General features: G+C 39.1%; 7 protein-coding genes across 10 annotated transcripts; 5 read left to right on the forward strand and 2 right to left on the reverse strand.

Moving 5' to 3' along the window:
* The first annotated feature begins 54,373 nt into the window (after positions 1-54,373).
* Positions 54,374-72,142, forward strand: LOC129726479 (solute carrier family 25 member 35-like). Of its 3 annotated transcripts, XM_055683243.1 has the most exons (4): positions 54,638-54,873; positions 54,936-55,052; positions 55,129-55,885; positions 71,759-72,142. In XM_055683243.1, exons 3-4 carry the CDS (start codon positions 55,174-55,176, stop codon positions 71,947-71,949), a joined length of 903 nt encoding a protein of 300 aa, XP_055539218.1. In that variant the 5' UTR covers positions 54,638-54,873; positions 54,936-55,052; positions 55,129-55,173; the 3' UTR covers positions 71,950-72,142. The 3 variants fall into 3 exon arrangements, with proteins under 3 accessions (XP_055539210.1, XP_055539218.1, XP_055539228.1); XM_055683235.1 differs by lacking the exons at positions 54,638-54,873; positions 54,936-55,052 and adding an exon at positions 54,374-54,567; XM_055683253.1 differs by lacking the exon at positions 54,638-54,873 and having other exon boundaries at positions 54,887-55,052.
* Positions 72,143-72,184: 42 nt separating this feature from the next.
* On the forward strand, positions 72,185-84,728 carry LOC129726476 (dynein axonemal assembly factor 4-like). Its single transcript, XM_055683223.1, has 2 exons — positions 72,185-73,177; positions 84,470-84,728. Exons 1-2 carry the CDS (start codon positions 72,287-72,289, stop codon positions 84,698-84,700), a joined length of 1,122 nt encoding a protein of 373 aa, XP_055539198.1. The 5' UTR covers positions 72,185-72,286; the 3' UTR covers positions 84,701-84,728.
* On the reverse strand, positions 84,691-87,249 carry LOC129726474 (uncharacterized). The gene is made up of 3 exons (XM_055683209.1): positions 86,996-87,249; positions 86,512-86,937; positions 84,691-86,450 (listed from the first exon to the last, which is right to left on the reverse strand). The coding sequence occupies exons 1-3, from the start codon at positions 87,079-87,081 to the stop codon at positions 84,740-84,742; spliced, it is 2,223 nt and encodes a 740-aa protein (XP_055539184.1). The 5' UTR covers positions 87,082-87,249; the 3' UTR covers positions 84,691-84,739.
* A 4,114-nt stretch (positions 87,250-91,363) lies between these two features.
* LOC129717517 (glyoxalase domain-containing protein 4) lies at positions 91,364-92,774 on the forward strand. The gene is made up of 3 exons (XM_055667481.1): positions 91,364-91,729; positions 91,898-91,947; positions 92,018-92,774. Exons 1-3 carry the CDS (start codon positions 91,640-91,642, stop codon positions 92,727-92,729), a joined length of 852 nt encoding a protein of 283 aa, XP_055523456.1. The 5' UTR covers positions 91,364-91,639; the 3' UTR covers positions 92,730-92,774.
* Positions 92,611-114,131, reverse strand: LOC129717516 (alpha-(1,3)-fucosyltransferase C). The gene is made up of 2 exons (XM_055667480.1): positions 112,827-114,131; positions 92,611-93,223 (listed from the first exon to the last, which is right to left on the reverse strand). Exons 1-2 carry the CDS (start codon positions 113,594-113,596, stop codon positions 92,785-92,787), a joined length of 1,209 nt encoding a protein of 402 aa, XP_055523455.1. The 5' UTR covers positions 113,597-114,131; the 3' UTR covers positions 92,611-92,784.
* A 20,583-nt stretch (positions 114,132-134,714) lies between these two features.
* On the forward strand, positions 134,715-138,082 carry LOC129720778 (protein stoned-A). 2 transcript variants are annotated; one of them, XM_055672514.1, is made up of 3 exons: positions 134,715-134,872; positions 135,628-136,712; positions 136,767-138,082. In XM_055672514.1, the coding sequence occupies exons 2-3, from the start codon at positions 135,656-135,658 to the stop codon at positions 138,080-138,082; spliced, it is 2,373 nt and encodes a 790-aa protein (XP_055528489.1). In that variant the 5' UTR covers positions 134,715-134,872; positions 135,628-135,655. The 2 variants fall into 2 exon arrangements, with proteins under 2 accessions (XP_055528489.1, XP_055528499.1); XM_055672524.1 differs by lacking the exon at positions 134,715-134,872 and adding an exon at positions 134,921-135,053.
* A 41-nt stretch (positions 138,083-138,123) lies between these two features.
* LOC129720773 (protein stoned-B) lies at positions 138,124-143,978 on the forward strand. The gene is made up of 6 exons (XM_055672501.1): positions 138,124-140,214; positions 140,270-140,495; positions 140,550-141,311; positions 141,371-141,791; positions 141,849-142,241; positions 142,296-143,978. The coding sequence occupies exons 1-6, from the start codon at positions 138,124-138,126 to the stop codon at positions 142,435-142,437; spliced, it is 4,035 nt and encodes a 1,344-aa protein (XP_055528476.1). The 3' UTR covers positions 142,438-143,978.
* Positions 143,979-144,179: the final 201 nt, after the last annotated feature.

The following is a 144,179-nucleotide window of genomic DNA, read 5'->3' on the forward strand; positions in this document are numbered from 1 at the left end:
AATCCAAATTCACTTCAAAGCCAATCCAGATCCAATCCAAATCCAATCCAAAACCAATCCGAAACCAATCCAAAACCAATCCAAATCCAATCCACATTCAATCCAAATCCAATGCAAACCTAATCTAAATCCAATCCAAATCCAATCCAAATCCAATCCAAATCCAATACAAATCCAATCCAAAACCAATCCAAATCAAATCCCAGTCCAATCTAAATCCAATCCAAATCCAATCCAAATTCAATCCAAATCCAATATAAATCCAATCGAAATCCAATCCAAATCCAATCCAAATCCAATCCAAATCCAATCCAAATCCAATCCAAATGCAGTCCAAATCCAGTCCAAATCCAATCCAAATCCAATCCAAATCCAATCCAAATCCAATTCAATTCCAATCCAAATCCAATTCAAATCCAATTCAAATCCAATTCAAATCCAATCCAAATCCAATCCAAATCCAATCCAAATCCAAATCCAATCCAAATCCAATCCAATTCGAATCCAAATCCAATCCAAATCCAATCCAAAACCAATCCAAATCCAATCCAAATCCAATCCAAATCCAATCCAAATCCAATCCAAATCCAATCCAAATCCAATCCAAATCCAATCCAAATCCAATCCAAATCCAATCCAAATCCAATCCAAATCCAATCCAAATCCAATACAAATCCAATCCAAATCCAATCCAAATCCAATCCAGATCCAATCCAAATCCAAACCAAATCCAATCCAAATCCAATCCAAATTCAATCCAAATCCAATCCAAATCCAATCCAAATCCAATCCAAATCCAATCCAAATCCAATCCAGATCCAATCCAAATCCAAACCAAATCCAATCCAAATCCAATCGAAATCCAATCCCAATCCAATCCAAATCCAATCCAAATCCAATCCAATTCCAATCCAAATCCAATCCAAATCCAATTCAAAACCAATCCAATCCAATCCAAATACAAATCCAATCCAAATCCAATCCAAATCCAATCCAAATCCAATCCAAATCCAATCCAAATCCAATCCAAATCCAATCCAAATCCAATCCAAATCCAATCCAAATCCAATCCGAATACAATCCTAATCCAATCCTAATCCAATCCAAATCCAATCCAATCTAAATCCAATCCAAACCCATTCCAAATCCAATCCAAATCCAATCCAGATCCAATCCAAATCCAAACCAAATCCAATCCAAATCCAATCCAAATCCAATCCAAATCCAATCCAAATCCAATCCAAATCCAATCCAAATCCAATCCAAATCCAATCCAAATCCAATTCAAATCCAATCCATATCCAATCCAAATCCAATCCAAATCCAATCCAAATGCAATCCAAATCCAATCGAAAACCAATCCAAATCCAATCCAAATCCAATCGAAATCCAATCCCAATCCAATCCAAATCCAATCCGAATCCAATCCAAATCCAATCCAAATCCAATCCAAATCCAATCCATATCCAATCCAAATCCAATCCAAATCCAATCCAAATCCAATCCAAATCCAATCCAAATCCAGTCCAAATCCAATCCAAATCCAATTCAAATCCAATCCAAATTCAGTCTAAATCCAATCCACATTCAATCCAAATTCATTCCAAATTCAATCGGAAACCAATACAAAACCAATTATAATCCAATCAAAATCAAATCCAAATCCATTTCACATTCAATCCAAAACTAAACCAAATCCAATCCAAATCCAATCCAAAACCAATTCAAATCCAATCCGAATTCAACCCAAATTCATTCCAAACACAAATCCAATCCAAATCCAATTCAAATCCAATCCAAATCCAATCCAATCCAAATCCAATCCAAATCCAAATCCAAATCCAATCCAAATCCAATCCAAATCAAATCCAAATCCAATCCAAATTTAATCCATATCCAATCCAAATCCAATCTAAATCCAATCCAAAGACAATCCAAATCCAATCCAATCCAAAACTTATCCAAATCCAATCCAAAACCAATTCAAATCCAATTTAAATTTAATCCAAATTCATTCCAAACACAAATCCAATCCAAATCCAATCCAATCCAAATCCAATCCAAATCCAAATCCAATCCAAATCCAATCCAAATCAAATCCAAATCCAAATCCAATCCAAATCCAATCCACATTCAATGCAAACCTAATCTAAATCCAATCCAAATCCAATCCAAATCCAATCCAAAACCAATCCAAATCCAATCCAAATCCAATCCAAATCCAATCCAAATCCAATCCAAATCCAATCCAAAACCAATCCAAATCAAATCCCAGTCCAATCTAAATCCAATCCAAATCCAATCCAAATTCAATCCAAATTCAATCCAAATCCAATCTAAATCCAATCCAAATCCAATCCAAATCCAATCCAAATCCAATCCAAATCCAATCCAAATCCAATCCAAATCCAATCCAAATCCAATCCAAATCCAATCCAAATCCAATCCAAATCCAATCCAAATCCATTCCAAATCCAATACAAATCCAATCCAAATCCAATCCAAATCCAATCCAAATGCAATCCAAATCCAATCCAAAACCAATCCAAAACCAATCCAAATCCAATCCAAATCCTATCCAAATCTAATCCAAATTCAATCCAAACCAATCCAAATCCGACCCAAATCCAATTCAAATCCAATCCAAATCCAATCCAAATCCAATCCAAATCCAATCCAAATCCAATCCAAATCCAATCCAAATCCAATCCAAATCCAATCCAAATACAATCCAAATACAATCCAAATCCAATCCAAATCCAATCCAAATCCAATCCAAATCCAATCCGAATCCAATCCAAATCCAATCCTAATCCAATCCAAATCCAATCCAAATCCAATCTAAATCCAATCCAAATCCATTCCATATCCAATCCAAATCCAATCCAAATCCAATCCAAATCCAATCCAAATCCAATCCAAATTCAATCCAAATCCAAACCAAATCCAATCCAAATCCAATCCCAATCCAATCCAAATCCAATCCAAATCCAATCCAAATCCAATCCAAATCCAATCCAAATCCAAATCCAATCCAAATCCAATCCAAATCCAATCCAAATCCAATCCAAATCCAATCCAAATCCAATCCAAATCCAATCCAAATCCAATCCAAATTCAATCCAAATCCAATCCAAATCCAAATCCAATCCAAATCCAATCCAAATCCAATCCAAATACAATCCAAATCCAATCCAAATCCAATCCAAATCCAATCCAAATCCAATCCAAATCCAATCCGAATCCAATCCAAATCCAATCCTAATCCAATCCAAATCCAATCTAAATCCAATCCAAATCCATTCCATATCCAATCCAAATCCAATCCAAATCCAATCCAAATCCAATCCAAATCCAATCCAAATTCAATCCAAATCCAAACCAAATCCAATCCAAATCCAATCCCAATCCAATCCAAATCCAATCCAAATCCATTCCAAATCCAATCCAAATCCAATCCAAATCCAATCCAAATCCAATCCAAATCCAATCCATATCCATTCCAAACCCAATCCAAATCCAATCCAAATCCAATCCAAATCCAATCCAAATCCAATTCAAATCCAATCCAAATCCAATCCAAATCCAATCCAAATGCAAACCAAATCCAATCCAAATCCAACCCAAATCCAATCCAAATCCAATCCAAATCCTATCTTAATCTAATTCGAATCCAATCCAAATCCAATCCAAATCCAATCCAAATATAATCCAAATCTAAACCAAATCCAATTCAAATCCACTCCAAATCCTCTCCAAATTCAATCTAAAACCATTTCGAATCCAATCCAAAGCCAAAATTATTTAAATATATATATTTTCATTCATTTTTATGAATATATTTTCATTCAATTTTTATTTAAATATCTTTCAAATTTAATCCTAATTTAGTCCAACCATGTGACCTTTATTTCTTTTCTGTAAAAAACATATACATATTATGAAATACATTTTTTAACCTGCAATTTTTTCTCCTGTGACCATCACTATTACAGCATTTTTCTAAAACACAGTGGAGTCTAAATGATCAGATTGTTGCATTTAATAGCACTGCGGGGGAACCAATAATGCATTCACCGCAAGATGCAGAGTACCACTTGGTTCAAAAGCGGTTGCCAAACAATGTACAGCTTGACATAGTGGAAAACTGGTGGTGAAACTTATAAAACAAATGCACATTAAACTTACCGTCCGATTTTTTTCGGACAAAACGTACTTCAGGGGCTGTTTCTCGAATGCTTCGTTATTTTTATATTGGCTTTTCTTCTAGAAGAACAGGAAGCTTGCGGGTGCTGCATGTTTTTGCACTCGAAAGATATTTTATCCGCTTTTTTTTTTCTTCCTCAACCGCGGAAGTTTTTTTTATTCCTCAACCGCGGAAGCGGTGCAACAGTGCAGCAGCTCCATGTTAGGTGGTTCAGTGCTCATTGGGGTGCAAAATACATTTTTTCCTCCTGTCAGTTTTTCAACCGGATCGCAAATGCCACAAACCGTGCTCTAGAGTTATTCGTAGATCCGTTTAGTCATTTTGTTCCCGGATGTTTTAGATTTATCTCCTATCGCTGCTAGATTGGAAAAGATAAAATTGATGGGAAACTTTTTTGGTGTGGTTTCTTATGCACTTACGTATCGTGTTCTAAGCAAGTTTTTTTTTCTGTGAATGGAAACTGCGCATTAGTACTTGCCTACGGTACGTGATTGTTGGCCAGAGGAATGACCTTTTTTTGAAATATTTTATATTTAACTCTCATCTATCAACAGGTTTCCTTCTATTTGTCACAATTAAAGTTAGTTTTTCGAATGATGGCTTCGCCGCCCACAGCGCCACAAAGTCGGAAGTTCAAGTGGATTTTCCCATGTGTACAAACGTGTCAATTTCTGCAGCGAAGTGAGTCATATCCCAACATGCAGCAGTTATTCCAAATGTACAATTATTAAGTACTCTGCCGTGTCGCGTTCTCTTTTGGTCCAGTGCCAAATTATAAAAAAGAGAAAAATATTTTGGTCTTCCACTGCCGAGTCGAGAGCGAGAGGTTCGCTAGCGTGGCTCGATAATCGTACGAGCCTTGTTTTTCTCGAAAATTAAAATACTATAAACTGCAGCTTTGCTTTAGAATAGTTTTCCTCATTCCTTTCCATCCGCACTCGGTGCCTGATGACGCTACTGGTAACGAGACAATCGTGATAGCGCGAACGAACTTGGCATCACATCCGGGCCCCTATCGTGGGATAATCAGTACCCTTTTCAGCTGCCACCCTCCAGGTTAGCAGCATCAACATATGCTTTTTGTCGGCACAAAATCGTCTACTTCACAATTTTCATGGTTGTCCTTTCGTATTAGGCTTGCTGTCAGTTTCTCTAGCTCGGTACAAGCACTTGCGAATGGGAAAAAGCGAGCTAAGAGAGATGCCTCGACAGAAGCACACAATCCGTCTTCAAGAGGGAGGCACAGCCAGACCTGGGAACATACACAGGTAATGGCCGTGACTAACCAATATATGGGAGAGGTATTTTCCTAGCTCTGGTTCACGAAGCACTATTTTTAGGTCGAAAACCAACATTGCCCTCGTAGGAGCTGAACCGATTACATTAAGAGATTTGACATCAGTCCAACCCGAGAGAAATGAAGTAAAAACTAATTGAAACCATGCGATCCATACTCAACCTAACTGATCGCGAAAACTTTTTCATTGAAAAATAACTGATAGAAACTTATCCGAGCTTTCGAAAAAAAGCTTTGCTTTAATAGATGAAAAACCTCTCCCGGCAGATTTTTTCTATGTTTTTATTTGTTTGCATCTCTAATAGTTTCATGCTGGTCATTTGCCGTGCACGGAAACCTTCGGGGGACTCGACCATCCTTTTGCGTCTCCCATGTTTACACGGACTATGAGTATGACGAGCCTTCCAGTGGATGTATATGAGACAGATAATTTTTCAGCCTAATGTCCTCTCTAGTTTAATTCTCGTCTCAAGGTTTGCAAAAAACCAAAACAAGATTCTATATGAGAGAGCCCAACAGGAGGCTATAAATAGTAAAAATAAACTGAGCTTCAAGGTCCGGTTTCCGTACCTGACGATGGATACCATGCTCCATAATCAGGCATTGTTTCCTCATGTTTTCATTTTTAATACATGTTTGTGTTTTCCATAATTCCAGTTTTGTGTTTTCAGCACCGGTTGTCCTCATATATTTTTTCCAATACATGTCGTCTGCTGTGGAGGTTAGCATGAGCAAGGAAACAATCTCTTCTGGCTTACACAGCAGTTATTAAATTTCATCGCTTTGCTCTAGGCCATGTTCCATAGCGAACAAAAGAGACAGATTTCATCGGTAGATTACAATACAATTTGTTGAAAATAACTTGGCGGATTTTTTGTTTGGGGGAATATTGTTGTGTTAGTAGAGGATGAAAATTTTCATTTATCGGTTTGATTACCAGTTTTCCCTTATCTTGTTTTTATTATTGTTTAGAATATCAATTGCATCGAACTTTCGACAGCGACAGATATGTCTGCGATCGTCTCGGCATAATAAATTGTTGCGTTCAAGTTATAGTACTGTTGGCATTGTTTGTCCGGTCCCGTTATCTCTAGCACATCAACTGATATCGGAATGCTGTAAGCATCCGATGGACAAACACTATGCATCAAACAACTGCTGCGAATTTACCAGGAAGTTTACGATTAATACGGTATTTCATCCACGGAAGCAATGGTTGACCCACAGACGTCCAGGACTTTTCTACAATTGCGCGTAAGTCACGTTTGTTTTCAAAGTAGTAACTTAAGGTTAGTTATTATTCTTAAAACTTCTTCGAAAGAACAGAAGAATGTGACTGAAATACTGGTATAATGCTAGAATTCCGCATGAAATTCCAACCAAAATGAAGGAATTTCATCAAAATCTCTTGTTATCCCTTTTCAATGTAATTCTAGGAACTGAAACTAACTGGGATGAAAGAGTCAGTAGCAGTGAAATTTTCGAAAATAATCACAATGTATTCGGTCCAACCGTAACCCACATACATCTAAAAAAAAACCTGGAAGTGGAGTCCTCCAAGTCATTAATACAAAATTTAATTCGGAAAAAAATTAAAACAACCAAGCACAGGGAACTCAAACATGTGTGCGCTAAAGCACTTTTTGCGGGAGGAACACAAGTTCTTTCTTCTTTGTGCTTTCCACCGGAATATGCTCACAAATCATTTTTTCAAATCGTCGAATCTAATATAAAATCAACGATGCTCCTCTTGGAAGAGTTGACGTAGTAAATGATTTGGGAGTGGAACTGGATTCCAAGCTTACATTCGAGAACCACTACTCTAGCATCATTTCGAAAGACATCTTCCTTGGTCTAACACAGTAAACCTACCACCATATGAAGACAGATGCAACCTATTGAATATCGACACTTTAAACAAACGGAGGAATGCTTCAAGAGCTGTTTTCGTCGCTAAACTGCTAATGGGTGAAATTGATGCTCCTGAGCTCCTGTCGATGTTGAATTTAAACGTCGGTTCCAGGCCTCTCAGATCTCGAGACTTCCTTCGACCTGCGTTTCATCGAACCGACTATGGAAATCATGAACCAGTTCAAGCGATGTGTTGTATTTTCAATAGTGTATATCATTTGTTTGACTTTTCTTGAACACTAGAGAATTTTAAGAACCGAATCCTCCGAAGTGTTATGTTAGATTAACCGTAGAAAATGTGTTATACTTTTTATAATTCTTGACTGATTTTTGTATGTGATCTGCAATTGTAAACTCTGTACACCTCATTTAAAAATGGGTTTTTATGCCGATTTGAGAATGGTTATGATGTTATCAGCTCAAGTCAGCTTTTCCCCTTGAAACTTCACACTTCATTGAAACTTTGTCAGTTGATGTTGAATAAATCAGTAAACTAATTAACTAATATATCAAGGATAAAACCAGAAGCAAAGCTACACATAAACGGCGACTTAAAACAAAGAAATGCTGACTTTATCCCAAACATTGATAACCAGTCTTTATTGAGCAGATATTATGTGCAGTAGGGAAAGCGAAAAATAAGCGAACTAGAAATATGATACAGATTTAGAAAAATATACCGCATCCCGATGGGTATAATTGGTCAAAAGACCATGCCAGAGACAGGGGATTGCGGTTTCAAGTCCCGTCGGGATGCGGTATATTTTTCCAAAACTGTATCATATTTCTAGTTCGCTTATTTTTCGCTTTCCCTACTGCACATACTGTCTGCTTAATGAAATTGTGTATCAACGGGTAGAAGCCGTTGCTAAAAATAGAAATTTAGTGGACTGTTTGTTTTTCTTTTTCGCTTTGAAGTGAAGATGATTTGGTTGAATTTTTCGTCAAACTTTATTCCGTAACCGTGAACGATGCGCGCGATCTATTTCATCTGAGTATAACAGCATGTTACTAGGACGAAAATCTAGTATATCTGAAAGAGTGCTGCGATCATTGGAAGTGAAAATTGAGAATGATTGGCTGTAATTTTCGAAGAATTTTGCTGGGGAAAATGACTTTTATCAGCACTGGTGCAAAATACTTCGATTTAGAATTTTATTTAAATTAAGCGGGATGTTTAGTAACTCTGACATCACATCAGCGATATATATTTTTTTGTTTGTCTTTGATCTGTATGAGCTTTCACGCTTTGCTTTTTTCACATAGAAACTTATTCGTATTATTTGCGAACATCAACCTTGGGGTGGCATTGTGCAGCTCGATTCGAACGATTTTCGCTATTTTCGAGCACGCCAAGTACTGTTAGATTTACTTTAAGCTCAAAAGGAGCTGTCATTGTCACTTGTCCTTTGGCTCATCTAGCCCGCAAAGTCGAGAAAAATACGAAAAACGAAACATAACGCCCACCAACGATCTTTTAGTTTTGTTCGAGTTACTCGAAACGAAATGCGCAATGTCACCCCAGGTCAAGAGTCCGAAGCGTTAGTTATGGTAAAAACAACTGAAGTTACAGTTTTGGAAATAATCCGAATAAATGAAGAGCGGATGTTTTTGGGAAAGAGTGGGACAGAATACCATTCTCATCGCCTTATCAGTGATCGTTTTTGGAAGCTGTTGATAATTTCAATATTGCAGAGAAAAATCATAGCCATTTTTTTTTTTTTTTCATGTGCTGTAGTAAGTTGTGCCTGATGCTGGTAGCAAAATTTGTTAAAAAATGTACAAACTTAAACAAAGTTATGCTCTATGAAAAATAGCTTGCAAATTACCTAAACGTTAGACTGTATCGTGAACTGGGGAAAGTATATTTAGTTCTTTTATTAAAAGTAAAATACGCGTATTTATTTGCTACAGTTTGTAATAATTTTGTCGAAAATTACCTACAGTTTCAATAGGAGACTTCGAAATAGGAGTAATTCAAAAAACATTTTCACAATTATCAATTTTTTTCTAACATGTCCAAAACTCGTGCTATGGTCAAAACCGGTGCATCTACCCTACTATATCTTTTCGACAAAATTTAATTTCCTGACCTACACTGAATCAACCATGCAAAGAAACAACAAAATTCATATCCACTGAGGTCGCTTTTTACGCGGTTGGTTGTACTGCATTTAAATGATTAGATTAGATATATTTATACTAAACTTATTTGATACCGCGTACAAACCATCTTCCGAATCGAGTAAAAATAATCCGCGTTATTGTAAAAATATTCCGTTCAAAAAAACGCATAAATACAACCCTCGTAAAAAGCGACCCCAGTGTCTTTACCTTTTATTTACAAACTGTACGAAAGACTTTTGGAAACAAACACAGCAATAAAATACTCAACTTTCGTCCATAAAAATGATTTTCCGTGCGACTGTCAAAACGAAGCAGTACCGGAATTCAATGGACCCAGTTATGAACAAGTTTGAAAAAGAGTTGCTACAATGCACTTGCAGTTAGCTCTAAACTATATTTTAGAATGGTGCAGACAAGAGGGGCTGATCATTAACCCCTCTAAAACAACCATTGTTCCCTTCACCCGGAAAAGCAGGTACAACTTGGAGAGCCTGAAGCTGGGCGAGACTACACTGCAGCTTTCCACTGAGACTAAACATCTTGGAGTAGTTTTAGATCAGAAACTCAGCTGGTATACACATATTGAATATGTCATCGGTAAAGCTACGAGTGCCCTCTGGGCATGTAGCAAAGCTATTGGCAGAACATGGGGTCTAAGGCCAAGTATGATCTATTGGTTGTACCAGGCAATAATAAGACCAAGAATAACGTATGCCTCGCTAGTGTGGTGGCCTAAAACAAAAGAAAGGTCAACGCAGAACAAGCTTGGCACGTTGCAAAGGCTAATTTGTAATGCAATTACAGGAGTAATGAAAAGTGCTCCGTCGAAAGCCTTAGATGCAATTCTGCATCTATTACCACTCCACCAGGTAGGGTAACGGGGGTATTTTGGCCCACATGCATATTTTGGCCCACCCGGTAACACTTTACGCATTTTATCTGATAAATTCAATGAATATTAGAAATCTATGCATGCAACATTGAATAACACACCTAAGAATCATACTACACTTCAATTTTCGGCGAAAGACTGGCTCTAGGTAGTGTTATTTTGGAATTAGTTCATACATATTCAAAGTCATGGCTGAGTCAACCCAAAGTCAAGAGGAAGTGGTAACATACAAGTCAACGTCCGGAAGCTATTGTAACAAATATGTATGTTTTTGAAACAATTCGTTGTTGTAGTAACATCAATGAAATGTCATAGAAACAGTTTCTATACTCTAACATGTTGGAAATAGTTGAAAAAGTGATTTAACGCATGGCCGAAATATGTTTGCCTCTTTCTGAAGCAAACATATTTTGGCCATGCCAAGTTTGACATCTCTTTGATTACCGTTCGGCCGTTGCACGTGAACAAAGAAGCAGCTTGTGACAATTTACAGGTAATTACTTCTTAATTTATCACATTTAACTGTATGAAATTAGATGAGAATGCCTGTCAAACTGCTAAAAGCCAAATCATTCCATTTTTAGATGCCTAAAATTTACAAAAATTCACAGCAGAAGGATGTTCGCCTCAAACCCACTATTTTTGCTCTAAAAATACCGATGATGATCTTAAATATAATTAGTCCGAACTGTTTCCATACACGTCTGTAGAAATAAAGGTGGGCCAAAGTAAAAATTTGGTGGACCAAAATATGTTTTTAGTACTTCGTAGAAATTTTGATATTTCTAGGATATTTTTCAATATATTGCATTGTTGAACGGTGTATATTAAAATAGACACTTAGCTTTTAACAATGGTAAAATAGAATAGGTATTTATGTTGAAAAATTGTGTTTGTTTTTAATGAACTGTGCGAACACTTCCCAAAGCTGGCCAAAATACCCCCGTTACCCTAGTACAACTAGAGGCGGAAAAAAGTGCATTGAGACTAACACGCCTTAAAAAAGTACCTGATGGAGATCAGACAGGCCAGCTGGCAATCCTCAAACATTTTCAGCTGAGCAAACATATACCAGGTATCGAAGATTGGATGAATACAGAAGCAAACTTCGAAATACCTTTCAAAATCATAGAGACCGAACGGGAAGTTTGGGAACAAGGTGTCCCGAACATCCGACAAGGCTCTGTCGTCTTTTACACAGAGGGCTCAAAAATGAATGATTCAACCGGAGCAGGTGTAAATGGTCCTGGGATAAGTATCTCGATACCAATGGGCCGTAGGCCTACAGTGTTCCAGGCCGAAATATTTGCAATTTATGAATCTGCACAAGTCTGTTTGGCTAGGAAATACAGGCATGCTAACATATGCATTTTTTCTGATAGCCAAGCAGCACTTAAAGCACTAAAAGCCTTCACATGTACCTCTAAGCTAGTATGGGAGTGCATCCTTTCACTGAAACAACTGGCAGAAAGGAACCAAGTATGTTTATACTGGGTTCCTGGTCACTGCGGAGTGGAAGGCAATGAAAAAGCCGATACGTTAGCTAGACAGGGGTCATGTACCGATTTCATTGGCCCAGAACCGTTCTGTGGGGTGTCATCAAGCGCCTTGAAAGCAGAATTTAAAACCTGGGAACATAGGACAATACAAGAGAACTGGATTTGCTCAGTAGCGCTACGCCAGTCTAAACGCTTTATAAAACCAAGCGTCAACAAAAGCCAGCAATTGCTTAGTTTAAGTAAAAAGGGACTAAGGACAATTACCGGACTGTTTACAGGACACTGTCCAAGTAAGCTTCACCTGAAACAAATTGGTCAGTCAGATGACGAAATTTGTCGTCTCTGCGGGTTCGAATGTGAAACCGCAGAACATTTGCTCTGCCACTGCAGTGCACTAATACAGCGCAGAATAAGAGCCTTTGGAAAAGGAACTTTGGAGCCTTTTGAGGTCTGGTCTACGAATCCTAATGAGGTAAAACATTTCATACGAAATACAGTGCCTAATTGGGAGAAAGGGTGCGATAGGACAACGACGATCACTTCCATCAATAGTGATATGTCTGCCACGAGTACCTAGACTAAAGAAGAGGTATACCACAAAAGATCAAAATAATGGTCGCAGTGGTCCAAATCTTACAAAAAAAAATGCACTTGCAGAATATAAATAATATACTAAAGGAAATGTCGACATTGAGGCAGCAAAATTTCATAAAATCATGCAGAATATGATTTCAGACACTGTACCGGTGGAAATAATAAGAAGAACACAGCAGAGTAAAATACCAGTGTTTACAAGTAGTAATTTTCCATCAAGAATGCTTTTTAATGGAAATATAGGCGAAAATTCATCCGAAATTTGTAATATTTTTGCGAGTTTTTTTCAGGAAGTTCATACTACATTCTCCGAAGAAGGTGAGCTCGTAGCCTCAAGGTTACAGAGTGCCATTTGACAAGCAAATGATCTTAGTAGAATCAGGCCGTTCGATCGGCGAAGAACTTTCACGTTTATTTTCAGACTCTCTCCCCCTACCAGAATCTTCCTTCAGGCTAAATTGCAGAAAAAAAGTGACACATACTTAAATGAATACCCCTACAAGCAGTTATAATTGCCGATACTTGGCAAGTCAAGGAAGGAGGCTCGGTAGAGAATAGTAAGTAGAGTCTATATATAAGCGTGTAGAGGGAAGGTTAAAAGCAACAACGATTGATACACTTACCTCTTTCCAGGGCTGTCATTCGCACACTCATTGCGCTCAGTGTGTAAATTTTACGTCAAGGCACAACGAGAACAGTACCTACACATTTTGACAACCAACAGACACAAAGAAAAAGAGCGAAAACGAAATGACTATGAAAGATATCACCAAGTGAGAAATATTTCAAGAGAGGGAGAACGAACAACACTTTGTGCTGCTTTTTGTGACACATTGCGTGATAACAAATAGCTTCAGTTTGAGCAGTTTGCGTTGCGTTGCGGGTAGAAAAAATAGCAGAGAAAAGGAACCAAGAAAGGACCATATACATTTTTGAAAATTCATTTACACACGTTTCTCAATGGCGTGGACGTATTTCTTAGGTCATATTACGCACGTCCAGACATGTTTCTGCCCCGGTATTCATATAAAATCGCTTCATGCATTCACTACTGTGACCGTTCATTAGAGTGGTAATGACTTGTATGGAAAAAAATTATCCATCGTCGCATTTAGAAGTTCGGTCAGTCGAAAAGTGAAACTTTAACCGATCGATTGTTTCATTTTTTGTTTTTGGATAACACCAGATCTCGATGTTTCATGCATTTTTAAGACATTTGCTATCAGAATTTTTTGATATTCAGAAATTTATGAATTACCTGTGCATTTTTTTCGTTGGTCACAAAATAATGCTTTCGTGCTCCCAAAGTCAGATTAAGCTGAAGTTTAGTATGGGAACTTTTTTCGAAGACAAAGCTAATGAGCCCTACTTCTAAACGAAATTCGAAAAGTCTATTTCCATTACCACCCTACTGTTAATGTACGAGAAATATTGCGGCTATCTCCGGGAAGAAACCATTTTTAGTTTTGAAACAAAACGCATTGAGCAGCACTGAAAATCAGCTCCTAAATTATTTCAGTAGGAGTCAAATGAAGTGTAAAAACCAAAAAAAAAATAATACTATAATTATTCGTTTGTCAAATCCGATAATCATTCCCTTAGGCAACACACAAAGTTAGACACAATGTGTGGTGTCGCACATTTTAGCAAATACACAAAGAGTACTCAGTCGCATTTTTTCGGTGCGAAAGAAATAAAAAAGAGCGAATGGGGAGAAGAGAACACAATCGAAATATCGGGAGTAGTACGCACGGTTTGATGGCAAATGTGTTGTGTACAAATTTGTGTGGTTCTGTCTGCACTGAGGTGAATTCCAGCCCTGCCTCTTTCATTCTCTAACCGACCGTAGAAACGTAGCCGGCACCGTTATCGATCTATACAAATCTGAAGCTACTGAATTTGTTTGTTGTACACGGATGATAGTAAATTAGTGTTAGCTACTTTCATTAGCGTGATCTATCACAGAGGAGCAACTATGAAATGTTCGTTCAAGCTCAAGTTTATAATACGTTCTCCGAAAAAAAAACGAGACCGTTTTCTCACAGTTATCTCTAAGGTTTTTAATTATGTATCAGTCAATCAACTTTCTGAACACGATGTCTTAAAAGCACTAAAAAGCTGAGACGCATCGAAAGAAACTGGATCTGACAGAATTGCTGCCATGTTCTTAAAGAACCTTTCTTAAGAAGTTACTTTATGAACCACTCGTAAATGGCAAAATTTATCAGCAGGTAAAAAACAGGATGGCTTCTTTAACCGTTATGAACTGCTTCTTACTTTTTCGATTCTCAACCGATTTTCGATCTAGACCCGCCAAAAGATTATAAAATTTGTCTGCTTTTACTATACGGGACCTAAAGAACCATTGCACAATGGTCCAATAAGGCAAAAAGTGGAACTTAATTCCTCAGCGCCTTTCACCTTCATCCTAGCTCAATAGTGTCTTCTTGTTTGTATGAATGACCCGCGTAATCGCAAATTGTCAAAAAATATGAATAGTTTACTATACTACAAACAAAAATAACTTTTTTGTGTTAAGAGATAGAAGAATAGTTTATTCGGCAAGGTTGTAGAAAATTCAAAAATATGAAACTTTGTTGAACTAATAAAAATACTATCTTTTTTCGGTACAAAGCTATAAAGTATATTACATGGAACCTATTTAAAAATTAGTTTTTTGTACTTAACTTTTGTTAATTGCATTTTACACGAAAGTGTAGTTCGGATGAATTGTTCTTAGGGCACATGAAACACACATTTTTGCCAAATATCATATATCTGCAGGACTTTTTCTTACAAAGTTATATCATATTTCAGTTTGTTTTTCCGATAACTTCAAGAACGTATAGGTTAAAAAGGAGCAAGTTGAATCATGATGTCAATACTTTTCCTTGAAGTTAAGCAGAAGTACTATAAACTCCTTTAGGTTCCATTTGTCCCAATCCACCCATATTAGAGTACGGCGAGCATATATTACAGTAGGTTTGCATATATTAGAAAATGTAACTTTTTTGTGTTAAGAGATAGAGGAATGCTTTGTTCGAAAAAGTTTTAGAATGTGCAAAACTTTAAATCTTTGCTGAACAAACATTCATTGGGAACAGAATTACAGAGTATTTTATGTAAAAGTTACTCAAAAGTTAGTTTTTTGTACTTAACTTTTGTTAGTTACATTTTACAAGAACATGTTGTTCTAGAGAAGCATTTGGACATACAAAACACACGTTTTTGTTGAAGACCAAACATCTTCAGGACTTTTCCTTACAAAGCTATAGCACATTTTAGCATATTTAATCATTAATAAAAATGAAAAATAACAGTGGCCCAAGATTACTGCCCTGCGGAACTCCTGAACAATTTGAAAATATGGCAGAATTACAGTTTCCAATACGTACAAACAATTCTCTATGCACAAGATATGATTCCATCAATTCATCATCCTGTTTTCTGAAAAACAGCGGAGAGTGACCAAATATTTCCGAAATCGTAATGATGCACTGGAACCACAAATCGACCTCAGGCAACATTTTGAATTGTAAGATGACAACTGCCGGTTTCTGGAAAACAGCCGAAAATGACTGAAAACAGTCTTACCTCGATATAAGCCAACTTTATTTTTATTTTCGTTACGTTATATCGAGTTACGTGATGTCGAAGCAAAAAATATGTTTTTTAAATTTATGCAAGAATGATTATGGTTACTCAAAGATGCGCGAAAACCTATTTCCCATCACCTATCAGTATTTTTAAACCATTCTAATGTCCATTTAGGATAATTTTCAACAAGCAAAAAAAAAAATTTTTTAATTGATACAAGGCTGTTGATGGTTGATGGTATTTTCAAACCTTTCTTATGCCCATTAAAAAATATTTCAACAAGCAAAACAAATTTTTTTTTTCAATTGATGCAAGACTGTGAATTGTTACTGAAGGATGCGTGAAAACCTATTTCCCATCATCTACTAATATTTTTAAACCTTTCTAATGCCCATTTAGGACAATTTTTCATTGGTTTCAAAACTTACATTTTTTTGAAGCAATTTACACCTCAAAAACAGTTGCTGTATCATTTATTTTCAATTTCAATACATCTTCGAAAGTTACTTTATATAGAGGTAAAATTTACGTTATATCGAGTTTCGTTATATCGAGGTTGCCTTATATCGAGGTATGACTGTAATACTCATTATGGATATTTCTGTAATCAATCAATAGAAACCAAACATTGACCCTGGACCAGGGTTGCAAGTTTTCACTGTCAGTGATAGATTCCAAGTTGAAACTGAAAACTACGATTATCAGTATCAACACGAACGAGCTGAAAGTGATAATTGCTTTCAGCTCCAATCAGTTGACACTGATAATGCTGACTGGCAGCATTACTGTGATTTCGCATACGCTATGTTGCTCTAGCGATGTTTATGCGGTGAAGGATGAAGACGCTTACCTACTTCATCGACTTCATGCAATGGATTGGCTAAGATCAAATTATTTCGATGTGTATTGGGATATATATATCATTTATTTCACAGACATGAATATTGACTGATAATTGACTCGGGTAACAATCAATATCAGCTTAAAGAGAGTAAGAGTTAGGGTGGTTTACCGGTAAAACAAAAACCGGTAAAACCGGTGAAACCGATAATTATTTCAATACCGGAATACCGGTATTGGAGAGGCGAAAAAACCGGTATTTTCGGTATTTTTTCCAAATTGAAAAAAATTGTCACAATATTCAAAAAAATCAATGTAAGGGTAATGAAAGCCAATAAATACACAATTACATTTAGATAGAAGCAAAATTTAATGTTAATTTACGCCCGTTTGTTCTGCTTGGATTCAGACGATGTGTTTGTGTGTATCGATAATATGGCAAAAATTTTCATATCAACGAACTAAAACATATATTTTCCAAGTAGAACAGCTAATCTTTACACACTCATACTTACAGAGGCAACTCGTGGGTTTGAACCTACTAGTTCAACTACAAATTCTGAAAATCATAGTTTGAGTCAGTAATAACAATCATGTCCGCGAAAAAACGCAAGTCATTATTCGTTTTGTGCTATTTAAAAGTAAAACAAAAAAAATATATTAAAATAAATTTATATTAGTAATTTATTTTTTGTTTGGCATCTCTATGTGCATTGCACAGGTTGCACCTAGTTATGGACAAGTTGCTCATGATACAAAGTGTTAACAGGATGAAATAATGAATCAATAAAGAATTTCATCCTAAAAATTACTGCTCCTTGAAAAAGTGAAATAGCTGTAGCATGGTCAAATTTACGTTTCCCATACCGCAGCGGATTTATTAGCAATAATTCCAGCTGAGAAAAATGCTTTCTAAGATTCAACTGAATTTGACAAACTTTTAAAGAGCATCGGATTCGTAAAATGTGAATTCGTGTCTGATCATCATTTCATTTTCTTTTTCATTCATTTACTCTTCTCAACAGTTTCAAATATTTTTTCTCTAAGAATTTTAAAGTTATTCACCAACTTAAAACTAAGTTTTGCGATGTGAAAGAAAATTGTAATAAAAATCTACTGTTTTTTTGTTAATGGGGGAACTGCTCCATTATTCATCTCATTAAGCCGATAATCATGAAGAATGCACGGATTCAACACGCAATTTTCACGAAATCATTGAACAAATAAACTAAATATGCTTACGTGCCCTTATGAAATCGTTTAACATTGTTTATTTAATAAAATTAGCTAGATTTATCCTGAATTTTGTAATACAAACCATTTTTCACAACGCTTCCATATCCATCTCAAAACTTGAATCACTGTTCAATCATTCATCTCACGACGCCCCCATATTCATCACACTGTTAATCATGAATGAATCACATTATCATGAATGAACGTAGCCGGAGCCCGTCGTAGTAGGTTACCTAGATATCCACTGTAGTTGTTTACGTGCAAAATTGGTAACCTAGGTAACCACTGCAGTGCTGTTGATTTATGTCAATTATGTCGGAATATCTTAACATTTTCAGTATAATATTTTCGCATTAACAGAAACTTTTGATTTTCTTCAACGCAGTGAAAACAGATGAAAATACATACAGATGAAATTTAAGGAATTGTAGGAATTCATCTCATATATTTCTGCTAATTCAAGCTTGTTTCAGGAAATTTGAGGTGAACATTTCAAAGATTAAAGTATTCTTAGTGTAGTGAGTGATTTTGTTTAGTGATTAAAATAAAAAGTGGTCCGCTAGTGATGAAAAAAACTTTGGTTGGCTGCTGAACGAGTCCCGTTGTAGCCGTATTGAACGTTGCGCGGATTTTGTTTTCTGAGGTAGGTGATTGAATTATATGAGTTTTCGAGTGAAGATGTCCGACTACAATTTTTTTTGACGATTATACTTTACGAGGAATCTAAAGTGAACTAAGAAGAATCCATTCCATGGATTAGCAGATTGGTGTAAGAAGAAAATATGCGTCCTGTTTTCAATTGTGTTTTCATGTTGTATGAGATGAACATATGGGCTGAGATGAATAATGGAGCAGCTCCCCTATGAGTTCCCAAATTGAATTATTCGTAATCATGGATTCATGGATTCATTCATTGAAGTTTTCCAAACACTGGTAAATTCATCCGGTGTTGTATTTGGATCGTATACCACAAAAGATCAAATCAATGGTCGTAGTGGTTCAAGTCTTCCAAAAAAAAATCTGGATCGTAATGTAGCATAAGTACTAATAAATGCAAAAACATAATTATGCAGCGAAACGTACTTCGATACAAACTGAGTCGCTTAGCAAAAAAAATTCAAATCCCAATTTATGTATACATTCAATTATTTTTAAGTTTTATTTTTAAATAGTACAGAGAGAATGACTTACGTTTTTTGCAGACATGATTGTCATTATTTCTCCAAACTATGATTTTCAGAATTTTGTAGTTGAACAAGTAGGTTCAAAGACCATGAGTCGCCCCTGGTTTGTATTAATCCGAAATAAAAAATACCGGTTTTTTACCGGTTTTACCGGTTTTTATTTTTATGAATACCGAAATACCGGTTTTCCAAAAAGTCGGTGATACCGACCACCCTAGTGAGAGTGGAACTGCTGTTGTATCATTTTCATTTTTCTGTGTCGAAATTTCGCAACACACTGCCCTGGACAACATTTTGAATTTAAAGATGACTACTTGCAGTTTCTGAAAAAACAACCAAAATAACTGAATACCACCCAATATGGGTATTCCGGGTATCCGATTGATGCCAGAAAAATTACTGAAAATGACCGAGTACTACTCAATATGAATATATTCAAAATAAAGGTGATGTACCGAAGCCAAAAGTCGAGAATGTTGTGATTCCGATAAAACCAATCATTTCAAACAATTTGTCTTTTGACATTGATCATATCCTCCGATTCATCGTGCATTTGCAGGCTTTGAACACATCGCAAGGAATCAATAAATTTGGAATGTTTAGTCTTAAATAGAAAGCAAGTGCATTAACATCTATTCTCATATCATCATTTTCTATTGTCACGACATTAACCCTCCCAGCTGGCGTAGGGGTACGATGTTGGTCTAACAAGCCAGCCGGCGTATGTTCGAGTCCCGGTTCGCGAAAAAGACTGTTTGTTTGGAAAATTTGTACCCCTGCTACCATTATTATTTTGATCTTCTGTGGTAGAGAGAGACTGTTAGTGTTAATAGGACCGCCATTGTCTTCAACACTATAATGATTGGCTGCAAAGTCATTTTGAAAAATGTCTAAATTCTATATTTTTTCCAAAAACTTGACTTTTCAATTTATTTTAACTGATATCTAATCTTGTAACGACTTCTTGACCGTCAACTTTCAAATTTATTAAAGTAGGCAGCGTATGTACCTAGCGAAACGAAAAATCAGCGAACTGAAAAACTTGGGAAAATATACCGCATCCAGACGGGTTTTGAACCAACAATCTTCTTATTTCCGGCATGGCCTGTATCATAATTTTCAGTTGGCTTATTTTTCGCTTCGCTAACAACATGCATTTGCTGATTTATTTGATCGGTGTGACATCTGCGGTAGAGTTGTAAATAATAATTTTATCTTTTTGAAACAAATATACGCCGAGAAAAAAAACCGTTTTTTTCTAACAAAAAAAAATTTAAAAAAAATAATTATCTTAAAATGCTCTTTTTTTTTCATTTTTTCCATAAAAACTACAAGAAAAAAATAAACTTTCAAAACGCTCATATTTTAGGAATCTGTTTTTTTTTATTTACGGAAACAACACACTGTAAGCTAAAATTAAAAAAATGCATTTATTAGATAAATTTACATTTAAAAATTTTTTAACAGTGTATATTTTTTTTTTTGAAAAACAAAATCACTATCAAGAACTTGGCTGAAAATACTATACCGATCAATGGAATTCATATATTCTTTCTGCTACCTGGAAATCTAATTTATGGGGTTTTATACCTTTTTGCTCGAGAAAAAAGAGCGAAGTTTGGAATTTTTTTAAAGCGTGTGGCACCTTTTCTATTGGATACAGGTAGTAATTTTCTGAAAGTTCAGTTATTTAACAACAATAAAATACGTTTGTTCATAAGAAATACCAATTATTTGGCGAATAATGGCCGGTACCCCCGAAACGCTTTATTTTTTGGCAGAGGTTTACGGTGTTTACGATAGCGACGCAGTAGATCAACTGAAATAAAAAAGCTCTTATTATTTCATTAGTTTAGGAGTGCTCCGACTATCTGAACGATATTTTTTATAAGTATTTTGTTTTCAATGCAAACTGGAACGTTTTTCTAGAAAAAAAAACATGTTTACAACGCTGAAAATTGCATTGAAATTGTTTTTCCAGCAAAGTTAGGCTTCGTGTATCAAAATTCGATCGTTCAAACGGCCGGGGAATTAAACCCTCTAGTGCCCATGATAATTTCTAGACGGGCTTCGGTAAAATCACTATGAACCATCATAAACACTTCTTCAGTATTTACTGAAGCTTTTTAGAGGTTTGACTGAAGCCCGTCAAAAGGCGGCATTGGGCACTAGAGGGTTAATAACGAACATTAAAAAAAAATAAGAAAATCGGTTCAGTAGTTTCACCGCAATCGTGAACACGGCAAAGTCATTTTTTGAGAAACACCATTCCGAGATGAACGCGTATAAAGTTTTAAGTTTAGCTTATGCGGTCGTGGCGAGGCGCGCTGCAAATCGCTCTAACTTTCTCTCTTTTGCTCAGATCTTTATGAAAATTTGTAAAAATGTTCTCAAGATGTTGTACTTTAGAATAATGCAAAAAAAATCAATTTTTTTTTATTCAAAACTAAAAGGGTATATAACCCCTTAAAGAGTTTTTCCTGAGCCGACTGCCTAACAAGATAATAATATTTTTAGAGCCAAAGTGGTTTGTTTGATCAGTATAGTGTTTTCGCATATCTGTAGATATTAATTTAATCCTTTCAAAAATAAGTTGTACTGTGAAAAAACTGTGGTTTTGACAAATGGGACATTTTTTATTTATATTATTTTTATTTCTATTATTATTGTTTGAAGACAAGTCATGAGAGCTATCCCAAGGAAAAATACTACAAGGTATACAGCCCTAGGGTTGTATGAAATGGTGATGTGGGACTAAACACTGTAATTAGAAGGATTTTTAGTTACAAAGGTTACAGAATCTGCAGACAGCAACAATTCGTTTGTTCTGTGGTTTAAGTATTTATTTATACGCAGCCTCCCCATAAAGATTCTATTTGGAAATATATCTATCCTCGAAAGAACTTCGATTACACTTAACGATATTGTGTAGTGTTTTTTTTTTTGTGCGAACAACATTTATTTAACAAGGCACAAGCGTGTCGTTGTTATTGTAGAAGCACCAAGAATTTCTCGCAAAGCGTCTGAATCAGAATTAACTCTATTTCCTCATAAACCAAATCCAACAATACCTACGTTAACATAATGCATGATTTTGTCTTATTTAACTCTGATCAAATTAAATTTATGACATAAATCTTATTATGGAAATAATTTCGAAGCCGTTACATAGTTTCACTCATAGGGAAACAGAAGATATGTTGAACAAAATAATCAACAAGTTCCAGCGAAAAATCATAACAATCAACAATTACAAGGAAGTTAAAGTTCGAAATGATTAATTCCTGTTTTTTGTTTGACTTTTTTTTTCATTTGCCAACAATTAAATTCACTGTATTACGAAGACAGCTAATATACGTAAGAATATTATTTGGTTGAAAACAAAAATATATCATCTAACAATGTTGAAATGTGAACAAATATTTTGAATAGATCCTAGTGAATCGACAAAATATTCAGAAGCATTCGCTGGCTCTTAAGCTTCTATAAATTTGTATTTTCAGAAATCTACTCTTTCGATCACGGTCATTTAGTGAATATCGAAGATGAAATGCAAAAAAATCTTATGACCGTTGCAAAAATGCTCAATTCTTGTTGAGTTTTTTTTTTCTAAGGTAACCATATTCATGAGATAAACTTTAAACCCCTATCAATGCAGCAGCATTGCTCTTTTTACTTGATTTCACGGAAATAGAAGTCGTGTACCACTGCAATGATAGACGACGAGAGACCAGCGGCGCTCTGCTCCACATAATATGTATATTATACTGTACGGTATTGTTGCTTTTACCAGCATGTTTTCTTTCAGGACATCAGTTTTTATTATGCTCTGACAGCAGGTTTAGAAATTGTTCGAGAAAAAGGCTTGTTTCAAAACTTTTCGAAAAATCTTTACCTTCGAGACTTCAAATTAGTCTAAGTTCATGGAAGCAAACTTGAACTGACCTGTTGGGACGGGGAAACTGTCCAATTTTTTCTGATATTGAAACTGAAAATATCACAGGTAATGGTTGTTGTCCATTCACATTATCTGTGCTAGGAATGCTCGCGTGTGATTGGTTCATTGTTCGCGTAAATTTTCTTGTAACTTTTTATCAAATTTTCATCGTTTAGCAGTGAAATAATAAAGATGACTAGCGTGTTATAAAACTGTTACACGTTTTATCTATCCAACAATATATTGGTTATTATTATCCATCATGTGGCTATGCTGTTATTACCGTTCGAAATCTGACGTTACTTTGCCAGTTTCGTTTCCTATTTTACAGAATGCATCTCAGTATAGAAAACAAAGACGTAGTCCCACGTCAAAATTGTGCCCGAAAATAAATATATTTTTTAATCTTCTGTGGTCTTATCTAACATATTGAAAGAAACTGATACTGGTGATTATTTAAAGGAATTTTCTTTTAAATAGTGGAGCAATCATGCACATGAAAAATTAGTTCGATCATGACACAGCTTCTTAGATATCATAGATAACATCATTTTTGCAAAACACGATTTTCGGTGACACATTTCACTTTTACGAACGATAATAATTTTGTCAGTGAAAACTAAGATGATCCCGATTTTCTCACGATTAAAAGTATAATTAGAAACATGTTCACAAAAGAAAACTCACTAGAAGCGCTGTCGAATCGCATTGCGATTTTGTTGGCTAAGTTTGCACCGAACAGCAAACTGAAATTTATCACCCCCAGAGAACCGCAGAGAGACAGTAAAAACCAACGCACCTGTGAAACATCATTTCCTTCCACGCTCCGCCTGCTTTCCGCAGATGTCGAATCCTGCCATAGGATGTCCGTCTGCAGTATTCACGCCTCTCAGCACGGCTCGGTCGTCAGTGAGCAGGCGAATTTTCATGCTTCATTTACCACGTTGTGGCCGGAAAGAAACACGTCGGTTGGAAGTGAAGACAACGCAAAATAACCACGACCTAGTGCTTCGTTGGTGCTCCAGGAAATCCAACGAGCACAGTAAGCATCAGCGCCATAGACGTTGTCGACGGACGGTTCAAAAATCACCGCATTCACCAGCAGACAGGACCAAATATGGCCGTTAACCACACCAGCTTACCCATCCCTTAGTGGCTTGATGCGGCCGTTGATGCTACTAGGTTTTGCTACCGTCGTCGCACTCATAAACCCGTTGACGAGGCCGAAAGTCTTTCGAATAAATCTTCACAACGTAACCACCGTAACCGCAGCTGACACTAGCACTGTGCCTAGAGGTTGCCCATTTACGAACTGCGAGCTTAGTTTCGAAACGAACGAACTTTTCTCCACCTCTTTGTCGGGTGGCAAAGCACTCACTTACTCACTCACTCACTTACAGCATGTTCATAATAAATCAAAACTTCAATACTATTTTTATTTATTTCTCATTATTTTCACCGACAGTCAGGGCAAGTGCCAAAATACGAACAATAAACAACCGGACGGACACGGAGACAGAGACGCGTCGGAGACGGAGTAGGCGGTGAGCATGAGATACGAAAAATTTTTGCTCGCTCACACTTTGGTCCAGCTCTCCTCATCAGTATCCAGCAGCGCCGCAGAATCACACTTCTATGCTGTTCTGTAAACCGACGAATAAAAATCAGCTACCCTTCTTTTTCTACTTCTTCTTCTTTTTCTGCTTGTTTTTCTTATCTCACCAGTACGTGTGTGTGGGGATGTTTCGGAAAAGCACGACAGTTTGAAAAACTTGGTAAAACAACTAGGATGGCTATTGGATTAAATCGACACTCACTGGCTGCCTATAGATCAACACACTGGAAGAAGTTCTACGTCGTCTTACCACACTGGATTGCATTTTTTCTGCTTTCCTTCACTATTTAGTACTCCTCCTTCAGACCTCGCATCCAGCAGCATCCGATAGCGACAACATCTCGAGGCACGCCATTGATCCAAAGTGTGTAGATCTCTTCTTCATTGCGGGAAATCTTTGACGCTCTCTCCGTGCTTGGTTGCTGCTCTCCATCTCGTGCTCACACACTTCATCCCCTGTAGCCGCGATTTTCCTGCATGTACACACTCAAGTTTGCCCTCCCCCAGCCACTAAAAACTCCCTCCGCACACGCCGGGAGCCTCTTGCAGCAAAACACTACCACTTGCTTTCTTCGATTGCTCGTCCTCACGCACGAACGCACGAATTCCCCCAGGAGTTTGACGTGACGACTACCTTCTGGCTCAGCTACTGCAGAAGAACCAAGCTACAGAACAGGAAGCAAATTTACACTTTCACTTTCCCACTTCGCTGTGCTCTGTGGGTTTGTATTTTGCGCTTCGAACTATAACGGGATTCAACAGTTTAGTTTTCCCCAACCCGCCTCAGTGCAGTGGTAATCGAGTTACGCTCAACTGGTGAGCGATTTCCGTTTCCTCGCTGGAAACTCCGTTCCCTGTTGTTTGCAGTGTCGAACTTCTGCAGACTCTCCGCGCGAAACTTCGCCCACTATCCGGGGATCGCTTATTGGCCGGTATTTGTTGGTTTTGTTGGTCACACTCAGAGTAAGCCTGGCTGCTGCTGCGGCTGGCTTCGAAGCGGCATGAACACACGAAACGACGCAAACGACGCGATTCCAGCTGACTGGACTGACCGTCACGACGAATGAGCTGCAACTGATTAGCGCCGCACCAAACGGGACAGGTGAATCGCGGCAATCCGGCACCCAGCTCGGCTGGAAAGACGACGCTGCTGAGTGCCGGACACTCAGGCTCAGCACGGTTGCCGCTTTCCGTGTTCCGTTTGATCTTGTTCGACTTTAAAGCGGTACGGCTGCGACGGATATTACTCATTTCAGGGACAGGAACGGATACCGGTGTGGATGCCAGTTGCGTGGCGGTGAGGTTGGTGTGGGTATAACTCCGAGAACAGAAAAAAAACCGTCCCGTTGTGGTAAGAATGTTACACTCGGAGGGGACATCGTACGATTGTTTAAGGTCATTCAAATTGAACAATGCCGCTTAGATAAATTCATGTTGTAGAATCTTCAGAATAGTATCATGAAGTAATTTGAACTGGAGCGTTTTCAGCTAAGATGACCTGAAAATATGCTAAATTTAAATCGAACTCTTTTGATCTAGAGTTCAATCCTTCTTTAGATTTTTGTGTAAAAACGTGAAAACAGAATACGATTTGTGGTAAAAAATGTGCATAATAATTTTTTTTAAAAAAGCAATGAATTTTGGTCCTTTTTCTAAATTCCAACTGTTTTCAAGAATAAACGTACTCCGATTATGTATCAGGGTGTCACCGATCATTTCAAATCATATAGCTTATAGCAATCAGCTCTCCATTGTTAAGATATTTCAAATTACGTTTTGGTAAATTTGGATTTTCTACGAAAATTTGCTTTTTTATCACAGGTTCAGAGTTACGTGATCAAAATCACAGGTTCAGAGTTACGTGATCAATTTCCAACAATCCCCTACGATTAGACGAATATTTAGGAAATAGGGCTGGAATGTGTGAAATGATTGACGGATGATTTTGAATGCCATTATCTGTATTGTACAGATTTATTCGATGATATTTACACCATCAACAGATCTTTTAGGTAAAAAAACGCAACTCTTGAGAGCATTTGAAGAGTTTTTTTTTCGAACTTGTGCTGTATTGACATTCATACCTAAAAAACAATTTCGACTTTCCCTTGCGCTTGGAGCATCGACATTGTAAATTGCCACATGGGGATTTTACTTTCTTGTGTTCTTATTGATTGTTTTATATTCTGCTTTAGCCTATTGTTTTTAAATGAGGTTTTCAGCGATATATTTAGAAGATGCTACTTCTATAGACGCAATTTTAAGAACTGTGAGATTTCTTGTTGCGCCACGAGTGTTGGAATAAATGTTTTCAGCGAGATTGTGCTCGTGCTATTATGATTATGCCTGCTAGGAAAATTTAAATACATTTAATGACCACGCAATGTAACAGTAAGGTGTTGAAAAGTGTCTCATGTTTCTACACACTAGACGAGGACCTTTTACGCCATCAACTGTGTTAGTTATTGCATTATTTAATAGCTGAACAAACCTCGATTGGAAAATATCGATACGAAACGGAATTTCGCTACTCACACAATGGGTTCAAACAAAGATTACTAGAACAAGATACTTCACTTCCATATTTTTCATACATTTTAAATACGACCGATTTTTTTGTCACTATGTCAAAAACGACGGTTAGTTGTCACTATGAGCAAAACCGATTTATTGTGCATAGTCCGTCATCGATCGTTGAGCTGTTCAAGATTGTATATGAAAAAGGTGTGGCAGTTTGGTCAGCTCGACGCTTAAGATAACATGCAGATTAATGATATTACCATTTTTCGCACTTAATGCTATTGCCATATTTTTTGCACATTCAAAGTACGAAAGAAAAGTGTGAACTTGACTGTCAGAGTGGGGGTTTATATTGAGGGGTTATGTTTATTTTCAGGTCCCATTCTACCAAAACTTAAAGTTTGATATGTCGCAAGCCAGGCTTCAGCACCATTGTGCATATGGACAGGTTCACCGGGGCACCCGATTTTTGCTTTATTAACATCGGCAAGAGAGGAAAACTTGGCTGTAGAACGCGCTCATTATGGTTATCAGGAATTTTTGATGGTACGCTCAATTTTAAATGATGCGCCGATTATTCTTGATTCTTCCGGAAAGTGTTATGTTTGAGAACTTGAGTAACATCTCCGCCAACCACGCTAGACGCCTGGGTTCCAATCCCACCGCCGACATAGGTGTCGATGGTTGTGAGGTGGCGTGATCCACTCACAACCAACCCAACTGGTCTAGATTCAATCCTAGCCGACACCGGGAGATTTTCTGAGGCGAAAAATCTCTGGGATCACGCCTTCCATCGCATTAGGAAGTAAAGCCGTTGGCGCCGGTCCGTTAATCAACGGGTCGTGAGTTAGGGTCCTGGGTGGAGTCGCCTTCCCGGGCGTCGGTGATTGGCACAACAACAGTGGCGGAACTAGACCGACGGTAAATAAGCGATAATAAAAAAAAATGTTTGAGAACTAAACATTCGTACACATTATTATCATTTTTCGGACGGCAGCACCGTACAGTCGTCCATGGATACTGAAAAAATTGTTTCACCTTTCAGCAGTCATGTCTTGGCCTTGTCGTCAGTTGATTTTGACGTTAAGTATACATCATATTAACAGTGTATAAATTAGTTCGACTTTTGCTCACGCGCAGCGACAATCATGTCCGATAAATTCTGCAAGAGTCAGGTATCTTGTTCTAGTCATCTTTGGTTCAAAATAACCGTAATTTCTGAACCGGCCCATTGTCCGGCCCGACATATCAAATGAAAGCAATGGAGTTGCTTTACGAAACGTATTGTTTGGAATATTTATCTAGTTTTATTGTCAAGACAGTAGTGTCCAGACATACCAGCTCGACAAGAGCTCATTTTTCCGCAGTCCTTCACTGTGTAAAGCTCTCAGTGAACTGACGACGAATCGTTGAAGAAGTAATCTTCCAGCCGATCTCTAGGTATGAGAGTGTAGGCGTGAATGTAAACCGAAGACTTGGTAGATACAGTCTACCCACAGTATTCCAAACATTGAGATAATGATAACAGTATAACCGCGGGATTCCGGATATTACATGCTTGTAATGTTGTACAAAATAACAATAGATTTATATTTTAATATGAATATTTATTTTCTGTAACCCGTATCCCCTACATCCTCTTTCTCTTCTACTCTTCATTGATAAACGCGATATAGGAACATTTTTGATCCACGATGCTGATCAGCGTACTTCTTGCTCATAAGCTTAGCTAGTAAATCTTTTTCACGCACTTCGTCTTTATCTACTTCCTGTGACCTGAGGTTTGACTCCCAGAGGCACGATGTGTCCCTATATTTCCAACCCATCATCAACTCGCATGGAGTGATTCCCAGTCTTGAGTGAGGCTCCTGCTTCGCACCGGCAAGAGCTTTGATTATGCCTTGGTTTTGGCGCTCGATGGCGCCGTTCGATTGGGGATGGAGTGGAATCGACTTCCTTAGCTTCACCCCTTTATCCTGCCAATAGTTGATAAATTCCTGTCCTTGGAAAGGCGGATCGTTGTCACTCTGCAAAATCAGAGGCAGACCCCAAGTACAGAAAACTTTGCGCCAGCTGAATGTCTCTCCACGAAATATCCATGAACCCGCCGTCGATGGCGTACAAAATATGTTTATCAAATTCCTCATCTTTTTGTGTTTCAGCTATCAAACGCGATAGAACATCTGCAATGTTGAGATGTCCTGGTAGATGACACCCCGTTAAGCATACAGACGCGAGGCATACGGACGCGAGGCATAGTACGCTAGGCATAATGGACGGCAGGCATACGGACACGAGGCATATGGACGCAATGCCGAATGGACGCGAGCCGAATGGACGAGAGGCCGAATGGACGCGAGGCCGAATGAACGCAAGGCCGAATGAACGCAAGGCCGAATGGACGCGAGGCCGAAAGGACACATGGACAAGGGGAAGTGATGCGGAATATGTTATTATCGTCATCATCATCACAGCCCTCTTTCAATGTCATGTATTTCGCTTCAAAGTGTCATTTGGAAAGTAATACGCTCGCGGCCTTCGGCCGACTCGCTGTTCGAGCGAATGCTGTCCTTACTCGCTACCGCTCGTTCGGACTTAACTAAGGGAAGAAAACTCTGTTTGAGTAGACCTAGCAAACCAGTAGATCAGTCGTTTGGGTGCGAGAGGCCGCCGCTTCCGACGGCGGGTCAGCGGCCGGCTTGGACTGCGGAAACCACGGCGGCTTAGTGCCGCCCCGTTTCCTTGCCCTCGATTATGCGTTTTCGCCGCATGGTTTTCAAGAAAAGTATTATACCCAACTTAAACTCTTTAGGAATATATTAACACCTGAACTACATAATTGGATCTCATGCGATCGTACAACATCGCATTCGGCCTCGCGTTCATTCGGCCTTGCGTCCATTCGGCCTCGCGTCCATTCGGCCTCGCGTCCATTCGGCCTCACGTCCATTCGGCCTCGCGTCCATTCGGCCTCGCGTTCATTCGGCCTCGCGTCCATTCGGCCTCGCGTCCATTCGGCCTCGCGTCCATTCGGCCTCGCGTCCATTCGGCCTCGCGTCCATTCGGCCTTGTGTCCATTCGGCCTCGCGTCTGTTATGCCTTTTGGCAGTATGCCTCGTATCCATTATGCCTCACATCCATTATGCCTCGCGTCTGTATGCCTAGCATACTATGCCTAACATCCATATGCCTAGCGTCCATATGCCTCGTGCCCCGTCCCCGTCCTGGTATACGCTTTACCGAAAAATCGTACGACTGCAGTCTTAGCGCCCAGGTATCAACACGAGTTGCGGCACGTTTTCCACACCTGTACCTACCGCCAAAGATGAACTCGTTCGCCTCAGAGTCCGTCCTTACAGTAAAAAGTTTCCCAGTTAAATAAAGAGAAAACCTTTCGATATCCCAAACCATCGCTAAGGCCTCCTTTTGGGTCTGAGGATATTTCTTCCCGGTTTCGGCAAGCGTCTTTGATGTGCACGATGTGGTTCTTGGGACAGAACAGCTACCAAACTGAACTAGGACGGCTCCGAGGCCAACGGGGGACGCATCGACGTATAACTCCGTTTCGTCTTCATGACTGAAGAAGCCAAGCTTGCTGATTGTTTGAAGAACGTCATTTTGTAGGAATTTAAACTCTTTTTCCTCCTCGTTTCGCTAATAAAAAACTTCAGATTTGGCCAGATCTCGTAGATTAACCGTTTTTTCAGCTCGATGAAGGATAAACCGTTCAGAAAAGGTCACCAAACCCAAAAAACTCTTAACCTCCAGTTGTGATCGCGGACGTCGAAACTCTCTTATCGCTTTCATCTTATTTTCCTGCACTCGCAAACCATCGTGAGATATGGAGTATCCCAGGAACTTGACGGTCTGTTGGCCAAACACACATTTTTCTTTATTGATCCGTACATTATGCTCCGCTAACTGATCCAATACGCATTTAAGATTTGCATCATGCTCCATTTTTGTTTTACCGTAGACCAAGAAATCGTCTAGGTAATTCCGGACTCCTTTACATCCGGACAAGATGGTAGTTTGAACAATCTCCTGGAAAATATCGGGAGCATTGCACAGCCCGAACGGTAAACGCTTGAACCGAAATATTGTATCCTCAGCGAAGAAATTTATTAAATGTCGCGAGTTTTCATGGATTTTAACGTGGAAAAAAGCACTACACAGATCGATCGTTGCAAACCACTGCGCACTTTCGAGATCTCCAAAAATCTCATCGATTGTCGGCATTCTAAACGGTGTTCTTACTATACATTTGTTTGGCCCGCGGAGGTCGCCTACCAACCGAATGTCCGCCTTGCCCTTAGGTACAACGAGTAACGACGAGCAGAATGACTTGTCCATCTCCTCTGAAACCTGTTCTATTATGCCAGATGTTATGAGGTCGTTCAATTTTCGCTTGGTCACAAGCTTGAGGAATGTGGGTGAAAATGATCATTGAAGGAGGTTTGGACTGATCACAAGAAAGCATGACAGGCGGCACAGCAAGCTTCGGGAACTCTGATGACAGCGTTAATACAAATATTTCACCGGGGATCAATTTTCCGATTTCAATAGAAAAATCATTAACACCAGGAAATTTCAGAACAATTTGCAGCACGCTATACCCAAACAAGTGCATCACAGCCAAATTAGTATTATCATATCATAAGAGGGATTCACAAACTGTACCTGATAGCCGTGCCTCTACTTACCTCTACTTAAAATTTGGCACCACGTACAACTTCTCCATGAAGCACGGGCGATCTTCCGTTATGTGCAACTCGGCAACAAACGTAGCACACACCTCAATATTCTTTGGAAAAGCATTCGCTCTAAGAGGTCTATCTGAACCATTCGAAATGTTAAAAATCGAATTTTTGAAATTCTCGGAACTCGTCAATTTGTCGAAAACTTCTTCGTTGACTGTGTTAACCTCGGATCCAGAATCGATGAGAAACACAACAGGAACCTTTGCAATATAGCCTACGATAATGCCGTTGCTATCATCAAAAACATCCAGTTTGTTAACGGACTCGATAGCCTAAAAGCAAATAGATGCTGCTACGATATACCTGAAGGTTGTAATTTTCTTTAAGCTTCACAAAGATTTCAAAGAAATATAAGACCGTTTTTGTGGCAAAAAAATGAAAGCAGATAAAGCTTTAGAACATTTAGTTAGAGTTCAAATATTCATGTAACTGAAGCAGAAAACAGTTAATGAAATTAAGATAAATATGTACTGGTGAGTATTGAAGATATAGCTGATTAAATTTATTCATGGTCACTTACTGCTTCCCTTACATCTTCCTCCTTCGTTGATACTACGGCAACCCGCTTCGGCTCGGGGGCAACGTTTCATCCGCACGACGTGATGATGGAAGTGAGCTCTGTCCAGGCATCTGGGTGCATGCCTTTTCAATATGACCCTGCACCTTACAGTTGCGACAAACCTTGAGCTTAGCATGGCAGTCGTCGTGTGTGTGATTGTAGTTGGTGCACCGCCAACATCGGCTACCGCTGTTCCGTTCCCACGGCGTTTAATAGTAACTCGACTTGGAGGTCCAATCAATCTAGGTCTCTGATCGTGTGAACTTCTACCTCAAAACGGATGAGCGCGGCCTACAGCGGCGATGCTAGCTTGCTTATCCTGGCGATGGTTCTTGGCAAAAATCTCTTTGTTTAGTTGTTCGGCCACACAAGCACGAATTTTGACCATCAAATCGGCGAGTGAACCGCCTTTACGGCTGATTTTTTGTCCTGCTTTGCGAACCTGAATGTTTAGAGCGTGATGTTGCAAAACATCCGCAACGTTTTCCAATAATTGTTCCTCACCGTATTCACACAGCTTGGCTACCGCAATTACGTGTTTCACGTAGCACACATAACTTTTATTGGGCTTTTAAAAGGTCGATCGAAGTTTTTAGCGTTGCGGCAGTACGTAATCACGAGATCCGAAGTATCCATCCAGACGGCGAATAGCATTTGAGTACGGCGACTGAGCTTTATCTGGCATCAATGGCGAAGAAATGTTACCCTCAAAAATCTCCAATAGTTTGCGACCAGCCTTAATCTTGAAGACGTTGAATTTCATGGTTTCTTCTGTTACTACGACTAAGTTCATTGAATACTCGAGGAGTCTTTTTCACTGCTCATATAAATTCTTGTCTATATCTTGCTCTCCATCGTCGGGTTTGCATTCAGGAATATTCATAGATGCGAATGACATTGAGGTCAATAACATCGACTCGTTTTGACTGGTAGTAAAATCCTCGCGAAGCGTGGAATGGCCACGGAAAAAAACACTGCCACCGTCTTCTAAGTTTGCTTCCAGCTGCTTCTTATCAGCACGAGCTTTTTTTAGCTTTGTCGATAGAGCTGTATTCCTTTTTTTTCAAGCCCCAAAGCTTCCAATAACTGCTTCTCTCTCTCTCTTCGCTGCTTGGCCTGTGGATTTCCTAGAAGGCATTCGAAAATTGCTGTTAATGAAATCCGATGGTAAGCACGAAAAACACAAGTGAGCTAAAGATAAGGACGCAAAACAAATTTACCCACACAAGGAATATGTATGCTACTACTCATACATATTACTCTGTATCGCGTAGCTCAAATCTTATTTTTATTCGAACAACTATTTTCACCGAGGTGAGAGTAGTTGTATGTGTGTGTCAAATTTTCTATGGACTGCTCAAAGTCTATTTTTATTCGAACAAATGTTCCCGCTCAAAGGAAGCATTGGAATTTTTACCCACTCGAAGGTAAATCTATCTTATTTGACCCGTTCATGGGTAAATCCGGAGTTGAACCGCCCAGAGTTCACCAATTATCCGCATGATGGAAACGGAATTTACCTATATTAAGGTAATTTGAACCACTCAGAGTTCAAAAAATACACATACTTACTTTTCAGGAGCGTTTCTGACTGCGCCATTGTAGTGTCCAGACATACCAGCTCGACAAGAGCTCATTTTTCCGTAGTCCTTCACTGTATAAATCTCTTAGTAAAGTGTAAACTGACGACGAATCGTTGAAGAAGTAATTTTCCAGCCGATATTTTTTATGAAGCATCTTTCAAAAATCAGCATTTTATATATAACTTGTATAGGGAAAAATCAACATGTTTATTTTCAAGAAAAATTTACGTTTAACAGTTTCGCACACAACAGTTTGAAATTAATTTAACCTAAGAAATTCATTTTATGCAGGATATTGGTTTTATTCAATAGATAAACAAACCCTAAAAAATCAGAAAAGTTATTGTTAAAATAAAAGTTGTGCTGAACTGCAAAGTTTCCCAAACCGTAAAAAAACCCAATTTTTTAAATCAAATGTCTATGCAAAGGTTCATTTAAATCGCAAACTGTTAGGAGAAATTCAAACAAACAATCTTTCTTCAATTGAACAATCCAAACTGTCATAGAAAGCATTAATTGCAGTTGGAAATTGCATTGGTTTTGCCAATTTATAGATATAAAAATGCAATTCTGTCCGTCTGTCCATCTAATTTATATAGACTTGGAGGTTAGTTACAAAGAGTCAAGGTGTGACGCACCAAGATGGCGAGGTGCCCAAACGACCAAGGGAGGTCAGGAAGACGCAGAGCAGGGGGAATGCCCTCCTACTTAAAACGGACAGGTAGAAGTACTCAAAAGTCTTGAACAAAATAAGGGGTGAAACCCAGCTCAAGGATCTAGAAGCGGATGTGCGGAGCATCCGTCGATCTCTCACTGGCGAAATGATACTTGAGCTCCAGAAGAACGCCAAGTGCAAAGGACCTACCTACAAGACGGTGGCTGAGCAGGTTCTAGGAAAAGAGGTGCAAGTTCGGGCACTCACCTCTCCAGCTTAAAGACTTGTACGAAATCACCGAGGGGTGCGACGTTGCACAATCCCTCGAGGAGATGTGGACCCAGGTGGTCACTTTTCGACTAGCATTGGCAGATGCGAACCTAGCCCTGAAGACAGTCAAACTATAGGTTGGCTGGTCAGTATGTCCCCTGGGCATACTCTAACAACCGGATGTTTGCTTCAGGTGCTTTGAGGGTAGACATGAGTGCTGGGCCTGTTAGAAGCGTGACAGTAGCTAATTGTGCAGTCGTTGCGGTGGTGCATGCCATACGGCGGAAGACTGCGGGGAGCTGACGGGCCTAACGTCCTTGATGGTGGCGAGTGACTTCACCGCTTGGGCTGTTGAGTGGGAAAGTCGCTGTACGAACCAGAGGGGTCAGGTCGATCATAGACATAACGCTCAAGCGGGCGTTTCAAACCCGCGTGTGATCTCCATGTTAGGAGCGGCTGATCAACGTCCGGATGTCAGCGTGGGACTCTAAACAGAGCTGACACGAAGGTCCCCTGGTAAGACAGGGGGTTGGGGGAGTTGTTGGGCCGCCCCACAAAACACCAAACGTCGGAACAATCGGCACAAACCTAGGCAACGAAATAAGGACTACGATTGGAAACTCGGTAAATGGAACTACAGATCGTTAGGCTTTCACGGCTGCGATAGGATAATATATGATGAACTCAATCCACGCAACTTCGAAATCATAGCACTGCAGGCACTTTACTGGTTGGGACAGAAGGTATGGAAAAGCGAACATCGAGAGGCTACCTTTTATCAGAGCTGTGGCACCAGCAACGAGCTTGGGACTGGCTTTATAGTGCTGGATAGGATGCGCCAACACGTGATCAGGTGGCGGACGATACGTGCGAGGATGTGTAAGTTGTGAATCAGGGGGCGGGTTTTCGACTACAGTACTGCCCACACGAAGGAAAACCCGACGATGAGAAAGAAGCGTTCTAAACGCAGCTAGAACAGGTGTATGATAGCTGTTCGCAACTGGACGTCAAGATCGTAATCGGTGATATGAACGCTCAGATAGGACGGGAGGCAATGTACAAACCGGTGATCGGGCCGAATATCCTGCACGCCGCATCAAATGATAACGGCTAACGTTGTGTGAACTTTGCAGCCTCTCGCGGCATGGTAGTCAGAAGAACCTTTTTCCCCCGCAAAGAAATCCACAAAGCCACCTAGAGATCACCTGACTTACAAGTGGAGAACTAAATCGACCACGTTCTAATCGATGGTAAATTCTTCTTAAACGTCATCAACGTTCGCATCTACCGTTACCTTGTTGCAGTATGCATGCGCTCAAAACATTCGACAGTGCGAAACACGCGTCAAAGTCGCCCACCACGACCAAACATTGGGCAACTACGGGACGCCGAAGTTGCACGGGAGTACGCGCAGCAGCTGGAAACAGCATTACCAACGGAACAGCAGCTTGGCGCAGCTACCCTTGAAGATGGCTGAAGGGACATTTGATCAGCCATAGGTAGAACTGCTGTAGCGGCAATTCGTACAATGGCTCCGAACAGGAGAAACGACTGGTTTTGCAACGAGTGAAAACAGTAAGTGAAACACAAGAATGCAGCACGAGCGAGAATGCTGCAACACCAAACGAGGGCGAACGAGGAGCACTACCGACGCGCATGGAATAGGCAAAACTCGGTCTTACGGAAAAAGAAGCGGAAGAAGGAAGATCGAGATCGCGAGGCGATGGAGGAACTGTCCCGTGCGAATGACACACGGAAGTTTTACGAGAAGCTGAACAGTTTCCGCAAAGGCCATATGCCGCAAGCCGATATGTGCAGGGACCAGAACGGAAACCTTCTCACGAACAAGTGTGAGGAGATTGAAGGGTGGAAGCAATACTACGATGAGCACCTTAATGGCGATGTAGCAGAGAACGACGACGGAGTGGTAGTAGGTCTCGGTGTACTTGCAGATGACGACAGAATACTAGCCCCTGATCTCCAGAAGGTTTGAGAGGACATCGGCCGGCTGAAAAACAACAAAGCCTCTGGATCTTATCGACTCCCCAGCGAGCTGTTGAAACACGGCGCTGAATCAATGGCTAAGGTGCTACACTGGGTTATTGCCAAGATTTGGGAGGATGAAGTAGTACCGGAGGAGTGGATGGAGGCTACAGTGCGCCCCATCTACCTACCTACACGGTTTTCTCTCAAATTTTGTGTCGTCGACTATCACTATGCACGATTACGGTTTTCCCGATAAACAGACACGGTTGGTCAAGTCGACGATGGATCGGGTGATGTTCGAGTTCAGGGACACTCTCGAGTCCCTTCGAAACTCGAAGAAGGTTACAGCAAGGTGATGGATTATCGTGCTTACTATTGAACATCGCTTTGAAAGGTGTGATACGTTGGGCTGGTATCGACACGAGTGGCACGATATTCCAAAGGTCTGCTCAGTTCTTTGGCTTCGCCGATGACATTGTAGCACTACCCCTGGAGAAGATGATGGAGCCGTACATAAGATTGAAGGCTGAAGCCGGACGAATTGTACTGGCCATAAACGCATCGAAAACTAAGTAAATGAGAGGAAAAGGCTCTAAGAAGACAGTATCAACCTCCCACTACGCATTCATTTTAGTAGTGATGAAATCGAGGTGGTAGACGAGTTCGTGTATCTGGGCTCACTTGTGACTGCTGGCAACGACACCAGCAGAGAAATTCATCGACGCCTCATGGCATGAAATCATTTCTACTTTGGACTCCGGAGGACGCTCGGCTCGCATAAAATTAACCATCTACAAAACACTGATCAGACCGGTAGTCCTCTACGGCCACGAAACCTGGAATGCTTGTGGAGAACCAACGCGCCCTTGGGGTTTTCAAACGGAAAGTGCTGCGTGTTATCTGTGGTGGAATGTAGATGGAAGATGGATCATGGCGGAGGCGGATGAACCACGAGTTGCATCAGCTGCTAGGAAAACCACTCATCGTTCAAACGGCAAAAATCAGGATACTACGGTGTGCTGGGCATGTCGTAAGGATGTCGGACGACAACTCGGGGAAAATGGTTCGTGATAACCGACTGGAACAAGGCGACGGGTCGCACAGCGAGCAAGATGGTTCAAGTAGGAAACGACCTGCGGGGCATCCGCAGACGACATGGCTGGCGAGCTACAGCCATCGATCGAATTGAATGGAGACGACTTCTTCGAAAATCAAGGGACACTTCAGCCTGGAGCTGACTGCTTAGGTAAGAAGGTTTTTGGGGACAAGAAATGTTCCTATGATGGTCGATTCTCCTTCCCATACAAATGAAACAGATATTTGAACTAATTCTTTCGGAAAAACTGGAATGATGCACTGAGATTTTGAAGCCCAAAATAGTGACAATAGCACAAAATAGCATCTTTTTCCCAGAAAAACTTCTATGCAAAGTTTCAGCCTAATCAATACGGGCAACTAAAAAAATTTGAACTGGGACATTGTCTGGTCGTCACAGTTGAGGCAAAATGAAGGAAAATATCAAAGTTCCGATTGTGTCGTGATGGGCTTCAACTCCCGGTAAGACAAATTTATCGTCTGCTGGATAATTAAAATTAATCTCGTTAGTGCTAGAGCATCTTTTGGCTGTAATGGAGTACTTCATTGCAGAAATCTGCTATTGAAAATAACGTGGAATTGAACAAGCTTTTATTCGGCGTCACTATTGTCCATGGAAGTTTTTTGCTGAATGTTTCTGCTCTGCTTCCAAAAAGAAAGGAAAAAAGGCATAATTCGATGAATTGTGAAACCTATCCTTCTGTTAAGAACGATCACATGCTTCACATTATCAATTTAATTAACCCCAATCGAGTTTATTTCCAAGCCTATAGCAAGAAACACGTTGACATAAGACAAGTAGTAGTAATTCTATGTTAACCTTAAGGTCGTGTCCCTTTCAACTATTTTGGAAGGACAAAACTACTATCTACAATTTCACCTGAGACACTATACCGATCAAACAAACCGTTTTGACTCTAGAAATATTTTTAGTATAAAAACAAAAAATATTAACAAAAAGATATTTTCAACAAAAATCAAACACATTATCTACCGGCTTTTCCCCGGCTAAACTGTCTTGGACATTATTTACATAGGACTATGTTTTACAATTTACAAACATGTATCTACTTTTAAGATTGCTTATTTCCTCGAATGCCAACGGAGTAGAATAAAAATGAGTAACATTTGTTTCAATGTCAGAAAAACTGTCTAGCTCGAAAACCGAACACGCACCGTATTTTCCTGTCATGTTTAAATTAATGCTGTAAATTGTCAACATCTATTTTCAGTGTGGTGTGCCTTCGGCTCAATAATAGCCTGTTGAATAGTTAGAACCGGAGTGATTCCTTTCGAAATCCGGTCCCAAACAAACCAAGTACTGACATTTATAAAAAAAAACGCTACTCTGGCGATTGACGTTGAATATATATATACAAAGTCCACTAGCAGTATCCTGGATGTGTACCTCCCTTTTGTGTGACAGATATTGAAACCTAAAAATTTAAAAATTAAGTTAAAGCACTATCCTATTCTTTAGAATGTTCACACTTCTTTAAAATATGTAGGTAAATATATTTCTTTTTAAAATAAAAATTTCATTTATTTTGATCATTTATTCACAAGCTTTACAAATATTAATGTGGAATTGAGAATCGAGAAAATTCATTAGGCATCAAATGACCATCTTGAATGCAAATATATATTATGCATTTGTTCACTTTATTCGTTTGAAGCCTGATTTGACAGTTAGCTTGTTTGCTCATGATTCTGCTGTTTGCTCGTTTGCATTTTGGATTACTTTTTGTTTGCTTGGTATGTACACAATCAGATACGAATATATATGGGACTATACATCAAGACCAGAAAATTTGTTTAAAATGGGACATGGGGATGAGCCAATCAATTCAAAACAATCTATTCTGAACACAACATTATTTCTTTATCTCTCCCATCAGACTCATAAAATGCGGCAAAGTTCCAAAATCAATTAATAAAATGCTTCAGGTGATAGCTGGGATCCTCATAAAGAAATACAAAATTTTTAATGAAAATTAAGACATAAACCATTTCCTTGTTTTCCACACCGCTAGTAACAAACAAAGCCTGAGAAAAACTCCCCCCACAACAAGCAGGAACAAGCAGGTATCTCCAGCTTCCACTGCTGCTGTGTACAGTTCCAGGGACACACGAGAAACAACCAGAAGGAACTCATTGCTCAGCTGACTCGAGTTCGGCACCGGCACTCTTTCTCTCGGGCTCATCGTTCTTGCCCGCGTCTGCTCAACAACTGCAGAACAGGAGAAAGACAGAGAGTGAGAACGTGCCGATTTAATTTCCCGGTCACCATGGAGACGCGCGCGACACTCGGAAAACACTTGACACTCACCCACCGACCGAGCGAAACCCCCCAAAGGACCGAACACCGATCGGCATGCCATTCAGCGGGGGTGGGAACGGTTTTTGCATATTTCTTTTTCGCCGTCGTCGCTCGTCACCGTAAATTTGACCTAATCGATGGCAACAAGTTTTGTATTTCACCCGCCAGTGTCGCATAACCCGTTTCCCGTTTTGTTTTGAACTATTCCTTTGCCTACAATGTTGCCTCAGGGCTTTATGTCATTACCAATCTTTTTTTTTTCTTGCTACCCTCAGGGATTCTACATTGTTCGCTACTTAAAAATATGGAAACGCGACGGCAGAAACGTTCCTTATGATTTTCTTTTTCCAGAGCGCCAACTTATTGGAACTCTCTGCCTCAAATTATGACAGATTACGACCACTGGCGTTTCGCCATAAATCCGAAAACCGTTGACAATTACCCATGAGTACGACCATCCTTTATTGTGTGGATTATAGCCATCTCGAATATCGCATCCAATAAAAACACGAGCGCTAATGTCAAAATCAAACACCGACCGAAGAGGCCGGGAGGTGATTTATAAATAAATATGTTCTATCTTTTCTCCTGTAATTTATGCGACGCGGAAGGCTTGCTTGCGCCGGACTGTCGTCACGGCACCACTGCACAGGGCAGGGCGTTAGTCCGAAATTCGCCGCCCGATGGTTTATAAATATAAATTTTACCAGTTAATATTTTTCCGACCTATTCTTCGCCAACCGATCCCCGATGGTTTGGGAATCGAAATCAAAGCAAATTACCGCATCGCACCATCGTTGTCGTAATGAAAATTGTCCCAAATTTTACCGTCTTATACAGTCCCCCCACGATTTTGGATCACTTAAGAAGATGTATGAATTAAAAATGTGGCTTTTGAGGGAGCAGTTAGATCGAGAGTCCAGGTCTGTCGCTCCCGAAGATAGCAATCAACCATTGTATACGGTACATCATAACAATTTCCCGCTTTACGTGGCTTTTCTGTCCCTCGTGCCTTGGAAATTATATTTTTCAAAGGCTCAGCACTGTTTAGCTTCCGTTTAGAGCTCAATAGAAGTTGAGAGGGAGTTGTGATTGGTAAAAATCACATTTGAATCGGAGTGATCCATATTTATAGAGAACTATCTTGTATCGGTCCTTATTATAGAACACTTAGAAAATAACTAGTTTTTACAGGAAAATCGTTATTAACAATCAACATTTTGATGAATCGTGAAGAACTTACCTTGATCTTTGTGTGTGAGTTATTTTTTGCACGAGAATAAGCGATAATATCACATATGAACCTTATGAATGATGAGCGTGCTACTTACGCTGATTGAGAAAAACAACAAATATTTTGATAGATTCTGGAAGACAATATTTCACGCTTATGAAAAACACATCAATCTAGGAATAAGAACGATGTTTTCTGTGTTCAAAGCTAGCAAATATGGCATATTGCAAATGTTACATGCCTTCGAACCGTTAGTTTAACTGAGTTAAACAACATGAGACACAAAAGTGATCCGTAATTGTAGAGGTTCCATAATTGTGGGGGGAGTATACTTATTACAACGATGGAAATTGTCGAGCAAACCACTCAAAGTAAGATTTTAAAATAGGCAGGTGCTTTGATCGTTGGAATGATTTCAGCTAAATGGTATGCAAATTGACATACAGAGAGAGAGAGAGAGAGACAGAAAGGCATAGCACAGACGCAACCGGCCGGTCATTAATCATCCAAACGAATAGTTCGATTGTCATTATTACTCGTATGTCCCTTGCAAAAATGTTGTCGTGGGACCAATAAGCATCGAAAGGACATGGTGAATTTGATTAATGATGCGAGGCAGAATTTGGTGCCATTATATTGATATACGATGCACTCAAATCATAATTAAACCACGTGGTATTAAGTCAGCAGTCTAACCAATTGACTTTAAATCGCTCATAATGAAGTCATTTTTCATTTTCCATTATAATGTTCACTTGCCATTTTTCAGTATGAATTTTTCTATTTTTTAGCCTCCTGTTATCAGTTTTTTATTCTCACTTTTCACTTTTTGCTTTCACACTTTTTACTTGTCACATTAGAATGTAATCTTTGACATTTTTTTGACTGCTGATATTTCATAATTGTTCTTTTCAATTTTTTTTTTGCACTTTCGACATTCCGCTGTTTACTACTGTTTGCAATTTTCAGTTTTATTTTTCCGTTTTTTCTTTTTACTTTTCAAATTATTTTAATCGTTTTTCATTGTATATTTCTGAATTTACTTATACAGGTCGGACTCAATTATCCGGAGAGTCGATTATCCGGGAGCTCGATTAACCGGGGCTCGATTATCCAGAGAAGAAGGCTCGATTATCCGGAGTATTTTTTTTTGTATTTCTATAACGTACTTTTGTCTTCCGGGTCATTGGGAAGTTCGGGGATGTTCATAATTGTAACGGTACAAGCCCCATTCTGTTTAGGCAGTTCGTTTTTGTTTCTTTAACCAATTCTTACTCAATAACCTCAAAAGGTTAGGTATTATGGTTTTTTGTTGCCTATGAGGATAACCGCTATTGGTTAACCGGTTTCGGATTTATGGCCGGAACATAATCCTGTAATATAATGGCCATGATCAATGCAGTACTTAGAACCACAAGCAGGCGTGTCCCGATTGTTTTCCGGATACTCTCAGATTATTGAACCAAAACTCATCAAGCGAAATCAACAACGACTTGAAATTCGCATAGTAGCCCATTAGTGGCCATATTGTTTTATTTTGTTTTTACATCTTCGATATAATTAATATAGCATAATTTAATATCACATATATATAGTAGCAAACGCCGAAAAATAATCTAAAGACAACTTTTAATTTTTTCGTCGGCACATAATATTGTTTACAATATATTATAATAGAAAACTCGCTGTTCTAGATGAGAGATATTTAATATTTGAATGAAAAAAATGGCTCGATTAACGTAATGTTTTCCAAAACTCCGGATAATCGAGTCCGACCAGTACATATAACATTTAATTCCTAATTTACAATTTATGATATCTAATTTCTAATTTATAATTTCTATTTTCTAATTTCTAATTTCTAATTTCTAATTTCTAATTTTTAATTTCTAATTTCTAATTTCTAATTTCTAATTTCTAATTTCTAATTTCTAGTTTCTAATTTCTAATTTCTAATTTCTAATTTCTAATTTCTAATTTCTCATTTCTTATTTCTAATTTCTAATTTCTAATTTCTAATTTCTAATTTCTAATTTCTAATTTCTAATTTCTAATTTCTAATTGCTAATTTCTAATTTCTAATTTCTAATTTCTAATTTCTTATTTCTAATTTCTAATTTCAATTTCTAATTTCTAATTTCTAATTTCTAATTTCTAATTTCTTATTTCTAATTTCAAATTTCTAACTTCTAATCTCTAATTTAAAATTTTTAGTATTGAAGACAGTACTTGATTTTTATTTTCAATTTTGAATTTTGAAATATGAATTTGGAATACATATATCAAAATTCCTAGTTGAAGTTTGAATTTTTAATTTTAAATTGCGAATTTTGAATTTAGAATTTGATATTATAAATTTTGAATTTTTAATTTTTAATTTTGAATTTTGATTTTTTAATTCTCAATTTTAAATTTTAAATTTAAATTTCAAATTTCCAATTTTCAATTTTCAATTTTTAATTTTCAATTTTCAATTTTCAATTTTCAATTTTCAATTTTCAACTTTCAATTTTCAATTTTCAATTTTCAATTTTCAATTTTCAATTTTCAATTTTCAATTTTCAATTTTCAATTTTCAATTTTCAATTTTCAATTTTCAATTTTCAATTTTCAATGTTCAATTTTCAATTTTCAATTTTCAATTTTCAATTTTCAATTTTCAATTTTCAATTTTCAATTTTCAATTTTCAATTTTCAATTTTCAATTTTCAATTTTCAATTTTCAATTTTCAATTTTCAATTTTCAATTTTCAATTCTCAATTTTCAATTTTCAATTTTCAATTTTCAATTTTCAATTTTCAATTTTCAATTTTCAATTTTCTATTTCCAATTTTCAATTTTCAATTTTCAATTTTCAATTTTCAATTTCCAATTTTCAATTTTCAATTTTCAATTTTCAATTTTCAATTTTTCAATTTTCAATTTTCAATTTTCAATTTTCAATTTTCAAATTTTCAATTTTCAATTTTCAATTTTCAATTCTCAATTTTCAATTTCCAATTTTCAGTTTTCAATTTCCAATTTTCAATTTTCAATTTTCAATTTTCAATTTTCAATTTTCAATTTTCAATTTTCAATTTTCAATTTTCAATTTTCAATTTTCAATTTTCAATTTTCAATTTTCAATTTTCAATTTTCAATTTTCAATTTTCAGTTTTCAATTTTCAATTTTCAATTTTCAATTTTCAATTTTCAATTTTCAATTTTCAATTTTCAATTTTCAATTTTCAATTTTCAATATTCAATTTTCAATTTTCAATTTTCAATTTTTCAATTTTCAATTTTCAATTTTCAATTTTCAATTTTCAAATTTTCAATTTTCAATTTTCAATTTTCAATTCTCAATTTTCAATTTCCAATTTTCAGTTTTCAATTTCCAATTTTCAATTTTCAATTTTCAATTTTCAATTTTCAATTTTCAATTTTCAATTTTCAATTTTCAATTTTCAATTTTCAATTTTCAATTTTCAATTTTCAATTTTCAATTTTCAATTTTCAATTTTCAATTTTCAATTTTCAATTTTCAATTTTCAATTTTCAATTTTCAGTTTTCAATTTTCAATTTTCAATTTTCAATTTTCAATTTTCAATTTTCAATTTTCAATTTTCAATTTTCAATTTTCAATTTTCAATTTTCAATTTTCAATTTTCAATTTTCAATTTTCAATTTTCAATTTTCAATTTTCAGTTTTCAATTTTCAATTTTCAATTTTCAATTTTCAATTTTCAATTTTCAATTTTCAATTTTCAATTTTCAATTTTCAATTTTCAATTTTCAATTTTCAATTTTCAATTTTCAATTTTCAATTTTCAATTTTCAATTTTCAATTTTCAATTTTCAATTTTCAATTTTCAATTTTCAATTTTCAATTTTCAATTTTCAATTTTCAATTTTCAGTTTTCAATTTTCAATTTTCAATTTTCAATTTTCAATTTTCAATTTTCAATTTTCAATTTTCAATTTTCAATTTTCAATTTTCAATTTTCAATATTCAATTTTCAATTTTCAATTTTCAATTTTCAATTTTCAATTTTCAATTTTCAATTTTCAATTTTCAATTTTCAATTTTCAATTTTCAATTTTCAATTTTCAATTTTCAATTTTCAATTTTCAATTTTCAATTTTCAATTTTCAATTTTCAATTTTCAATTTTCAATTTTCAATTTTCAATTTTCAATTTTCAATTTTCAATTTTCAATTTTCAATTTTTAATTTTCAATTTTGAATTTTCAATTTTCAATTTTCAATTTTCAATTTTCAATTTTCAATTTTCAATTTTCAATTTCCAATTTTCAATTTCAAATCTTAAATTTTCAATTATCAATTTTCAATTTTCAATTTTCAATTTTCAATTTTCAATTTTCAATTTTCAATTTTCAATTTTCAATTTTCAATTTTCAATTTTCAATTTTCAATTTTCAATATTCAATTTTCAATTTTCAATCTCAATTTTCAATTTTCAATTTTCAATTTTCAATTTTCAATTTTCAATTTTCAATTTTCAATTTTCAATTTTCAATTTTCAATTTTCAATTTTCAATTTTCAATTTTAAATTTGGAGAATTTTGAGTTTTGAATTTTGAATTTTGAATGTTGAATTCTGAATTTTGAATATTTAGTTTGGAATTTTGAATTTTGAATTTTGAATTATGTAGGTATTTCAAATTTTGATTTTGAAGTTTTGAATTTTAATTTTGAATTTTAAATTTTGAATTTTGAATTTTGAATGTTGAATTTTGAATTTTGAATTTTGAATTTTGAATTTTGAATTTTGAATTTTGAATTTTTAATTTTGAATTTTGAATTTCGAATTTCGAATTTTGAATTTTGAATTTTGAATTTTGAATTTTGAATTTTGAATTTTGTATTTTGAATTTTGAATTTTGAATTTTGAATTTTTTTTTTTTTTCTTCACATAACATTTATTTGACACGGCACAAATACAATTTAATGTTTAACGGCGCCAATTATATCTGATGACTTAAAAACTAAAGCAAATTTTTTTTATCCTCGCTGCCGACTACGAGCTGAAATTAAGTCTAACTTAAAACTAGCATGGGATTTCCAATCAGTGTTTTGTTGTTCAATGGTCGTCTGATAATCGTCGAATGGCATGTATGGATTCGTTCTGCTGAGCCACGATGTCGTGAGTTGGGACAGAGGCTCGTAGTCCTTGGGTCCTGGTTCTGTTGTGCGGGGTCTGGTTGCTGGTTTTGTGCTTAAGGTTCAAACGTGTTCTTGTCGTTTTGTTGGGTGTAGACGGAGGGGAACGGGACTAGACTGGGGCGTGGATGGATTTCAGGAAAACGTATATAAGGGACATGTAGGATAGGTCACGGCTCGCCAAGACATCACGAACAGGAACAGCCGGCTGTCTACCCTCGGCCTGCAGGGAAGCTATTAATTTAGACCTGGCGTCACGGTGTACAGGGCATGACCAAACCACATGCTCTATGTCGCGAAAACCTTCACCACAGGCACAGATACCACTTTCCCCGAGCCCAACACGACGGAGGAGCGCGTCAAATCTATAGTGATTGGACATAAGCCGGGACATCACGCAAATGAAATCCCGACCTACATCCAACCCCTTGAACCACGGGTTCGTCGATACTTTGGGGATTATGGAATGTAACCACCTTCCCAATTCCCCTCTGGTCCAAGCATTTTGCCAACTGATGATCGTATTCTGACGTACAAGTGCGAAAAATTCATTAAAGGCAATTGGTCTTTCATAAATATCACCGTTTGTTGCGCCCACCTTAGCCAAAGAGTCCGCTTTCTCATTACCCGGTATCGAGCAGTGAGAAGGGACCCACGCTAAGGTAATCTGAGTAGATTTTTCGGATAAAGCACTCAGATGTTCCCGTATTTTCCCCAGGAAATACGGAGAGTGCTTAACATCTTTCATCGATCGGAGAGCCTCAATGGAACTGAGACTGTCCGTAAAGATGAAATAATGGTCCGTGGGCATTTTTTCGATAATCCCTAGGGTGTACTGAATTGCAGCTAATTCTGCGACGTAAACAGAAGCAGGATTATCGAGCTTATGGGAGACGGTTAAATTGTTATTGAAGATACCGAAGCCAGTGGACCCATCAAGAAGTGATCCGTCAGTGTAGTACATATTGTCGCAGTTGATGTTTCGGTATTTATTGGAAAAAATTTTAGGGATCTGCTGCACGCGTAAATGATCCGGGATTCCACGAGTTTCTTCTATCATGGATGTATCGAAAAACACAGTAGAATCAGAAGTATTTGATAAGTCGACACGATTTGGAATATTCGAAGAAGGGTTAATATTTTGGGACATGTGATTGAAATACAATGTCATAAAACGGGTTTGAGAATTAAGTTCGATTAACCTTTCAAAATTTTCAATCACGGGACGGTTCAAGACCTCACATTTGATTAGAATACGAGAAGACAGGCTCCAGAAGCGGTTTTTCAATGGTAGTACTCCAGCTAAAACCTCCAAACTCATCGTATGGGTCGACTGCATGCAACCTAAGGCGATACGCAAACAACGATATTGTATTCGCTCCAGTTTGATCAAATGTGTGTTTGCTGCGGAGCGGAAGCAGAAACACCCGTATTCAATAACAGACAATATCGTTGTTTGGTAAAGCCTTATAAGGTCTCCTGGATGGGCTCCCCACCATTGTCCGGTTATTGTACGAAGAAAATTCACTCTTTGTTGACATTTTTTCATCAGATACCTCACGTGACAACCCCAGGTGCCTTTAGAGTCGAACCAGACACCAAGATATTTGTGTACCAAAACCTGAGAAATCGTTTTACCCATTAATTGTGTTTGAAGCTGAGCAGGTTCATGCTTCCTAGAAAAAACTACTATCTCAGTCTTCTCCGGAGAGAATTCGATACCTAGCTGTAAAGCCCAAGCAGACAAATTGTCCAAGGTATCTTGCAATGGTCCTTGCAAATCGGCAGCTTTGGCTCCTGTAACAGAGATTACACTGTCGTCTGCAAGTTGTCTTATCGTGCATGAATTTGCCAGACATTCGTCGATGTCATTTACATAAAAGTTGTAAAGAAGGGGGCTTAAACATGAGCCCTGGGGAAGACCCATGTAGCTAATGCGAAAAGTTGCCAAATCGCCATGCGTAAAATGCATGTGCTTTTCGGACAACAAGTTGTGCAAAAAATTGTTCAAAATTGGAGAAAATCCTTGTCGGTGAAGTTTACCCGAAAGAATGTCAATAGAAACGGAATCAAAAGCCCCCTTAATGTCCAAGAACGCAGACGCCATTTGTTCTTTACGAGCATACGCCAGCTGAATATCTGTTGAAAGCAACGCAAGACAATCATTCGTCCCTTTGGCACGGCGGAAGCCAAATTGAGTTTCTGATAGTAGACCATTTGATTCGACCCAGTGGTCTAAACGACGGAGTATCATTTTTTCCATCAATTTCCGGATACAGGATAGCATTGCAATCGGCCTATATGAGTTGTGATTAGAAGCTGGTTTCCCTGGTTTTTGGATGGCGATCACCTTCACTTGCCTCCAATCCTGCGGTACAATGTTTTGCTCCAGGAACTTATTGAACAAGTTCAACAAGCGCCTCTTGGCATTGCCGGGTAGATTCTTCAACAAGTTGAATTTGATTCTATCTAATCCAGGCGCGTTATTGTTACAGGACAGGAGGGCAACTGAAAGTTCTGCCATCGTAAAAGGTGATTCTATCGCGTCGTGGCCCGGAGACGCATCGCGAACAATATTTTGCTCAGGAACAGAGTCCGGACATACTTTCCTGGCAAAATCAAATATCCACCTACTTGAAGACTCCTCGCTTTCGTTGACCGTTACGCGATTCCGCATTCTTCGGGCTGTGTTCCAAAGAGTGCTCATCGATGTCTCCCTCGACGTCTCGTTCACGAACCGACGCCAATATCCACGTTTCTTTGCTTTAGCCAAGCTTTTAAGCTTGGTATCAAGCTCCGAATACCGTAAATAGTCGCCAGGTATACCTCCCGTCTGGTAGGCCTTAAACGCGTCGGATCTTTGCGTGTAGACATCGGAGCACTCTTGGTCCCACCACGGAGTGGGAGGCCGTTCTTTGATCGTTACGCCGGGATATTTCTTCGTTTGGGCTTGCAACGCGGCGTCGAGAATCAAGCCCGCGAGGAGGTTGTATTCTTCAAGTGGTGAATGATGTTGAATCGACTCGACCGCTTTTGAAATCATTTCCTCGTATAACTTCCAATCGACATTTCGTGTGAGGTCATACGGAATGTCAATTGGTCGCATGCGAGTTGACCCGTTAGTAATTGAAATAAGAATAGGCAGATGGTCGCTACCGTGAGGATCGAGGATTACCTTCCATGTGCAATCCAACCGTAGCGACGTCGAACATAAGGATAGATCCAAAGCGCTTGGGCGCGCTGGAGGTTTCGGGATACGTGTCATTTCACCGTTGTTTAAAATAGTCATGTCGAAGTCATCGCAAAGGTTATAGATTAAAGAGGAGCGGTTATCATTGTATGGGGAACCCCAAGCCACGCCATGAGAGTTGAAGTCTCCCAAAATCAAACGTGGCGAGGGAAGAAGTTCTATTAAATCAAAGAGCAGCCGTTGCCCAACCTGTGCTCTGGGGGGAATATATATTGAGGCAATACAAAGCTCTTTACCTTGTATTGTCATTTGACATGCGACAACTTCGATGCCTGGAATCGAGGGGAGGTTAATACGATAGAAAGAATAGCACTTTTTAATCCCTAAAAGTACTCCTCCATATGGGGTGTCTCGATCAAGGCGAATAATATTAAAATCATGGAAGTTGAGATCAATATTTGAAGTAAGCCAAGTTTCACAAAGGGAAAATGCATCGCATTTGTTTTTATTTATCAAAACTTTAAACGAATCAATTTTTGGTAAAATACTTCTACAATTCCACTGTAAGACAGAGATAGAATCCTTCATATACGCAGTTGAATTAGGCATCGAAGGATACAATCGCTGCAAGGAGAGGCCATTGGGCAGTCAACTGCTTCAAAAATGATCTAACTGTTGGGAGGAATGCTGTAAGAAAAATTTTAATTGGATCGGGTACATTGAAAGTTTCAAAAATCCAGTCCACAATGTCAGAAAATTTCACTAATCCAGAGTTTGTTTCATCAACTGGGAGTGTAAAAGGAGCAACTGGGGTTTTAGATGTTCCTGGCAGTGCTGGGAACTCCTTCTGGGACTTTAAATTTGCCAGCCCAGGAGGAGTTTGCTTCGGTTTTTCCGCAGCACTGTTTGGTTTGTTTGTAACCTTCATTTCACTTTGAGAAATCTTAGGACCTTTTCTGGGAAGTTTAGGAGAGGAAACACTTTTCCTCTTTCTAGACTCCCCAGGATTGGCGTAAGATGCTCCCGCTGGTGAATCGTCAGAATCGGTTTCCTCAGAGGGCAACAGATCGAAGGGGTTCGAAGTAACGGGAGAAGTGGTAACGGTCTTCTTCAGCATGTCAGCGTAGGAACGCTTTGAACGCTCTTTGAGAGACCGTTTTATTTTATCCCTGCGCTGCATGTACACCGCACATGTCGAGAGCTCATGCAGATTTTCTCCGCAGTGAATACACTTTTCAGCGTTAACACTGCAAGAATCTTCCGCATGAGACTCCCCACACTTGCCACAACGTGCCTTATTGCAGCAGTAGGCGGCTGTATGGCCTAACTGCTTGCAATTCAGGCAGTTCATGACGCGGGGCACGTAGAGCCTCACAGGGAGACGAACCCGGTGGATCGAGACGTGGCTTGGTAGTGCAGACCCGGCGAACGTAACTCGAAACGAGTCTGACGGAGTGTATACTGTTTTGCCACCGATGATCGATGCTGACCGCAATTGCTTGCAGTCGAGCACCTTTACTTCGGGACACGTTTTGTTCTTAAAGCACCCTTTGGCACTTTGCAGTATACACTCGACGGACAGACTCGAATCGGTTATGACACCGTCGATCTCCACGTCTCGTGCGGGTATGTAAACGCGATACTCGCGTGTGAAGAGCTCAGAGCAAGCTATATCGTTGGCCTCTTTCGGGTTACCGACCACGACACGGAGCTTGTTAGGCCGGACCTTGGAAATTTCGGTCACGCCCTTGTACTCCTTCGTCAGGTCTTTAGAAATCTGCAAGAGGTTCAACTTTTTCGATTTCGGTCCTGCCTTTGGCCGAAAATAAACAGTATAGCTGCCCTGGGCTCCGTCTGGGTAAAGCCTGGGGCGAGGGGGGACTGAAGAATGAACAGGGGAGGGGGTAACAGAAGGGTCAGGGTCAGAGGGGTTCGGGGATGGTGGCGCGGGAGGCGAGGGATCTACATCCATCTTAAGTCTAGCGCACTAGCGCTGACAAGAACACGTACCTTTTTATTTCTCCCTTCCAGTAAGGTTGGTTGTCCGATCGTTCGAAGTAGCAGCCGTTACAGCCAGCAGCACCAATACAGCAGCACCAAACAGCCACCAGCAGCGAGCCAGGTGTGAGATCACTCCACACAGCGATACGACTCGCTGACACTGATGGCTTCTTCTTTTTCCTCGTTTGTGTCTCGTCCACTGCTGTAGCACAATCCAGCCAGCAGCCAAATCGGCTTACGCACCAGCTGGCAGTCACGATGCGAAACAGTTGCACAAAGGAACGACCTTGAACCCGGATTTATTTCACTCGACCAGGCAAACAATGCCAACACTTGTTCACACGTCTTTTGTTTTATACTCTATCGGACCGATCACCAAACACGTCCAGTACTGATGCGTGTTCGGCACAGAATGATGAATTTTGAATTTTGAATTTTGAATTTTGAATTTTGAATTTTGAATTTTGAATTTTGAATTTTGAATTTTGAATTTTGAATTTTGAATTTTGAATTTTGAATTTTGAATTTTGAATTTTGAATTTTGAATTTTGAATTTTGAATTTTGAATTTTGAATTTTGAATTTTGAATTTTGAATTTTGAATTTTAAATTTTAAATTTTGAATTTTGAATTTTGAATTTTGAATTTTGAATTTTGAATTTTGAATTTTGAATTATGAATTTTGAATTTTGAATTTTGAATTTTGAATTTTGAATTTTGAATTTTGAATTTTGAATTTTGAATTTTGAATTTTGAATTTTAAATTTTGAATTTTGAATTTTGAATTTTGAATTTTGAATTTTGAATTTTGAATTTTGAATTTTGAATTTTGAATTTTGAATTTTGAATTTTGAATTTTGAATTTTGAATTTTGAATTTTGAATTTTGAATTTTGAATTTTGAATTTTGAATTTTGAATTTTGAATTTTGAATTTTGAATTTTGAATTTTGAATTTTGAATTTTGAATTTTGAGTTTTGAATTTTGAATTTTGAATTTTGAATTTTGAATTTTGAATTTTGAATTTTAAATTTTGAATTTTGAATTTTGAATTTTGTGTTTTAAATTTTGAATTTGTATTTTTCATTTTTTATTTTTTGTACTCCATTTTTCATTTTCCGTTTTCCATTTTTAATATTATATTTTATATTTGCCATTTTAAATTCCCCATTTTTTATTTTCGTTTTGAAGTTTTGTCATCTTTCAGCTTTAAAATTCCCTTTTACATTTTCTGTTTTCCAATATTTCATTTTCTATTTTCTGCTTTTACTTTTTACTTTTTACTTTTTACTTTTTACCTTTTTACTTTTTACTTTTTATTCTTCACTTTTTACTTTTTACTTTTTACTTTTTACTTTTTAATTTTTACTTTTTATTTTTTACATTTTACTTTTCACTTTTTACTTTTTACTTTTTACTTTTTACTTTTTACTTTTTACTTTTTACTTTTTACTTTTTACTTTTTACTTTTCACTTTTTACTTTTACTTTTACTTTTACTTTTTACTTTTTACTTTTTACTTTTTACGTTTTACTTTTTACTTTTTACTTTTTACTTTTTATTTTTTACTTTTTACTTTTTACTTTTTACTTTTTACTTTTTACTTTTTACTTTTTACTTTTTACTTTTTACTTTTTACTTTTTACTTTTTACTTTTTACTTTTTACTTTTTACTTTTTACTTTTTACTTTTTACTTTTTACTTTTTACTTTTTACTTTTTACTTTTTACTTTTTACTTTTTACTTTTTACTTTTTACTTTTTACTTTTTACTTTTTACTTTTTACTTTTTACTTTTTACTTTTTACTTTTTACTTTTTACTTTTTACTTTTTACTTTTTACTTTTTACTTTTTACTTTTTACTTTTTACTTTTTACTTTTTACTTTTTACTTTTTACTTTTTACATTTTACTTTTTACCTTTTACTTATTACTTTTCACGTTTTACGTTTTTTTTTACTTTTAACATTTTTGGTTTTTTCAGTATATTCAGCTTTTTTGAAGCATTCATAAAATTCCAGGCACCACATTATTTAGCATTGACGAAAAGTAGCGCCACCCTTTTGTTTATGTGGCAAGCCTTACTGCGCAGGCTCAATTTTCACAATTGAACAAAACAGTTTTCCTCTGTCAGCTGATATCTGTTTTGCACCTCTCAGTAACAAAGTAGCCAGTGAAATCATACAATTCTTCAAAACTTATCATAACAACAATATCTCTCATAACAGCCAACAGTTGAAACCCACCCAGAAAAGCAGGCCATGTTGGCGGAAAACTTCTGACAACGAGCAAAATGGTAAGCAGGCCGGGAAAAACATGCTTTATTCGCGCGAAAAATTTTGTTTTGCTACGGATTTTCACGAGAGCGGTTCTCCTTTGATATGATCAGAGCAACGGGAGCGCGATACGATCGCTCCGGCTTTTCGCGATCGCGTGTTGTGTAGAAACAGGAAGGAAAGGATAGAAAATCGCAACAAACATGGCTGAACTTTGCATTGCTTGTGATGCAGACTTGCTGTGCAGTTTCCTCTCCGACGCATAGGCACCCGAGGAGGGACGGATGGCCGTAAAAATAGATTTTGCATCTAACTTGGCTGATGCGGTTAGTTTAGTGTTGATTAATGGTAGCAGTAGAACTAACTAACTTTATCTGTTTGTCATAAGTGAACCCTGGCGAAAAAATTCTACTCTAAGCTTAGGCACTGACGTAGTTGACTGTGTGTTAATTACCGGCCATTCGAGTATACAAAAAATCCGCCTTCAGATAATAATTAACCAACCGTAATGCTACGTACGGTCAGTGAAAATGCAAAAATTACATAATTGTTTCGCTTGTTTTTCGTTTTGTGTATCGCAGGACGACAGCCAGAGTTACCGTCCTCGCCAGCAGTCGACGCTCGGAATGGATTTTTTGCTGGGAGGCTGCGCGGCAACCTGTGCCGGTGTTTTCAGCAATCCGTTCGATGTGATCAAAACCCGGCAACAACTGCAAGGTGAGCTGGTAGATGCGGCAGAGCTTCAGCGAAATCCGTACCGTTCGATCCCGAAGTCGATCGAATCGATCTTGAAAGCCGAAGGCTTAGCCGGGTTACAGAAAGGCCTTGTTTCGGCGTTGGCATTCCAGTTCACGATGAACAGTATTCGGCTAGGGATCTATCAGAGTGCGGAGGACTACGAGTGGACCCGTGGCAACAGTAAATTCGGCACTCTAATATACTCGATCTTCTGGGGTGGACTAAGCGGCGTGATTGGAGCCACTGTGGCTTGTCCACTATACATGGTAAAGACACAGATTCAGGCTACTTCGCACGGTAAGTACGCCGTAGGGTTCCAGCACAATCACACCGGGACCTTAGCCGCCCTGAGTGGGATCTACCGGGCGAACGGAGTACGGGGACTGTGGCGAGGCTACCCGGGCATCGTGACCCGGACAGCCATTGGTTCATCCGCACAGCTGGCGACTTTCTCAACGTTCAAAGAGTTTTTTGTGCAGTTCGAACTGTTTCAGCAGTCGGTAGCATTCACCGCTTTTGCCGCCAGTATGTTTAGTGGATTCTTCTGCTGTGTATTCATGTCACCGTTTGATGTGATTGCTACGAGATTATTTAACCAAGGTGAGCCAAATATGCTTTTATAACCCTCCGTTGAGCACTTATGTTTGACCAGACCCAGTTCGAATTTAATTCAGTTTAAATTTGTTAATATTATCGCAACAGCTAAAATAGTTCCGTATCTTACTAAAATTTAGTGTAGAAAATAAGCAGACAAAAAATCAATGTAAAATAGATACATTTTGGTTCTAATAAGTTTATTGCAATCGATTTACTTTTTAAGGATTATTGCTAGTAAATATTAATTACGGGATGAATAGTTACGGAAGGTCCAATTTTGCACCACTTTTTCCAGTATTTCGGCCTTAATTTCACGATATCTGTGGTCTTGTAAGGCGTTTTAGGCTCATCCTCATACACCTACGATTTAACGTAGACCAAAAAATATAATCCATTAACGTCAAAACGCATGACCTTGAAGACTAACTTACAGGGCGATCAATTGAGAGATTAGTTGCTCACCAAATTTATTGTTTAAAATATTTTACGCGCTGTGTAGCTTGTGGCGCTACCTCGTTTAAACATTATCCTCCAATCTGGGCAATAAAAAGTCACGGATAATGAGCTGTCATCGTTCACCTTTGACGGTAACGTTTAGTTCAAGGCCCACAATCCATAAACCACTCCAAACTGTTGATTTTTCTGGATGCATAGACCATCGCACGGTGACGTCACGCACCTGAGTTTGACAGCTACTGGTAACTTTGTTTACCTCCGGGTGATGCCGTTTAATTCTCAATTATAGCAAATATTTTCAATTGTGATCAAAATGCCTTTTAAATATTGTGCGTGAGGTGCCAGTACAGTAAGAACAAATATAAATTGAGCAGCATTTTCACTACGCGCATGATTGCTCTTCAAGAAAAAAGCACAAATTCCAAAACGTAAGCAAAGTTACCACTAAAGGCCTGAACACAATGGACACGTTGCGGCAATTTGACAGTTAGGCCATATATTTCCTGTCAAATTAACGTCAACGCAACGCAAACGTATCCATTGTGCCTGGGCCTTAACTGTCAGACAAGTGAGGTAAAAGAGATTCGATGAGATAGTCTATAGGCAATTACTAAGCACACGAGATTCGGCAACTTTGCATGGTCGGTTATGGCAACCATAAAATGGTCATAACAGCCAAATTACATTATTCATAGATAACGATTTTGATAACGAATTTCTACGAATTGTAATTGTAATTTTCTTGTAAACCTTTCCATGATGAAATGGCATAGAATACGCTTGGACGACATTACACACCAATACTGCCAAAAAAAGTTGTAGCAATTACCTTTTATAAGCAAACACTAGGTGAAATCCCAATTGAACTTGGTTCCTTTGAAATAAATCACATGCATGAAATAATAATTCGAATTAGAGTTATAATGTTTGTAGCTTCAGAGATAAAGATAAACTAAACAGAACTTGCATTAAGGGATTTTTTCTTTTCTATTCGAGAAGAATACGGAGGGTTTTAATTTGGCGACTGTCAACTCGACGATTCTAATTGACTCCCGTGAATCTTTGGGGTCGCCAGCTAATCCAAAAATCACCACCTCCGGAAGGATGTTTTAGCTTCAATACAACACCGTACGATACTCCTGCCGTGAATGGGACGCATTTCTGACCCTCCTGTGTGTTGTAAACAAGCACTAGATTCTGAAAGTAGTTTTCAACAATCTTGTACACTGGCACCGGCACTCCGTAGACTCCGAAGCTCACAACGACGACCTCTTTCGGGATTCCTGCTAAATATAGCCTTCGCTCGACGCTCATCCGGCATTCTCGCTACATGCCCAGCCCACTGATTCCTGCCGTGTTTTATCCGCTTGACTATATCCGCCGATTTGTATGCCTGGTACACTTCATGGTTCATGCGTCTGCGCCGAACACCATTCTCAAGTTTGCCGCCAAGGATTGAATGCAAAATCCTACGCTCAAAAATACCAAGAGCTCGCCGATCAGCCTCTTTCAGCGTCCATAATTCATGGCCGTAGAGAGCCACTGGAAGAATCAGTGTTTTATAGAGGCAAGTTTAGTACGGATTTGCCGACTGCGGGACCTTAGCTGGTTACGTAAAAGGCCCTGTTTACGGCTGCTATCCGCCTCTTTATCTCACGGCTAACCTTGTTGTCACATGGCACTAATGTTCCCAGGTAAATAAATTCGTCGACTACTGAGGCCGTTGGATGCGGGAGAGAATTTCGTACACGGTATTGAAAAGAGTTATGCCCCGATAATTGCTACAGTCCAGGCGATGACCATTTTTGTAGATCGGGCATATGAGACCCTCCAACCAGTCCGAGGGCAATTCTTCATCAGACCACACTCTCAGCATGATCCGATGGATGGCACGATACAGCTGTTCGCTCCCGACTTTAAAGAATTCGGCGGGAATACCGTCCTTCTCGGCTGCCTTGTAGTTTCTCAGCCCTTTCACTGCTTTCTTCACCTCGTCCATGAATGGTGGATCCACAGCTTGACCATCATTCTCAATAGTCATCCTGCTCCTCTCGATTCCACTGTTTCCCTCACCGTTCAACAGCACACTGAAGTTTTCCTTCCAACACCTGGCCACCTTTTTTATCAGTTATCAGGTTCCCCTCCCTATCGTTGCACATGACAGGGGCTGACACGTTTCGATTCCTGATTCCGTTGACCTTCTTGTAGAAGCTCCTCGCATCGTACCTGGAGAAGCAACCTTCCGCCTCCGCAAGAATACGCTCCCAATGCTGTCGTTTCTTCCGACGATGGAGTCTCTTTTCGGCGGCTCTAGCATCTCGATATCTACCCACGCTCTGACGAGTCACAGCCGTGGCCAACATGTGATCCCTGGCGCGGTTCTTCTCCTCCGTCACTCGCTGGCACTTAGCGTCAAACCACTCATTGGACGCAGCTACCGCAGTTGTACCCAACACTTCTCGCGCTGTAGTGCTGATCGAACTGTGGATGTGTTTCCACTGTTCATTCAGGTTCCCTTCAACTCTTTCCTCAATCCGTTCATCAACCTTCTGCGAGTACTCTGCAGCCACTCCTTCAGTTGATAGCCGCTGGATGTTCAACTGCATCCTCCTCGTTGCCTTGGATTTCAACACGTTGGACGGCCGGACGCGGATTTTGGCTACTACGAGATAGTGATCCGAGTCAACGTTCGGTCCTCTGAACGACCTCACGTCTGTCACGTCTGAAAAGTGCCGTCCATCAATCAAAACGTGGTCAATTTGAGAGCAAAGCTCTCCATTAGGGTGCATCCAGGTGTGCTTACGTATATTCCGGCGTGCAAAATAAGTGCTACAGATAGCCATCCCCCTAGCTGCAGCGAAATTAACAAGCCTCAGGCCATTGTCGTTCGTAGTAGAGTGGAAGCTTTCCCTACCAGTTACGGGGCGGAAGAAGTCTTCCTGCCCGACCTGTGCATTTGCATCTTCGATGACAATCTTTATATCGTGTCCTGGGCACTCATTGTATGTCTTTTCTAGGGGCTCATAGAACATTCACCTTCCGCAGCTCTCTGGCCAGGATACTTGCGCGCCGGTTCGAGTAGAGTCCTTACATTCCGAGTACCGAGTTTCCAATAATCGTTGTTCTTTTTCGTTCGCCTAGGTCCATTTCGATTATTCCGTTCCGTATTTATATCTGGATTGTTCGTAGTATTTAATATTCGGTATGCTGCCTTACTAGGGCTGCGATGTCTCGCGACGGGGCTGCTGTCTTTGATATAGCTGACGAGGCACCGCGTTTCATGATTCAGCCGCCCGCTTCGGATCAGACGTTGTTGTACGCCGCCCCTAACATGGGAAACAGCCGCGTACGTTCCCTTCTTCCCAGTCAGCATACGACCAAAGTTTCCACCGAGGATTGGTTACCCGATCTCCGCTAAGGTTACTCGTATCCCGGTCGGCACCACGGGATAGGAGTTACTGGACAGAGGTGAATGACCACAATAGGATCTCAAGTGACACGTGTTCAACCATTCGCCAACCTTTCTCGATGTGTTTAACACACAAGTTGGTCTATATGATAATGGGTCACCTGGCGGTTTTCTGAAGTTCAGTAATAAAACCAATCCCTAGTGCTTCCACATCCAAAAATAGTCATTCATCTATGCATTTCTACATGACCGCCCAATAGTCATTCATCTATGCATTTCTACATGACCGTACATGGTCGTCTGAATGGCCAGGTTTGGGATTCCATCTGGTCTCGGTGGCTTGCTCACATTTAGGCAGTTTGCGATCTCAATAAGTTCCTCATTCGTAATCTTTACCACCTACTCGGTCTCTGCGAAGCTGGTGGAAAACCATTTTAGATTGACAAGACCTCGGCATGGTGTCATCAAACGCGCACATCAGTATGTTAATTAGTTGATTGGCAGTTGTGCGAGACTTCCTCGCTTCTTTCGAAGTCTCATTCAATTGTTTCCGCGCATACATCGGCATCAAAAAGCGATGTCTCCTAACCATAAATGGTTGGAGTATTTTGGCTCCCGTTTCCGCCCTTCTGGTTCGTGCAACGACTTCCCCACTCAGCAGCCCAAGTGTTAAAGTCACTGAAGTCTGCACAATCTCCGGGAACCGAGGAGGAATTATTTTGCGTCACGAAAGAAAGACCATTTACTCTCTAGTAAAGTTAAGAGAAAGGTAATTGCCATGAAAATGCTCTATAAGCACCCGTAGGATGCTTATAGAGCATTTTCATATAGGATAGAATAATTATTTCCGTGTAATTTTCAAAGACCTTTGAGGTTCCGTGGAGTTTTAACTTACCAAGATATCAATAAAAATCAAAAACAATAAATAACATCATTGATTGCTGTTGTCGATTAGATAAATATTTTTTAATTAAACTGTAAGGGAACATACTTAAATGACGTAGCATTTTTTCCACGATTTTCAAACCCCCCCTCCCCCCTCGTAGCATTTGGTCACAAAACTTTAACCCCCCTCTGAAAAAACGTAGTATTCGATCAACCCCCCCCCCTCCACTTCAGGTTTTGAGAAAAATGTACAAAAACACAAGTGGTAACTAAATACAAAACAAATTACTTGAAAATAAATCATGTCTAATTCAATTTATTTATCACTCATACATTTGCGACAGCACTTAATATTATGTTAACTTTGCTCTGGATTAATTTTTTCTGCCTAGAAGGATTTGTGTTTTGACACGAGAAGGAAAGATGTTTATACAACTACGCGTGATCTATATATCTGTAGAAAACAAAACAAAAACTAATCCCTGCACTTATCAGCTATGAAAAGAAACGAGTATCTTGTAACTTTCACTACAGTGAAACCTCCAGGAGTCGATATAGGAGGGACCATCGACTCAAGGAAATATCGACTCATAGAATAAATTTTCGAAGACGTCAATTATTTATGCAATAGATTGCATAGAACTGTGTACACTATTTTTTATCATTTTAAACTCAAGATATTATTCAATTTTAGTAGCAACAGGTGTCTAGAGTCAATACTTTTTGCTTCGCGAATCGATCCAGACCGATTGTTTCCGATATAGCTGCAAATTTGTTTGATATTGATTGAGATTTTTTTCTATAATATTGATTGATCATTTAAAATCACAATTCTGAAAAAAAAATCTTTAAAAATGTCAATGTGTAAAATATAATATACTAAAAAATGACACGTTTCATTGAAATACTGCAATCGACAATGTTATAGATCTATCTATAAGAGATGTGAGCATCTGATAATGTTTCTTTATTAGAGAGGCTTTTAGGTGATTTGCTTCTGCTATTAAATGATTTCTTGCTGGATCATAAATTTAGTTGGATAATGTTGAAGCAAGATTTTTTGCTAACTGTAGAGCTTCCAGTATTATTGCCCTAGAGATTGTTGTTTCGTCTAATTTCGCTAACAAAAATCATTAAAATCCGATCTAGCCTATCACATTTTAACAACAGTCAGCACATTATTCCTTTATTTCTCAGTTTTCTTCATCTTCTGCGGGAATTGAGATTCCATTCACTCTTTCACGTCAGAAGAACCTAGAATTTGAAATCAACATTGGCTCATAGAAACCAAACAACTAGCATAGTTACCATACGGGATCATCGAGCGAAGGAGGCATCGAGTAATAGAAATATCGATTACTGGGAGTGAGTTTGTATGCGAAATCGAAGGGACTGAAAATATCATCGAGTATAGGAAAATATCAACTCCTAGAACGACTCATGAAAGTTTAACTGTATTAAAATCCACAAAGAAACAACGATTTTTGTTTTCAAAACAGATTGTGTGTTTGGAAATCCAAGCGATTGTTTATGCAGTACAGCTTTCAGAAGTTTTCAGAATGCCACAGATAAAAAGATTTCGACAGCTCTCGCTGCAATACTTGTTTAGTGCATTTTTAGTATATATTTTCCCTGTAAAAAATCGATCCTTCAAAATAAATGCTACGTCGATTTTAATCCAACCCCTCCCCCCCCCTTGTCACAGCTCGTCACAAAACGATGATATCCCCCCTCCCCCATAAATGCTACGTCATTTAAGTATGGTCCCTAAACTTCTTTTATCTCAGAGCGATCAAGTTTTTTATACCTTTTCTGGGTCAATAAATGAACCATCCACGTTTTTTTATTTAGTTTATCATGTAGTATCATCTAGTTTATATTAAACCCTTCATTTTGACACGACTGTAAAGCACAAGTTAGTGCAGATTGCATTATGTCTGTACTGTTATAATTAAATCATTATTAAAACCGATGACTTCAAAAACTTTAGCTGCTAATTGATTAGGAAGATCATCCACAATCAGGGGAGCTTCGTAGTCGCAAGGTTACAGAGTCCGCTTTGAAAAGCGGATGGTCGTTGGTTCGAACCTTAATAGAATCAGGCCATTTGGTTGTCAAAAGACCTAAACATGGGTTTATTCTCAGGCGCTCTAGTACATACCATTGCTTCAAACTAAATTGTATAGTATGCCTGTTGACTTACCTCCTAACAAAAATGAGTCCCTCTTATAATAAAAATGGTTTGAGTAACGATAATAGTTCTCTTCAGAGAATTGTAATTAAGGAACGATATTGGCTGGAGGAAAGAGGTTTCGATAAGACTCCTTCTGCCGGTACCCGCATAACTGTCCTATATTGATTTTTATCACTTTTAAGTTATCATCAATCTAAATGATCAGTTATCAAAATCTAACATTGAGTTATCAAAATCTGTGTTACTTTTGTATGGAAATCAATGTTACTTTTGTATGGAAAAACATGGAGAAATTACTAAGTTGTGTTTGTCCCATGTTGAAAGTACCTGCATTACAGCCCCACTGCATAGTGGTACAAACTGCGAACATATAATCTTGCTCCAGATTAGTGTATATCGGATAATTTTAGGCATATAGAAGAATGCTTTTCAATTAACTAGACTAATGTTGTTCTTCTGCAGTACAATCTACGTTGCCGGTGATACTGCCGGTTGCAGGTTGAATTTATATGTGATGGGACACAATATACGAGTACTTTTGAAATGTACCCTCAAGTTTTGTCCCATATTGTATTTTTTAATAAACCGTAAAACCAATTCCACCCATGGTTTTTTGTTCTCGACGTTAAACTTGTGGTGACATAAAACTGTTCTGGTCATTGCACACTGTTTCCAAAGCTGCAAAAACGTGATCGAAATTATTTTGACCCAAACAACTAGATTTTAGAGCCATAGTGCCTCCATTAATTATTCTCCATTTTATAGAAGTTGCAATTTTGTGATTAATTCACTTAACAGTGAGAAGCGAATTTTACTTTTTTTCATTTTTGGATATAAAAATCCACTTTGTTCGGCAAAGTTGTTGCACATTTTATAAGAAACTTGAGAGAACTTTCTCAAAGGTACCATACTTCTATCTGCCTTTTTCAATGGACTTTAGTGGAGGTTTCTACAGATGGCCACTGAAAAGAATTTTTTTAAATATAACATTAAGTAGTGATTTTCTACAATTTTCCAGTGTTCTACATCATTGTTTACTACCACACAAAACACACAATTTCATCCAAGAAAGTTTATTTTTATCTCTCATATTTCATCGGTTATTGACGATTCTTATTGAAACAATGCACTAATTCACTAACAGATATCTTCAAAATCTGCAAATATCTGCAGATTAAACCTTTTCTATATTTAAGTATAAGAAAAACGCCATTTAGTCCAGATATAGGTATTTGTCTCTCGCTGTCCACTGTGCAGATATTCGTAAATAAACAAGTGCATTATTTTAATAAACATCTTTAATAACTAAATGAATTTGAGAGACAAAAATAAACCTTCTTCGGTGAACTTGTGTGTTTTATTATAGTTAACAACATTGTAGAACATTGAAAATTTTTAGAAAATCACTATAAAAAGTTATATTAAAAAAGGATTTGAGGGGCATTCTAGAGAAAACTACACAATAGTTCATTTGAATGACCAGATACAAGTATAGTGTCTTCGACAAAGTTGTTTCTTACAAAATATGCTAGAACTTTACTCAGCAAAGTGGATTTTTATATGCAAAAATGAGAAAAATAAAACTCATTTCTCACTTTTAGGTAGATTAATCACAAAATTCTAACTTCTACAAAATGTAGAATAATTTATAGAACAACTTTACCGAAGACACTATTACTCCAAAATCATTATTTTTGAGTTAAAAGTAATTAGTGTAAATTAGCGCATTATTCTAGTAAAAATCGTCAACAACCAAAAATATATGTGAGATAAAAAAAAACTTCCTTCGGAGATGTTGTTTGTTTTGTTGTAGCAAATAATTTTGTAGAACATTCGAAAATTGTAGAAAATCACTATAAATAGTTAAATAGCGAAAAAAGATTTTTAATGGCAATGTATAGAAAACTCCTCAAAAGTCTATTTAAGGTGAATCGGGACGTGGTCGCGATCAACTCGAATTTTGCAATCTAATTTTTTCTTGATTTATGAAGACTACGTACATAAAACTTTGATCAATTGTTTTCACAACTGTTGCATGCCTGAAGTAGCAATTTGAGTGCTGTTTATTTAGTGGAAGCCGATTTTTTTACGATCAAAATACAGAAGTAAAAAGAACTCTAACCTCAAAATTGTATAGGAAAAGGCCACAATCCCGTTTCACCTTGAATAAATAGATAGAAGCATGATGTCTTCAACAAAGTTGTTTCTTTTAAAATTTGCTACAACTTTGCTACAACTTTGGATTTTCATATTCCAAAATGAGAAAAATAAAACTCGTTTCTCACTGTTGAATGGATTAATCATGGAAGTGTTACTTCTATAACATGGAGATTAATTAATGAAACAACTTTGCTGAAGACGTTACGGTTCTAAAATCAATGTTTTTGGGTCAAAATAATTTCGATCATGTTTTTGCAGCTTTGGAAACAGTGTGCATTGGTTTTGGATGTAATTGCTTGAAATAGCTGGACATCAGAAAATTTACGGATAATATTAAATCGCCGTTTTCTCAACATCTTGTCCTTCTTATAATAAACCTGGCCGGAAAGGATCGATAGGTAACGTCTCACTCCAATGAATGGTAATTTGGTGATAGTAGTAGAATTGAAAGGGCTACGTACAGTAGAGCAGTAAGCTTAAAACGGAAGGATAAAACATCACACACAAGCAAGGATATAATTGAGAAGCGTACTTTAAGAGCAATACTACCATTAATATGAAGGACGGAAAACACCTGGGCATTATAGATCAAATGTCTCTGGTCGCAGTGATGTGTCTACATAAAGAAGAAAAATCCATAATAAGTGATCACAGTAAAGGAGATAGCACTCCAACTTGAGGACATTCTCGTGTGGTTTTCACTTTAAATAAATCCCCAATTTCAGGTACATTTTCTTCAGTGGGACACGTTATCAAAAGCTTCTGCAATATCGAAAAACCCTATTAGCGTAAGCGTTTTACTGTCAAGTGTTTTTTCTATTTTCATCACATGCAACGCTGTGCATGTAGATTTGTTAGATTGAATATAGGGGAACAACGGGTAACACGGACAGGGCGGGTGAGATGGTCCGTTGCTCATTTTTATATAAACCATTGAAATTAACACAAATCATTTATGCCAGTTACATACCAACAGCATTCTGTGAGTTTCGAGATATTATGTAGATTGAAACAATAGTTAGTTATTTGAGAAATAATAAAAATAAGCTCACCCTTAACAGCAAAGCAATGTGATGTAGTTTTTGCCGTGCCGAATTTAAGCTACTGCTGCGGTAAAACTTCAGAAAAATATAATTTTCAATGACATTGGAATATTTGAGCATATTTGAAACATGTGGGTGAAGATAGTTTAGTGAAAATATGATTTTTTTAAAAATCACATCGATCCAAAAAATTGTTTGCCTCTTGGGCAAAACGGTCAGCAGTTGTGTTCGCAAAATGGGCAGTCTGAGAAAACGACGATAGCACCATTTAATAGTGTTTCTTTCAGCATTCTTAGCACGTGAGATGAGACTTAAAGTCATTACCTCTCATTTGAAATAAAAATCATCATTACAAACGTAGTTAAAACCTGTAAATATGCTACATGTAAATGATGTGAATGATTCCATCTGCGCAGCGGACGGTAAGCTTTAAACACGTGCTTTTTTTGCGCAGCGCGTCGTCCCGTATAGGAAAGAAATTTGCTATAGTCTTTCATAGGGCCGTCTTACCAGCACAGTCGGTCCGTTTCATATGCACGTTGTGAAATAGTGGTTTTTCGAGACTGTTTTTATTTTAGTGAAAACTAATATAAAATCACTCTAAAAAGGAAAGGTTTGCATTATTTTATGAAAAGCACCAGTCAATGTCGAATATTATGAATATCGTTGGTTGCAATGTTGTTTTTGAGAAGAATAATGAATGTTTTCCTTAGGGTGACCGTCTTGCCCGTTGTTCCCCTATCTATAATCTTTACTATAGTTGATGTACTGTTTGGGCTGAACTCTTTGGACCTTTGAACCGATCAGACGAGAGCTGTAGTGGCTCGTGCTGTATCAAAAATTTATTGCCATGTTGCTCGCTTCTAGGATGTGTTTCTCAGATTCTCCAGGCGTCTCATCATCACCAGCAAATCTCCTTCAATCTGGTCGAGCCATCGTGCACTCTGCGCTCCTCTGTTTCTGGTGCCGGCAGGGCTGCACAGAGCTATCGTCCATCATCCTTACGACGTGACCGGCCTACTACAACCTATTGACTTTCGCTAGGTGTGCAATAGGGTTCTATCCAAGCATCGCGTGCAGCTCATAGTGCATGCGCCGTCGCCATTGTCCGACGTCCGTCTGTTGAAAACTCCGGAAGCGTTAGAGTCTTCCGCGAGAAGCGTTGTTATCATGATTCCGTAGAGAAGACTACCGGTCTTAGTCTTCTTACAGCGTCACTTCGTGCTCCGGATTACACATCACTTGCGCAATTGTGGCCTTAATTAATCGAGACACTTTATCCGGAAATCTGTTGTCGTGCATGGTCTGCCATAGCTGTTCTCGATAGACTGTATCATAGACCACCGTGGAGCCGAGAAGGATGTGATGTGTAGGCACTAGGGTAGGACAAAAAATAAATGTTAGCTCCCATGCACTTTTCGTGTTACTTATGGGTCCCATAACAACTGTGTAACTTTTCAGATCTAAATTATGCACCTAAATTCACTTTTTCAAAACTTATTCTCTAGAAATTCCCAGTTGGCTCCTAAAAATATATCGATACATGATATTTGTAGGAAATTTTCCTGGGAAAAACTCTTCTCAAGACCGTAAGGCGCTACGATGCTTGTAGAAACAGCTATTCACCCCAAACTGATTGAATGTCTGACGGACGGCTCACAATTGAAATTTTCCAGCAACACTGCTACAGCATGCTGCTATTGCAGACTTGCTTAAGTATGAGAAATAATTTCGCGTGGAATTAATTTTCAAAGTGTGATTTTTGCTCATAGTATCTTCGGGGAAGCCTTCAAGATAAATTTAAGTGATAACATTTCTCATCACATGGTTGAATTTGCAACAGCAGCATGCTGCAGCAGTATTACTAGTAAAATTCAATGCTGAGCCGTCCGTCAGACATTCAATCAGTTTGGGGTGAATGGCTGTTTTTACAAGCATCGTAGCGCTCTACGGTCTTCAGAAGAGCCAGGAAAATTTCCTACAAATATCATGTATTGATATATTTTTAGGACCCAACTGGGAATTTCCAGAGAATAAGTTTTAAAAAAGTGAATTTTTCCATATAAAATCGTAAAATTCGAGCGCAAATTGGGCGTTTCACCGATCGATCTGAAAAGTTATACAGGTGTTATAAGATCCATAAGGAACACGAAAAGTGCATATGAGCGAAAAAATAACACCATCGCTTTTTTCCCATATAACCGTGTCCCAGTCTAGTAGGCACGTTGTACTCGCGACATTTCTGTAAGATCTGTGGGATTTAGAAGATCTGGTCAGTGGTAGCACGCGCTCCCATGAATTCCGCTTGGTAGTAGCCCACGGACCTCCTGGTTTAAGGTGATAGACGACGGAATAGGATCTGTGAGAGTATTTTGTAGGCGGCATTGATAAGCGAGATACCGCGGTAGTTGGGGCACTCCAGCTTGTCGCCCTCCTTGAAGACGGGGCAGGCGACTTTTTCTATCCACTCGTCTGACAGTTTTTCCTTCTCTCAAATCCTGGAAATGACCCATTGCAGCGCTCTAGCTTCAGCTCCTCGATCTCGCAGAGAACTTCATGAACATCGAGGGCAGGTACTCGGTTATCTGCTGCTGGTTATCCTAGGTCAGTTCCTGCTCCGCTTCTGTTTACTGTATCGCCATTCATGTGTCCATTGAAGTGTTCCTTTCATTTGTAGACCACCTCACCGGCATCAGTAAGAAGGTTCCCATCCGCGTCGTTGCACGTATCGGCTTGGGGTACTGGTTTACATTCTCATAGAACTTCCGCATATCACTGGTACGGTACAGCTGCTCCCGCTTCTCATGTTCACGATCCTCTTGCTGACGCTTTTTTCGTCTGAGAATCGTGGTTATGTCGTTTCGTGCCCGTTTGTAATTGGCCTTGTTCTCTCTCGTTGACCTGCTCAGGTAAACCGCCCTGGTCTGGTTCTTCTCACTCACCGCTGCCTCACACTCCCTGTCATACCAGTCATTTCTGCCACTTGGTGTTTCCACTCCTAGTGTCACCGTTGCGATATCTCCGATTGCTGCACCAGCCATCATCGAGAGACGAAGCGCTAAACCTCTCCGCTTCAAGATGTTGCGCGTATTCCTCTACAGCCTGGGAGTCCCGGAGCTGCTTAATATCGTGCCGCGAGGTACGACGATGTCACGCGTGGTATACGATCGACAGTTTCAAGCGCACGTACGTACGTTTGTTATGTCTGAGAAGAACCGGCCGTCGATGAGAACATGGTTTGAAGAATTTGGTTTGCTATACGTTGGTCAGGTGATCTCCAGGTGGTTTTGTAGATGTCCTTTCGGGGAAAGAAGGTACATCGGATTTCCAGTCCTCGGAAAGCTGCGAAGTTGACGCAACGCTAGCCGTTCTAGTTCGTAATGGTGTGACGGCTGTGTAGGCCGATCATCAGCTTTTATATGTCTTACATAACGATCTGAGCATTAATGTTCCCGATAACGATCTTGATGTCTCTACGCGAGCAACTATCGTAGAGTTTCTCCAGCTGTGCGTAGAATGCTTCTTTCTCTACTTCGGGTATTCCTTCGGAAGGACAGTGCACATTGAAGATAGTGTAAATGTAGAACCGGCCTATTATTCTCAACAAACACAACCGGTATGCTGATCGTCCACCACTTGATCACACGACTGTGTATTCTGCCCAACACTATAGAGCCGGTACCCTGCTCATTAGTTGTGCAGCCGCTCTGGTAGTTTTGTGCCCTGCGGCCACAAATCCTTTGTAGCTCCTGGAGCCTAACGATGTCGCAGTGACGGGTTTCTATCTGATCAAGCCGAATCCGGTCGCCACCCGGGGCGTTCAGCGAACTACAGTTCTATGTACCAAGCTTCCAATCGTCGATCTTATTTGGTATTCAATTGTTGATTGTTCGTAGTATTTTAATTTCTCGGCTTGCTGCCTAATTTGGGCTGCGGATGCCTTAGTCTCGCGACGAAGAGGCCGGCTTGGGTGTAGCTAGTGAGACACCCCATTTCACAATTCAGCCGTCCACTCCGGATTAGACGCTGCTTAAGCCGCGTTTCTAGGAGAACAGCTTCTCGGGTACTCGTATGCGTGTCGGTACCACGTGGAGGTAGAGAAAGGAGTTGCTGGACATAACGCTTTAGACCTAGGGTCTAGTACTGCTGGTACGCACTGCCCAGCCGTTTACCAACCATGTACCAAAAACAGGAAGGCCCCAAACGCACCGAAACTAACACCGATCGAAAAATACTTGGTTTTTATGCAGCAGGCACCACGAAAGTATCCCAAGTATGTCAAATCTGAGGAAGACGTGAAGAAAAAGTGGGTTTCCGTACAGAAGAATTTTATGGTCTGAAAGTTTTTAAAAGGTCGGTTAACTATAAAGGGGTTATTCCATACGAAGTGTTGCTTTGTTTTTTTTTTTTTTTTTTAATCACCTATCAGTATTTTTTGGACATCTTACGTCTATAAATTGTAGGAAATAGAAAGGAATGGTTTCGACAAACAAGCTTAATCATGTATTCAAATCGACCCCAAAATTAGGATTTTTTTAACTAACTCTGTGGTGGTCTTGTCCAAGTTTGTGCTTTTTCGTGCTCACTTCGTAGGGAATAATAGGTGATTTGCTACAGCGTTTTTTTTCCTTGATACAATTTAATGTGGGCCACCCTTTGAAACATAAATATATACATTCACGACTCCATATCTTAGGTATATGTCTAAGTGTAATAGCTGTGAAAATATTTGTCAAAGATTCGTCATTGATTCCCCTCCTGAAGAGGTACAAGCAAAACGGCATTTTTCCAGGTTATTTGAATACTTCGGATAAATTCATTGTACACTCAAGTTAAGATTTCGTGAAACTGGTATGAGCTATGCTTGAAACCGTTTCTGCAGTTATCGTTAACCTACATTCCTTAACTAATATATTCTAGCTATAGTCAAAAAATACTAAATTTGGCCCTGGATTGTGAGTCTGCATCTTTATTTCCAAGAGTTCCATTAGTATTTTTTTGTGAACTCTGTTTTTAGCAGATTATTTACATGATCCTTTCAGAATATTTTCTATAGTTTTTCCAAATGCTTTTCTTCTGGATTCTCATATTTCATCGTAGAAGCTATAAGAGGTTACCTATATTGTTTCCATTGCACAGATGGCTTTAATGAAGTATAGAATCCAACTTTCCACGAGCGATAATGGCGGACAGTGGACGCAACCCATTTTGACCTTCTGGAGGTCAGGTAATTTTCAATCGCAGTAACGGAGTGAAAAACTTAAAAATGTTGCAACGTAGCCTGGTAACTTAAATAAACAGTTTTTTTACAATGCTCCGCGCCTGCGCATGACAAAATTCAAATAATAAAACGCCCATTGATGTTACTGTGCTACATACACGCTCAATCAATTCGCAAAGTATTGAGTTACTATTTCATTATTTATCAAGTTAAAATAACTTAGCAAAAAATTGTCATTGTTTAGCATGACAAATAAAATAAAAGTCTACAACAATATTTGATCTATTAGCAACTAAATTTGTTCAGATCAGTCATAGAAATTTATATTTTCTTGAAATTTATTTTTCATGTAACTTTTCTTACCTATCTAAGTGAAGCTGGATAACTATATAAAATTATATGCAGATTTAGTCAAACCAATTCTAAAACCGAACTGTTTATGTGTAAACGGAGAGTTAACAATCTGCCACAGTTACAAAATGTAAACAATTTCCCACCTCATTTTCAGGAGTGGACGGACGCGGCAAGGGCATGCTCTATACGAGCGTATGGGACTGCTTCCAGAAAACACTGCGCGCCGAGGGTCTGCACGGTTTGTACAAGGGCTTCGTACCAAACTATTGGCGCATTGCACCGCACACCATCCTGAATTTGACCTTCTGGGATCAGTTCAAAAGCTGGAAGGACCTGTACTACTAAGCTTGTGTGTTGCACTGATTTTTTTAAAACTATGTATTAGCCTAAAGCGAGAAAAAATAACAGAACAGAAAGAATTTCAGCAAAGTGATATTATTCAAACAGTTGTTTAAAGCTAACGAATAAAATGTTAAAATGTTAAGTTAGTCGAACTCAAAACCGAACGAAATATATGACGTACATTTGCTTTTGTTAAGTATTGTGATTTAAAGTTTTTTCGAGACAAGAGGAACAACCCTCATAGCAATTGAATCCGTTTCCGTGGCAACTTTTGTCGTTGTTTATCCAATAAAGACACCACGTGCGGCACATTACAGTACAATAGAAGAGAAGATACAGGATGCCTGTAATTTTGAAGGATTACACCTGGGAACAAAACCAGGACCAAGTAATTGTTCGGGTTCCCTTTCCGGACAACCGGCTGTGCCGGAAGGAAGTGTTCACCAGTGCACAATTGTTGAAAATAAACAAATTTCCGTACTATTGGGAGATTCTGCTGAGATACCCTGTCCAAGAGGAAGCCAGTCGATGCTCGCTGCTAGAAAATGAAGTGATTTTCCAACTGCAGAAGACAGAAAGTGGTCAAGATTGGGAGCATCTGGAGCTGGACTGCCCCAAAGCCGAAAGGCGCCGGTTGAAGGAAGAACTACTAGCGGACCACCAAAAGCGGTTGGAGGAAAAATCAAAACAACGTGCCATTGAGAAGGATCAGAAAAAGAAGGATGAGATTTCCAAGCAGATCGAGCGTGACAGTAACGATAGAACGGAAGCTGAGAGACTTCTAGAGGAAAGCAAGAAGCGTGAAATGGAACGGATGGAGCAGGCGAGAAAAAAGGTACTGCCGAGGCGAGACACTCCTCGTCCTCAGCCGTTCAAAAAACCTCTCAGCGTGATGCCTTCGATCCGACAGAGTGGCGCAGTTCAGGTGACGTTCACCAAGCGCAACTTTGTCACTCCCAAGCGGGAGTCGATGGAGCCGGACGAGCAGGAATGGATAAGAAAGCAATCGCTGGCCAGAAAAGCGGTTGGTTTCGTTGATGATGGTGACCTCCGCCCGGAGGAACGCAACCCGGAGTGGCTGAAGCAAAAGGGGGATTCGTTTTTCCAACAGAAAAATTATCTGGCGGCGATTTCCGCCTACTCGGCGGGAATCCGACTGGCAAAGGAATACTATTCGCTGTATCTGAACCGATCGGCGGCTCATTTTGCGCTGGAGAATTATCAGAGATGTGTGAGTATGACTATTATAAGATTTGTAGATACGTGATTATATGGATTATGAATCAGAAATATCTATAAAGTGATGTTCTCAGAAGGTTTCATAGCAAATTTCAGAGTTCCGGCTAAAACCTGTACATTTGTACAAAAACAAGTGTGCTTATTTTTGCAATATGTTTAATCAATGGCATATACAATCCCTTTACACTTTACAATGATTTAACGCTAACGTAAGAACTAGCACAATAATCGCGAACACAGACGGAACACGACGAGTGATCAGACAAGACACTTATTGCTCTTACAGATATAAAAGGATTTTTTTTTTTTTTTTTAAGGGGGGATTTGTTAGTAGCTTAAGTATTCATGATAAATATTAGTAAATAATGAGTATGTGTGTCCAGTCACAAATGGTGACTTCTCAACACTGTTAGAAATTTGTAATTTTAATTGTTAGGATTTGTTTGCTTTCGCAATTAGGACTTATCATTCGTAGGGATTTAAACCTACTTGTCAGAAAAGGGGAAGTAAACTTACAACTAACTTAATTGCTAACTTATTGGCTATAAAGAGAGCTTATCGTAGCAATTGAGGATTGCAACGATTTTTGTCGAAAATTGTTAATAATTTTATTTGACATAGCTTCTAATGGTTCAACACCAGTAAGTCTATGTAATTCCAGTGTACCAAACCAAGGAGGACGCTTCAAAATCATTTTATTCTGAATCCTTTGGAGCGTTTTCTTCCTTGTTGAACAGCAACTTGACCAGATCGGTACAGCATAAAGCATTGCTGGTCTAAAAATTTGTTTGTAAATCAAAAGTTTGTTCTTTAAACAAAGCTTAGAATTCCTGTTAATGAGAGGATATAAACATCTCGTATATTTGATGCACTTGGCTTGTATACTCTCAATGTGCTCTTTGAAAATAAGTTTTTTATCATAAATTAGTCCCAAGTACTTAACCTTGTCGGACCAACTTAAAATAACCCCATTCATCTTGACAACGTGATTATTGTTTGGCTTGAGGAAAGAAGCCCTAGACTTATGCGGAAAAATTATCATTTGAGTTTTAGAAGCATTGGGAGAGATTTTCCACTTTTGCAAGTAGGAAGAAAAAATATCTAAACTTTTCTGCAATCGACTGCATATGACACGAAGACTTTTTCCTTTTACGGAAATGCTTGTGTCATCGCAGAACAATGACTTTGTGCATCCTGGAGGCAAATAAGGAAGATCTGAAGTGAATATGTTGTACAGGACTGGACCCAAGACTGAACCTTGAGGTACACCTGCTCTGACAGGAAATCTATCAGATTTGGAATTCTGATAGACAACCTGCAGACCATCAGTAAGATAATTTTTTAAAATTTTGATTAGGAAAATTGGAAAATTAAAAGTTTGCAATTTCGCAATCAAACCTTTATGCCAAACACTGTCGAATGCTTTTTCTATGTCTAAAAGAGCAGCTCCAGTGGAATAACCTTCAGATTTGTTAGCTCGTATCATATTAGTAACTCTGAGCAATTGATGAGTTGTGGAATGCCCATGGCGAAATCCAAACTGTTCATTTGCAAAAATTGAATTTTCGTTGATGTGTGACATCATTCTGTTAAGAATAATTCTCTCAAACAGTTTACTTATTGAAGAAAGCAAACTGATTGGTCGATAACTTGAAACTTCAGCTGGGTTCTTATCCGGTTTTAAAATGGGAGTAATTTTTGCATTTTTTCATAATCTGGGAAAATATGCAATTTTGAAGCAGCAATTGAAAATTTTTACTAAAAATTCCATTGTGCTCTCAGGGAGATGTTTGATTAGTATATTAAAGATTCCATCGTCACCAGGTGCTTTCATATTTTTGAAATTTTTAATAATTGATTAAATCTCATTCAAGTTAGTTTCAATTATTTCTGCAGGTGAAAAATTCTGGGAAGAAATTAAATCAAATTGACGTGTGACTTCATTTTCAATTGGACTCACAAAATTCAAATTTGAGTTATGAACACTCTCAAACTGCTGAGCAAGTCTTTGAGCCTTTTGTTCATTGGATACAAGAAAACGTTCACCATCTTTTAAAACTGGAATAGGCTTTGAAGGTTTCTTAAGAATCTTCGACAGCTTCCAAAATGGTTTTGAATATGGTTTCAATTTTTCAACTTTAGTCTCAAAATTTTGATTTCTCAGAAGAGTAAATCTATGTTTAATCTCTTTCTGTAAATCTTTAAAAATAGTTTTAAAAACAGGGCCACGAGAACGTTGATATTGACGTCTGCGGACATTTTTCAAACGAATTAGAAGTTGAAGATTTTCGTCAATTATTGATGAATCAAATTTCACTTGAGCCTTTGGAACAGAATAATTCCTGGCATCAACAATTGCACATTTTAATGCTTCCAAAGCGGAATCAATATTCACTTCGTTTTGCAAATCAAGCTCATTATTGAAATTTCTCTCAATATGAGTTTTGTATCTTTCCCAATTAGCCTTGTTATAATTAAAAACAGAGCTCATAGGGTTTAAAACTGATTCATGTGATAAAGAAAAAGTTATTGGAAGATGGTCAGAATCAAAGTCAGCATGTGTGATCAAATCACTACATACATGACTTTGATCTGTTAGCACCAAATCAATTGTTGAAGGGTTTCTTACAGAAGAAAAGCATGTAGGACTATTTGGAGACAAAATAGAATAGTATCCTGAAGAACAATCATTGAATAAAATTTTGCCATTGGAATTACTTTGAGAACTATTCCATGAACGATGTTTAGCGTTAAAATCGCCGATTATGAAAAATTTCGAACGATTTCTGGTGAGTTTTTGTAAATCACCTTTAAAATAATTTTTGAGCTCGCGTGTGCATTGAAATGGTAAATATGCTGCGGCAATAAATAAAATCCAAAGTTCAGTTTGAACTTCAATTCCCAAAGTTTCAATAACTTTCGTCTCAAGATGGGGAAGAGCACGATGTTTGATTCGGCGATGAATAACAATTACAACTCCACCGCCGGAACCCTGAATCCTATCATATCTATGAACCACGTAATTGGGATCATATTTTAATTTTATGTTAGGTTTCAAAAATGTTTCAGTAATAATTGCAATATGCACATTATTTACTGTTAAAAAATTAAAAAGCTCATTCTCATTGGCCTTCAATGAGCGAGCATTCCAATTTAATATTTTAATTGTTTTATTTAAAATCATTGCTAAATTTTAAATTAGAAACAATTTTAATAGTAAAATTTGTGCCTATTTGAATGGCTTCAAACATTGATTTTGCCTGCAACATGGCGTTCATAAGATCGAACATTGCCTGTTGCAAAGAAGAAAGTTTACCTGCCGTAATAGGCCCCAGGCAGTTGGCATTAGAAAAAATATTTTCGGTAGCAATATTAGCTGGAGTGATAGGTGTATAATTATTCTCTAGCGTGTTTTGCTTACCCATATTAACGGTCATTTTCGAACTACCAACACTAGGCGGTATAATGTTCGAACTACCTGTAACCTGTGCATAAGTTAAGCGGGTATGCAAAGAAGTAAACTATGCGTCACTGGTACGCTTGGAGAATTTAGTTTTGAAGTTGGTTTTAATTGAGAAATTGAATTTTGTTTACCTTGCCTTGCCTTAACAATTGCTAAACGGACTGGGCATTGATAATAATTTGACATATGGTTGCCGTTACAATTCGCACAGCGAAAATTTTTACTCTCTTTCACAGGACATGTGTCCTTTTTGTGAGAAGAGTCTCCACAATTAAGACATTTTTGGTCCATGTTACAGAATTTGGAACCATGGCCATAACGTTGGCAAGTACGGCATTGGGTGATATGCTTTTCACTTCCGCCATACTTCCTATAAATTTCCCACTTTACACGCACATTATACAAAGCATGTGCTTTTTCAAAAAAATTTAAGTTGTTAACCTCATTGCGGTTAAAATGAATTAAATAATTAACAAGGGAAATTCCAGTTCTCTGACTGTTTTCGCCTCGTGATTTTTGTTTCATTAGAATTACTTGGGTAGGGGCTATGCCAAGTAATTCTGTTAAAGTAAGTTTGATCTCATCAACGGTTTGATCGTTGGTGAGACCTTTCAAGACAACCTTGAACGGCTTAGCGTTCTTGGTGTCATATGTAAAAAATTTGTACATCTTGTCAGTTAAATACTGAACAAGACGATCACGACCCATTACTGAGTCGGCTAATAAGCGGCATTCACCTCTACGGCCAATTTGATAGGTAACTTTAACGTCAGAAACAAACGTTGAAAGTTCCTTTTTAAATATATTAAATTCAGAAGAAATAGTTACCACAATAGGTGGAACTTTCTCCTTTTTTAAAGATTTTATATTTTGTATAGTTTCATTATTAATAACTTCCATTTCACCAGCTTCTTGCTCAGGCAAAATATCAAAAGGATTGTCACTACAGACACTCGAAGTGTCAGAAAGAGATGCCTCTCTTTTCCTCCCCGCAGCGATGCGAGGTTTCTTTTTCCGTCCAGCCATTTCAGGTGATACGAAAAAAGTTAAAACAAATGTTAAATTCAAAAGTAGGTAGTCTTGAGAAAGACTGATGGGAAATAACTTTCTGGTAGTCTTTAAAAGACACACTGACAAAACACAAACTTTGAAGCTATAGGCAGTCAAAGACCAGTCCACAAGCAACCGAAAAAACGTCTGATCTGTAGGACAGTTCAAGACGCACTGATATAAAAGGATAATATAATAATTACCTTTCGTCTACCGGTTTCGGGCTACATATTGCCCATCGACAGGACGAGATCCCATGTCCAACGGTTGGACATGGGATCTCGTCCTGTCGATGGGCAATATGTAGCCCGAAACCGGTAGACGAAAGGTAATTATTATATTATCCTTTTATATCTGTAAGAGCAATAAGTGTCTTGTCTGATCACTCGTCGTGTTCCGTCTGTGTTCGCGATTATAATCCCTTTACAATTATGGGTCAGTCAACGTGTTGCCTAAATGTTGAAAAATGAATATAAAATCGGAAAAGTTATCAACTACGAATGTTTTACTATCTATTTCTGTTTTCCGATGTATACTTTCGATCGACACTTAGTTTCACTGCAGCTGATGTGTGTAAATCGGTTAAGAAGAAAAATAGTACTTGCATGGCAAAAGACACAATTATGGGTCACTTTTGGCCTTCAAGATCATTTAGTTTATAAAACCATAAAAATCCATCACAAAAGTTATTTTATTGTTGTAAAAGCTTGATAATAAGTTATTTTTTTAAGTTGTGATGTATTTTCATGCAAAAGCAATAAAAATAGCCAAAATATGGACTGACCCACAATTGTGCACCGCAAAACGTGACATTACTACAATTATGGGTCACTTCACTTATTGCACCGAGCAGAATTATTGTTTTTAGTAACATTTTCAACATTAAATCATTTCAATCGTATGAATAGGGTTACAATTGAGTTATAAAAAATACCACTGTCAATGAAAATTGTTCAGTTTCGTGAGAATAGACGTATTTGCGTAAAAGTGACCCATAATTGTAGCTGACCCATGATTGTGGAGGAACTGTAATATTTTTCTACGTCTTTAAACAAACTAAAAGTAACAAATTGTGGACTTGTAAACATTTTTTTCTTTTTGAAGTTTCAACGTCGGTTTGCATGGTTCCCTTCTGCGCGATCCTAATACTAACATGGTTAACATGCACAAAAAATGTCATTATTATTACTATTATTGTTACAATTAATCCGTCTACATGAATAAAACCCCAACTACTAGCTATTACAACTACACTTTAAGCGGACAAGTTAATAAGTTTTAAACGGGTTCGATAGTTTCATACGATTGAGAAAAATGAAATACAGTATTTGTTCGCTAACTGGGCACGCTTTAACTGGGCTTCTTTTTAACTGGGCGCTCGCTAATTGGGACGATTCCCAGTTCAACAAAACAACAAACGTAAATGATCAAAACAAATGAAGGTCACGTAAATGTGGAACATTAAAGGATGATGCTGCTTCTTGTTGGTTTCGCGGTCAACTTTCTAGTTTAGTCTTCTAGTTTCGGATCTAAAAGCAACGTAAACAGTAACAATACGAATAGAACTTTCTGCCTGACGATCAACTTGAAAATTCAAACATTGTTTTTTTTTGTTAACACAACACGGCACAATTAAACATTTTATGAAATTAGAGCATTAGTCTGCTGTTCATTGAAATTCCTTTCGATGTTTATTTAAGTTTGAAATGACATCCTAGTTACTTCGTCTTCTTCTTCGGGTGGGTTATCTAGCTGGTCGCCGGAGGCGAATTATTTGTGCTCTAGGCCCAGGTAAATAATGTCAAAACCTCCAGGAGCAATTCAACCTGACGAACTGGTCGATGATGGCAACCAATAGAGCATAGGTGAGCGAATTCACACTGGATTCTGGACTGAACACCTCCCTGACACCGTATTCCCATTACCAATAGTTTGACAGTACCCCCATTATGACGAACCCCTCGATGCCGAGCCCCAAACAACAATGGCCGCAAAGGGAAGACATCTGACGTGCCCTTCACTCCCGTTCAGTGTTGCCTGATCTATCGATGTCGCTGTTTATAGCAGTGTGAAGCACAGCAGTGTCACATGCCATTTCATTCCCGCGTATACAAAAATACAGGCTACGAACGTGTCAGGGAGGTGGGACTGAAGGTTTCAACGGCAATTATATGTTGAAAATGGAGAACGTAGTGCCTGTTGTCACTAAAGGCCTAGAGTTAAAGTTTGGCCGACTGAATTCCCATCGATCTGGCAGCCATTCCAGAAATACAAAAAACTGGCAACATTGCAAGAAATAAAAGTTAATACATGACTACTCGTATTTTTCAGTTTCATAGTTATTGGTTTTGTTTTGTTATATATAGTTTTGGCAATTTGTTTTGTTATGTATAGTTGTGAAAAATGGTGTGCTGTTTACTATTCTGTTCAAATCGATTAACACGAGATTTTAAAAACAAGCTTTCTTCGATTCCCCACCGATAAAAATCATCGCCGAAAATGGCTTAAGTTTTGTGAATTACCAAAAGATTTTTAATAACAGAAATGACACGTCTTTGTAGCGAAAGTTTGGCGTTTTGAAATTATCAATCCAAATAAAAAATAAATTTTGCAGTTCCACTCTAATCACGATAATTTATACTTTAAAAAAGTAGGGTAGAGCGGGGCTAGTCGGTCATTTTTGGTCAAAATGTTCTGTAACTTTTTGTGGGAAATATTATGGCAAAAACTCATAACATGGAAATGTTGTGTTAAGTCTATAGCATCTAGGAAAAATATTAACTGTACAGAATAGTTTATGATTTTGCGGATATTCTATGTTTTTTGAGTGGATGTCAAATTGGCCAACTAGCCCCTCAGCTGGGGTAAGTTGGTTGGGATGTGGGGTAAATTGGCCATTTATATTTCGGAAGGACAATTAAGTTTTTCTTCCTCGCTGCATTTGCGGCAGCCTTTGGCGTCTCAGCGGAGGTCAAACCGCACCCGGTTTTTTGTTCATACATTTGCTTTCCGGAATCCCAAACAATGAAAAAAGTAACTCATGTTACTCTTTAATACCTGATGAGAAGTATATGTTTAAATCTCTCTTATAGTTTGGTTGCAAACTAAATCAAAGACAATACGGATTAAACTGAGAACCAGAGCCAAATTCTAGATTCGCATCTGCAATCACAAGCACAAAACTATAGCTACTTTAGCTTTTTTCTTTTTTTTTTTTGTTGTTGAAAGCTTGCTTTCGCCGAAATTTTCATCAGGTAGAAGGCATTTGTCGATGCATTAGTGTACGTTATAGTTATTTGAGATCAATGACTCAGCATTTATAGTGTGCAATAAAAGATTTATCAAAATGACAATGCAATGGAGATAACTTTTACCAAATATATAAATTCAAATAAATGGTTTTACTAAACAATAAAAAATGCTGTTTTCGCTTGGACCAAGATTGCATCACGACAGCACTATTCCTCAAATCGTATTTAATTGGTTACTTGAATACATTTATGATGTCCATATGACCAGCCAGCCCCGCTAGTATGTGACCAACTAGCCCCTCACGTATTAAATATGAAAATTACTTGAAATATATGAAAATAAAATTTTGGCGAAAGTTTGCTTTACACAACTTAAAACTAACGGAAATGACTCTCATAATACGTTGAGCCATGTTCATTTCCGTTTGGCTAACTTTGTTTAGACAAAAAGTTTCGACTTGAAAACCGAGTAAAATTGATGGCCAATTTGGCACCAACCTGTATTTATTATACGTCTAAATTAAAACTGTACTTCATTTCGTCATTTAGTTTCCCTGGTTATCTACTACGTATCACACATATAACCCGATTTTTTTTATACGTAGATTCGAAGATATTCTCATTGACCAACTTACCCCGTAACCAACTAGCCCCGCTCTACCCTACTAAAAGTTACCGGGACAATGCCTTTATATAAGTTTGTGGCTCTAGTGGCAAGTAAGACACCGAATAATATGTCGATCATTTACGGTCACGCCACTTTATCATTACGGTCACTGGTTACCTAATATCCGTTCGAAATTCCATGCATCACCAACAGCCGTAGTAACTCAGAACCTCATCTAGTTGTCAAGAGTGAGGAAAAACAAAAATATACAGAAATGCCTATTTATCGCAGAAATAACTTTCGGTAATGAGGCGACGTTGAAGTTTTTTTGGAGTAAGAAGAAATTTTTAGAAAAAAAACATAGAAAAACAGTTGTAAACTTTAATAACATAACATGTTAATAACATATTTTAAAATTCGTACCTAACACACTGCATTTTCACAATTTGAGCGATAAAATTACTAGAGGATACATACAACTAACATCAAAATTTAATCAGAAGCAAAATAAGAAGAATATAGAAAGTATAGCAGGTCAATGGCGTTATGATTTTTGTACCCATTTGAAATATTTTTGTTACATACGAGTTCCATCCATGCTAAATCACAATACTTCCCATGTACTAAGCCAAATAAGCCGTTGAGAGCAAAAGTGGTACATGTGCCATTAGGTAAATTTTTCAGGAGACGCGATAAACGAAAACACTCAAATAGTTAATTATTTTCAACAATTTTTTCCAACATAACTGCACTAAATCATTGCTGGAAAGGTTTCAAAAGACGGTACATGAAAACATAACGAGTTCTGGTTGAGAAACTTACACAAACTTCAATGGGAAAACATGTACCACTTTTGTTCTATGGGAAAAATAATGACAACCAGAAAACGTTGAGAGTAAAAGTGGTACATGTCCAGTGTGAGCATGAATGATGCATTATAGCTCTCTAATCTGAAGACATAGAACATTCATGTCTTCAGCAGAGTTGTCCAAGTGATTGAGTACTATTGAATAATGATCTGTTTGTTAAGTAATTCTGTCTCTTCGTGGCGCTAGTGTATATGTATTTGGTAACAGCATACGATTTGATACTGAAATAGGTGAAACACTAGCGCCACGTAGTGAGAAATTTCCAAAGCAGACAGATCTTCATCTAAAAGTACTCAATCACTTGACCAACTTTGCTGAAGACATGATTGTCTTATATCCTAAGATCCTCGACTTACAATTCATCTAACATGCCAGACTGGACATGTACCACTTTTGCTCTCAACGAAATGGTGATTATGTTATTTACCAAAAATTGTTTTGGTTATAACTTTGGTTTAGGTTGTCAGATCTCGGTTTTTCTTGGACATACTAGTACATTACTGCGTTCTACATCAATTTATGCAAAAAACCCAAAAAGTGCAAAAATGGCACATGTACCACTTTTGCTCTCAACGGCTCAAATGTAACAAGTCAAACATTCTTATGTTCGATTGGAACGAGTTTTGACAGTTCGATTGGAACTTTTCAGTGACAGTCGTCCAAACTTTATCTTTAAGGCTTTGGTTGTCACCGGTGCATATCACCTTACTCACCACAGCGTTGACTATGAGGCTTATTACGGGAGTCACTTCACGGTGAAGTGACAACCGTAATAGGCACGGTGAAAGTGATTCCCATTTGATTTGCACGCGTCTTTTTTCACCGTGAGATTTTTCCACTTCGTTCTCACCGTGAGGTGACAACCGTAATAAGCCCCTATATCTTTGTTGTTCCAAGCCATCATACCGTCAATACTAATGCCGGAAGTCTTCCTTGTGGCACTGGTCATTCTTTTTGACGTCTGTTGCTCTCATACATGCCGTCCTCTCATTCTGTCCTCGGTCGCACGTCCGCGTTTCTGATTTGCTTTCCATGGTTCTTTTGGTTGTTCTCGTTGATCTAAACATTTTGTCTCGCAACCGCGAAAAAATGGGAGTGGATTACGACAAAGCCGAAAAGTACTGTCACATACATCCACATTCAGACCGCCGACATATACCACCACCCAATGTAATTCATTCTTCCAAAAACGCATAAGGGGCCATCCACATACCACGTGGACAGATTTTTAACGATAATGACCCCCCCCCCTCCCCCTCCGTGGAAAACTGGACAACTGTCCATATAAATTCTAAACAAATTGTATGGACCGTGGACATTAGCCACCCCCCCCCCCCTCCCAAAGCTGTCCACGTGGTATGTGAATGGCCCCTAAGGTCAGCATACACTGAAAAATGGTTTGAGCCGAAAACCATAAGTTTTTCCATCATACCCGCGCAAAATAAAGATGGTTAAGAGATATAGTGTTAGGTATCAAAAACGTGTCATGCTGGCAATGAAGACTGTCCCGCGTCAAAGGATATTGTACGATCGAAATGCTGAAACTCTTCAACTTCTGCAGGAGGCGCGCGTGCCGAACATTTTGGATTGGTTTGCAACGCTCTGTCAAGAGCTGTCCGTTGTCGATGTAAATCAACATTCAGGAGTTTGAAGCACGTTCTCTTCAACTGATGGAAATGACGAACTTCTGACCCAACTCAAATTATAGCATGTTGAAATTGGGAATTTGGGATATCTCAGGGAATTTTAAGTGAATTTCAATACTTGGAATCGTTTCGATGAATTGGTTGCTAGTCAGAAGGACATTCGTGCCGACACAAATTGTTCATTATTCCTACTCTTCCATTTCCTTCGCTAACTTTCATATACCTACACGATAAATATTCAGTACGAATTAAAATAAACGAGCTGTGGGACTCAAAATATGGTATGAAGCGTCTAATCGAGGCTTGACCAAATTCAATTGTAAAGTTTCGTAACAATCTAGATTCTGAATGACGGTAACTTTCTGAACAAATCAAAACTCTACTTTCTCTTTCGTCAGGCTGAAGACTGCTCAACGGCATTTGATCTGCTCCAGCCACCGGTCGAGGCTAATCGGAAAGCTCGTGTAGCCTGTCTAGCCCGCAGAGGAGCTGCTCTGGCCAAGCTGGGCTTCCTTCGCCAGGGCTTCGAAGAAATGGTTGCAGCCGCCAAGCTGGACCCAGACAACGATGGTCTTCGAGCAGAAGTTCAAATGTTACAACAAAAGGTAGAGCAGGAGGATTCTGACTAACGTGTTTTATTAACAATAAAATTCAATGAATCCAGTAAATTAATCTTCACTACTACTCCACCCGGGTTTTTTCCCTAAACCATGAGACGGCGGGGTCTTGTTGATTTCCAGTACATTAATAAGCGCCAGCGGCGAGGGATCTCTTCCACGAAATCGTCGAAACACTTCGGATGGGTGACAGCCTCCACCGAGGGCTAGGAAAGTGTCTCGGAAACGGAGACCGACATCGGATTGTTGTCCCTTTGGTTTAGCTTCAACAAATGCGCTGTACACATCGGCCGCAACCATGCGAGACCAGAGCCTGCTATAGTAAGCCGCTCCCCAATCACCGGAGAAGATAGAACTCATCGAGCACGGATGGGCATCCTTTTTGTCCAGTGCAAAAGTGTGGAACTGGGGGTAGAGTTTTCTCACAATCTCCAGCCAGTAACCCGATTGTATGTGCAGCTCCAAGTCTAGATTAGAAAAATAAAGCTCTCGACAAAGTTCGTAGCCGGCCAGATGGGTGTGACGTTTTTGGATCGATTCAACACATTGATCCGGAAGGGTTTCTCCCGTTCCATAGTGGCTGCTAATCGAGCGAATCACGTCCGGATCTTGCAGTAGACTGGTGAGTACAAATCCAGAAATTTCAACCGCGTCCCATTCGACATTCGATAGACCAGCCACCTCACTGTAGTGCGTTTCCGTTAGCATGTGCTGTAGAGCATGGCCAAATTTGTGGAACAGAATCTGTACGTCATCAATAGTTAAAAGTGATGGTTTTCCGTACAAAGGTACTGGGAAGTTGCATATCAGAGCGGCCAGCGGTTTCTCTTCTGCTACAACGCTGCGATTTACGATTCCCACCATCCAACCAGAGTTTCCAACAACCGATATTTTCTCCTCTTCTCTACTGTATAGATCCGTATAAAATCCAGCAATCGGTTCGGTTCCTTTGCTAGCGTCGAAAATATCATAAAATCGGACATCTTCATGCCACGTATCAACGCCGGTCCGTTCTACAATCCGTATGTCTAGCAGTGATTCGGCTAGGCTAAACAATCCGCTTAAAACCTTCGGCATTGGAAAATATTCTTTAAGAGCTTCTTTGTCGAATTGGTGCAGCTCTGCGAACTGTCGTCGCTTCCAATACGGAACATCGTAGATGTCCAGCGTGTCTTTAAAGCCATTATCACGAGCAAATGGCTCCAAATCCGCCATTTCACTGTCCAAAGCAGGACGAGCAAACCGCAGCAGTTCATCCAGCGTGTCACGTAATTGCTCAACCGATCCGGCCATCTTCGTTTTCATCGACATGTGCACGTAGCTTTCGAACCCCAAAATCTTGGCTTGCCGCTTTCGTAACGATCGAATCATCTCGAGATGGGTGCTATTTTCGAGTGCTCTGTCGGAATTGTTAGAACATTTGCGTGTATCGGCCTGCCACAAGTTCCAGCGTTGCGTTCTATCTGGACAGTACTCCAAAAAACTCTGCACCACAAACGGTTGCAGAGTGATCTTCCAGGGACCCTTCACAACCTGAGACTGATCTACGGCAAGAGCTTGCAAAACCGAAGGCGGAAACTCCTTCATCACAGCTGGGTCTTTTACGACGTGTGAAAACTTTTTCACAGCTACCTCTCGTTTGCCGTGAAATTTCGACCGCTCTTGGGACAACTTCATCAGTACATCCCGTAAGTCCACCTTCGCTGGTTCGTCTACTTTGACTCCGTTTAGTTCCGATTCCAACAGGTATTTATTGATAAGTCTACAACACGAATTAAAATTATCAGTGTCTTTTTCATCAATCGCATTAAAATTTACATTACCGATTTTCTTCCAGCGAAAATTTGTTTTCCTTCCCAACGATGGCACTTTGCAGGGCATTGTATATCGGCAGACTGTTGAACTTAAATCTCCGAGCTGCCCGCGCTCGTTCGTGTATCGTCATGTAGCTTTTAGTCGGCATTTTAGAGCTGTTACCAAGATACAGTGTCTTAGCCACACCCCATGTTGTCTCTAGGGGAGTGACCACCTGCTCCAACGGTACAAGAATGTCTTTGATCACATCCAGGCCACCTTCTGCAGCGGTAATTTTCTCCTCCAGCGCACGTACAGATCGTTCCACCCCGGCCGCCTGTTGACCGATGGTTCCGACACACTTTTCGATGGTTACATTGTTGAACTCCGGTAAGCCATTCTCCGAACGGGTCAGCGGATTTCGTCCCGGTAAATCTTCACCAATTTCCGGCACTCTGGAAGCGGAAATGAGTGAGCTTAAGCCCTCAAGAGTGAAATTGACAGTAAACTTACAGTACGATATATCCGTGACGTTTTGGATTTGCCAGCAAATTGGAGCGATTCAGGAGCAAACGTTTTCCGCAGAATGAAACAGCCATGGTTATGCGTAAAATCAAACCAGCATGCTTCTTTTTAAATCTACAGGCGCCTATTGCGTTGTTCCCGTGTGACTTTCCGGCGCTTTTTTCACCTTCGCCAGCAATGGTTTGTTTTCGTATTCGTAATGTTTTTTCAATTCACGAGTGCTGCAAAACGTTGACGTTTAGTGCCGTGTAAAGTTATCGATCACACACACGCACACTGCTAGAGCAGAGTAAGCGTACCTTTTTGCTGATACACCGCTCATGCAGTGCTGCCGCATGTTCTTTCCTATTTTTAGGTTCAATAAGAAGAAAACTTTTCGCTTTTATAATTAATTCAAGGATATATCGGATAGACTTGAAGTATGTGTGTGATTTTAGAAAAATGTTATTTTAGGTATTATTTCTCGGGCAGAGTAACTATATTTAGGGATACCATCCGTCCTGATTTAGCAGGACATGTCCTGATTTTGAGATCCGTTTGGAGCGTCCTAAAGCTATCCAGCTTTTTTCGCAACATAATGGCGGTCGCTATAATGCGTGTTCGTAATAAGCAAACCCCTTCTGCTTACGTCAGTTTTGGGATTTCTGAGAAATTGGCAACACAAATGTTACTATAGATTTATTTCTCTTTTGATAAAATGCGTGAAGACTTCAATTTGACATGAGCAGAGTTGTCAAAAGGGTCAATGATTTAATACGAACTTTGCATTTTAGCGTCCGCCATTATGGGGTGTAAAAAGCTGGATATCAATTTTAATATCATTTGAAAAAGCCACGTTTTCTGAGCAAAGAGTGTTTTTTAAAAAATGTTTATCGTTCTCCTTGGATTTTAAAATGAAGAATAAAAAACTGCTCGAAATATCTTGAATGGCATTTCGTACACGTACGATATGTGGGAGAGTTGTCATTTAAGGTATTTCGAGCAGTTTGTTATCCTTCATTTAAAAATCGAAGGATAACGGTAAACAGTTCACGCGACTGCATTTTTTAGGTATCCACTAACGCCTAATGAATCAAAGTTGCAAAATTGTATCGTCCGAGAAATACTTAAAATAAATAAATGAGGGGCGTATTTTGGAGTGTAAATCTCAAATTACGTGTTTTATTTATTGATACCTTAAAAAAAAAAAAGAAAACACCTGATATCAAATTTGTACCGGAAAAAGTTGTCCTGATTTTAAACCCCGACCAAATGGTAACCCTAACTATATTGAACAATCGAACTACAATCAGACAGATGAAAAAAGCAGGCTTCTTCCGTTCTCTTGATTTTTGCCCAAATTTCCTTTTCTACCTGCCAAACCTCTTGGAGAACTAGACTTTCTCTCACACAGAGTGAGTAATTATCCACATTTAGGCGAAGAGTATTTCAGTCGCAGAGTTCCTTTTCACTCTTTATCATCACGTGTTAGGGATAAACCTTTCTTTGCTCTCTCAGTTTAAGAGGGAGTAGTCTTCGTTGGCATCTCCTTTACTAGAAGAGAAGTTGGCCAAATATCAAAACATTTAGGTTTATATTGAAGCCACATCCTAACCGTTTTCGAATTTAATATTATAGGAAGATTCACAACTCACCATGTGTGCGTATTCTGCAGAAAGTTCGATTTTATACTGTTTTTGTCGCACCCCAGAGCGATGTGAACGGTAACGCAATGCTCAGTTGGTCGCCGAGCAATTTATTTCATTTTTCTTGCGTGCGCGGATGCTCTGTCAAATTAAGAGCGTTTTTTCGTCAGAGAAACTATTACTTTGCGCTCTTTCTACAGCAGATGGTGTGATGCACATTGAATGTAAGCTCGCAGTTGTTAAGAGGGAAGAAAACTCTTTCTCTTTAAGATGAAGATGAGCAAAACAAAGCCTGGAAAAAGTACATATTCAAAGTTTCCAATGTTGTCCCGTTTCTTGATCTTCAGAAGAACAGATTAAATACGCACTTCTAATTTAAACCTGCAATCTAGCCAGCAATAATAATTTATTTTGCATGTTCAATCTGGTAATCCTGTGAATTTTAAACACAGCAATTGATATTCGTTGACCAAACCCAACAAACCATTTTGTTGAATAACGGCTAATAAGCTATCGAAATCCGCTTAATAATAACCTAATAAGCTATAAACCACAAAATAGTCTTTTGTAAAGTTTTATTTTGCAAAGAAATTTTTTATAAATTTTTAGACGTTTGTTTTTCTCCAGTTTCTTTTGTTAAGTACAGCAGCACACCCGAAAAAATAACGATGTATTTTGCGGTGAGAACAGTAAACACACAATGTTTTTTATTGTAACCTAAGACAAGAGGCGACAGCTGGTCACCGTTACATGCAACCAATTTGAACCGGCTGCTGATTGGCTGAATCCGATAACGCAATCGTCACGTAGAAAAAACAACGAGGTTACTTTTCACTGTAAAGCAGTGATGCTGGAGAGTCATAATTTAGCTATTATAATTGTTCATAAATAATGATGCAAAAGTATGCACATGATATTACCGAGTAATGTATTTCACTGTTATAACTTTAAAAATGCATTGATTAATCGTTGTTTACTATTTCGGTTGAAGTCCAAGAAACTTAGGAAGAAAAAATTTGATAGTAGAAGTATGCTTTATTAAACATAAAATAATAAATAAAAATTGAGTATTATTCGCCTATATATTGCAATTTTAATTTGTTTTATTTTGATTGACCTGCAGAAATTGTTAAAAATAATCATTCTGGCATCAACGGTATGGAACGTTTAAAAAATTTCGACGGGGATGACGGCCGTTACGAAAAGAAAAATAAGAAGCCAGCTGTCGCGTCTTGTCTTAGATTGTAACCATAAAAACATGGTATTTTTACTGTAAGCTTGGAAACGATTTTTGTCATTACCATGTTTCAACAACGCTCTTTCGTTGTTGCATCTACCACCGACAATATTTTTGCTATGAAAAACATTGTCGGAGACTTCTAAATGTACGGGAAAAATGCCTGGAAAAATGCTGTTAAGATACATTACAACCCCCCTTTTTCATGGTAAAAATGGCAAAAACTACGTTTTTATTGTTCTGGACAATATTGTCCTTTCACAAAAAAATCAGAATGCAGAGTATTTTTAAGAAAAAGAAGAAGCAGCACCCGCAACTGACAGACATCTCAAACACTGGTAAAAAAGTGCTGTAAGGAATAGCATTCAATACACGTTCAACTGGGGTAGTGAAATGTTCGTAATTAAAATACAAAAATATCCGAATAAGTTTTATTCTCTACACCTCATTAGTTAATTAGAGTCTTTTTATTTGTTTCTTAGGTTTTCATTTGTCTTGATCAAGCAAAGAATATCATATTCATCATCAAAGGCATGTACCATTTATTGCCATCAGCGATGGGCACCATTTCGTCTGTTTTTAGATCGGTTAGTGAATATGATACGACAACATCGGGTACGGGTTTGTTAAACTTCGCATGCTTTTGGCGATTTGATGTTTTTATCACAACAATGCCATGATATATAAAATAAAAGTCGTGGGACAACTATGTCTATAAAGCTCAATTTTGAAGATGCAGGAGACAGACATATAAACGATGCGCTGTACACTTTTGCGGTACTGGAAAACATTTATGTTATCTCAGGAAACAAATTTTCAAAAAAAAAAAAGACTTTCTGAAGCATAGGAATTCTCAAGCTGGAACCAACAGAAGCTATGGGGAAACTAGGCCTTACAAAAAAAAAAAAAAACACTAGATTTTAACGTTTATTGCATCTCTAAGGAATTTGGCATCACAATTTTTTATATCGAAAATTTTTTCATTGTTAAAAAAGTATAATTTTACCCGCACGACTTCCCGAAGTCCGATTGTGCTGAAATTTAGAATAGTGACTTCTTTCGAGAAGACGAAACTCTTGAGCCGTACCTCTAAATCTCTGAACGAAATTCAGAGGTCTTTTTTCCCATATATCTCATCGACACAATTTTTTGTTGAGGTTTTAGCCGGCGGTCATTCAGTAGTCAATGAAAACTATGTTATATTGCATTCTGTTTAAGCAACATCAAATAATGGATTATAACTAGTTTATTCGTAGAACATTCTGATTGCAAACCATATCAATGCGGCTCTGCTGCATAGTCGAGGGCAATGAATCAAGGCGGCTTCAATGCTATTCAATTTCAATTGAAGTAAATTAAGAGTGCATACGCTTTGACAAACAAGTTCATGAGTCGCATTTTTATCGGTGCTGTCTGAGATTGTCATTTTCGGTTGTCAGTTAGAGCGCAAAATTCTAATTTTTCTCTGAAATCACAATAATCAGTTATGTTTTGTGATTTCTGCCAACAATTTTCCGGACTGAGCCCATTGTTCGTCTCAAGTAAACAAACACATATGTGGAGTGCATCAAACAGGTGTGTTTGTTATTATCAATCAGCGAAATCTTATTGCTCAGACGTTCCTCCAGTCCAGTCTCTTACAAGATTCTCATTGGAATAGTTGAATCATTGATCTGGTTATCAAGTGAGGCAGTTTTATCTACTCCAACCGTATTTATAAGTGGTTCAAGTACTTGCCTGCGTGAAGTTGATTCAGTTTTTCCACCAGCTATGATTGCTGCTAGGGCATTGCATTACGTTTTAAAAATCGGAAACCGAGCGAAAAATGTTCACTTTTTCCGAGAGATTCTTGGAATGCAGGTATAGTAATTGAATGTTAGTGAAACAGCAGCCCCTAACTAATGACTAATCACTTTTATTCGTTTCAGGTATGACGAATGTTCTTGATAGTACATGAAGACGATAAAGCATTTCAATGCTAATCTGTTTCATTTTTATTGTTAAACCCTACTCTTTTTCTCGAGACAGGTATTGCGGCATGAGGAATTTACCCAAGGGTGTGATGCTGCTTGCAATGGGTAAGTGATATAACTGCAAATCAACTTCATCCAGTTTTTGAACCGGTTTAAAAATATATATCGTTCGTAGGCCATACGACAACCGCTGGAGCAAGACGATGATCGGATATGGACCAGAATCGTCTCATTTTGTGCTGGAGTTGACCTACAACTATGGCGTTAAAGAATATGCTCTGGGAAACGACTTCGGTGGTATGACCATCAGCTCGGCCAACATAATCGAACGGGCCACAAAGTTGAATTATCCAATGACTCAGAAAGGCAACCATTTCGAGTTGGTATCACCGGACGGGTACAAGTTTTTCATCACCAACGATGGAAGCTCGGTAGACGCGGTTAGAAAAGTTACCCTTAACTGTTCCGATTTAAATCGATCGGTCCAGTACTGGCACGGCACGCTGCAAATGAAAGAGGTCGCCAAAACCGACATTAGCGCTCAGTTGACCTACAGTGACGAAGGCTTTATCCTGGAACTGGTTCAAATATCGGATCCGCTAGATCGAGCTAAGGCGTATGGGCGGATAGCATTTGCGGTTCCGTTCGAAATTCAACCAATGATTGACGAAAGGATTCAACAGTCTAAAAACACCATACTTACGCCACTGATTTCGCTTGACACCCCGGGAAAGGCCACGGTACGCGTAATTATTCTGGCCGATCCGGACGGCCATGAAATTTGCTTTGTCGATGAGGAAGGTTTTACAGCGCTATCGCAAGTCGATCCGGCTAGCAATGGTCAACTGGACAAGTACATTAAAAAGGATCCATTCCAGGAGACATAAAACAAGTTTACACAGTTAAATAAAGTTTCCGTTTGTTATCGCAAATTTGTTAGTTTTAAAATCTAATCTTAGCTTCGCGCTGACAAGCGCTATCAAACCACCACCGTTTGATATCCTTATAATACTGTATTCGTTCGCGAGCTCCAACATCGTGCAATTTCCGGCACAACTGACAAAACGGTTGATCACCGGTAATCCGGTAATGCTCTTTCCACCAGAAATATTTGATATACTCGCTAGGGTTTTCCGCTAGCCACTCCAGGTAGGCGACCAGCTCCGGCACGGTGCCGAATTGCTGGACATCGATGTACGACCGTGGCGGGGCAAACTTAGCGTAGTCCGCTCCGCCGAATACCACCGGAATGATGTAGCTTTCCATCGAGTTGTACATCTTCTCGGTGATGTAATCCTGACAGAGGCTGTTCTCAAAGGCGAAGTAGAACCGGTAATCATCGGTCAGCATCTGGGAGCAGCGGGGCGAACCACGAGGGCATCTGGAAATACAGGATCGATTTTAGGGTTTTCTTTTAGCAAATAACGACACTAATATATTATCAAATATCATTAGAACAATTGTGTGGATTTGTGTGAATTTTGCGTCATGTTTTCACTTAAGTACTTAAAAAACTTCTAGTTTTTTTTCTAGTTCTAGTTCTATTGTGAAAAAAGTTTGAAAAAGATTTTTCGAGTAAACTCAAATTACCACAATAAAATGTGAAATTCAGACTGATTTTATAAAAACGCGTAGATCTCTGAAACATGAAGAGTTAGAAAATTTTGTTTATTCTGTAAAATTTCACAAAATCACGAGATCTACAATTTTGTCGAAACCCGCAAAGCTCTAGCGTGTAAGGGAAAGAAGTTGGCATCGCAACGCCACCCTCACGGATAAATTCCGAACTAATTCCAACATCCAAATTGAAGCCCCAACGATTTGAGGGTTTTGAGGGTTCAAAAAAAGTGATTTTTTTATTGCATATTATGAAAGTATAGTAACTCAATTGGTCCCGGCATTGATGATTCTATGTGAGTAAAATAAAAAATAAATAGCTCACTAAGTTTTATCGGGGTCTTTGCGCTAAGAAAAACTTTAAACGCGTTTTTCTCAAATCGATGTTTTTTGAGTCGGTGCACTTTGTATCTCAAATTCTATTCAACCGATCGTTCTCAAATTTTTTACAATATTTCCTTACATAATTTATGAGGTAACCCTGTTGAGATTTTTTCGTTTTTGATTTTATTTTTTTTTATTATTAGCAACAATAGTCATGAATTTAGGCCAAAAATCGGTATTCACTTTCAAGTCTTGTAAAAAGTTCAAAAATTAAAAAGAATGGAAAAACTCGACAAAGATACCTAGAGGGACATAAAAATTAAAGAAAAAACTTTGGTTATTTCATTTCAGATGATCCCGTGCTGAGGTATGACGTGCACCGCAAAAAGTATTTTTTCTGAGGCGCCTGCGAAGAATAGGGTCCTAAAGCTATACCGGTTTTTATATATCATTCGAAAAGGCCGCGTTTTCTGAGCAAAACGTGATTTTTAAAAAACGTTTATCGTTTTCCTTCGATTTTTAAATGAATAATAAAAAACTGCTCGAAAGGTCTAAGTTGACGTTTCGCCCATGTACGGTATATGAGAGAACTGTCATTTTAGGCATTTCGAGCAGATTTTTCTGTAGCAGAAAAAAAATCTGTAAAAACCTGTTTTTTTCTGCCTTCAAAACCCTACCCCCCCTTAATGTGTCTGGTAGATTAAACATAAAAGGCTCCAAAAATATTGTTTAGGATTAAGGTAGAGTATGCTAAAACAGAAATTAAATTTTTAAATTTGTAAATACTTAGTAGGGAGGCAATGACTGTATGGAAAAAAATTCATCATTAAATTTCAAAACCAACCATGTACATTTTATTCATCGGCCCAAAAAAAATCAGCTCAATCGGACACGATTTAGTAGTGCCTCAAAGCGCTCAAAGTTGTGATTTTTCGACTCTCGACAATCTACCACACAAGAAATTGGGAAAATCGAAACTTTTTTTCGATGCCAAATGTTTTAAAAACGTTTAAAATGTCGAGATCTGGTGTTATCTAAAAAAAAAAAATATGACCCAAAATCGACTTTCTGGGACTTTGCCGTTTTCTTGGCAACCGAAGGCCTAATATGTAATTTTTAGAACTGGCTTCTAAAATGACCCACAACTCGTTCCCAACCAGATCTGAATTATCTTAATGTTCATTAGGTATCTCATACCTGACTTTCATTGGTGTGGTTCATTGTTCATTTCTTATATTAAGCCTTCGGTTGCCCAGAAAACGGTTAAGTCCCAGAAGGTCGATTTTCGGCAAAAAGATCTCGTCGTTTTATGCATTTGTATGTACTCCCCCCTTGGTCCCCCCATTTTCGAGGGTCGAAAAATAACAACTTTGAGCGCTTTGAGGCACCGTTAAATCATATCCGATTGAACTGAAATTTTGCAGAGATGATTTTTTGGGCGAATGAACAAAATATACAAGGTCGGTTTTCGAAGTTTGACATGATCCTTTTCGCTGCCACCCTAGTAGTCACCTAGCCCCCAAATATATGTTGTTGAAGACTATGCACGTAATCGATTAAAAAAATAGTACATTGTACGGACCATAAAAAAGACGGCATTAAAAGTATTCAACCCTGACAACCAAAGCTAACTACTAACATCTCAAAAAGTTTCATTTCAATGGACAGGCGAATATTTCGCCTGAATACGAGTGTATCCCGTTTCCTGGTGAATAGCGAGAGGCTGACGAGGAAGGAGAGAGAGGTGACAAGAAAACTACAAAGGCATGAGGAGTTCTGATCAACTCTCGGAGGAGACAGGATCGTTGTCGCCTGTTCCCTAATCCGAATATTGATTAAAAATCGTGACGAAAGTATGTTGGCGGCGATTGGTCATCGAAGCCGCGCTACTCTAACAAAGGACGGAGTTACGAATTCTGGAGATCTGGTCCAACAGTTTGGAAGGGTGAAGCAAGTCGGAAAAAGTACGAAAACTCCTGGCAGAAGTGTTGGTGGCCGGCGAGTTACGCTGTCGTCGTGTCACACGTTTTCGACGGTGGAAACGGAAGTTCTGGAGGAATAGATGCGAAGAAGTCCGGTTGAGCATGGTCCCCGCTCTTCGATTCTCTAACCGATGGGTTTCTCCCTTATATACGAGCTCGTTGGATAGGGCGGAAGTTACAACATTTAGCGAGGCGGCGACGGCCATTGCAAAAGAGTTCTACTCATCACTGTGAATACGCTACAGGTATGTCGTTTTGATCCTCTCTCTCTCGCATGCATGTTCCAGTCATCAGTTTCTGACGGCCGCAACATTCTACTTTACTCATGTAATTTGCTTGAATATAAGTAATTAAAAAAGATTTATATGGTGTTTCTATCTACCACTGAGCCTTTTATATGTATTGTCTTTGTGTCTCTAGTTTTGTTTTGCCCTTCGATTCAAGTGAGTTATCGGTCGTAAGTTCTCCTCAAATAGCAGTTGTTAGCTGACCCTAGGGTCCATGTAACCCTTGAGCTAGTCGTACGTTACAACTCATATCTCTACAATAACGCAACCCGTATTGACAGTGGGTGATGTGAACGCGCCAAGCCACTGTTTTCTAATTTCATTTTTGTTACATGACATTCATTGATTTAGCTTACTTTTTCTTCAATATTTTTAAAATTAGCACTCAAACCTTCCTAGAAATATTTTTGGTTCCCAAGAACCTCCACATGCCAAATTTGGTTCCATTTGCTCGATTCCTTTTAGGAGCTTATTACCACTGCTGCCATTAGTTTATTATATATTGTGATATACTCCGCGTTGCTTTATATGCTCTGTCCTGTCAGTTTGTTCCATCACAAATGGTTATCAGTTAGAGTTTGAAATCCCGGGAACGATTTTTCGGGATTCCCGAGGAAATATTGATTCCCGGGATCCCGGGATTCCCGAGTTCCACGAAAAATTTTTCAAGACTGACTATAATTTCCTATACAATAGAGCAATAAAACTAGATACTCTTTCAACACACGAAACTGACGTCATCAAAGTGTATAGCAGCACTGAACTAAACGTCTGCCGTGTAATATCAAATTATTTGCTTCAACTATTTGTCAAAAATATTTGACATTTGATTAATATTTTTTCTCATCCAGAAAACGAAAAATTAGTCAAATATTTTCTTGAATTTTTTATTGTTCATTGTGAACATGTTTGAAACCTGAAAATTGATAAAAAAAATGTGAAAAAATCAATGCAACCTGAAATAAATAACGTACGTAGGCATTCGAATGCTCTAAAACCGACTTATTTTGAGTCGTATTGAGCTGATACGAACTCCAAAATGGTTTGAAATATTGTCCTGGCAATTAAAACTAGATTTGCTACGCAGTTTTTTTTTTTTTTTTTTGAAAATAACTCTCATCGTGTAATGGCATAGCAAACATTTTTGATAAAATAACGAAGGGGCTTTGCTATCGTTCAAGCTAACAGAGTTTTGAGCAAATATGTGCTATAGTGTAATAGTATGTTTACATAAGCCCGAAGAAATATTTTACCCAAAAAAGTCTGTACCCAATATTGCAAATATGTCCTTAGTCTAATGCCTGCGTAATACTGCAAAGAATTGGACACTAAAGTTTCTAATAAAATGGAGAAATCGCTGATTTGGAAGTATTCTAGAAATCAAACACCAGCAGTGATTCAGCGGACTTGAGCAAAGTTTCACGGAAGGAAATTACATTATTTCGCACCAGTGATGGCATAAACACGTGCAAAGTTGAACTGAGTAACACTTTTCCAGATTTGAATCCAACTTGAATCTGCTTCCTCTCGATAGTTTGAGTTTTTTTGCACCGCACACTCTGATCGATTGAGTTTAAATGCGTGCAATGCATGCAGTGCACGATGTATACAGCGAAGATGTAACGCGATGAGTTTTTTGAAGTAGAATACTTCTCTCAGGAAGTTCGGCTACATAGGGATGTGAAATGAAAATCTAAAACCGAAAAAAGTGAAAAATATGTCCAATTTCAAATGCTAATAAACCGATTAGTATTCGATGGATTTCCTTCGTTCTTGCAGCAATAGATTGGAAAATCTTCTAAGATTCTTCCCAAAATAAGATAATTGTAATTTTATTATTCACACTATTGTACTATTGAAAATAGTCAAGCCTTGTCAAAACGAAAATTTCGACCCCTGATTGGTCGTTATATGCTTGCTTCCCAAGCACGGTCGACAGAATCATATACCTTGCAATTGAAAACATGCTATTTGGCCTATATAAGAGCCTGTTTCAGCCGGAGCCGCTCATAATAGTTCTGAACAGCGACGACAGCAGTCCTCCCTTAGCAGCAGTGGGTACCATCGATAGCGGAAGCGGCCACAACTGTGGCTTGGCTGTGGATAGGCCAGCGTATAGCGGCCACAACTGTGGCATAGCGTAGCATCAGACAGCGACAACAGCAGTCGTCCTTCCTCAGCAGCAGCACTAGCCCTGTGGTTGGTCACCACGTCTCAGGAGCAGCGCGGTTTTTCTCAGCGTGTGTCGCCAGACAGCCATTATTCCCCCCGTGTTGGGGCAGCATAATGATTGCCATCAGGAAATCCAGTTTCGGAAATCAAAATGCCTTTTTGAAGGCAAATAAACAAGTCATTGAAAGTTAATAATTTTTGTCAACGCAAGCAAGCATTCTGTGTTGCATCCTAGCAATTTAAATTTGTCGCACCCGTTTAATTTACTGAATGTGAAATAGCTTCCACAGTGCATGTTGTCCGTGTATCTTATTTCCCCCAATGTTAGGGCAGCTCAAAGGTTGTAATTAGCAACCGATTTTGAACCACACCATGCTTTTTTCAAGGCAAATAAAAAATAATTGAAGGTTAATAATTTTCTGGCATCAACACAAGCAGACATTCTGTGCGGGATGCAATCAAATTCTGTTGTAGTTGTCTAATTTTTACTTTCACTTTATTTAGTAAACCCTTCACTGTAGGGGCAGCGCAAAGGCTGCGATCAGCATAACCGACATTGAATAATAAATTGCCCTGTTAGTACGCATTCACAAAAGCAGTTAGTCCGACTATGCAGAGCTTATATGAAGTCGATTCAATCAATCAGCGTAAACAGAATTTCGTCATCTCCCAGCTGCCAAGTTGCAACATGATGCAACACGCAACAGCGAGCAAACGAAATCGCTTGATGTTACAAACCGCAATAAGATACGGGTTAAAACCGTTGCGTGTGTGAGAGCACCATCGGTGTTTATTCGCTGGATACACTATCTACTGTCTACTGAACGCAATAATCTGCTTACATGCGACATGGGGACGGGAACATTTTCTTCAACCAAGCTGCACAACACGACACAAAACATGTTATTTTGTTGCTTCAATGAGAGTGCTATCGGTCCGGCTCGACAAGAAATCATTTTTGTGCATCCGTGCTACGAAACTGAGGAAAAACTTTAGAAACTGAAAAAAGAGGTGGAGCTTATCAAATGATCGCTATATCATTCCACCACGTACGTGAAATAATTCATTCCTATTTTCATCCCTATATAAGAGCCTGTTTTAGTCCAAGCCGCTCATCAGTCATTCATTCTCTGCTAGCGTGTTGAGCAGTATAGTCGTTATATTTTTTGCGCTGTTTGGTACGTTCTATATTTCAAGTTTCTTTACGCGTTGGATTTCCCGTCGAGTACCTTGGAGTATCTTCTGGATCTCGCCAAGGGTACTCCCATGGCTGGCAACAAGCCGCTCTTTCCTGTTCCATTAGAGGATATATCCGACAGTGACTGCGCGGAGCAGTCGACCGATGGTTTTCACCAAGTGAAGAAGAAGAAGACAATGGACAGACAAAATTCATCTGCTGCAACAACATCCACCGGTTCGAAACACAAACGCAAGCAGGCCGTGCCCCCCAGTTCGTCGGACCCAGAATCGAATCGGCTGCTGCAAAACAACAAGTTTGCACTGCTGCCGGTAGAAAATGGTAACAGCGAGCCCATCGCTAAAAAAGAGCGAGTCCCCCCGCTATTTACCCCCCTCCGGGACATGCTAAAGCTACAAGCGGAGCTTGCCAATTTATCGTTGGAGCCTCTCTACAAAAAATGTAGCAAAGGCACCAAAATCCTGTGCTCCAACATGGAGGAGTACAACAAAGTGAGCGATCTACTAGCCACGCACCAGGTGCCCTACTACACGCACGACAACCCAGCAACGAAGCCACTGAAAGTGGTACTACGAGGTTTGCCAGCTTTGGCTGCATCGACAGTGAAAGCCGAGCTTGAGCAGGTTGGCTTTAAAGTGGAAGCGGTTTTCCCGATGAATCGTCGATCCCAAACCGTCAAGGACGACCCCTACCGAGATGAGCTGTTCTTAGTACACTTCACTAAGAGAAGCACGACTCTTGGTGCACTGCGTAACACCAAACATCTGTTCCACACCATCATCCAGTGGGAACCGTATCGTCCTCAACACCGTGACGTAACCCAGTGTACCATCTGTTTGTGGTTCGGCCATGGTACACGAAACTGCAAAATGGTTCCGCGTTGTGACAAGTGCGCTGGGGCGCATCGCTCTTCGACCTGCCTTCAACCTGATGACTCCGAGCCTAAATGCGCGAACTGTGACCAAAACCATCGTGCCACCAGCCGTAGCTGCCCGAAGCGTGCGGAATTTATTCGCATTCGTAAGGCAGCGTCAACAGCCAATCAGAACGGACGTCATCGAAAGCCTCCCCCGGCTCATACACCAGATCAGTTTCCACCGATCCGGACCAGACATGTGGTCCCCGTGTTGGAGCCGCTTCCGCTCCCGAATAGCAGTCAACCGAATCGTAGCACGCCTGCTGCGAAATTTTCTGCGCAGCCCCGTCTCGCCGCCGCTGCTGCTCTCTCAAACCAAGGACCCACCCCGACTCCCGGATTGTCATACGCTGGCGCTACCTCTGGGACGTTTGCTGGTTCTACTGAAGACGACCCTCCACTATCAACAGAGGAACTAGTCAAAATCATCTCCGCTGCATTCGAAATCCAGCGTAAATATAAAACCCGCAGCCAGCAGCTTGCTGCAATCGTCGCCCTAATCTCCAACAATGGACCATAAGCCCTTCGTTATTGCGAATTGGAATGCTTGTTCTCTAAGGAACAAACACGTTGAGCTTCTCGATTTCCTTGGCGAGAAGGAGGTCGATATTGCCGTCATTACTGAGACTCATCTGAAGCCGGAAGTTAACATCTTCCTTCCGGGCTTCTAGCTGGTACGACTAGACAGGATCAATGCCGGGGGCGGAGGAGTTGCCATCGCTGTGAGGAACAACATCAAGCGTCGCCTGCTGCCGAGTTTCCAGCTTAAGACTATCAAAGCCATCGGGGTTGAAGTCGAAACCTCGCTCGGCCCAATCATCATCATCGCAGCGTACTGTCCCAAGCAAACCACCACCCGAGACGGTACCGCTGCAAAATTACGAAACGATCTGGCCAAGCTGACTCGGCGGCGGGCGAAGTACATCATTGCTGGAGACCTGAACGCTCGGCACGAGGTGTGGGGCAACCGAAGACGAAACAGGAATGGCATCATCCTGGTGGAAGACCTTGAGACCGGGCACTACAACATCTTGGCGCCGGAGTGCCCTTCCAGAATCTCCCGGTCCGGGGTTCACTCTGTCCTGGACATATTCCTGTCCAACATGGCAATCTTCGAGGTTCCAGTGGTGTTCGAGGAGCTTTCGTCGGATCACTATCCGGTGGTGCTGACCTTAGGTGCCACTGCTGAGACGGTGGCCAATCAGCCCTGGCGAGATTACCATCGAGCCGACTGGATCCGGTTTCAGCGTATCGTCGACGAGAACACCAACACCTACCACCCGTTGAACACTCCAGCGGAGATCGACCAGGCGTTGGACACACTCCAGCGTGCGATTGCCGTCGCACGTGACTCGGCGGTCCCAGTACAGCAAACTCAGGTGAGTACCGCCCTCCATATCGACAGCACCACTAAACACATCATAAGGTTGCGCAACATCTATCGGCGCCAGTACCAACGAACTGGTGACCGATCCAAGAAGACCATGAGCAACCGACTGACCAAGGTTATCCAGGAACGCATTCAAGATCTGCGGAACCACGAGTTTGGCCAAAAGCTCCGCCAGATTCCACCAAACTCAAAACCTTTTTGAAGTAGAATACTTCTTTCAGGAAGTTCGGCTACATAGGGATGTGAAATGAAAATCTAAAACCGAAGAAAGTGAAAAATATGTCCAATTTCAAATGCTAATAAATCGGTTAGTATTCGATGGATTTTATTCGTTCTTGCAGCAATAGATTGGAAAATCTTCTAAGATTCATCCCAAAATAAGATAATTGTAATTCTATTATTCCCACTATTGTACTATTGAAAATAGTCAAGCCTTGTTAAAACGAAAAATTCGACCTCTGATTGGTAGTCATATGATTGCTTCCCAAGCACGGTCGACAGAATCATATACCTTGCAATTGAAAACATTCTATTTGGTCTATATAAGAGCCTCAGTTTCAGCCGAACCCGCTCATAATAGTTCTAGACAGCGACAACAGCAGTCGTCCTTCCTTAGCAGCAGCACTAGCTCTGTGGTTGGTCACCACGTCTCAGGAGCAGCGCGGTTTTTCTCAGCGTGTGTCGCCAGACTGCCATTATTCCCCCTGTGTTGGGGCAGCATGAAGATTGCATTGAATTGAATTTACGACAACACAAGCAAGCGTTCTGTGTTGGATCCTAGCAATTTAAATCTGTCGCGCCCATCTAATTCACTGAATGTGAAATAGCTTCCACAGTGCATGTTGTCCGTGTATCTTAATTCCCCCATTGTTAGGGCAGCTCAAAGGCTGCGATCAGCAACCGATTTTGAACCGCCAAATGCCTTTTTGAAGACAAATAAACAAGTAATTGAAGGTTAATAATTTTCTGGTATCAACACAAGCAGACATTTTGTGCGGGATGCAATCAAATTCTGTTGCAGTTGTATAATTTTAACTTTATTGAGGTAACCCCCCACTGTAAGGGCAGCGCAAAGGCTGTGATCAGCATAAGCGATTTTGAATAACAAACTGCCCTATTAGAACACCCTCACAAAAGCAGTTAGTTCGGCTATGCAGAGCTAATGTGAAGTCGATTCAATCAATCAGCATGAACAAAATTTCGTCGTCTCCCAGCTGCTAAGTTGCAACATGATGCAACACGTAGCAGCGAGCAAACGAAATCGCTTGATGTTACAAGCCGCAATACGGTTAGGGGTTAAATAAAGTATTCTACTTCAACCTTGCGGTCGTGGCTTTGCACACAACCCTCCTGTGATTTTTTTTTTTAGATCGAATTTATGCTTTCAAAGGACAATGTAACAAACTGTTGCAGCAGACGCGGCGCGAATTTCATCGCATTTCGATTTTTATGCAATTGTTGTTATGCAGGATTAAAACTCAAATCCAACTCAAGTGTAATGCACAGTTAGTAGGGTTTACGTGCAAACCGAAAATAAATGTGAAAGCAAATTTTAAAACTCACTTGGATACGAGGGCAAAGTCACACTGCCTGTTTCGCACTAATAGAAAATTGTTAGCGGATCAGAAGCGGTTGTTTGACGATATGAAGACCCTGAAACCTCTTTTTCTTTGCAACAAAAATCGATAGAACTTGAATATGTTCTGATAAGAACTTTAATATGTTTTCTTTTCAATTCGTTTTTCATGAGAATTGATGATAGAATTATAAACAATTTTTTGTTACCTTTTATTAATTAACTTTATTTCAAATCTCATTTTTGCTATAAAAATTTTCTACATTCCCGGATCCTGTGGATTACCGGGAATTGAGATATTTCATCCCCGTTTCGGGGGAATATCGCATTTCGAGATGCACACGTCTAAACCGCGTTTTTTTCATAGCATTTTTATAAATTCGTGGAAAGTTAAACTGTTAAAAGCTCCCTCGATGTCAAGAAAAGCTACCAGTGAGATTTCTCTAGTCTCAATGGACTTCTCTAGTTTTAAAACCAACGTGCGAAGTGCTGTTTCAGTTGGTTTATCAGTTTGATAGGCAAACTGGAATTTGTTTATGATCTACTGTTCCACTATGATAATTTGATATGTAGATCAATGATTTTTCCATAATTTTCAAAATGACAGAATCTAGGATGATTGTTCTGTAAGCTTTGGAACTCATCCTGTCACGTTTTCCAGCCTTAGGATTAACCTAGGAATTTTATTTTATTTGTACAATTACATTCTATGAGACAAAGATAAGTCTTAATGAATAATGAAAAAAAAGAGCAAAAAAAAACTTCAAAATCTTCTATGAGCATCAAGAAGCCGTTGATGGAACGTATTCATTAGTAAGGTGGCAAATAACACGAATTGGATCATGGCAACCATATAGTCGATTCCGCGGTTCCAGATATAAGAAACTCCTCTGGCGCAGCGGTCTTTCAGGAGTGTATATGTTTAGTTGAGCCAATATAGCTGAACAGTCGATGTAGCCAGTCAGTAGTTTAGCAGCGAACACAGCTTGGGTAATTTGACGGCGAACCTCAAGTGGTTGAATACCAAGAAGACGATAACGGTCCTCGTATGATGGCAGGTTCAGTGGATCTTACCATGGGAGATAACGAAGAGCATAGCGTACGAATTTTTCTGAACCATTTCCATTCTGTAGGACCAGTTGGCATGATATGGGCTCCAGATTACAGAATTAGACTCGAGAATCGATCGCACTAGGGCACAGTAAAGTGCTTTTAAACATAACGGGTCAAGGAATTCATCGGCAATCTTGAAAATGAACCCCAATCGACGGTTTGCTTTGGCGATAATGTTGTTATTATGGTTCTTGAATGTCAGCTCGCTATCTAAGTACACTCCAAGATCTTTCACGCATTGTACACGGAGAAGATGCTGTGACGATATGGTAAAATCGTATTCGATAGGGACACGCTTTCTATTGAATGAAATTATGATGCATTTTCCAACACTCAATGGTAAGCAGTTTGTTGCACACCAGTTCACGAACGTATTTAGATGCTCCTGTAGCGCAACACAATCTCGTAGGCTATGTATAATTTTGAATATTTTTGTATCATCCGCATAAAACAGTCGACATCCGGGTGGCAACAAGAGAGGAGCGTCGTTTATAAAAATAGCGAAGAGTAACGGGCCCAAGTTACTACCTTGAGGAACTCCTGAAACGTTTGAAAAACGCCTCGAAACAGCTGAACCTATTTTCACGCATACACTTCGACTAGTCAAGTAAGATTTGAACAAGCGTACGGATTCTGATTGGACACCGAGTCGTTCGAGTTTACTAAGCAGTATCTCGTGGTCTACCCGATCAAACGCTGCTTTCAAATCCAGGTAAATTGCATCGGTTTGTAAGCTAGAATCCATGCTTTGCAAACAGCGAGAAACAAACTGCATAAGATTAGTGGCTACAGATCGTGGAGGGAAAAACCTGTGCTGGTCGGCGTCAATATAATAATCTCAAACAACTTTGAGCAAGCACACAGAGATGTGATCTCTCGGTAATTGGAAATGTCACGTTTGTTTCCTTTTTTGTAAACGGGAAAAAGATATGAAAATTTCCATCGGTCAGGGAATGTACACTGCTGCACGGACAAATTGAAGAGCTTCGCGATCGGAGTACTAAGGACTTCTCCACATCGCTTCAAAACCGCCGAAGGGATACCAGCCGGACCAAAAGCGTATGAACTTTTTAACTTATTCAAGGCAGCGACTACATCATCTGGACTGATGTGAGGTAATCTGAATGATAATACATCGCGTGGTACTACATTACTGGCTTCACGGACTTGTACGGGGAACGCCACCGATTCGTTAAAAAATTGCTGAAATTGCTCGGCAAACAGGTTGCATTTTTCATTTGTTGTTAGCTACATTGTCGCCCAGGAACATAGAAGTAGGCAAACCCCTTTCCTTGCGTTTGGTATTCACAAATGACCAGAATTATTTCGGGTGTGCGCGAAGATTGCTTTGTATGCGCCTTACATTCCTATTATACAAATAGCGGTTGAAGTGTTGATATTGACAGCTGGCAGTGGTGAACTGATTTCTGTTATAAGTAGAGCGGTAACAACAATATTTCCGTAGCGCAGCTGATCGCAATCGCTTAAGCGTACGTAGTCGTGGATTCGACCATGGTGGCTTTCGTGGCGGTTCAAAGAATGACACTGTTTGAGCGAACACACTTTCCAAAAAAGAATTAACTGCATTTTCGATACTAATGGATGGTTCCAATACAGCATTCCAGTTTATCTCCGCAAAAGCTGTAGTAAGTGTGGCGTAGTCAGCACGTCGAAAATTCAAAGCCCTAAGTTCCGATGGCTCGTCGTACACTATTATCGAAGAGGGGTTTAACGAAAGAACGATAGCAGGATGAACAGCTTCAAGCTCGACCAGCGGCTCGTGTGCAGCAGATACAGCACAAATTGGCAAAGTTTCATCATTTACCCATACAAGATCCAGAAAACGTTCGTTATCAATCAAAATATTGTTAAATTGTGTCAGACCATGCCAGCAGAGCCCATCGAGAAGAACAGCAATAAGCGGGCATATTAGAATGCTGCGTGTCCACTAAAGAGTGACCATTGTCCGAGGTAAACCAACGCAAACCAGATTGGTTGTAGTCTCCAAAAAGTAAAGCAGGAGTTTTAAGTTTCAAGCGGGAGAGTACTATGCCTATCGAGTCAATGTGCTGTTGAATCACCTGAGAATCGGACTTTCGATCAGGGGGTATGTATACGACACCAATACTAACGTCGCTATTTGCCGTTTCCACTATCACCCACAACTGCTCGACAGTGTTGAAAATAGGTGCAGGATCGATGCGACAACTCAGCGCCACTGAAACAGCTATTAAGACACCTCCGCCTCGCGTCTTTTGGCTGTTCAGATGGGATCGGTCGTTCCGGAAAACTGTGTAGCGATTCCCAAAAAGTTGCGCTGAGAAGATACGGTCATCGAGCCATGTTTCGGTAAGCACAATTAAATCATAATCTCCTTCAGAAACTGCTAGGAAAAATGAGTCGATTTTAGTGCGCAGCCCACGCACATTGTGGTAATAGATCCGCATACCAGCTACACGAGAAACAGATTCATGTACCAACGCACTGGAACGTGAAAAAGCATGAGGAACCGGAAGCTCAGATGTACAGTTATACTTGCCTGGCGATGCAGGCTGGAAGACCCCGTCTCCGTCACCGAACACAGGACCGGGAGAATGTCGAGGATGAAAATCAGTAGGCAGCGCGACTGTGTCGGTCGGATTAGGGGCTTCTATAATGCCTGTTAAAGGATGTCCCGGGTCCAACAGTAGCATTTGAAGAGGATGTCAGCAGGTTAGAAACGCAAATGTTTCCATGTTTCCATACTAGTCACTGGGCGGTTTACTCAAGAATGAACTGCAGGGCTGAGTGCGTGTATATTGCCGATCACATTCAGTCCGCGATTCGAGTTTTTTTTCAATAAATTCACGAAATAGTATGCCTTCTGGCCATGAGGAAGGCAATAAAGCTTGCTGTTTCAGGGCAGGGGGGAGACCGATTTGTATGATACAAATGTCATTGTTCCGATATCCTTTCCTTTTGGAACTAAACTGACAACATCCGATGGTTTTTCGTTGTCCAGGCAGCGAGCAACAATTTGACATACATCATCATCAGTTATTAGTGGTTGAAATCCCGAAAGGTACAACCAGAATTTAGGTGGCGGTGCTTCAGGAACGATAAATGGCACTGACAGTCCACTCAATTCTACCGAATTCGTCCCGCGATCAGCAACTGCAAGACGTACCGGCGTTCCGTTATTTCCTCGTCGTCGCTTTACACCTAAGCTAGGCCATTTCGCTGTACTCAGTGGCCGCGGAGTAATATTCGGTTCCGGTTGAGCACGGTCTAATGACAAACAATCCACTTTCTGGCTCAAACGTTCAACGAATTTGTGCAACTGATAAATTTGTGCTGATATGTCTCTTGTATAAGACGGGGGAGCACTGTTTTGTTCGGTTTTATCAGCCAAATATGAACGAATGCTCCTGCCTTGCAATTTGTCTCTGTACAACAAGCACAAAAACATTGCTTGCCCAGTAGCAAACAATTCCTTGTGAGCGCGATTATTGAATCCACAGCATTTTTGGCTGATGTGGAAATATGTATCACAAAATCCGCAGCGAACTGGTTCCAGATCATTAAAAATCAGCTGGCAAGCTCCGCACAGTTTCGTATCCCTTGCCGCTATTGACTATTGTGTTAGCGAAATGAAAAGTATACAGCCGGTGGCAGCACAGGAAGGCGAAATAAAAATTGCAGCAAAATCACTATCACACGTCTCAAAATGTACTAACTTCAATGTCTGTTAGAATGCGGCAGTCTAAAGAATGCGTAGTACCAAAATTTTGGTTGAAACGGGTAAATTTACACTATAAAACAATTATTTAAACGGAGATAAAAACAAACTTCTTCTAACGTCGATAACACATACCTAGTATCATGCTAGCCCTGATCATCTCTACCAGAAAGGGGACTATAAATCCCATCTGGTCCCGGCGATTTAAAGGAGATAATCTGCTCGATACGTTCTCGAGTTGTGCAGACTTTTTTGTTTTATTTGTATGGGAGCCCTCCTTTTTAGAATGGGGAGGGGTCTCAAAAAATTGCGATCACCTTTTGCAGCACCAAAACCCCTCACGTACACATTTTCACACTGATCGGGTCAGTAGTATCCAAGTCTATATGGGATAAACAGACAGACAGAACTGTATTTTTATAAATTTAGATGGATATGCAATAAGCATTTCGGTGCCACCAACAATAATTTCAGCTTGGATGCCACACGTTTTTAACAAAGACGTCTTTAGGTGTTGAATAGAGATCACAGTTATCTGATGACATTGTTTTACTACGCATAGCCAAAAAAAATTGCATTTTCATAGTTCTAAAAACCTACGAGCCACGTATCTCATTATCCACTGACTTTCCACTTGCTACAATTTTTGCTTCACTAACATATAAATTAGCCGGGAACCTTTTCCGGAATGCAAAGTAGAACTCACAGTTAACTTTTCCACTAACTTTGGTTCTACGATCTACACAATTAACTGCGTAATGTTTTCTCGGTAATGTGAAATACCGAACTACTTGAACACATTTTGGTTTACCATTCTTCGGTAAGAAAATTACTGTGAAATCGGAAACCGAACGTGTTTACCGAAATACCGTAAATTTTTTAACCGAAAAAATCCGTAAAACCGAAAATTTCAGAGTTCAGTAAACTAAAATACCGAATCTCGGAACCCTGACATCATTTAACCGAGATTTCATCAACAAAAAAAAACTCTTACCGAGGATTCCGAAAAACTGAACTGTCAAAATAACGAACGCTTCACTAACAGTTTCTTTCGTGTTTCGGTGTAGAAAGAAAAGGAGCAGGTTTTGCGGCTGATTATTATTATGGAGAACTAGCTGACCCGACAAGCTTCGTCCCGCCTATTTTAGCGTTTATTTTTTAAATTCAAACATTTCAAATACATTGATTCCTTGCGATTGGATTATATCGTTTAAAAATGATTGGTATAGGCAACATCCTCGACTTTTGGCTTTTGTACATGACCTCTATTCCGGATATATATTGGGTGCATTTCAGTTATTTTCGTTGTTTTCCAGAAACTGAAAGTGGTCATCTTCGAATTAAAAATGGTGTCCAGGGTCAATGCTTGGCTTCTCTACATCATTTCGATTACGGACATATTCATATGTAGTAGTATTCGGTTATTTTCGGCTGTCTCCCAGAAGTTGCCATTTTTCAATTCAAACTGTTGTCTTAGGTCAATTTATAGCTTCTTGCATCATTCTGGATCCGGTGATACTCATATTGGGTGGTATTTGGCCACTTTGGGCTATTTTTCAGGAGCCGTAAGTCGCCATCTTGGATTTCAAAATGGCATTTGGAGACAATTTCTGGTCCCTGAGCGTCATTCTGGTTAAAGAAACACCTATATTGGGTGATATTTGGTCATTTTCGGTTGTTTTCCAAAACCGGATGTCACCATCATCGAATTCAAAATGGTGTCTGTGGTCGATTTTAGCTTCTCTGTATCATTCTGGTTCCGAAGTTACTCATATTGTATGGAAATCGGCCATTTTTAGCTGTTTTATAGAAACCGGAAGTTGCCATCTTACAATTCATAATGGTGTCTGAGGTCAATTTTCAGCTTCATTCTCGTTCCAAGACACTCATATTGGGTGGTATTTGGTCACTTTAGGCTGTTTTTCGGACACCGGAAGTCGCCATCTTACAAATCAAAATGTTGTCTGAGGTCGATTTGTGGCTTCAGTGCGTCATAACAATCCCGGAAATACCCATATTGGGTGGTGTTTGGTCATTTGCCGCTGTTTTTCAAAAACCGGAAGTCGCCATCTTGGATTTCAAAATGGCATAAGGAGACAATTGTTGGTCTCTGAGCGTCAATCTGGTTGAAGAAACACTCATATTGGGTGGTATTTGGTCATTTTCGGCTGTTTTCCAGACACCGGAAGTCGCCTTCTTACAATTCAAAATGTTGTCAGAGATTGATAGGTCGATTTGTGACTTCAGTGCATCATAACAATTCCGGAAATACGCATATTGAAGGGTATTTGATATTCGGAAACCGGAAGTCGCCATCTTGGATTTCAAAATGGCATTTGGAAACAATTTCCCGCCTCCGTGCGTCAATCTGGTTAAAGAAACGCTCATATTGCGTTGTATTTGGTCATTTTCGGCTGTTTTCTAGATACCGTAAGTCGCCATCTTACAATTCGAAATGTTGTCTGAGGTCGATTTGTGGCTTCAGTGCGTCATAACAATTCCGGAAATACCCATATTAGGTGGTATTTGGTCATTTGGCCATCTTGGATTTCAAAATGGCATTAGGAGACAATTTTTGGCCTCTGAGCGTCAATCTGGTTGAAGAACACTCATATTGGGTCATATTCGGCTGTTTTCCAGACACCGGAAGTCGCCATCTTACAATTAGAGATGTTGTCTGAAGTCGATTTTTGGCTTCAGTGCATCTTAACAATTCCGGAAATACCCATGTTAGGTGGTATTTGGTCATTTGCCGCTATTTTTCAGAAACGGGAAGTCCATCTTGGATTTCGAAATGGTATTTGGAGACATGCCAGAAGAAGGTAGGGTGTCGAAACAATATGGACATGTTTGTTACACCTAAAAACATTCACCTGCCAAATTTGGTTATATTTGCTTCATTGGTTCTCGAGCTGTGCGTAATTTGAGTTTCATTTGTATGGGACCCCTCCCTTATAGAGAAGAGGGGTGTCAAACCATTATATTTGTTACCCCTAAAAACAATCACCTGCCAAATTTGGTTCCATTTAGTTGGTTAGTTCTCGAGATAAGCAGAAATTTGTGTTTCATTTGTGATGAACCCCTCCCTCACAGAAAAGGGAGGGGTCTCGAACTATCTTAGTCACCTTTCCCGGCCCCTAAAACCCCTATATACAAAATTTCACGTCGATCGGTTCGGTAGTTTTCAAGCCTATATGAATCAGACAGACAGACAGACAGACAGACAGACAAACAGACAGACAAAGCTGCATTTTTATATGTTTAGATTCTGCAATGTTCAGATTAACTAAAATATTGAGTGAATATAGACTATTTTATCTCAGATTTCGTCTTTTTGCAGCAAAGAATATTTGAAGAATACTATTAATTCTTTCTTTTTAAGGTTACCAACTCGCTTCGCAGGATGGAAATTGCAGAGTGATGTTACGTTATTTCCTGGAAGCAATACAACCCTCTAGTTTTTACCAAAGCTGTGTTTAGTTGAATCAATTGACTTAGTAATTGATAAATTAATTTGTATATTTAATTGTTTTGATCATAATCTGGGTTATCTGATGAACAAAAATCGCAAAATACGTACCTCAGTAAGTTTTACTGATGTTCTCGTAATACTTTGACAGTTGAACATAACCGAGAATCTCGTTAAAGCTGACAGGTTTTTGATTTTTTGTTTTACAGAATCTCGGTGTTTTGATGCATTACCGAGATTTTTACCGAGATCTCAGCTGTTGAAATCTCGGTAATTTATTTTACCGTACTCGGTGATAATATCTAAGTGTGATGATTGAAGATTTACGATTAGTTATTTATGAATTTTGCCGGTATAATAACCAAGATTCTTGTAGATATAAAATGTTCGATCTAACCAAGGTAAAAATATCTGAAATACTGAAAGCCATCGTACCGATTTTCAAGATCGTGAAAAAACAGAAACAGGCTTCGAGAGAGTAAATGTAAAAAAAAAATATTTGCGATAGTAAGATAAAATATCGCACCTTGGTACCTTAATTAAATTGCACTTATGTGCAATGTGTTTTCATATCCACACACGCATCGTTAAACAGAGACAAAACTGCGCGGTCACTTAGTACTACCTACCTATTTTCATACGATGCGAGTCACTTTTGATGCATTGATGAGCAATTGATTTGGATTGTTTTAGTGGGAGGCACAAAGCAGATCACGTAATACTTGAAAATGCTTAGAAAGAATCGAGTGCAATTCAACGTTGGGTTGCACAAGTGGCTGAATAATGTTCAATTCGGTTCGTATTTCCTATGCCTTCGCTGATGGAAAACTACCCAAATAAATAAGACAGCCCGAAATTAAAAATAATTGGAGCAATTAGGTCAAAATAGATTTCCAAACTTAGCAAACAACTTCCGTGGGAGGAAAACCTGCTTATCTAAAAATCAACACACGTTGTAATCGAAAGCCCTTGATGGTTGGTATTTTCAGCTACCGCCGCCCAAGCTTCTCATCAATTATGAATCGGGCGGGAAACCTTGGCCGGTCGGTAGGTAATCAAAGTTCATGCTCGCGTAAAATGCAATGACTAACACCGCTCGGCGAGAAGTGAAATGTGAGCAAAAATAATACAATATTCTAGCCCGACAAAACACACCTCCTATCGGCACTAACAATCTTAAATCAACAGACAATTTGGCGACCGGTTCGCCGGTTCAACTTACTCCATGGTGCCGCACTTGCCGTAAACATCCACCTCCATTAGCTGCTGGATCTGCTGCACCAATTCGTCCCGCCGCGAGAAGGCGCCACAGTGCGAGACAAATTGGACGCCCATTTTTGACTTCCGTGTCGCTAGCTCTAGCAGTGTGGCGTTCGTGTAGGTATGCCAATTGGAGCGCCACAGCGGACTTTCGTTTGGTGCGATCAAGCGGCCACTTTCAAGCTCAACAAAATTGTTGTAGTTCCAGATTATGTCCGAATCGAGCCGATAGGTCATGGTCCAGTTGAAGAAGTCATGATCGCCTTGTAGCAAATGTTTGGTATGCGCCGGTGATTCCATGTTAGCCGCTATGTAGATCTGTCGTGGGGAGCGGACCTTCGGGACCTTCTCGAACAACGCGTAGGTCCAAGCTTCCGCTATGTGGAACAGTACGGCGTCATACTCCGTGATGCCCCCGAGGAGCTCACGATTGTTGGTGAGAACACAGTCCGTTACCGGACACTGGATCGAGCGGAAGTAATCCGGACCGACGGTTTCCGCTTGCAGATACCAGTTACTGTTGCCGAAAAAGTGGGTGTACAGCAGGATGTATTTGCGCGGATCTTCCGCGGTGGCACGTTCCATTTCGATGTGTTCCTCCAGAATACGATAGTAGCTGATGGAGGGTCGCAGGCATTGGGTGTGGATAAAAAAGGTTACGGACAACACTACCGCGAGTGTGATGATTGATAGATAGACAACAAAACGTGTTCTTTTTATTTTCCTAATCATTGTGGGGTAGATAAGGCACTAAACTGTTATCGATGAAATCCGACCAATATTGAGGCACAATGAATCACATTTTTCTTTTCGCACAACCGAGATTCGAATCTGAGATGCCTTGTTCGATACTATTTTAAGTTCTAACAAGTTATTGCCACCGGCCGCGGCGTGGAGAAATCCCTTAGGAGACGCGTGTATGTGTTTTAAAGGATTAGCTCCGAGAATCACGATATCACGCGCGACGATGTTCGGTTTCGCAGCTAATCGAACTGATTTGAATGACTGACTGACTGACTAAGTTACCGAGTGCCGGTGAATGTGAAGCACCCGTTGTGACCGCACCCTTTATCTACAGCTGATAGCATGTGTTTCACCTAGTCAACGGCGTGGCTTCGATTTGTTCGCCATCACAAGCGCTCTCCCTCTCTCTCTTTCTGTATATTGCTATCGTTTGGTTAGCGTGAAGCCCCATACCTTATATCATCCATCAATTCAAATAGGACCAATTCCGGGACGTAATCCAAAGGTGGCGCGGTGGAGTGAACTGTACACGCATTAGTACTAACTAATGGCTGTACTTTCCATTCATGTTTGCCAGCCTTATTCCTGGAAACGACGAAACGATGTCATTTATGAGGTGATACCTGATACTTAAACTGGACAGGAGGAGAAGCAAAAAAAAAAAAGAAACAGAATGTTTTTTAAATCCGCAAACATGGTACCCACTTTCACTTGCCATCAATATTTAAGAGCGTTTCCAGCCAAAATTATCTGGAAGTACGTAAACACGACTGCGATTTCTCTGATCTAATCAAAACTTAGAACTAGAATCCAAATTTCAAAAAATCACCCCTTGAAGTCTAAAAGTAGTATTTCTCTCGATTTTTTGTGAACAACATATAATGTGTTAAGGGGTTGGTTTGCGTTTTAACTCTACAAATTGCAATTTATCTGTACTAACATTTCAAATGTTGAAGTTCTGTTTTTAAATCGATATATCTGAATAACGACAAGAGATAGAAAAACAGTTTTCGGAGGATGCTTTTTAGGGAATCAACTAAACTTATAGGGAATTATCTAAACTCTAAAAATATATTGAAAAATTTGTATACGAGACTGAGACTGACAAAAATTTATTTTAAAAACAAAAAGTGATTTTCAAAAACATCAGTTACCTCACTTTTTTTCCAAATAAGTTTTTAGATAGACAATTTAGTTGCCTAAAACTCTTCTGAACAAATCAAAGTGGGCACCTTTGAGAAAATAAATTCTAACAAAAACTTTTTGACAAGAATGGGAGTAGAGTCGTCAAGGAATGGTTTGTAAGAAATTATTTATGGTTTCATTAAAAATATTGAAAAAATTAAATTTTAATGATTTTTTTCAATTAATGATTTTTTTTTCAAAAACAAAAAGTGGGTTTAAAAAAGTCGGTCATCACAGATGAGTTTTAGTATAGATTTCTAGGATGAAAAATTTGGTTGTTTGAAATTGGTCTGTACAAATAGAAGGGAGCACTGTTGAGAGAAAATTGATTTTTTAACAAAAACTTTGTCAAACTGCTGCTAAACAATGTTCATCAATATTAAACTTCATTTTAAGGTGGAGCTCCGTAGCCGCAAGGTTACCGAGTCCACTTTGGTAAGTGGGTGTTCGTGGGTTCGAGTCTCAGTAGAATCAGGCCATTTGGTTGTCGAAGGACTTTAAGCATGGGTTTATTCACAGGCTCCCCATCACGTACTCTTTCTTCAGTCTGGATTCTACAGTACCCCTGTTGACTCTCCTCCTAACAAAAATAAGTCCCTATTATAATAAAACTGGTGTGAGTAACATATGAGAGTTCTCTCCAGGGAATTGTAACTAGGCGATATTGTTAGGATGGACAGTAGGGTGGGACAAAAAATAAACGTTAGCTCCCATGCACTTTTCGTGTTCCTTATGGGTCGCATAACAACTGTGTAACTTTTCAAATCGATCGGTGAAACGCCTGATTTGCGCCCGATTTTTAAAGTTTCCATACGATTTTATATGGAAAAATTCACTTTTTCAAAACTTATTCTCTATAAAGTCCCAGTTAGGTCCTAAAAATATATCGATACATGATAGTTGTAGGAAATTTTCCTGGAAAAAACTCTTCTGAAGACCGTAAGGCGCTACGATGCTTGTAGAAACAACTATTCACCCCAAACTAATTGAATGTCTGACGGACGGCTCACAATTGGAATTTTCCAGCAACACTGCTACTGCATGCTGCTATTGCAGACTTTCTTAAGTATGAGAAATAATTTCGCGTGGAATTAATTTTCAAAGTGTGATTTTTGCTCATAGTATCTTTGGGGAAGCCTCCAAGATAAATTTAAGCGATATCATTTCTCATCACATGGTTGAATTTGCAACAGCAGCATGCTGCAGCAGTATTGCTAGTAAAATTCAATGGTGAGCCGTCCGTCAGACATTCAATCAGTTTGGGGTGAATGGCTGTTTCTACAAGCATCGTAGCGCCTTACGGTCCTCAGAAGAGTTTTTTCCAGGAAAATTTCCTACAACTATCATGTATCGATATATTTTTAGGACCTAACTGGGAATTTATAGTGAATAAGTTTTGAAAAAGTGAATTTCCCCATATAAAATTGTATGGAAACATTAAAAATCGGGCGTTTCACCGATCGATCTGAAAAATTACACAGTTGTTATAGGATCCATAAAGAACACGAAAAGTGCATGGGAGCGAAAAAATAAAACCATCGCTTTTTTCCCATATAACCGTGTCCCAGTCTAATGGACAGAGGCTCGATATAGTAGAACAGTAAGCTTGAAACGGAAAGGTAAAAATACTTACACACAAGCACTGATATGAATGATAAGCGTATCACTTACTTCAATAGTGTTACTGCTAATAATATGAAGTGCGGAGTACAGAAAACACCTGGGCAGTATCACAATAGATCTAAGCTCTGGTCGCAGTGATGAGTCCACACAGAAAAAAAAAACTTTATTTTTGTGATTTTCACTTTGTTATAATGTAATTGACAAGAATCACAAACTCATAAAGAAGTCCGCTGAATTCGGCAGTCGTACACTAACTCTCATTCGATATTTTATATGAATTTCCGAAAACCTTTACCGTTTATTAGAAATCAGGCAGTCGATAAATAGGTATTACTGTTTTTCTCAGCGCATATCTTTTTGAGCTATGTTTGAATGTGAAACATTCAGTTTTCTAAACTATGTGCAATGTTTACTGCAAATCAGAGCCACCCAAAAATGATCGATCGGCCATTTGGCATGGAAATACCCTCTAGTGAAAATGTCAGTGTATAGAATTACGTAGATAGGATTAAATAAAACCGTTATAGAATAAAAGAAACCCGTTACACGTATTTTGCTATCTAACCGACAACAATGTCTAGAGCTCTAGTGCGGGAGAGTCTGTTAAAAAAGAATTGCACGACTGGAGAATCCTTACTATAAAGTAAGTATACTTTACTGAGGGGCCATCCACATACAGAAACTATCAAAAAACAGGATTTTGTTTAAAAATTGTAATAATAATACGTTTAATAAATTTATTGGATTTTCAAGATCGCGCCAATCATCGTATGGAAAAAAAGTGACCAGAAAATTTCAAAAAAATAACCCTATACAAAATGTTCACCTGCTCGAAAAAACACCCTGTGCAAAATTTCAGCTCAATCGGACTTAAAATGGGGTGGCGCAAAGCGATTGAAGTTTGGCTTTTTTGAAAACCGAAAAATCACCCAAGGGGGGGGGGGGGGTACGTGAAATTTCGGTTTTCGAAAACTTTTTTTTGATGCCAAATGACTTAAAAACGCATGAAACGTCGAGAATTGGTGTCATCTGAAAAAATTTTTTTTTGCAAAAATTTACTCTCTAACACTTAGTCGTTTTTTTAGCTGTGGAAGGCGGAGTTCAAAATGTTTAGAATTTATCTTTTGAAATTGATCACTAGTCTCTCGAAATAGCTTGTATAATGATATACACTATAACTAGCATCGAATTCATTATGTTCCATTAGGGTGGTTCATTTTTTCGACATAGGGTGGCTCATAATATTGTGTAAAAATGAGTATAAAATGAAAATAAATTCACTTTTCACTGAATACCAATAGAAAAAGTTATATTTTTTAATTTTTTTTCACAGGGTACATTTTTTGGGGGAAACAAAGTTATTATTTACAACTTTGCCAGATACACTATGCCAATCAAATAATCCGTTTTGACTGTAGAAATATTCTTGATTCCTCATAGAGTGTTCTATTGGGAATTAAAAATATGTCTACAGTCGAAACGGCATAGTGCCTTCGGCAAAGTTGTAGATAATATTTTGTCCTTCCAAAAAAAATATGCCTTTTAAAAAAAATAATTGAAAATAACTTTTTTATTTCAAAATTATATTTTTTCAAAAAAAATGATAACTTATTTTTCTTGATTCCTATATGATCGGACTGGTTTCATTGTTTTGGTAATCTTTCGTAGGTTTTATTAAAAAAAATCAAGTTTTCAAAAAATGAGCCCTTTTGAATAATTAATTTCTAATCTTTCTTCTAACTTTTGAATGAATAATTTTTTGAGTGTTATTTTTTTAGAAAGACAGAATTATTATCTACAACTTCATCGAAGACGTCACACCAATCAAACGGACCGAAGTGCTTTTTTTTATTTTATACTCATTTTTCACAAAATTATGAACCACCCTATGCCGAATAAATGAACCACCCTAATGAAACATAATGTATTCGATGCTTGTTATAGTGTATATCATTATACAAGCTATTTCGAGAGACTAGTGATCAATTTAGTTTTAAAAATAGTTTATTTGACACGGCACGATACAATTTATGTTTAACTGAGCCAAGTACATTTTTTTTAACTCTAAATTAGCAGGGAAAAGAGGGAGGCACATTTTTTATATCTCGCGGCCGACTACGAGCTAGTGGGGATTTAAGGTGAGAGGAGGGTAGTTACAATTTTGATTTTAACTATATTGAGTTATACGATTTATTTATTTGTACATGGCTAAGCAGTGATGTTCTATTTGAGCAGTTTGGACTGAGGTGCCTGCGTGAACATAAAGATGCCGACTCTTCGTTTGAGTGTATCCAGCTTAGTGTATCATCTTCTTTCAGCGTGTAGCGGGAATGATAATCTAACAAATAGATAGAAGAATTTCATATTTTAATACCAGCGTGTCTTATGAACACGTATAGCTGTGTCATGTACTGGAGATCACCACTACCCAGAATGTCTCTAACGGGTACATTTGCTTGTCTTCCTCGGGCCCGAAGGAAATCTATCTGCTTGGACCTAGCACCACAGTATTCGGTACACGACCAAACAACATGCTCGATATCATGGTAGCCATCGCCACAAACACAGTGATTACTGTCTACAAGCCCTATACGAAAGAGATGCGTGTTTAACGTGTAGTGATTGGACATAAGTCTGGACATCACGCGAATGAAGTCCCGACCTACATCCAACCTTTTGAACCATGCTTTCGTCGATACCTTAGGAAAAATGGAATGTAGCCACCGTCCCAGTTCATCTGAGTTCCATGATGATTGCCAACTGTTGAGTGTTCTCTGACGCAAAATGCTATAAAATTCATCATAAGCAATTGGTCTTACATAAATATCGCCATCAATAGCACCCACCTTAGCTAAAGCGTCAGCCTTTTCATTGCCCGGAATGGAACAATGAGAAGGGACCCACGCTAAGGTAACCCGGTAATTTTTATCTGTTAAAGCACTTTAAAACCGCCGTTCCCCAGGAAATACGGGGTGTGCTTCACAGTCTTCATCGATCGCAGAGCCTCAATGGCACTGAGACTGTCTGTGAAGATGAAGTAGTGGTCTATGGGCAGGGTTTCGATGATCCCAAGAGAGTACTGAATGGCAGCAAGTTCTGCGACGTACACGAAAAGAGGAGCATCGAAATTGTAGGAGGCGGTAAAATTTTCGTGGAAAACGCCGGAGCCAGTGGACTCATCTAGATTAGATCCGTCAGTGTAAAACCTTTTATCATAACCAACATGTTCAAACTTATTGGAAAAAATCTTAGGGATCTCTTGGGGTCGCAATTGATCCGGGATAACAGAAATGTCTTGTTTCATGGTGGTTTCGAAGAATATAGCATTATTAGAAGTATCTAAAAGTGCGACATTGGAGGAATCGTATGAAGAAGGGTTAATATCTTGAGCCATATAGTCAAAATATAAAGTCATAAATCTGGATTGAATTTGAAGGTCGACCAACCTCTCGAAATTTTCAATTACTAATGGGTTCATAACTGTGCATCGAATTAGCAACCGGTAAGAGAGATTCCAAAAACGATGTTTCAACGGAAGGATACCAGCTAGCACTTCAAGACTCATCGTATAGGTCGACTGCATGCAACCCAAGGCAATACGCAAACAACGATATTGTATTCTTTCTAGTTTTATAATGTGTGTTTTCGCAGCGGAGCGAAAGCAGAAACAACCGTACTCAAGAACTGCCAGTATCGTTGTTTGGTATAACCTTAGAAGGTCTCCCGGGTGGGCACCCCACCAGGCTCCGGTAATCGTACGAAGAAAATCAACCCTCTGTTGGCATTTTTGTGTCAGATACCTAATATGACAAGCCCAGGTGCATTTAGAGTCGAACCAGACCCCGAGATATTTAGCGACTAAAACCTGAGTGATCGTTTTACCCGTTAGTAGAAGCTGCAGCTGAGCTGGGTTATGCTTCCTAGAAAAAACGACCAGCTCAGTTTTCTCCGGAGAGAATTCGATACCCAGCTTGAGAGCCCATTCAGACAAATTGTCTAAGGTATCTTGCATTGGTCCTTGCAGATCGTTAGCCTCGCTTCCAGTAATGGATACAACGCTATCGTCTGCAAGTTGCCGTAGCGTGCATGAATTTGCAAGACATTCATCGATGTCATTGACGTAGAAATTATATAAGAGAGGGCTTAAACATGAGCCCATGTAACTAATTCGGGAAGTTGTCGAATCACCATGTGAGAAATACATATGCTTTTCTGACAACAAATTGAGCAAAAAAATTATTTAAATTTGGTGAAAGTCCCTGCAAATGAAGTTTCTCGGTTAAAACATCTACAGAGACACAGTCAAAAGCCCCCTCAATGTCCAAGAATGCAGAAGCCATTTGTTCTTTTCGAGCAAAGTAAACCATTTGTTTCGACCCATTTGTCTAACCGTAAGAGGATCATTTTCTCCATTAATTTCCGGAGGCAAGAGAGCATAGCAATCGGCCTATAAGAATTGTGATCAGAGGCAGGTTTTCCGGGTTTTCGAATAGCAATGACTTTTACCTCCCTCCAGTCGTGCGGAACAATGTTTAGCTCAAGAAACTTGTTGAACAGGTTCAACAAGCGTCTTTTTGCAGAGTCGGGTAGTATCTTCAACAAGTTGAATTTAATTCTATCCAACCCTGGAGCTTTATTGTTGCACGAGAGGAGAGCCATTGAAAATTCCAACATCGAAAATGAAGGCTCTTCCGTAGCTACTAAAAACGCGTCGCGAAAGGTCTTCTGTTCGAAGACAGAGTCCGGACAGACCTTTTTGGCGAAATCGAGTATCCAGCGATCTGAATACTCCTCGGACTCATTCAAAACGTTACGATTCCGCATGCGTCTGGCGGTATCCCAAAGAGTGCTCATCGCTGTTTCCCTCGACAACGCGTTCACAAACCGCCGCCAGTATCCGCGTTTTTTTTGCTTTTATCAAGCTCTTCATTTGTCTATCCAGTACATCGTACTTTCGGAGCGAATCGATAGTGCCTTGTTCTCGGAAGGCCACATACACCGAGGACCTCCGCGCGTACAGGTCTGAGCACTCTTTGTCCCACCACTTGGAGGGAGGGCGCCGTCTAATCGTTACCCCGGGTATCGGTTTCGTCTGAGCTTGAGTCGCGGCGTCGATGATCAAGCCAGAAAGGAACGCGTATTCTTCCTCCGGAGGAAGTTCTTCGTGGGACTCGATTCTTTGCGATATTATGGTCTCATAAGACTTCCAATCAATGTTACGTGTGAGGTCATACGCAATATTGATTGGATCCGTTGGAGTTGACCCATTAGCAATTGAGATAACGATTGGTAGGTGATCACTACCGTGGGGATCATTGATTACTTTCCACTGGCAATCTAACGCTAGTGATGTCGAGCAAAGGGATAGGTCAAGCACGCTTTCACGTGCTGGAGGATTAGGTACACGTGTCGCTTCCCCAGTATTCAAAATTGTCATATTGAAGTCGTCGATTAAGTTACAGATTAAAGAAGATCGGTTGTCGTCGTACAGCGACCCCCATAGCGAACAGTGAGAATTAAAATCTCCCAATATCAAAAAAGGCGCGGGAAGCAACTCTGCTATATCAGTGAGATGCCTCTGTTCAATCCGCGCGGATGGAGGGATATATAACGAAACAAGGCATAGGTCTTTGTTGAACCGTGATTAACGAAAAAATGTGAGAGCTTATTTCTTAGACCGAGCACTTAGTGGTGCCGTTGCCAAATCTAAAAGGTTTTGTTTCAACACTGTTGGTTTAAGTGAGGAGAAGGAATGCTAAAAAAGGTTCTAACAAAGATGACGTAAATATTAATTGCCTTTATGTGATTTTTTTGGAATGAAGCTTAAACTCGTCAGACTTAAAGAGAGGGAGGCTGTTCCAAATGTACTTATTATACTCAACAACAAACAATATCGCACGCTAGCCTGGGGGCTAATAGCGGCCTCGATCAACTAGTTAATTATTAGTTGAGAGAATTCGTTATCGATATCGTTTTTGGCACATTTTGCATGGCATAAGTACAACGATACACCGTGCCCTAGTGTTGAGTCGAGACAATTTGCCCGTTTTTTGTGGAATTCTTAATCATTCGTTCATTTTTTTTCCTTGAACATAATCAATTCACGAGTACGACTGATGATCAACAGGCAATACAAGTGGTAACGGAAGGAGGAGAATTTTCAATCGCTAATAAAAGCACTTAGCGGAAATGACGCATTCTTAAAATTTGTACAAAATCAACAGATTTTAGAGTTGAAGGCGGATAATATTCAACTAAAAGCAAGCCACGAGCAACTTCAAATGGACATGAGTGTTTTGAAAAACGTTTAGTTGGAATTACTAAACATTGTTACCTCCAATACAACCAGAATGTGGAGCAGAATGTCGACATGGAAATCGTACTCCTGAACAAGATGGCGTTCGAAGAGTTGAATCACTTCCATATTGCTCTACGGAACCCAGATGATATGAAAGGTTTCGAACAATCAATAAGTTCAAACGAATCCTTGAAAATGAAATACATAAAATACTTTTTTTTTTTCCAAACACCGGACATCGTCGCAGAACATCACCAGAAAGCCGCAAACTGACGATGAACAAAGTAATGCGGAAGAACAAACCGATGAAAATGAAGGAGTACTAACCAATGAAGCAGCTTAAGGTTAACAAAATTCGAACTAACCTAAACATACAGTAAATAAAATGTAAATAATGTCTTTATTGTTCAAGACTATGAATTAAAGGAATAAATACAAATTAATTGCAAGTTTTTAGTGAAATAATCTTCGCCCTGATTTCATAGATACTTATGGTAAAAAGATTTGATTTTCTGCCATTGGGTGCAACAATATTTCAAAGCGATGATGAAACAGGTGAATCAAAATGGTCATAAATTTCCTTTAACGGATATCCATGTATAAAAGTGCTTTTTTTGCTCTTGTTAAAGTTAAAGTATCTTATTTAAGTTATCTGATAGTTTTAAGTTAGAATCCAGCTAACTTTTTCACATTCACTATTACGCAAAACTTTTTTTTTAATTGTAACTTCTTATAAAAAACCAAATCAACTTTATTTTGGGTTATGTCAACCTTATCTAGCTCATCATCACTCAACTTATCAATTAGTCCGCTCAATAATTCATTGTTGTTTTCACATCGAAATGGTTCATCGACATTCTTTTTTTCAATTGAATGTTTCACACTTTGATTTAGCAGCATATTTTTCCCGCGTACTGTTTTCTTGATAGTATATAAGGCATCTTCAAAAGGATAAGAACTTATTGTTTGAAGCGAGCCAAATCTTTTGACATCGTCCACTAAATGCCCTAAATTGTGAATATTACTTGTCATGAATTCAGTACCATACATAGTTTTAAATCCATAGTTTTAAATTTATCATCATCTCTGCAATATCTAAATTTGTTTTGCTTTGGTTGTCAATGAAACACATGAAAATAGAACAATAGTATAATAAAAAGTGTTCAAATATTCCTTTCGTTAAATATCCTTTAAAAATAACAACACTAGCGTAGAGTAAAAAACTTCTGAATTCACTTGCTTTCCATTTCCCAACTTCATTTAAACTTCTAAATTTACGACTGATTTCCGATGGTAATGTGAAACTCGTCAAGACAGTTGATATCTCTTCGATTTGCGACGTTGACCATTTGGCGTCCACATTTGATGAATTTCCAAGCATATATTTAGTAAGTAAACGTTTCGTGATGCCCAAATTAAATCAATCAGATGCAAACTATCAGCAACAATAAAGTCTTTGATCAAAACCATTGGAAGTTCAGTCGAAATTGTCTTGTATTTCTGATGTTCTTTATACTCGAAGTTTCGAAATGCTTTGTCACATCTGGGAGAACAGTTAAACTTCGGAAATACAGTTGTCTTTGTTATGTCCGAGTATCTACCTCTTGTTGTGCACTTAATATAGCCGTCAATGGCACTGAAATATTTAACTCCTAAAGTATAACATGTAAGCCAATGAAATTGAATGAAACTTCAGGTTTATGTCCCTCCTTTAATAAACGCACGAGCAAGACTATCACAAATGAATGCTTCGATTTTCACGGCTACTTTCGTGCTAGCAATAACAAGTCCAGATAAAAGGATCTCCTTCAGTTCACTTACGAAATTTTGTAAAAATGAATTTGCATCACAGGGTTTTCCTGAAAAATAATTTCAATTAACAGCTACGAATCGGTTTCAGGTGTGATAATTCAAATGTTTGCTACCCAAGTACACAAAACATGTTAGAAAATAAGTAACAACGAAAGTAGTCATATGAGTTTACTACAAGCGTAATTAAAAACTTGTGTTATTATATTGTATTTGAGGTTGTTTTTCATCAGTAATACAACCGCATTTCAAGAACAAGCTCATTTTTTCTGGTTTTGGAGATGTTTTTAATAACATGGGTTCAAGAATAACAATCACTATCACTTGGTCTTTTCGTAAGACATTACACCATCTAATAACAACATTACATACCTGTAAAATGCATTTTCTTAGTACAACAGTCGTAGCATTCAACACTTAACTTAAAAATACTTGATAAAATTAATATTTAAATTATATGAACGATTTCTGCTTCCTGCTTCAAGGTCAAAACGCGCCATCAAAAGATAAACAAACCGCTTGCAGTGTAACCAATATCACTTCAGTTTTTTGTTATTGCATATCTAACAACGTTTTCTAGTTTTGTTAGATTTTATATCCAGATAACGTTGAAACTATGCGAAAACAATTTCAATATTCAAGCCAAAGAAACAACTCTTTTCAAAAGGTCGAAAATTATTTTTTGTCATCAATTCATAATCAATTAAAACTGCCACTGATAAAAGCTATTGTCGATCTAGTTGCACTGCGCAGACACAACACATTTGCGCATGCGCTGGTTAAAAGTTGCCATAGCAACAGATTTGCGCATTGCCGTATTAGTACTCGAGATGTATTTCGCCACTTAATTTTATCAAGTTGGCTCGCTTTCATGCAGTTATCGGTTATTGTTCTATTAGCCTTCATGTTTTGCGCTTTTCTGGTGATAGAGATGTCATGGAATAGGTAACGTCAACTATTCTATACCAACGTGCACTCTAAAAAATAGGCACGTAAAATCCACCTGGAAAATCACATAAGTGACTGACCTTCAGAAAATCTGCCATTTTACGTGACATTAGTAACTTTCACCTAAATTTCACGTATGATTCACTGTCAATTCACGTAAATCGGTCAAATTATAATGTAAATAGTTTGAGCGCGTTGGTATTTGTCTGTTTTGACTTTGTTAGTGTTAGTGCGACTGTGGTGTGACGGTTCCGACAGCGGAATTTACGTGAATGCAGTATGCAAAAAAACGTGAATTTTTATAGAAATAACCAATGCAGAAGACTTCGAAATATTCCAGAATGAAATTAATGTATTCTACACTTGGTGCAACAAAAGTCTATTACAACTCAACATTAAAAAATGTAATTCAATAACCTTCAGCAGAAAAACAGTAACATCACCTACAAACATTTTCTTAGGAAACCAACATGTAGAAAAATGCAAAATCGTAAGGGACCTAGGCGTAGTCTTAGACTCTAAACTTACATTCATAGAACATTATAACACAATAATAAACAAAGCAAATAGTATGCTGGGCTTTATAAAACGCTTCGGCTACAATTTTCAAGACCCATATACAATCAAACTATTGTATATTACATACGTCCGACCAATTCTGGAATATTGTAGCATTGTATGGAATCCACATATTATCACACATGAAGAACGCATTGAATCTGTCCAAAAACATTTTTTTTTGTACGCGCTTCGTAAGTTAAATTGGACAGCATTTCCCTTACCATCATATAAAGCACGCTGCATGCTTATAGACATACAAGCACTTAAAGAACGCCGCGAACTTTCAATGCTTTATTTTATCAATGACATTATTTCTCAACGCGTGCAATCTACTAAATTATTATCTCAACTAAATTTTTATGCACCCAGTTGTCAATTAAGAAATCGTAAAATATTTTCGGAAAACTCTCACAGAACTAACTACTCAAAAAATGGCCCAGTAAGTCGCATGATGCGTAACTATAATCAGCACTGCGAAAATATCGATATCACTATGGGCAGACATCAAATAAAAAAACGACTAACTACTGGAAATAATGTATAGAATATAAGAAAACATTGTATTATTATAACTGTAGTCTACATTTGCTTGACGAAATAAATAAATAAATAAATAAATAAATAAAAAAATCAATATGGCGTACAAAGAACTCGTAAGCTGCTTCAGATAATTCTATATTGGAAAACACGCAATGTAAGTAGCCAGAATAATATTTAGATTAACAGAAAAAACATACATTTTCCAAATTTTCAGTTGGTGAATTCTTTCCGGACGATTGGAATCGTCAACGGTCATTTTCGAGCGGAACACCTCCTGCCGGTTGAACGGTCGACATCTTTCCGGCCATTCCTGTTTTTTTTCTTGTCGGAAATTTGATGATTTTAAACAAGTAATTATATATTAGTATTTGAAAATAAATTATATTTTTCATATGCGCTGTCTAGTTTATTTACTCAAAATTCACGCAGATTCCATCTGAATAGCACGTAAAATGTACGTGAAAATCATGTGGGGTTTATGCGCTCTGTTTATGGTTTCACCTAAATATCATGTATAAAGGTACGTGAAAATCAGGTTATAATCACCTGACCAACACGTAGACGATTGACACTGAAGTTGACACTAACATACTAACACATGAACGGCTTTCGAGAAATCGGCAAAAGTTACGTGAAAAGAAGGTGGATGAGAATCAGCCACTTTTCCCGGTAAATTTTACGTGCATTTTTTTCAGAGTGTGTGTTACTTGGGTACTTACCTTTGCCATAATAAATAGCTACAGGAATAGGTGCAATTTCTTTTATGTTGTGGATATTGACCAAAATAGGCCATACTTCATGCGCACTGCTTTTAAAAAGTGGCAAACCATCAATATTTACATTTATTTTTATAAGATATTCCAGTGAAGAAAGCTGTGAAACATAGTTCTTTAGAACACTCTCAAAATTGTGTTTAAGTCCTCCCAGTTTTAGTGTAGAAAAAACCTCCCAGTTTCTCATCGAAATATACTCGTACGTTACGAGGCGTTTTTAATAGTGTTCTTGGATCAATCATGTGAAATATTGAAGTTTATCGCCCAAGTCCTTGAGCGATCTTCAAAAGTAGGTTCACTTCTCTCACCTTCCGATGTTTTCAACAAATCGACCTCACTATTATTTTCGGTTTTTTCCACAAGATCCACATCGCTGTAATTTTCAACTGCATGAGGTGCATCCGATTTAGGGGAATCCATTTCGATGGAAGCAACAAAATAATCGGTAGCACTCGAAGACTGATTTCTGAAGTTCTTGTAACAACTTTGTTTACTGGAGATATCACAAATATCGCTGATGTGTTGAATTTTACTCGCTTCTTTTGCTCTTTCCGGTACTTGTTGAACTTGTTGCTTTTTCTTTTTAAAAATATGTCCATTTCTCCTGAAAGCAGTCCAGCTCCTTATTTTTCCTGAATTCATTTTGTCTGATAATTTTATTTTGTGCTGACTCAGTTTTGTACTAGGGGTTATTACTAAAAAAGAATGTTTATTCCTACGAAATGTCAACATGAATTTATTAGGAAAACTCGTACCTCTCAAAGACTCGGTGACTATTTAATGGCAAAATGTGATTTGTACTTCAAATTATCACCGTGATTACCTAATGAAAAATATTCTGTTGTTTGCAAAGTAACATGTTTTGAATTGAGACCTTTTAGAGAAAAATAAATCAATTGTAACTCAATTGTCACAGAGACAACAAAAACGAAATATTTGTTTTTTAATCATAGCTTTAGTCTTTTTTGTAAGAAAATTCAATTGGCTGCTCATAGGACATAGTTAAAAAATGGGTGAATTATCAGAAGAAATCAAAAACACGAGGGTGGAAAAGAAAACTAGTTCTAGGAATGACCATCGAATACTGGAATTCGTAAAAAAGATGCATTCCTCACATCTATAGCCATCAAAACGGAACTTGAATTGAAGGTGACGTCTAAAACCATCCGGAATCGTCTGATTGAATATAAATACCGTGCTCGCCGAGCAATGGTGATGTAAGACCAGAGTGCTAATTGTGGTTTTAACTCCCAGGTCTTGCCGAAGTCGCCTTCCTGATAGCGTAATCTAGTTGAGCAGTCCAACTCAGCTTTTTATCTAGAATGATTCCAAGGTATTTGGTCTCATTGCTGAAATTCCGTCTTACCTCATTCAAGTGTTCATGTAAATCTATTTCAACAAATAATAAGTTTGAATGAGAAAGGCTGGGTCTCACCGCGAGGTGGATTAATTTGGGTTTTCACTTAAAAAATTGGTCAATGTAAGTATTTTCTCGCTCATGGACAAATTACCATGAATTTCAACAGATACCATTTTTCATTGCCCATAATGTAAACAATCTCAAACAGATTTGCGTTCCAATATGCCTCATACAATATAGGTTTAAATTCAAATGAATTTATAAGCAATGCTCACACCTCTTTTTACCACTGTATCTACAGGATTAGAAACAATACAAGTGGTCTCAAGAATTGGTCGTTGTCTGTAGGTACCGGCATGATTACCTTCAAAACATCAGTTTTAATAACATTCTCCCAGCAAATCATTGAATTGTCCGCTAAAAGGGGTTGTTACAATTTTTTTAAAAATGTTTCATCTTCGAGACATCGAAACTGTCTAGGCTCATGAAAACAAACATTAGTTCACCTGTTGGGATGGAAAGAGTCTGTCAAAATTTTCTGATACTCGTATAGATGACACCATCATATATTGTATAAAAAAAATAGATGACACCACGGTAGACGATTGTCGTCTACTCTTGGCGCCTGTGATAGGCATGCTCGCACGTGTTAATTCATTATTCGCGGAAATTATATCTTGGAATTTTGAAATCAATGTTCGCTACTCCCAACAAACATTTGGGCTGAATAAAACAGCTAATAATTTTTAAATAGCTGAATAAAGTCTGCATACAGGTGAAACGGATTGCCACAACGCTCAGGTTGATTTATCAGCTGAACAAGCAATACATTCGGGTTAAAAAAACTTGTAAAATACTCCACGCCATTATTTAATTGTTGGCTGGTTAAGCGCTATTTCGATTTGACAAATAGCTATTAGACAACATTAATCGAACACTGAACGAACTGGTTGAATAAACACTTCTTGATACTTCCCAACAAACATTTTTTGGCTAAATAAGCTCTATCAGCTTATAACTAATATTATTCAGCTGACGGCTGAACATAGGTCGAATAATGTATTTCTAAGAGTTTGATCAGCTTTTAATCAGTCGGTTCTGGAGAACTAAATCAGCTACCTGTTACATTCGGCTTCCTAAATAGCCGACCACGGGCTTAATAAGAAATAACTCAGCCATTTGAACAACTTTTATACATGCTGATCGGTTCTGTAGAAGCGATTATTCATTCTTTTTACAGCTTGTAGAAAAACTCTTTAACAGCCAACAGCAGCTGGTTTATAGTATAAATAGGCGTCTATATGACAATTCCATGGCTAAAATTGTACATTCTGGTTTTCTGAAAAAGTGTATTTTCAGCTTTATTACAGCTACGAGTAATATAATTTAAAATATATATTCGTCTAAATTAGACAATTTTTGTATAGGCGATTCAAACAAATCTAAACCTTTCGATTTCTTGCCCTTCTGCGTGTATTTTCCATCGCTTATTTTCTATTATTGTTAGTGAAAATTACCTTTTTAGTACCCAGTTCTCCAATTTAATTCCAAAAAAACAAAATACTCGAATCTCGAACTCATGCTCATGAGGTTCCTGGTAGAACACGCTGCCGATTCGTCTATCTTGACTTACATGCATAGGTATCGATTTAACCCGTACATATATATCCAGTTTTTTTTTTTTTGTTAGGGAATTAGAATTACGTTGTCCATTGATGTGAACTTTTGTAATATATATCCCAGTCAATTGCTATACGTGTTCCCTTGCAAAATACAATGACCACTATTGTTGAGTGATCAGGTACCTGCACCGACACGCTCCCAGTCAGGTGAAATATGGTTTATGAAGCCAATCACTTTCCCAGGATTCAAAGACCAAATCTCTTTGGGCTGTAAACAGCCACTGCCAAGAAACCTTGATCTGCGTTTAAATAATGCACCACAACTGCACAGCAGATGTTCCGATGTCTCTATTTCCAGTTTATTTCATAAACAGTTCTACATTGGCTGTATATATACTGAATTGTAGCTTAACAAGCGCTTTAGCATTTGTATCCCTAATTGTAGAAATTGTAGAAATCATGGCTATGGCTAGAAACAAACAGTGCAAACGAAAAATAATGATAGTTTTTGCAGCACGGCTAGCTGTACCCACTAATATTAAAATTCTACAGTGCCTTGTATTAAATCGACCAATTAATACAAGGCACTTTGACAAAACGTGTTCAGCTTGTTCAGCTACAATTCAGTATATGTACAGCCAATGTAAAATTGTTTATGAAATAAACTAGAAATATATATATATATATATATATATATATATATATATATATATATATATATATATATATATATATATATATATATATATATATATATATATATATATATATATATATATATATATATATATATATATATATATATATATATATATATATATATATACATATATATATATACACACGGGTTAAATCGATACGTATGCATGTATGTCAAGAAAGACGAATCGGTACCGCGTTCTACCAGGAACCTCATGAGCATGAGTTCGAGATTTGAGACTGGCAGTAGTAAATTAATTGGATACTAAAAAGGTAATTTTCACTAACAATAATATAAAATTAAACGATGAAAAATACACACAAAATTGCAAAACATCGAAAGATTTCGAATCGCCTAAGCAAAAAAAAAATTGTCTAATTCAGACTATTATATATTTTAAATCATAGCTGTAATAAAGCTGAAAAAGCACTTATATAGACTATAAGCCAGCTACTGTTGGCTGTAAAAGAGTTTTTCTACAAGCATTACAAAGAATGAACAATCGCTTCTACAGAATCGATCAGCATGTATAAAAGTCGTTAAATGGCTGAGTTATTTCATATTAAGTCCGTGTTCGGCTATTTAGGAAGCCGAATGTAACAGATAGCTGATTTAGTTCTCCAAAACCGACTGATTAAAAGCTGATTAAACACTTAGAAATACATTATTCGACCTATGTTCAGTCGTCAGCTGAATAAGATTAGTTATAAAAGCGCTTATTTAGCCAAAAAATGTTTCTTGGGTTGTGTAATGAAATAAAAATGATAACTGACAGGTCAATTACCGTTTAAAATCCTACATCCCGACGTCACACCTTGGTTTTAACTTCTGCAGAATGTACCCCGATATAGTGTGGTAGATATAGTCCGACGCCAAATCTTTGTTCAGATTGTCAGGTAATAGATAACAGAGATCCTATCTATACAACTGATTTTTGTTTAAATGACCGATATTATTTAAATCACTGTTTGTTTTCAAAATGATTTGTTTTAGTGCGGGACTAACTAATATAACTTTAACAAATATAAGAAAGAAAGAATTATAAGTTTCCGTTTTACTCTACTAGAAATTTCTAGTAGAGTCTAACGGAAACTTATAATTCTTTCTTCTGATATCTTAAATCACTCTACCAAGACGCTCAATATGGATTTTTCAAATTTATTTTAACTTTGTCAATATTTTTCTTAAAAAAGTTCAGACACTTCAAAAAATTATTCTAGTCAACTTCAGATATATCGATTTATAAACAAAACTACAGCTCTTTTCAAATGTCAAGAAAAAATTAAGCAAAGTTGCTTAGGGTAGTATGGCCTGCACACCTATATTTCTCACACAAAGGAGTCAATCTATGATATTCAAAAGCATATCACCTTCAGTTTTGGGTTTCAGTTTCACCGAACAACCTCGTACACCGAAAATATATTTTAGTTTTTTCCACGAGAACGTTTGTTCTGCATACAAAACCTTTTGTTGTTACGAATGTTCTACACAATCAACAAAAATGCTGTACAATCTATGTTTAGGAAATGTGCGTGCAAAATATAACGAAAAAATATTTTTGTTATAGACGAACTAGACACAGCACTTTTAGTCAAATATTCCATTAAAAGTTCAGTAAAATGTTGTATTCAAGTGTATCTTCAATCATTTTCAAATGTTTTTAAAGGGTTCAAGAGAGCTATAAATTATGACTTGTTTCCAAACAACGACAATTTCGTAATAGCCCAAAGGCAGCTTTTATCTTGTTTGTCTGGAACTGTCTAAATTCAGAAGGTTTGTTCAAGTGTTGCGCTCACGATTTTCTGTTTTTATCGAAAGGAATCATCATAATCGGTCAAATTGTATGTGATAATACGAAGGCAACTGCGCAATTACTTTTAGTGCCTTAGTTTCGATATTACAGAAGGGTAGATATGTATTTGCCGCAAATTAGACACATCTTTTGAATCAACGGGGTAAGACGTGATTGGATTTAACCGCATCAGTCACTCAATGGGTAACACGAACGTTTTACCTTGTACTCAACTGCTGATAAAAATGTTCGCCGTGAAGCGTCAAACTGATATGGATTAATGTGTCAATAAGGGCGCTCGCAAATAAGCAAATCATTCCTACACACTCAATCACATTCATTTTTACTGGCTGGTATTTCTTTTCACAGTTTTCAAAACCATGATATTACTGAGATTTTAACATTTTTAGCAACAATTATTGACTTTCAGTATAAATACAAATATAACAAAACAGCCGATATTTCCGCAAAAAAAAAACCTAACCGTACGGAGTCGGTGAAACTGAAAAACGAGTTTTCAGATTTTACCGAACGATACCGAACCATCGGCAAAATTTGCTGAATATTACTAACCACCGCGCGGTATTTTTTTATTCCCAATGTGTTGCAAATGCGGAAAAGTGGTCAAATAAAACATATTTCATATCAATTGAAGCAAAACGATGATTGTATTCAACACTATTTGAGCACCAACAGCATAAAGCAAAGCCTTGATGCTACATTCCGATTCGGAACTCGACCTTCTGTTTATTTATACACAGACTTCGCAGCCAACTGTTTAGTGTACAGGACAATTGCGGGGCTAGCGCTACGATCCTCCTACAATCCTACTGACACTAACAGTCTCTCCTGAGCCGAGACTCGAACCTACGACGACTGGCTTGTTAGGCCAGCGTCGTACGTCGAGACCAACTGGGAGGATTGTGAACCAACAGATAAACAGCTTTTTATCTCTATTTAGTCGGTGCTGGTGGGTATTGAGAGTTTAACTGCAACTGGTGACATATTTTTATGTAGTCTCGATTAAAACATTTTGTTGCTGTTTTCATGAACAAAACTTTCAGGGTAACTTGAAATGAAAGTCTTTTATTTTTATGTTGGCTAATTTTACTGACTTTATCGTTAAATCAAGATTCTGCTACAAGGTTCATCATTGAAAAATTCAATAAAATAATAATAACACACAAAAGCTTTCATTGACAACATCTGATAAACTAACCGAGAAGGTATCACCTTTTCTTTCTTTTACTCTGTTTGATAGTTTGCAGTTTACTTATTTGGTAAACGCAATCAGTTAAAATTACAATCATCAATTGTTAAAAAATTAGTTAAATTCTACCGACTTCGGTGTTCTAAATTCAGTGTGTACCGGCTTGTTCGAACTTGATAGGCAGATTCAAACCAACCGCTGGATACGTCACTTCAGTGACGTCACACTACTCAGAATCGCGTGCATAAGAATGTCACCCCTTTAATTCTATTTCCGCATGCCGCCGCGGCATGTTCGTGTTTCTTCCTGAGCTGCTGGTTGGCTCGTGTTATGAACGAAATGCCAACCTGGAGCAAAGGGACGGCCGACAATGCTTGTACGTTATGCAATACGTTGTCCCAGCGCCCGAAAGGACACGGTACAACAACAACGATGGCGGCCGCGCATGCGTTTAATCGTGAATCGATAGACAAACCGAGGGTGCTGGCCGTTGGGTCAACTCTAGGTGAAAATTGCCAAACTTGGCACCTCATTCCACTGTTTGATAATGTTTCTAAAGGCAGGGATCACTTTTTAGCGCTATTCTATAGTCAAACATTTTTCATTCAGGGCATGTCTCAACCAAAAACCCTACAAATTTCGCTAATACGACTGTCGTCCTAATCACCGGTCACCGAATTGACCTTATGTCCGTGTTGACTTGAACGCCAGCACCGAAGTCGATATCTGAAGTGAAAAATTTTCGGTGGGTGTAATGTGCTCGCAGGACACTTTCCTGGTGGAAAATTGTGAAAATTCTGCAGAAAACCTCCTCGAAACCATTGCATGACTTTGCAAGGAGACGTAAGTAGACCACAGGATGCTGAAATAGGAACGGTTGCGAATCCTGCACCGTGTGTCCGGGAATAGGAAGTAAATTTTCACGCTGTTCTCTGATTGTTACCAATGGAGGGTTCGCTTCGCGCTCGTCAGACAGCTCGTTGCCTAGCTTTAGGCGACGTGGATCGTATTTTCGCGTTCGAAGGTTGGTTTTCATCCAACGGTGGCTGTAGTGATAATAAAATGCCTGCTTGAATGTTATAATTTGGTTTTCTTCTGGCCGATTTTGACAAGTGATTCTCGTCCACCAATAAAAATCGATAATCTTCCAAGTGCTTACTCATTCATCCACGGTCGTCGTCTTGGTGGCACCCGATATTTTTTTTTTGGATATAGAGTATGACCAATTGAATTATTGGTGCTATTAGTATGCAGCCAAAGTTTCTCAGAGGTAGATTTGAGTTTTATAAATAGATTTTATGACGTGCATAAAAATAACTAGGAAGCTAATTGGACCCACCAAAGTGTATTAATGATGTGTGCGGTTTGTTCTCACAGGTAGGGAGAGCAAGTGCTTCCATTGTTCAGTGTGACAGCAGAGAGGAAATGCAATTACATTCAGCGAAAAGGAATAATTTACATTTCCGTCTTTCCATCTTTGTCGTTGATATTACACAGCGAACGAGTGCAGTGGGGTGCTCTCTGTTTTGCAATGACCTTGAACTAGATTTGCAATTGAATGCTTTAACCCCTTATTGCTTCGTTGTTTTCTTTTGCAGACGTTTCGATGTCTCGGCAGTCTAGATAATGCTTAAGCTACCCAAAGGATTAAAGAAGAAAAAGAAAGGTAAAAAGTCTAAAAAAGATAAAGAGCTCTTCACCGAAGAAGAACTCGAACAGTATCGCCGTGAGCATCAAGCTCAGGCATCCTCAGCACTCAACTCGGCCGCTCCATCCGATAGTGAGGATCAGCCTGCTGGTGAGAAACCGTCGGAGAACGACGAAGAATGGTCTAAATTTGCTGCGCTCACCACTGGTATCGACACAGTTCTCAAGAAGACCCAGGAAGATCTCGACCGCATCAAGGGCAGTTCTTTTTTCCAGAAGGTTCCTACGAAAGTAGAGCTCGAGGCAAAGGAGCGCGAGGAGCAACTCCGCCGAGAGCAGGAAGAAAGAGAGCTAGCCGAGGCCGCTGCCAAGGAGGCTGAAGAGAAAAAAGCTGCAGAGGAGCTTATTAACGCTGTTGTTGAGCTCTCCGATTCGGAACCACACTCCGAGGTTGAGGAAGATATCTTCGATACTAACTATACCGATGCTATAGCTTCGGGTGAACTACCGCTTGCATACGTTCCAGAATCACCCGAATTAGAGTCTTTCGCAGGGCCGGATCCATTCGATACTTCATACGCAGAGAAGGTAATCAAAGGACCGGAAGTCTCCAAACGAGGAAAGAAAATAGTTAATATCGGTGCAGCCGTTGAAGTATTAACCGGCAGAGTTGAGAGCGTATCGAGCAAAACTTCTTCTCGTCGGCCTCGACGTGGACCAAAGAATCTTCTGCTAGAAAGTTTCGACGACGCACAAGCGGACGGCGAGGACGGTTTTGCTGCTGAAAACTCTGCGCCTCAGCCATCTAAACTTACTCTTCTCGACGATACTGATGAGCTTCCGAACGATGCGCCAATCGATCTGAGTGTTTCACTCCATCTTGCTCTACAGAAAGAACAGGAAGCCAAAAAAGAACAGGAACCGGTAAAGGAAGAACCAGAATTCAATCTAGACGAATTCGACGATTTAAAGAAACGCGAACCAGCGGTTGAAGGAGACAATTATAAACTACTTGTAGGTGAGCCCGATCTAGACGGTAAGATTGCAATTTTCCTCTCGTTTTCGTTGCCTGTATAATGCCTTTTTTTAGGTTCAAAAAAGCCTTCTCGTCCGCCGCCACCGCGTCCATCCACCGGACCCCACTTCCCGGACGCCGTAGACGCCGACGACGAACTAGACCTCGACGCGGACGATCCATTCGATACCGGATTTGTTGAGCGAGTACTACCTGCTACCGCCAAGGAAGACGACGATTTTGATCCTCGGGCTGGAGAAGAAGAGGAAGACGACGACTTTGACTTCGATCCGCGAGCTGGAGACGAGTCGTCGGCCGCAGTAGTTCGCGTAAAAACACCTGATCTTTTCTCCGCCGAAGATAACGCCCAACTGCAAGTTTCTGGCGCACTTACCAAAGATTTACTATCGGGTAGCAACACAGATATAACCGATCTTGCTCAAACTCCTCTTGAAGTGCTATCTGCAGGAGTAAATTCGGCAGAGTTCGTTGATCCGTTCGACACATCGGCTGTCAACTCGATAGTTGCTCCAGGAAAGACAGAACTGAAATTCTTGGAAGAAGAGCTTCTAGCCGACAGACCCACTGGGCTAAAACACTCACTCAGTGACCAGGATTTTGATCCACGTGCTGACAGTGAACCATCAAAGCAAACAGAGGAAGTCTCCTCCATCGCGCAGCGAAAATCTTCGCTCTGTCTGCAAATAAACGGAGCTGCCAAAAATAAGAGCGTAGTTTTCGCTGTTCCTGTCTCCGATCTGCTGAAAATCGACGGTGATCACTCGATAACTAAGAAACCACTCACTCCTTATTACAGCCGTGAGTCTTCGATACCGGAATCCGAAGCAGTCGACCCGTTCGACACTTCCTTCGTTCCGAACAGCGAACCAACACAAGTTGAGCTTAACCTCATCGAGCAGGAGCTGAACAACGTTACAATCAAGCACAGTTTGTCTGATCCGGACTTCGACCCGCGAGCTATCACACCAATAGAGCAGATACCACAATCATCCAGCCATCAACCGAAATCTGATCTGCTCGGTATCGACGAACATCACCACAGCCACAAAGTTCTAACCCCGGCGAAGGACGTTGAACCGGAAGAGATTGATCCGTTCGACACCTCGATTGCAGTAAACATTCAACCGGGACGTGCTGAACTTAAACTCATCGAGGACGAACTCATTCCAGCGCCTGTACCTGTCGCCAATCCGGACATTCTATCCGATTCGCAAGACGGTGGAGCGTTCTTCGTGAAGGTTCTTACACCACAAGCGAGCAACTCCATCGACGAGGCAGACATCGATCCGTTCGATACTTCCTTTGCCAACGACTTGGGACCAGGCAAGACTGAAATCAAACTTCTAGAGAACGAGCTTATTGATAACTAAGCCCAACAGCAAAACAAAAAGCGACAAACTAGAGCAGCAAAATGGCAAACCCATTTTTGATGGACGACGAACCACTGGCTGGCAGCGAGCCAGTTTCGAATCCGTTCCTCTTCGGTGATGACGCACATGGTGACGATGGTATAGCGGCGGGGGTGGATGATAATCCATTCTTGGCGCAGGGCGGTAACCCATTTGCGGACTTTGGCGGCGAGGCAGACGATCCGGCAGCTGCTCCAGCTATGGCTAACGTAAATTCTATGTTTGGTACTGCGGGAGTCAACGCTGTGGTGACAACCGGTGCCGAAATTTTTGGAGTTACCGACTCCATTATGTCCCATAGTAGTAGCTATCAACAATCACAGCATGTCAACAATGGTGCTGCAAACTTTTTCGACACTACAATCAACGAGGATGACGATCTGATCATACCGAAGCCAACGCATCTTCATTTAGGCTCACACACAAACAACAATTTACTGGACGACGCCACAACCAACGCATATTCGAGTGAAGATGAACTGAAGATGACCAAAGGAAGCAATGGCAAAGTGCCACCTCCCAGGCCGGTACCACCACCCTCTCAGGCGACACAGCAACTGATCAGCTCGATTGCCGATCAGCTTGATCAGACCAGTACGAGCCTCCTGCAAAAAATCCCGGCTACCAGAACGCCCAGCCCGGTGTCCATGAGAGATCTGCACTCTCCCAGTCCAACACCCGACTTTGGCGATCTGTTATCCGTCGGAGAGCAGCAATCTCAACAACCGCAGGATGATCTTTTCGGCACTGGAATGCCACCCAATGCCAATGATAATCCATTCGCTGAGCCCGCAGTTCCAACGGCTAACGTCACCACCGCTGCCAAACCCGAAATTCCAAAGCCTCCACGTCCAAGACCACCTCCACCGCGTCCTGTTCCTCCAAGAAGTTCCCTTGCGTCATCACCGGTTATGGCACCCGTTCCCAGTGTTCCACACATGCCAGCGGCTCCTGCTCCTCCTCCGCAGCAGCAAGAAGCTGACCTCTTTGATCTATTTGGAACGGCAACTCCCAAGGTAGCTCCTCCAAAGCCACCAGCGCCAAAATCGAAAGAGGATATTCTTTCGCTGTTCTCCACTCCTTCTGCGCCGGCAGCAGCGGCTGCCCCAGAGCCGAAACAAACAGATTTATTGAGCGGTGATTTTGATGACATTTTTGGTGGAGGACCCAAAACTACCGGAGCTGATTCTTTCGTACCCAATTTAGCCGAAAATTTAGTGCAAACCCAGATTCCACCAGCTGCAGTTGCTCCTGAGCCCCAACCAGATTACCCAACCGTAACGGAACCAAGTCCGGAACCAGAACCGGAGCCAGAAGAGCATGATTTCGAGCAGCCCGCCGAAATCGAACTCTCTCCGGAAATAGTTTTCGAAGCTGCTCCACCTGTCGAGGAAGTGGTAATGCGATCGGAGGGTTCATCTGATTTTAGTCCTACTGGGTCGAACATCACATCCGGAAACATTCCAAGTTCTGTTTCAGGCAGCACGGTTAATATTGCTGCGGTTGAAAAGACTGATGATGGCTACTCCTTGGAAGCCGACCTGGTGCACGAACCAGCTCCGGCTCCAACTCCTGCGGAAGTAGCTGTACCAATGGATTTCAATCACGTGGATGCTTTGCCAGCCACGGAAGTGTCAACAGATGCGTCACAATTATTCTTCTCGGAACCGGAAATGACTACGGCTCCGTCAACCGATACAGTGAATCCATTTGCTCTAGCAGGGGATGATAGTAATCAGTACGCGATTACCTACGGTCAGCCAACGGCGACCGGAGGGCTTTTCGGAACCAGCGCCAACAATAATAATACATCTATTCTGGATCCACTGGTTAATTTTACTCAACCGGCACCGGAGCCAGATGCTTTCGATTCGTTTGCGGCCAAGTTTGAGGGTACACAGAACAAGGCTGGGAATATCTTCCTGGAAAGCGAGTTGGGCAATTACCCTACGGAGGATGCGTTCGGTGGAGCGGACGCCTGGGGTACGGGAGATGTGTCCGGTGGTGGTGGATTCGACGGCGGCGATGGTTTTGGCGCTGACGATGGATTTGATGATCCGTTCCTGTCGATGCAGGCACCGCCGGTACCGGAGGTGAGTTCAAATACCCATAGCGTTGTGTTAAAGCCTAAAGTGTTTTTCGTTGTAGGGAACTCCGTTTGGACGGTCGCACTCAAGAGACTCAGACGAGGGCAATCATTTCAGTGTGGTTATTCGACCGAAGGAGGGCTTGGAAACGGGCCTAGCGCCGGCTTTAGCACCACCACCGAGGAGTCCACAAACGGCTTCGATTTATTCGGGTGATTCTTCCCCACGGGTTAATCCATTCGATAAAGGCGAAGACGCTGATGCTGCTTTGGCAGCTGTGCCGGATGGTAAGACTTTGATGATAGCTACGTTAAGGTGAAAATAAATTTGTATTTTTTTAGCTACGCCTCAGCTACAGCGCACTGATTCGCAAGAGACACCTCCCACGCCATTGTTCGATGAAGATGTGTCCCAGCCACTGGAGGACTTCCCTCGTATTGTGTATTCGGGAGATGGTTGGGAGATGCAACTGCGGCAACCGAATAAGAAAAAGATCACTGGGCAGCGCTTTTGGAAGAAAATTTATATCCGGCTGGTTTTCCAGGGTGACAATCCGATGCTCCAGCTGTACAACGCAGCCAACGATAAGGAGCCGTTCCAGGAACTTCCACTGCAAGCGTGCTATTCAGTGTCGGAAATCGGAGCGCAGCAGTATGATAATTTTGGCAAGATTTTCACTATCAAGCTACAGTACGTGTTCTACAAAGAGCGTCCAGGGGTGCGCCCGGGACAGGTGACTAAGGCGGAACGGTTGACCAACAAACTGAGCCAGTTTGCGGCCTACGCCATTCAGGGTGACTATCAAGGAGTTAAAGAGCTAGGAAGTGATCTCAAGAAGCTTGGTCTACCAGTGGAACATGCTCCGCAGATATCGCAGCTGTTCAAGTTAGGATCGATGAATTACGAAGATATGAAGCAGTTTTCGGTGTGCATCGAGGAGGCACTGTTCAAGATGAGCGTTCACCGGGATCGCGCACTAACGTACAAGACGGAGGAGGTGCAGGTGACGGCGGTCGATGAGTTGTACGTTGAGCAGGACGCGGAAGGTCATGTTGATAAGCAGATTGCTAGGGTGCGACTGTTTTTCTTGGCTTTTCTATCTGGTATGGTATCGATTCATCCTTCTGGATTGTGGTTTAAAAAAAATTGTGTTTTTTTCCAGGGATGCCAGATATCGAATTGGGTGTTAACGATCTATGGCGTCAGGGTAAGGAGGTTGTTGGACGACACGATATTATTCCGGTTGTGACGGAGGAATGGATTCGATTGGAGGGTGTCGAGTTTCACGGCTGTGTTCAGCAGGATGTGTATGAGCGTTGTCGTACGATAAAGTTCAAACCACCGGACGCGTGTTATATTGAACTGATGAGGTTCCGCATCAGACCACCGAAGAATCGAGAATTGCCACTGCAACTTAAAGCAACCTGGTGCGTTACTGGGAACAAGGTGGAGCTCCGAGCTGATGTGCTGGTACCAGGATTTGCGTCCCGTAAGCTGGGGCAGATTCCTTGCGAGGATGTGTCGATTCGGTTCCCAATACCAGAATGTTGGATCTACTTGTTCCGAGTGGAGAAACATTTTAGGTGAGTGTTTTGATTAGATTTGAAAGGAAAGTTCTGTAGCTTCCTCCATCATTCCAGGTACGGTTCGGTTAAATCTGCTCATCGTCGAACGGGAAAAATTAAAGGAATCGAGCGGTTCCTAGGTACCGTTGAGACCCTGCAGGAATCCCTGATTGAGGTAACCTCGGGACAAGCAAAATACGAGCACCACCATAGGGCAATTGTTTGGCGGTGTCCTCGACTACCGAAGGAAGGACAGGGAGCTTACACAACGCATCAGCTGGTATGCCGAATGGCTTTGACCAGCTTCGACCAGATTCCTGAGCAGTTGGCGCCCTATGCGTACGTGGAGTTTACGATGCCAGCAACTCAGGTTTCTCACACGACAGTACGGTCGATCAGTGTTCAGGAGTCGGAAAGCGATGAGCCTCCGGAAAAATACGTCCGTTATCTCGCGAGACATGAATATAGGTAGGTAGCGACAGTTCTCTTTTCAGAACTCTCACTACATAAAATGATTTCTAGGGTTGGTATCGAGCATACGACGGGAGAGTCGGTTAATGCGTACCTCGCTGCGACCACCGTGAGTAAGCAGCCGATTCAGGAGGAACAACCAATGGCTACTACACCAATCGCTCCAAGTGACTCCGATTCGGATTCGAACTAAGGCGACTAAGCCGTAAGCAATTTGATGCACGGAAGGTAACGATTATCGAATAAAAAGTTGATGAGACATGAGTTGACCTAGCAATGCAACATAAAACCAAACTGACAGCAGATCGTATGATAAGAGAATCGAAATTCGAGCAGTCAAAAAGGCTTGCTGGGTAAATGCTATTTCTATTCATACGGCCTGTGGCGAGAAATAAAAAAGATGTAATTTAATTATATTAGTTTGACAATAAAATGTATTCATGACAGAACACAGAGATACTTATAAAAAAACAAGTAACGAAAAGTATTACAAGTTAAATCAAGTTTCATTTAACGTCAAAAACAATATGTTCCCTGTTTCCCGTTAGTAAACGCACGATTAACACGACATTAAGCATTACTTGCTTGTACATATTATCCTAAGTTGTTCTGATGATTCGTTTAGTTAAAAATACTAAAAAATGCTGTAATATTCCTTGTAGTGGAAAAATGCTATGTTCTACAGTAAACGTGAGACAACTCAATGTATGTTAATCTTATGCTGCAGCTGATGTCGTATACAGTAAAAATTTAACAAAAAAAAAAACCTTATAATACTCGTTGCAATAGTTCGTAGATTTAATAGAACCCCGATGAGAAGCCAAGAAAATACTGAACTTTTTCTGCACTGTTTGAGGCGAGAGTGGAGAATTTTCTTTACCATTTAATCCTGCTTTCGGTATCGATCACATATCATAGTAGGCCATCATTGTTTCCTTTGTTAGTTCCTCAACTCATGTTTCTATGTGTTGTTAAACCTCTTCAGAGAGAGGTTTTTCCGAATGAGATTTCAAGTAGCGAAGAAGGAGATGCTTACCAATATCTTAGTACTAGTTTGCGTATTAGAATAACCCTAACTTATTTTAGCTCTTTGAAAAAAAAAAGGAACAGAAAAGACGATGATGCATTATTATAATACTACCTACTAACTTACAGGAAATCTAACTAACACACGTTATCATTCACGCAGTACATGTGTTAATTAATATATATTATTAACAAATTGTAGAACTTAGCCAAGCATAAAGAGTAACAAATCGGGGCGGATTTTGTTGAGTAATAAATCGTCGATATAAACTCCTACTAAGGGCATGTGTATTAGGTTTTAAAATGCTAAAGTTTAAATAGAACAGCAACTGTCACTAAGGATTCGGAATGAATTTACATGAGAAGAGAAAAGGCAGCAAAATAAATACTACTGATGAAATTAAAAATAATCGTTATATACCTACAAAATAAAATGAGAAATGAATTTAAATAATGATCGATTAGAAAAACAAATCAGAAAAAAACACAAAATACTGCTTGTATAGAATGCGCAGCACGGATGGCGACGGATAATACACGCGTAGTGTCATATACTAAGCTGAAGATATAATAATGATAATAATAAATTTGATCCAAAAAAAAAAATCAATCTGCAAACAACATGAAAATATAATCCAAATTATACCCTATATATACACAAAACACACTCACATAATGAGAATGAATAAATGAAAAGAAAAGATGGAACCACCGGGGATTTCAATTGAGTTTTAAGTATCACTTGATCCTGGACTGCTGCAATCTGCAAGCAATAACTGCAACAGCTTACTCTTAGAATGACGCGTTTCATTACGCAACTGCATTTATTTTCTCAAGTTTATTTTGACCAAATTTTTACCGAATTTCTTTTGATTTTTGTCGGAAGTCGGAAGCGAACAAGAAGCAGGA

Source organism: Wyeomyia smithii, chromosome 1 (assembly GCF_029784165.1).
Source record: "Wyeomyia smithii strain HCP4-BCI-WySm-NY-G18 chromosome 1, ASM2978416v1, whole genome shotgun sequence".
Taxonomy (NCBI): domain Eukaryota; kingdom Metazoa; phylum Arthropoda; class Insecta; order Diptera; family Culicidae; genus Wyeomyia; species Wyeomyia smithii.

Coding starts and splice junctions, on each gene's coding strand:
- LOC129726479 (XM_055683235.1), top strand. Junction 55,886..71,758: donor TACGAGATTATTTAACCAAG/GTGAGCCAAATA, acceptor CCTCATTTTCAG/GAGTGGACGGACGCGGCAAG.
- LOC129726476 (XM_055683223.1), top strand. CDS start 72,287: ATGCCTGTAATTTTGAAGGATTACACCTGGGAACAAAACCAGGACCAA. Junction 73,178..84,469: donor TGGAGAATTATCAGAGATGT/GTGAGTATGACT, acceptor CTCTTTCGTCAG/GCTGAAGACTGCTCAACGGC.
- LOC129726474 (XM_055683209.1), bottom strand. CDS start 87,081: ATGGCTGTTTCATTCTGCGGAAAACGTTTGCTCCTGAATCGCTCCAAT. Junction 86,938..86,995: donor CGTCACGGATATATCGTACT/GTAAGTTTACTG, acceptor TTCCGCTTCCAG/AGTGCCGGAAATTGGTGAAG. Junction 86,451..86,511: donor TTTTCGCTGGAAGAAAATCG/GTAATGTAAATT, acceptor TTCGTGTTGTAG/ACTTATCAATAAATACCTGT.
- LOC129717517 (XM_055667481.1), top strand. CDS start 91,640: ATGATTGCTGCTAGGGCATTGCATTACGTTTTAAAAATCGGAAACCGA. Junction 91,730..91,897: donor GAGAGATTCTTGGAATGCAG/GTATAGTAATTG, acceptor TTCTCGAGACAG/GTATTGCGGCATGAGGAATT. Junction 91,948..92,017: donor TGTGATGCTGCTTGCAATGG/GTAAGTGATATA, acceptor TATCGTTCGTAG/GCCATACGACAACCGCTGGA.
- LOC129717516 (XM_055667480.1), bottom strand. CDS start 113,596: ATGATTAGGAAAATAAAAAGAACACGTTTTGTTGTCTATCTATCAATC. Junction 93,224..112,826: donor GGCAAGTGCGGCACCATGGA/GTAAGTTGAACC, acceptor CTGTATTTCCAG/ATGCCCTCGTGGTTCGCCCC.
- LOC129720778 (XM_055672514.1), top strand. CDS start 135,656: ATGCTTAAGCTACCCAAAGGATTAAAGAAGAAAAAGAAAGGTAAAAAG. Junction 136,713..136,766: donor AGGTGAGCCCGATCTAGACG/GTAAGATTGCAA, acceptor GCCTTTTTTTAG/GTTCAAAAAAGCCTTCTCGT.
- LOC129720773 (XM_055672501.1), top strand. CDS start 138,124: ATGGCAAACCCATTTTTGATGGACGACGAACCACTGGCTGGCAGCGAG. Junction 140,215..140,269: donor AGGCACCGCCGGTACCGGAG/GTGAGTTCAAAT, acceptor TTTTCGTTGTAG/GGAACTCCGTTTGGACGGTC. Junction 140,496..140,549: donor TTTGGCAGCTGTGCCGGATG/GTAAGACTTTGA, acceptor GTATTTTTTTAG/CTACGCCTCAGCTACAGCGC.